This window comes from Phocoena sinus, chromosome 15, assembly GCF_008692025.1.
Source record: "Phocoena sinus isolate mPhoSin1 chromosome 15, mPhoSin1.pri, whole genome shotgun sequence".
Lineage (NCBI taxonomy): Eukaryota > Metazoa > Chordata > Mammalia > Artiodactyla > Phocoenidae > Phocoena > Phocoena sinus.
In genome coordinates, this window is record NC_045777.1 from 1,645,157 (window position 1) to 1,785,194 (window position 140,038).

The 140,038-nt window shown below is 54.3% G+C and overlaps 2 protein-coding genes and 1 long non-coding RNA gene across 7 annotated transcripts in view; 2 read left to right on the forward strand and 1 right to left on the reverse strand.

Moving 5' to 3' along the window:
* The first annotated feature begins 16,069 nt into the window (after positions 1-16,069).
* Positions 16,070-88,191, forward strand: TAF4 (TATA-box binding protein associated factor 4). The gene is given in 16 exon segments (XM_032606697.1): positions 16,070-16,793; positions 16,795-17,401; positions 57,361-57,527; positions 58,772-58,891; positions 60,905-61,024; positions 62,217-62,339; positions 64,252-64,341; positions 64,876-65,121; positions 66,659-66,776; positions 67,208-67,322; positions 69,529-69,698; positions 69,986-70,116; positions 70,955-71,080; positions 71,526-71,582; positions 72,006-72,125; positions 86,706-88,191. Coding segments are annotated over 16 exon segments (3,144 nt in total). The 5' UTR covers positions 16,070-16,127; the 3' UTR covers positions 86,874-88,191.
* A 14,912-nt stretch (positions 88,192-103,103) lies between these two features.
* The window catches only part of CDH4 (cadherin 4), a 558,545-nt gene continuing 521,610 nt past the window's right edge, over positions 103,104-140,038 (reverse strand). For 4 of the 5 annotated variants that reach the window (XM_032606699.1, XM_032606703.1, XM_032606702.1 and 1 more), the window contains 10 exons: positions 133,904-134,041; positions 120,495-120,680; positions 114,193-114,446; positions 113,494-113,636; positions 111,193-111,426; positions 110,175-110,249; positions 109,787-110,020; positions 109,425-109,564; positions 108,828-108,992; positions 103,104-106,999 (listed from right to left, as the gene is read on the reverse strand). In XM_032606699.1, the coding sequence (XP_032462590.1) occupies positions 106,793-106,999; positions 108,828-108,992; positions 109,425-109,564; positions 109,787-110,020; positions 110,175-110,249; positions 111,193-111,426; positions 113,494-113,636; positions 114,193-114,446; positions 120,495-120,680; positions 133,904-134,041 (1,776 nt within the window). In that variant the 3' untranslated portion in view covers positions 103,104-106,792. The remainder of the gene's footprint in view (positions 107,000-108,827; positions 108,993-109,424; positions 109,565-109,786; positions 110,021-110,174; positions 110,250-111,192; positions 111,427-113,493; positions 113,637-114,192; positions 114,447-120,494; positions 120,681-133,903; positions 134,042-140,038) is intronic. The other variant, XM_032606700.1, reaches the window with a different exon arrangement.
* On the forward strand, positions 120,689-126,124 carry LOC116740781. The gene is made up of 4 exons (XR_004345949.1): positions 120,689-121,883; positions 121,955-122,092; positions 123,605-123,688; positions 124,051-126,124. It is a non-coding gene; the product is annotated as an uncharacterized LOC116740781 (long non-coding RNA).

Below are 140,038 nucleotides of genomic sequence, written 5' to 3' on the forward strand. Positions count from 1 at the left end.
TCACGTGGGGCAGAAATGGCCAGGCCTTCGGACCACGGCCACCGGTGACTGGGGCCACCCTGAGAAGGGCACCACCTCAGTGAAATCTGAGGCGGACCCTAAGCCTCTAATGGCTGTGGGCAGTCCGCTAGCCCCGCTCCTGTGTTGGGCAGTGAGTCTCTTTTGGAAGGGAGATCTGTGTGACCACAGTCACCCCTTGTGCCCACAGGTTCCCTCACTTGCACATGGGGTCTCCTCCAGGGGTATCCCAGCCTCTCTTCCTGGGGGAGACTTAGAAGAGGGAGGGAGGAAGGTGGGTGAGGTCCCGCCGCTTGCAGCGGGTCTCGGGGCCCCTCTACTCTCCAGCCTACAGCCCTCCTCAGCTGTCACCTCTGCAGATCTTGGTGGCCTTCCTGGGAGTGTGAGCCATGTCCTCACTCAGGAGGGTCCGAGCCCCTGGTCACTGTACCCTCTCAGGCTGGGGTACTGCTCTGTCCATTCACAGTAAGAGTCACCACAGCGCCAGGAGTGCCCTCAGAATCCAGCCCCACCGGTCTTGGCAGTATGTGCTGGCCGAGCCTTGCAGCCCTTTTCCTGCTGTATCATCCCAGCTACACTGTAACTTAATTCTGACAGGTCTGGTGGCCCAGAGAGGGTGTGGGGACGGTCACCTGTTGCCTTATGGGGGAGAGATTTCTGTATCGTCTCCCCCGGGGCCGGCTGGCTCTAGCTGGGGAGGGGGTCCACGTCTGCAGGCTCAGGTGGCTAAAGGCCTTGAGGAATCAAATTCTGCATGCACACACCCAGGTCTCCACCCCTCGGGGTCCCCAGGGGTCCCAGGCAGGGTCCTGACATCGGTGTAGCGGTCCTGCCCCAGCTGAGCAATCTCCGTCTGTGAAGTTCAGCCACTCTGGCCGTCGTGTCTGAATGGGAGCTTGAGTGTTTCCTGCTTTACCGCCTGAGTTTCTTTTTCTTTTTTTTTTTTTTTTTTGGTACACAGGCCTCTTACTGTTGTGGCCTCTCCCGTTGCGGAGCACAGGCTCCAGACGCGCAGGCTCAGCGGCCATGGCTCACGGGCCCAGCCGCTCCGCGGCATGTGGGATCTTCCGGGACCGGGGCACGAACCTGTGTTCCCTGCATCGGCAGGCGGACTCCCAACCACTGCGCCACCAGGGAAGCCCCCGCCTGAATTTCTTTGAAGCTGCTAATGAGACTGCTGGCTCCCACACGTTTCTCAATTGTTTAACTGCCCTCAGCTTGTCATTATCGTCTCTAAGTCAGTGCAACTTAGTCAACGAGCCTCCGGTTCCATCTTCCCCCCACCCCCCACCCCCGCTCCGCTACCTTTCAAGCAACCAGTTCAGTTTGGATCATGACACTGGGCAGACTGCTGGCTGGTGCGGCCCCTGCCACAAGCCGGTCCACCAGCTCCGTCCCCCAAGTCATTCCCAGGGAAAGTGTTAGCAGTTGGGCCCCGGGCCAGGGATGGGCTTCCCTCACTGCCCCGGTGGTGAGTGGTCCGGTCTGCAGCTCCATCCTGCTGCCTGCTTTCTTGGACCGCTCTACTCCGAGTCCCAGCTTGTTCTCCAGGACGTAGACGCTGAGGCGGAGGTTTCTTGGGAAGAAACATCTTCAAGGGGGAAAAGGGTGGCAGCAGGACTGGGCAGGAGGGACCCCGGACCGCGATGTGCCAGCCCAGCGGGCAGCTCCGGAGCACCTGCCCATTGGAGGGGTCCCACGCTGAGCGGAAATAGGTGTCCTCATCCCACCTACCGCCTTGCTGGCGGTCGCTGGGATCACCCGAGAAGAACGTGACCTGGGCTTGAAGCTAATGGCTGGAGTCTCCCAGTTAGTTCACCCTGCTTCTTGCAGCTGGGCAGTGGTGCTTTCCTGGAGGGGCTCTGAGCAGCACATCTCCACATCTGCACAGAGACGGTTTCAGTATTTGTGGAATCCATCCCTTCCGCGGAGAGCCCTCAGCACTGTCACCTTGGGCTGTTTTGTGGAGAGTAACATACTCCCTCTGGGAGACTGGCATGGTCCTGGCCCAGATGCTGAGCATCTTTTCATGTTCTTATCGGTCATTTGTATCTCTCCTTTGGACAAGTGTCTATTCATATCCTTTGCCCATTTTAAAATTGGGTTATCTGTCTTTTTATTATTGAGTTGCGATAGTTCATATATTCTAGATACAGTCCCTTCTAAGTGTGATTTGAACTTTTTCTTCCTCTGTGTCAGTTTTTTTCATTTTCTCGATGTCTTCTGAGGCACAAAAGTTTTAAATTTTGAGGATGTCGAATTTATCTCTTTTGCTGTTGTTACTTATGCTTTTGGTGTCACATCAAAAGAGCCATCACCTAATCCAAGGTCTATATGTATATTTTCTTCTAAAAGTTTTACAGTTTCTGTCCTCACATTCAGGTCTTTGATCAATTTTGAGTTAATTTTTGTGTCTAGTGTGAGAGAGGGATCTAGCTTCTTTCCTTTCCATGTGGGTATCCAGTTTTCCCAGCACGATTTGTTGAAAAAACTGTCCTTTCATCATTGAATCATCACGGCACCCTTCTGTAAAATCATTTGACCGTATATGTGAGGGTTTATTTCCGGGCTCTCTATTCTACTCCAGCTGGTCTATGTAACTCTCCATATGCCAGTACCGTTCTGTCTCGATTACTGTAGTTTTGTAGTAAGTTTGAAATTGGGAAGTGTGAGTGCTCCAACTTTGTTCTTCTTTTCCAAGATTGTTTTGGTTCTTCTGAATCCCTTGAATTTCCATAGGAATTTAAGGATCCGTTTGTCAGTTACCGCAAAGAAGCCGCCTGGGAGTTTGATAAGGATTGTATTGAGTCTGATATATGAGTGGTATCAGGGAAACGCAAATAAAAATCAATTTGGGGAGTACCACCATCTTAATGATATTCAGTCTTCCAACCCTGAACGTGGGATATATTTCCATTTATTTAGGTCTTCTTTAATTTCTTTCAACAATGTATTGTAGTTTTCAGAATATATGTTTTGCACTTCTTTTGTTAATTTACTCAAATACTCATGGGATTGCTTACTTCATTTCACTTTTGTCTTGTTCATTGCTCCTGAATGAACTACAATCGATTTTTCGTATGTTGATCTTGTCCTGCCACCTTGCTGAACTTGTTTACTAGTTCTGATAGTTCTCTAGTTGTGTCTTTAGAAGTTTCTGTATACAAGGTCACATCATCCGCAGATAGAGAGAGTTTTCCTTCTTCCTTCCAATCTGCATGTCTGTTGTTGCATTTTCTCACCTAATGGCTAGCCCAGTCCACTGTTAGCTGTATGCCCAAAGAAATGTCTGTGTCCCCAAAAGTCAAGTAGGGAACGTTCAGAGCAGCGCTCTTCATAACAGCCCCAAACTGGAGCCCCCAGTGCCCCCCATCTGAAGAGTGGATACGTAGCTGGGTGTGTTCAACCACGGATCCTGCAGCAGTGAGCGTGGGCCCTCTGCAGGGTGGCAACAACACAAATGAGCCTCACCTACCGCTGAGGGAGAGAATGCCCGTGCACAAGAGAACCCAGTTCCTCCGTAAGTTAAACGTAGACTCACCACGTGACCCAGCAATTCCACTCCAAGGAATATACCCAAGAGAAATGTAAACATATGTCCACACAAAACCTTGTGTGCGAATCTTCACAGAAGCACTATTCCAAAAATGGAAACAACCCAACTGTCCATCAATGGATGGATGGATAAACAAAGGTGATCCACCCGTGTAATGGAATATTATTCAGTCACAAAAGGGAATGAAGCACTGACACAGGCTACCATGTGGGTGAACCTCAAAAACAAGATGCTGAGTAGGGACTTCCCTGGCGGTCCAGTGGTTAAGACTCCCTGCTTCCACTGCAGGGGGCATTGGTTAGATCCCTGGTTGGGGAACTAGGAGCCTGCCTGCTGCATGGCGCAGCCTAAAAATTAATAAAGCATTTTTTTTAAAAAAACGATGCTGAGTGAAGGAAGACAGACACAAAGGGAAGACACATATTGCATGATCCTATTTACGTGAAATGTCCAGAATAGGTAAATCCATAGGGACAGATGTGGATTAGTGGTTGCCAGGGGTTGAGGAAATAGGAGGGTAGGGACTGACTGCTTACGGTTTTCCTTTCAGGTGAGGAGAACGTTCCGGAACTAGGTAAGGCTGATAGTTGCCCAACATTGTGAGTGCCACGAGGTTGTACACTGTGACAAGGTTGAAATGGTGACTTTTATGTTACGAGAATTTTACCACAATAAAAAAAATTAACCCCCCCGCCCCCCCAATACACACACACACACAAGATAAAACACTGGGGAAACAAAAGACAGAAGTCCGTATAACTCCATTTACCTCCAGTCAGCAACCTGGCTACAGGAATGCATGATATTAGAAGTCAGGTGGTGGTCACTCTGGGGAGGGGTGGCTGGGTACATTCTGCTCCTTGATCTGGTGCTGGTGACGTGGGTGTGTTTAGTTTGCGAGAATTCACCGAGTTGTGCACTTTCCAGTGTGTGTATTTTCCCTCAAGAACAAGTTAAGAGATGAAAAATCAAGCAGTGCTTCTCTTTTTTTAATGATAAAAGAACAACACATCCATTTAAGAAAATAAATTGCAGAAAAAGCACAGAGGAGAAGGAAACTCCAAGGTCCCCATCACCTTTCCAGTCTTTTCCTGGAGAGCCTTGGGCCCCAGGGCAGCGGCCAGCACTGAAGCCTGAAGCTGGTGAAAACCAACACTCTGGTTTTGGCAGATGGTTTCTGGCGGATGGATCAAGTCGACTTAGTGCTGGTGAGCTGTGAGTCCACAGCCTGGGGCACGCCTTCCCTCCTGGTCTCTGGGTCATGTCTTTAATGTTTCAAGTTCATGCTTTGGTTTTTCTCATGCCACTCAGGTTTATCACAGAGGGCCAGCAGGGCATCAGGCTGCTAATGAGAAGATTCGGCCTTTTCCACTCTGGAGCTGGGCTATCCTTCTGCTCTATAAGCTTTAAAAAAAATAGCATGTGGGTTCTTGGGGCAGGACGTTCATTTTGCAAACAGTTTCTGAATGACACAACCCATTTTGATAAAATATGACTGTCAAAATGCATATTGGCATGAATTTGGGAAAGGTTTTTTTTTAAATTTATTTTGTTTATTTATTTATTTTTGGCTGCGTTGGGTCTTCAGTGCCGCGTGTGGACTTTCTCTAGCTGCGGCGAGCGGGGGCTACTCTTCGTTGCGGTGCGCGGGCTTCTCATTGAGGTGGCTTCTCTCGTGGAGCACGGGCTCTAGGCGCGCAGGCTCAGTGGTTGTGGCGCACGGGTCTAGCTGCTCCGCGGCGTGTGGGATCTTCCCAGACCAGGGCTCGAACCCGTGTCCCCTGCATGGCAGGCGGATTCTTAACCACTGCGCCGCCAGGGAAGCCCCGGGAAGGGTTTTAACGTGTGAGCCTCCCCCAAATGGGAAACTTACCGGCTTGTTCATGACTGCTGAGCTCATTCTGCACATGCTACTCCCTTTGCTTCCCGAGAAAAGAGCAAATGACTCATTTCGATTATTCCCCCATTTTAGGGAATCTGAGGGAAAAGTCTGGCAGCACAGACATCTTTTGTATGAGGGACAATCTTTTTTTTTTTTTTTTTTTTTTTGGGTACGCGGGCCTCTCGCCGTTGGGGCCCCTCCCGTGGCGGAGCACAGGCTCCGGACGCGCAGGCTCAGCGGCCATGGCTCACGGGCCCAGCCGCTCCGCGGCATGTGGGATCTTCCCGGACCGGGGCACGAACCCGCGTCCCCTGCATCGGCAGGCGGACTCTCAACCACTGAGCCACCAGGGAAGCCCTGAGAGACAATCTTTTGATTGTGTCAGTGGGCGAGACAATCATTTAAATGATCTTTTCAGAGTGCAGGTGACTGGGTCCCACCCAAACCTGTGGACAGACCTCCCAGAGAAAGGCTGGGTGCACCTGAATGCACACCTGTGCAGGTGCATGCACCACGTGAATCTGTGTGGGTGAGTGTTTGTGTTTTACCTTTTAAATGCTAAATGTCGGGCTTCCCTGGTGTCACAGTGGTTAAGAATCCACCTGCTAATGCAGGGGACATGGGTTTGAGCCCTGGTCTGGGAAGATCCTACATGCCGCAGAGCAACTAAGCCCGTGCACCACAGCTACTGAGCCCACACACCACAACTACTGAAGCCCACATGCCTACAGCCTGTGCTCTGCAACAAGAGAAGCCACCACAATGAGAAGCCCGTGCACCACGACGAAGAGGAGCCCCCGCTCGCCGCAACTAGAGAAAGCCCGTGCACAGCAGCGAAGACCCAACACAGCCAAAAATAAAAAAGTAAATTAAATAAATAAAATAAAAAATAAATGCTAAATGTCTCATGCATATAAAAGAGTGTATATATCACAATGCATCTTTTAACTAACAAGAAGAAAGTGAGCACCCATGTCCCCACCATCCAACCTAAGAATTCTTCAGTGGAGAGTTTCACCCAGTCCACACCCCCCCACCGCCACCTTGCTGGGCTCCTGACCCTGAGTCTGGGGTGTCTTTGGCTTCAGTTCTTAAGGGGTGGGGGTAGTGTTGCCTGGCCATGCGGGGCAGGGGTGGCCACCCAGGGTCCCACTGCTCTGGACACTTCCAAGCAGGGCCCGATTTCCAGCACCAGGCATCTCCTTGGGCTGCACATCAAGGGTGTCGGCAATTGGCACAAATCAGGTGTTCCCCCCGCTCAGGAAGACGGTTATTAAACACTTACCAACACCTAAGTGGATGATTGATCCCTGACTTCTAGGACCTTCTGTGTAGTTGAGGTGGTAAAACCTACGAGTATAAATAACTTGAGAATGTTGATGAGACCACTTCTGGTCATTTATCCAAAAGAACGGAAAGCAGGGGCTTGACGAGATGTTTGCACAACCAGATTTGTTAGCAGCGTTATCCACAGCAGCCAAGAGGTGGAGACAACCCAAGTGTCCATCGATGGCTGAATGGATAAGCAGAATGTGATCCACCCATACTCTGGAATATGTTCAGCCTTAAGGTGGAAGGAGATCCTGCAATATGTTACAGCATGGATGAACCCTGAGGACATTATGACCAACGACGTAAGCCAGACACAGAAGGACAAATACTGTGTGATTCCACTTATATGAAGTCTCTGAAGTCATCAAAATCATAGAAACAGAAAGTAGAATGGTGGTTCCCAGAAGCCGGGGGAGGGGGACAGGGAGTTGTTTAATGGGACGGAGTTCAGTCTGAAAAGATGAAAACGTTCTGGAGATCTGTGACACAGTGCAAATACCTAACAGTTAGGTAGGTTGGTCCTTTTCAGTTTGGTCTTTCTGGCGGGTCTGCAGTGGGTTTCCGTTTGCATTTCCCTGGGGACCGATGAGGCTGGGCCCTTTTTATATTCCAATCATCCTCTCTATCCATCAGAAGTGACGTGCCCATTTTTTCTATACTGCACCTAGCTTCTCCCACTGCCTTTCCATTCTTTTAATGGTGTCTTTTGATGAGAAGTTCTTAATGTAGCCCAATTTATCAACTTTTTCCCTTTATAGTGTTTAGCACTTTTTGTGCTTATTTTAAAAGAAATCTTGAAAAAAAAATAAAAGGAATTCCCTCGCCATAGAGTGTTTAGGACTCGGTGCTTTCACTGGTGTGGCCTGGGTTCAATCCCTGGTCAGGGAACTAAGATCCCATGAGCTGCACAGCTCGGTGAAAAAACAAACAAACAAACAAAAACTTTACCTGCTCCGAGATTATAAACATATTTCCTTCTACAAGTTTTATTATTTTACTTTTCACATTTAGCTCTTCAATTCAGCTGGAATTGTTTTTTCTGTATGGTGTGAGGTTTGGGTCAAGATTTATTTTTCACCCTTATGGGTGGCCATTGACCCAGAGCCAATGATTGAAAAGACCGTCCTTCCACCACCGCAAGGCATTGTCCATTGTGTCATAAATAGACTGACTGTATATATGTGTCTTTTTCAGGACTCTCTATTCATTTGGCCTATTTATCTATTTTTGCACCAATACCTCACTGCCTTAATTACTGTCATGGTTATGATATCTGGTAACGAAGGTCCTCCAGAGTTGTTGTTGTTCAAGACTGCCCTGGCTGTATTTGTCCATTTGCATTTCCATCTGAATTCTGGAATTAGCGTTTCTAAAATAAGCATTTATAAACTAAATCCCCTGCTTTACTTGTGGGCCACACATTTTGATATGTTGTACTTTCAGTAACGTTCAGTTCAAAGTATTTTCAAATTTCCCTTGTGATTTTTTTGACCCATGGGTTACTTAGGTATTACCAAATATTTGGGGTTTGCATTGTTTTGTTATTGATTTTATTCCAATATGAACAGAGAACATATTCTGCACGATTTCAATCCTTTTAAATTTGTTGAGATTTGTTTTACGGCCCAGCATTTATCTTTCTGAGGGCACTATGTGCAGTAGAAAAGAATGTGTTGGGTGTGGTGTTTGATAGATATCAGATCAAGATAGCTCACACTGTCATTCAGACCACTTGTGTCCATCCCGAGAGAGTTTTGTCCCTTTGTTTGATGGGTGTTAAAATCTCCAACAATGGCTGTTGGATTATCTATTTTTCTGTTTAATTCTGTCCGTTTTTGCTTCACGTATTTTGAAGCTATGAGGCACATACCAAGTTATGGTTTTTGTCTTCTTGATGAGTTAGCCATTTTTCATTAGGCAGCGTCCCTTTTTATCTCTGACACGCTCTGTGTTGAGGTCCATTTTATCTGATGTTAATACAGCCTCTCCAGCCTCCAGTTAAGCGGAGTGTTTGCGTGATACATTGTTTTGAAGTGTCTCTCGAAAACAGCATATGGCAGAGTCTCGCTTTTCTATCCTTTTAATTGAAGTGCTTAATGCTTAACATTTAATATTATGGTTAAGTTGGTGAGATTTAGGTCTGTCATCTATTTGTTTTATGTTTGTTCTTTCTAAAATGTCCTTTTTTTTTTTTTAAAGGAAAGCCAACGTTGGGGGAAGATGTGGAATCTTTTATTTATTTATTTTTAGTTTTGGCTGTGTTGGGTCTTCGTTTCTGTGCGAGGGCTTTCTCTAGTTGCGGCGAGCGGGGGCCACTCTTCATCGCGGTGCGCGGGCCTCTCACTATCGCAGCCTCTCTTGTTGCGGAACACAGGCTCCAGACGCGCAGGCTCAGTAGTTGTGGCTCACGGGCCTAGTTGCTCTGCGCCATGTGGGATCTTCCCAGACCAGGGCTCGAACCCGTGTCCCCTGCATTAGCAGGCAGATTCTCAACCACTGTGCCACCAGGGAAGCCCTAAAATGTCCTCTTTTGTTTTCTTTTGGATTATCTGAATATTTTTCAATTTTCTAGTTTATTGATCGTATTTTTAGGTATGGCTCTTCGTGTTAATTTTTTTAGTGGTTGCTTTAGGGATTATAATACGTATCCTTAACTTTTCACAGTCTTCTTTGAGTTAACATTGTACCAAGTCACATAAAATGTAGAACACTTTCTTTTTTCAAAAAATTAATTAATTAATTAATTTTTGACTGCTGGGTCTTTGTTGCTTCGTGCAGGCTTTCTCTAGCTGTGGTGAGCGGGGGCTACTCTTCATTGCAGTGTGCGGGCTTCTCACTGCGGTGGCTTCTCTTGTTGCGGAGCACGGGCTCTAGGCACACAGGCTTCAGTAGTTGTGGCTCGCGGGTTCTAGAGCACAGGCTCAGTAGTTGTGGTGCACGGGCTTAGGTGCTCCGCAGCGTGTAGGATCTTCCTGGACCAGGGATCGAACCCGTGTCCCCTGCATTGGCAGGTGGATTCTTAACCACTGTGCCGCCAGGGAAGTCCCAAAATGTAGAACACTTTCAATGTCATAGGTCCATAGTTTGCTATAGATTTGCTAGAGTATATTTAAATGCAGTAAAACCCCCCACCATTCACTGTTATAATTTTGCTTTAAATAGACATGTATTTTAGAGAAATGAAGAGGAAAAATATTCTTTTATATTTGTTCAGGTATTTACCATTTCTGATGCTCTTCATTCTTTCCCGATGACCAAGTTTCTATCTGGTATCATTTTCCTTCACTCTGAAGAATTTCCTTTAGCATTCCTTGTAGTTTAGGTCTGCTGGTGATGAATTCTCTTAATTTTCTTGTATAGCAAAATATCTTTATTTACCCTCATTCTGGAAAGATAGTTTGAAAGTTTGGCATTCTGCAAAAGGGTTCACGGGCTTTCTTTCAATACTGAAAGCTGTTGGTCCACTTTCTTTTGGCCGCCATAGCTTCCGATGAGAAGTTAGCAGTGTCACTTCATTGTTCCCTGCATGAGATGTGTTCTCCTGCGGCTACTCATGTTTCTCTTTACACCCAGCTTCCAACAGTTTGACTATGCTGTGCCTGTGCATAGTTTCCTTTGAGTTTATCTTAGTTGGGGGTTGTGGAATTCTTCAAGCATGTAAATTGATGCCTTTAACCAAATATAGAAAATTCTGTAAATTTTGTCTACAAATACTCTTTCCTGCCCTAGTTTTTCCTCCCTTTTTGTGATTTTAATTGCACAGATGTCAACATTTTGATTCTATACCAGCGATCCCTTATGATCTTTTTATTTATTCCCCACTCTTTCCTTTTCAGACGGAATACATTCTATTGATACACCTTCAAGTTCACTGATTTCTTTCCCTCTGTCATTCCACTCTTCTGTTTGGCCCATTCAGTTAACTTTATGTTTAAGAAATTTTAACTTTCAGTTCTAGAATTTCCTTTTTAAGATATATTTTACAGTTCTCTGCTGTGATTTATTTATTTGTTGACTTATTTATTTTGGCCATGCCATACGGCATGCGGAATCCTAGTTCCCCAACCAGGGATCAAGTCTGTGCCCCCTGCAGTGGAAGCATGGAGTCTTAACCACTGGACCACTAGGGAAGTCCCAACTCTGCTGTTTTTTTTTTAAAAAATCTTTTCACTCGTTAAAAGCATATTTTTCTTTACATGAGTGATTACAATAGTTTAAAATTTTCTTTTGCTAATTCCATCACCCGTGTCGTATCAGGGATCAATTGCCCATACTTTTTTTTTTTTTTTTTTTTGAGAATGGCTAAGATTCTCCTTTTCTTTGTTTAGTAACTTTAGATTGTGTCCTGGATATTGTGTTATTTTGTGTTGACCTTGGATTCTCTTATATTAACTCAAAGAGCATTGATTTGATTATTTCTATGTTTGTGTTAGCAAATCAAAGATGACTTGGTGGGGCTCAGACAGCAAATACTGTCCCTTGGACAGCAGCTCAGATCTCATCTCAGTTCTTTTATTCTTAGCCAAGATGCTTGGAGTCTACCCTATGCCTGTGTTCCAATGTCACCTGGAGATTTAGGCCCAGGTTACAAACAGAATTTGGGTCTCCCCTTCTCTCACTCCTTCCTTTCTGGGATGCCCCCAAATACTTTCCAGAGGGTGTCATTGCCCAAACTCTATCTCCTGGCTCTCAGGCCAGCAGGACTGCAGGTGTTTTGTTGGTGCTTATCTGCCCTGCATGGCATGGCCTGCCCTTAGGCTAGAAGCTGTGAAAGCAGGCACCTCACCCGGCCGTTCTCTTCTTCCAGGGCTTCTCCTCTCCAGCACCTGCCTGTGCTCACTCTGACTACTCCAGGTGAGCGTTATGTTGTCCAGAGTTCATAGCGCTGTCTGTGGCAGGTTAGATCAGTAGGAGTTCACATACTGGCAATGGAAGCCTAGCTTGTCCATTTCTGTGCAGAAATCCTGCCTGGGATCTTAAAATCCATTTGCATCGATCTGTAGAGTATGTTGGGGGAGAAATGACATTTTTACAATACTTAGTCTTCCAATTCTTGAACTTGGTATATCCCTCCATGTAATTACTTTTTCTGTAATTTCTCTCAATTGTGTTTTACAATTTTTTGTCTATAGGTCTTGAGCTCTTTGATGTTAGTTTTATATTAAGGTATTTGGTGATGCTGCTGCAAGCCAAGAATGCCTGGGGCCACCAGAAGCTGAAAGAGGCAGGAAGGACCCTCCTGGAACCTCCAGAGGGAGTGTGACCCTGCTGACACCTTGATTTTGGACTTCTGGTTTCTAGAACTAAGAGAATAAGTTTCTGTTGTTTTAAGCCCCCAAGTTTGTGATAATGTTACAACGGCCCTAAGAAACTAATGCACCTGCATTTACAATCAGTTATGTGTTCATCCTGGGACATGGATCCCTTCTTGACTGTGGCACAGCCCGCTGAGTCTGCAGCGCTGAGGGCTGCCGGCTGGGGCAGGGAAGTCTGGTGAACCAAGACTCTGGGAACAGGGTCCGGCCACCAGCTGCCATCTAGCTGCCTGTCTTTTTTTAAGATTGTTATGTTGTATTTCAGGCAGATAACAAAAGCATAGGAAATATAACAAACACTGCATATCTTTCACACAGCCAGAGCAACACTGAAATTGACTCGTGGTTGTTTATTCTTTTTTTTTACGTCTTTATTGGAGTATAATTGCTTTACAATGGTGTGTTAGTTTCTGCTTTATAACAAAGTGAATCAGTTATACATATACATTTGTCCCCATATCTCCTCCCTCTTGCGTCTCCCTCCCACCCTCCCTATCCCACCCCTCCAGGCCGCCACAAAGCACCGAGCTGATCTCCCTGTGCTATGCGGCTCCTTCCCACTAGCTATCTACCTTACGTTTGGTAGTGTATATATGTCCATGCCTCTCTCTCGCTTTGTCACAGCTCACCCTTCCCCCTCCCCATATCCTCAAGTCCATTCTCTAGTAGGCCTGTGTCTTTATTCCTGTCTTACCCCTAGGTTCTTCGTGACATTTTTTTTTCTTAAATTCCATATATATGTGTTAGCATACGGAATTTGTCTTTCTCTTTCTGACTTACTTCACTCTGTATGACAGACTCTAGGTCTATCCACCTCATTACAAATAGCTCAATTGTTTCTTTTTATGGCTGAGTAATATTCCATTGTATATATGTGCCACATCTTCTTTATCCATTCATCCGATGATGGGCACTTAGGTTGTTTCCATCTCCGGGCTATTGTAAATAGAGCTGCAATGAACATTTTGGTACATGACTCTTTTTGAATTATGGTTTTCTCAGGGTATATGCCCAGTAGTGGGATTGCTGGGTTGTATGGTAGTTCTATTTGTAGTTTTTTAAGGAACCTCCATACTGTTCTCCATAGTGGCTGAACCAATTCACATTCCCACCAGCAGTGCAAGAGTGTTCCCTTTTCTCCACACCCTCTCCAGCATTTATTGTTTCTAGATTTGTTGATGATGGCCATTCTGACTGGTGTGAGATGATATCTCATTGTGGTTTTGATTTGCATTTCTCTAATGATTAATGATGTTGAGCATTCTTTCATGTGTTTGTTGGCAGTCTGTATATCTTCTTTGGAAAAATGTCTATTTAGGTCTTCTATGTTTATTCTTATATTTAAGAGAGCGTGTCTGATGCTGTCTCCATTTTATTGAGAAGATAATATACTGCTTAATAAACCTTAAAGTCCCACACAGCTGCCGGCCTGGGAGGCTGCCTTTTTGCTCATGGCCTTGCACGTTTGCACCGCTGTAGGTGGCAAGGATGTACTGTTTTTGGGTTCTGCCGTTCTCACTTAACAATAAACATTTTCCCCTGTTTAAACCTGATGTTTATATTTACACTCGTTTTCAGGCCCTTTTTTCTCTTCATGCTAGTTGGGATTTTTGTTTCAAATTACAGAAGTCACAGGGAAGCTGCTTGTTGAAGCAAGTAAAACCACAGAGCGATATTCAAAGATAATGCCCCAAGTCCCCAGGGTGGCCAAGGTTAACAGTTTGATAGCGTCTCCCCGCCCTCCTATCTGGAGGAGGGGAGGAGCCACGTGGCTTCCGCCCCCACCCCGCTCTCCAGGCGGGCCGTGCTCTGGAGGGCACCAGACGCGGGAGAGTGCCTAAGCAGTCGGTAACTCCCACCTTCTCTGCGGGCGACCCCTCTGGAAGAATTGGGTGGAGCGGGGTGGGGCGTGGTGGGGCGGGGAAGGCGGCGCACGTACGCTTCACCTCGCACACTTCCTGCTGGACTGGAGGGCGCCCCGGAGGACTCTGGGGGTGATGTCAGCACCACTGCGGCGCGGAGGGTTGGAGGGGTCCTGGCGGGCCTTCAGAGGACGCAGGAAGTCCCTGCACTGTGGGGAAGCAGGAGGGGCCTGAGATGGCACCACCTCCTCCCTTCACTGAAGATCGGAGTAACTACAGGGGCGGACGGGAGGGGGACCCCCTCCCCCGGGCCTCAGAACCCGGGGGTCACGGTCTCGCGGCAGCCAGTGATCTGGCCAGTAGCACGGCTGCTAACTGTTCTACCCTGACTCCGATCTGAGTGTTTTGAGTGTAGACTACGGTGTACACCTCTGTTTCCCACTACGGAGGTCGCACCCGGGGCTGAAGTCAGCTTGCTTTTGTTTGGCCCACCTGAACATTTTCTAATGAGTTGTCAACATTAAAGATGATGAGATTTTACACGTAATGCCACATTTCTGCTCTGGCTCGAAAACCAGACTGTCCGCCCGCGCTGGGCTCAAAGAGCGGTGGGGATGGCGCGCAGGCACCCCGCGTGCAAGGTCCCCCACCCCAGGTTTGTTCCACCTTCTGGGCACTCAAGTTCGGGTGCAAAATTCCGGTTCTCTCTTCGCAGGGTTCCCCCCAACACTGGCCCATGAAGGCCCCTTTCCAGGCTCCAACCGCCGCGCCCATTGTCTAAACCCGCCCCGTGAGTGGGGCTCGCGGGGGCCGGCGGGTTCTTTTGTTAGGCGGTTAGAAAAGATCATTTACGTGTCAACAGCTTCCCGCATTGTGCTGCGGTCCGTGTGACTGCGGCGCGGGCTCTTCAGCTGGAGCGAGGCTGGAGGCACCTCTCTGGGTCCCCCGCCCACCCCCCCAAAAAAAGGGGAGAGAAGAGAACCCCTAGGCATGTCCCAGAATACCATCTTTCGGTGAAAAAACCCCGAAAACACGCAGGAGAGAACTTTACGTGAACTGTTTCTACAGAGAAGGTGCTCGTAAGGTTTAGATAACTTACTTCGTCAAAACGACAGAACGGGAAATAAGGACCCGAGGAAGACCTCCAGGATGGACGCTCCCTACGGGAGCTGCTGGTCCCAGCCGGCGCCGCCGTCTCACCCAGTAATTTACACACACTCGTGTCCGGGGGCCGCGCCGCCGGAGAAGATGAGTCACCCTGGCGCGGCCCCGGGCGCCGACCCCCGCCCCGCCCCGCCCCCGCCGCCCGAGCAGCGGCCCTCACGGCACGAGACGCCGGATCTCGGGCGGACCAAGGCGCCCGGCCGAGGGGCAGGCCAGCGCTCGCCCCGCCCGGTGCGCCGAGCTCCGGGTCTCGCGCCCGCCGGGCAGCAATGGCGCCGACGCCCAGGCCGCCTCCCTGCCTCGGCCCCCGGCCCCAGCCCGCACCCTCCCGGGCGCCGGGTCCCCGCAGGCGGCGGCGGCGGCGACTCCATGACGGGCGTTGGGGTCCCGGGAGCACGGCGTCCCCGGATCCCTCGCCCGCCCGCCCGGCTCTCCCCTCAGCCCCGGCCGCAGCCATTTTGGAGCGAGCGGAGACAAAGAGCCAGTCACTGCCGCCGCCCCCACCAGGTCCCGGCCACGGTCCCTGCCCGTCTCGTCCTCTTGCCCTCCGGCCTCTAGCCCGTCCGGCGGTCGCGACCCCCACGTCGCCGGCCCAAGAGCGCCGGGCCCGCCGCCCGCTTCCCACCCGCCCGCTGAGCCCCGGCCGCCCTCCTGCGCACCGGCCTCTGCCGCTCGCAGCCATTGGACGCGCCTTTTAGGCGAGCGCCGCGGCCAATCGTGGGGCGCCGGGCGGCCGGGCGGGGGGCACCGTGGCCAATGGCGAGGCGCCGGGCGGCGGGCGGGGGCGGGCGCGCCGCCGCGCCTGCGCAACGCGCCGCCGCCGCCCTCCCCCCCGCCCGGCCGCCCGCGCCCCCCGCCCGGCCGCCGCCCCCGCCCCGCCCGGCGCGCGCCGCCCCCCGCCCGCCCCCGCGGCCGCCCGCCCGCCCGCCCGCCCGCGCGGAGCCTCCTCCCCGCCCAGCGCCGGCCGAGCGGCGGCGGCGGCGGGCCGAGGAGGAAAGATGGCGGCGGGCTCGGATCTGCTGGACGAGGTCTTCTTCAACAGCGAGGTGGACGAGAAAGTGGTGAGCGACCTGGTGGGCTCGCTCGAGTCGCAGCTGGCGGCCAGCGCGGCCCACCACCACCACCTCGCGCCCCGCGCGCCCGAGGCGCGGGCCGCGGCCGCCGGCGCGCTCGGGAACCATGTCGGAGCCGGAGCCGTGCCGGCCGAGGGCGCGCCCGCAGCGGCGCCGGAGCCGCCCCCCGCAGGTAGAGCGCGGCGCGGCCTGAGCGCGGGCGGCCGCCGGCCGGGCCCGCGTCCTCACTGCGCTGCTTCGCTTGTCCCCGCAGGGCCCGCCGCGAAGCTGAGCGCGCTCGAGGCCGGCGCGAGCGCCGCGGCCGGCGCCGGGGCCGGGGCCGGCGCCGCGGCCGGGGCCTGTGCGCCGGGGGCAGCGGCCGCGCCCGAGCCCGCCGCCAAGCCCGCCGCCCGCAACGGCCCGCCCGGCGGCCCCGGCGCCGCGCAAACTTTGAATGGGAGCGCCTCGTTGGGGAACTCGCTCCGCGCCGCCGCCGCACCTGCTGTCAGCCTGCTCCACAACGGGCCCGCGCCCGCGCCGCCGCCGCCCAAGCCCGCCGCCGCCACTGTCATCCAGACGCCGCCCTTCCTCGGCGCCCCCCCCGCGCCCGCGCCCCGCGTCCCCCTCGCCCCCCGCGCCCGCCGCGCCCCCCGCGCCCCCCGCGCCCGCCGCCGCCGCCCCGCCGCCGGCGCCGCCCGCCGCCGCCAGCCTGGCCCGGCCGCCCGGCCCCCCGGCCGGACCCCCGGTGGCCGCGCAGAACGGGGGCAGCGCCGCGCCCGCCCCCGCGCCCGCCCCCGCGCCCGCCCCGGCCCCAGCGCCCGTTTCTGCCCCGGCGCCCGCCGCCAACAGTCAGCCAGGGCCCGCCGCCGCGCCCGCGCAGGTGGCCAAGGCCGACTCGCCCAAGACTGCGCTGCAGCCGGCGCCCCCGCCGCCGCAGACCCTGGCGGCCAGCTGCCCGGCCGGCGCGGGGGCCGGCATGATCCTCGGGCCAACTATGCAAGGGGCTCTGCCCGCCGCCGCCGGCCTCCCACCGCCGGCCCCCGGTACCCCCACCGGGCTGCCCAAGGGCTCGACCAGCGCGGTGACCCAGAGCCTGCCCAGGACGCCCTCGGCCACCACCGGCGGGATCCGGGCCACGCTGACGCCCACGGTCCTCGCCCCACGCCTGCCGCAGCCGCCGCAGAACCCGACCAACATCCAGAACTTCCAGCTGCCCCCAGGTGAGTGGCCGCGCCGCCGGGCGAGTGCGTTCGTGCCTCGCAGCTGGGCGTCCAGGAAGTTGTCGCGCTGGCAGGACGCGGAGGTCATGGGCCCTGCGTGGGCCTGCTGCGAGCGGTGGTGCGCCTCTGCCTCGGCGCGGGACGGTCCTGGGCATGCGAGTGTGTGTGTGTGATGTGGCAGTGGGGGCCTCCTATCTGGTGCAGTGCTTGGCTCCAGCTTAGTCCTTTGCGTTGCAGAGCTTCTCTGCCAGGACTGCCAGTCCGGCAAGTGGGTCCTTTGCTCCCTTCCTGGCCCTGCGTGCCCCTGCCCAGTCCCCGCACGGTGGAGAGCAGTAGCAGCTGGTGCTCCGGGGACAACTTACTGGGTCGTTCAGCCTGGGCCCGTGGCTTTCCCATGCTTGGCACTTCCCTCTCTGATTTCTGGGATCAGGCATGTGGTCTGTGTCCTCATTGAACTCTTCTGCTCGTTTATTATGCTGGGCTGTGATTGGTGTCCCCTGCCGGTGGGCTAGGGACCCCCCTTTCCTGGTGAGGTCGGCGGAGTGACGCCCCCTCCACGAGGCTGGGCAAGGTTGCACGGAAAGCTTTCGCTGCCCTGCTGACACCAGGATGGCAGAGTTCCCAGGTGAGCCTGGAGGAGTCGCGGGGCACACAGCCTTCCTGGTCGGAGCCCTTGCCTCACGCCCGCTCTGCAGCCGTGTTTCAGCACTCCTCGTAGGCACGGTGTCGTTCTGCACGGCGTCCTCACTTAGAGGATGCCGGTTACCTTGATTATTACCAGTGAAGTCAGCGGTGGGCACGTGCTCTCCCATCAGCGGGTCCCTCGGAGGTACAGACGGTGCAGGAGGACCGCGAGCCTCCTTGACCCCACGCTCCATCTTCCGTCATCTCGGCAGCTCTTTAGGTTCGCCAGCGAAAGGTCCCCCACGGCATTACGTGTCCCGCTGCTTTGTTTCGGGCTTCCTGGGCAGAGAGAAACTCCAGCACTGGAGGCTCCCTGTCTTCCCTTCCATGCCCTCCGCCTCGCCTGCGCGGACTCGGAGCGCTCCTCCCCTGCTGTGTAGTAACGTGTGCCGCCGTACAGGAGTGGTAGAAACAGCACGTCCTGTGCCTGTGTCCCCCATGCTTTCGGAAAAGAACGGTTGGTCACCTTGAGAGGATTTCAGCGTCTTGGAAGGAAGGATTTGCTGTCAAAGTGCTGTGAGGTTTGGAGCCGTGGTGAAGTCTGGCAAGGACCTGATGTCACACGGGTGGGAGGAGGGGAGGCTCCAGCCAAGAGCAGCGTTTTTGGGTGGTTGTGGGAGCCCCCCTGCTGTGAGGGGAGGAGTGGGGGTGTAAGTTACTTGAGATGTGCGGGCTGCCCCTTACAGCACAGTTTGTTTGTTTTTGAGTTTGTAGGAGGGTTTTATTAAAGGTTGTGTTTTGCTCATTATGTGTCTTTTGACCTTTTAGTGGAAGATATGTTTGATCTTCAGTAACGTTTAAAAAAGAGAATTCGTGGTTGTAGCACATTATGGAAAATGTCAAAATACTTTTTACCTACTTATTAAAATACCTCCTCATTGGTCCTCGGCACCTTCCTCGCTCCTAGCAAGGCCGGTTCCATGCGCTGCACTTTTGTTATTGAAAACTGGTGTGAGCTCGTCAGTAAATTTTGCGAGACCGGCGCGCTGTGCCTGGCTCCCAGGGCGGGGCGGAGGCCATCGTCGTGTCCCCCGTCCCCCCCCACCCCCCGGCCTGCCTGGATGGTGCCTGTAGGTGTGGCTGTTTGGGGTTGACTGGATCCCCTTGGTCTGGGCCTCTGCGTAGGTGAAGCCTTCGCTACCTTATTTCTTCTGGGGGGAGGAAGCTGTGGTTTGGAAAGGGCACCTCTGTCATCTTCGTTGCGATTGACCCTGGATTCCCTCTCATCTCCTGTGCTAGCGGTGTGTTAGAGATGTCTGCCTGTGACAAGTAGGTGACTCCTTGAAGAAAATTGTAAAAGCGCTGACTCTTTGCATGAGTTCTCACGAGTCTTTGCATTAGTCCCACGTGTGAGAGCAGAGAACAGCTCATGTTGACATTTGGGTGACAAATGCTGAGAGCTGTGCTTTAAAGGGGCCAAATGCTTTCTAGAAAATAAAAGATTCGCATTCATCTCTTCATGCTCCCCTCCCCCCACAGTTGATCTACTGATTTGGAGCGCTGATTAATTCCGCTGCTTCACCTTAGTAACAGAAGAAGCACAAAAAGTATAGTTAAAATTACTACCAGTGCCCCACAGCAGAGTGCCTTCTTTTAAATAGCACAAATTAGTTCTTTAAATCAAAGTGACAGATTACGAATATTCTAGTTACCTCGTATAATTGGTCAATCGGAAAATATTAAATTCTGTTTGATGCTTCCTTTTCACTGAAATTTTTCATCATAAAAATGTACAAAGTGGAGGTGGAACTAACTTGTAAAAATAACTGTTGCTTGGATGATAACTCATTCTTGTTAGTACTCAGGCATTAGGGGTGGGCAGGGTTTTCAAAGCTACGCTTAGGTGTCAAGTGAAGTAACAGACTGTTGGCAGTTGGAGCGTGGCTGAGAGAGGCCTGCCCCTCCCAGTGCCTTCCCTCCCTGTAGGTCAGAGTCCGAGGGGGGAAACAGAGGGACAGAGGTTTCACCGAGTCCCTGAGGGCCAGTCAGGCCTTGCATGTTTCATCCTCACAGCCACCGTGAGCACGTGTTGAACTTGGTTTCAGTAAACTCAGTCTCGATATTCCTTGTCAGGACAGTTGTGTAAAGAGACGTTGATGTTATTGTAATTAATTTACTCACTTAAGGGTACCAGAGTTTCAATTTTATCTGCTGTGGGGAATGATAAGAACACATAAGCCTTCAGAGAGATTGTTGCAGCAAAGGCAGTGGACCCAAGAACAGTGAAAAGCACTAGTTAGTTCTGTACAGCTTAGAATAGGCATAACGTCGAAGTAACGTTATTATTATAGTTGAAAGGAGAGAAAAGTGATGCGACACCGAAATTGGCGTGTGCGCAAATGGTTTTAAGAGATCTTTTGAGATCGATGTTACGCTAGAGATGCTTATTTCTAAAGGTTATCTTTTCTTGCATTTTCAGCAGTGTATGTCTGTCTGTTCTGCTTTCACAGAGAATTTGTTCTCCCGTGGGTCTAAGGTTTGGCTGAAGTGTTGGTTCTCATTCCGGGATAGAACACCTTTCCTCCATACCTGGGCTTCGGGAATGTTTGCATGGGGCTGGTGGCTTAAGATGAACACTCTTGAGGCTGCTGAGGTCTAGGGCAGGGGTTCCCGTCCTTGGTGAAAAGAATTATTGGATGGTGGGGAAAGGGGAAAAAGAGTACAGGGTAGCAGACTGTGCTGTGTGGACCGGGTTGAGTTCTGGGAAGGCTGATCCTGAGCCGGGTGGCAGCCCCAGAGTTTTGGGCTCTGGACGTCTGGTGGCCGGCTTCGGCAGAAGTGCTTTGGCACAAGGGATGTTCTTAGAAGTTTAGATTTTGTTACTTGAGGGCACTCTTGACCTGGGACAGAACATATGGTTCTTTGGAGTCTCAGTTTCCCCAGGTGGAAAGTGAGCTTGACCATTTTGTGAAGCACTGTGAAACTGCATCCGGAGGAGCGGTGCGCGCCACCGTCAAGTAGCGTTTATCCACACGCTGTCTCAGCTCCATTATGTTTCTCACTGGTTTCCAAGCAGTATGTTGCTGTAGATGTAGCAAAGTCTAAAACACAGTTTTATTCCCATCAGAACCATGCCCAGATTGGACAGGTTCTCAGTGACCGGGGAGCCTGGTGTGGTGGCCAGCTCTGGTTCTGTGAGAAAGTTGCTGAGGTTGTCATCACAGGTGGGCCATAGACCTGGGGGACATGTCCTGGAAGCCGTGGGGGACAAGGGGGTGCAGCTGTCTGCAGAGAGAGTGGACCTGGGCAGGGGGCTCACTTTAGGCCAGAGGCCTTCACTGAGTTTTTCTCTTGACATCCTTAGATAACAGTGACATTTGAAAAAAATAAAAAACAAAAAACTTTTGGGGAGCTGTACCCGGCCAGCACTGGGCATTTTTGCTTAGCGTAGCAGAGGTGGTGTCTCTGAGTTTGCTTCCACACCGCTGGCTTGGAGGCGAGGCCCGTGGCGGGCAAGCAGGCGGTCACTCTTCCTTTTTCTCTGTCCCACCTTGGAAGCTGGCTGTCCGCATCGTCTTTAGGGTGGATGTAGCCGTCTTGGTGATGTGGACTCATCAGGATGAGGCTGCACACGTAGGTGGGTGTCTTTCGGAGCTGGTGGTTCTCACGTTTTAGCAACAGCCAGGAAAGGGGTCCCTCAGGCCCTTCCGGGGTGTCTCTTCTCATTGCGCTCCAGGGCAGTGGGCCCTGCCCTTGTGGCGGAATCACCAGGGTTTGAAGAGACAACTTTCTGAGTACCACTGCATGAGGGGTGCGTCCTTATTTGCGAGGGCTCTGGAAGGAAGCAGTTGGGAAAGTGGTCTCCTGGCTAGGGGGCGGCTGTCTCGCCCCCCAGCCTGTGGGGTGGAGCCTGGGCTCTGGCCGCTGCCCGCCCCCCGCAGTGGTGTTTGATCGGAACTGGAGCGGCTCGGTTCAGACCCCGCCCTGGGGGGAAGCGGCTCAGTGGAAAGAGCAGCGGTGCACCTGTCTGTTTCCTTGAAGTCGTAATGAGATGCCGGTGGTTCCTGACATGCTTCCCGAGCCCGTTTCAGTGTAAATGTAAGCTTTCCTCATCTTAAATGATACCTTTTAAGAAAGCTTTTTCATAAATCACTAGTCGTATGTGAGTTGATCAAAACATAATTAAAACCGTTTTTGAAAATCTTGAAGCAGAGATTTTGAAGGACTCTGGAGAAACTTGCCTGAGATTTGGGGTAATGTGCATAGGTCTCGGAAGCACTTTTCCTTGTCTTCGTGTCGATGGCCAGCAGGAGACTCAGGTTTTCTTGATTGTCTTGATTGATTCAGCCGCCGTTCAGTGCTCTCACCTGTGAAATTTGTCTCAGGCTGGAGGTCGGCAGCCTTTTATTTAATCAGGCCTTTGATAGTAAATAAAACAGTCGAACCAAGTAAGAAAAGCAAAGGACAGGGGAGCTGTTTGCAGCAGGACCCTCTGCCCTGGGTGCTGTGCGCCTGGCGGGTGACTGAACTGTGTTGTTTCCTGCTGGGCCTGAGGGGACCCTGGCTCCTGGCCTGTGAGTTACAGATGCATGCACTTCAGAGCTTCTTTCTTAGAATAATTGCTCTTTAATGCTCCGTGAAGTAGAGCAAGTGCTATAAAGTCATGATTGAAAATTGGAAACTTTATATTTCTAGGGTAGGGCTGTGCACGCTTTGAATAAGAAAATTTGAAATTTAAAAAATAAACGTATTTATCTTTGGCTGCGTTGGGGTCTTCGTTGCTGCGCACGGGCTTTCTCTAGTTGCGGCGAGTGGGGGTTACTCTGTTGCGGTGCGTGGGCTTCTCATCGCGGTGGCTTCTCGTTGTGGAGCACGGGCTCTAGGCACGCGGGCTTCAGTAGTTGCAGCACGTGGGTTCAGTTGTTGTGGCTCACGGGCTCTAGAGCACAGGCTCAGTAGTTGTGGTGCACGGGCTTAGTTGCTCCGCGGCATGTGGGGTCTTCCCGGACCAGGGCTCGAACCCGTGTCCCCTGCACTGGCAGGTAGATTCTTAACCACTGCGCCACCAGGGAAGTCTTAAAAATTTTGAATTTTATATATCCTCGAATAGCTACACCAAGGAATTAAAACCTTTAGTAAACAAAGAGATACAAAAAATGTCCACAATTTAGATTCCTCCCCCGCCCCCATTTGAGAAGTGCATAGACGTCGCCCCTGTTTGTCCGGCTTCCTTGTCCGGCTGCCTGCCTGTCCGTGCTGCTTCATGGGCGTGGATGGAGGCCGTGGATGGAGGCCGGGGGAGCTCCCCACCCTCCTGGCGTGGGCATCGTGAGCGGGGCTTGAAGCAGGGCCTGTGACTGCAGAGCCCCTCTGCAGCCCTGTGAAGCTGAGTTGGACTTTTGTCCTTCCCTCCTGAAGTTAGAGCCTGGATGGGAATTTTCTGCCTCTTCCACATGGCCTGGGAGGAAGGGACATGCACGCTGATTTTGAGCCCAAACTCGGGAGACGTGTGACCAGGTGAAGAGGAGGACGCGGGATATCCGCGCTGACGCTGGGGAACTAGTATCCTCCAGGGCTTGTTTCCGAATGTTCTCTAGCTCCAGAGGTTGGGGAAATCCTAAAACGGTTCTTACGACCGTATCAAATTGGATGTCATATTTTAGAACTTAGGGGCAAGCGGTAAGAAGGTTCTAGCTCTCAAGTGACTTGTTTTGGGGGGGGGGTGGTCAGTGGTCTGAGTAGACACCAAGTGGACAGGGCGGGACTCTAGTAGCCAGGAGATCTAAGCCCTCCTCCCCAGTGCTGGGCGCGGCCTGCCAGGTGTGTGTCCGCTGGTCGGAGTGGCAGGTGTTGGCTGGACACTCCACAGAGGGCAGAGAGGCCTGTGGGGTCAGCGAGGAGCCTGTGAGCTTCGGGGAGGGAGAGGGCAGCGCACACCACTCACACGGCCGTGTCTCAGCATCACGGGGAGAAGGCGAGAAGGCAGCTTCTCCACTCCGAGACTTTGTGCTGAAGTATGTGGACAGCTGCTCAGGAAAGGAGTTTAAAGGAGTTTTTTACACCTCTCACAGGGGAGCTCACCTTCATAAGGTTTATGCAGATGGACGCTGGGTGGTAGTGAGCCCAGCACATGAGAGACAGGCCTGATGCGTGCCTGTTTGATCTGTAAAGATGCTGTGAAATAGTAGCATCTTAGGTACCACGACACTTACTTGAAGAATTAGAAAGGAAGTGTTCTTGATGGATTTTCAAATGTAACTGTGTTATTAAAGTCCTTAGTCACTTGAAAATGGCTTCTTTCCTCACCTGTTTTTTCTGATCATAAAATTAGATTTATTCCTTTAGGAAGTTTGGAAAGAGAGGGGCCCTGTGGCCCGCCTTCTCCTGCGTGAGTCTGGAGTGCAGCTCCCACCCCTCAGTGATCTTTGAAGTTCCCTTTGTCCGCCTGGTCCCCCACTGCCTCGGGCCAACACTTCGTCGCAGGCCCCTGTGACAGGCTGCTGTGCTGATGTGCACTGGTCTGTCACGAATGACCCTTAGGTGGCTGTCCTTGTGTCCACTCTGTGTGCGTCTGCTGGGCTGAGCACTTTCAGGTCTTTGATAAAGATTGTCTTCTGAAGAGCTCGACCATTTACGCTTTTGAAACCATGGTTTTTAGAAATGTGGCCAAAATACGACTCTTTAGAAATCGATAGTGTTCTAAAGACTTCTTTAGACAGTTGTATCTAGTTTTACGTCACATTTTTTTCAACCAAGTGATGTTAATTAAACCCCTTGATTGGTGGAGGTGTTGATGCAGGGGGCGGCCCGATCACACTCATGCTTTCCAGGTGTGGACTGAGCCAGTGAGCCAGGCTGCTGGGGTGCCGGGGTCCAAGCTGGGGGCCCCCAGTTCCACAGAGCCCCGGCTGTCAGGGTGCTTCGTCGTGCTGGGCAGCAGGCAGCGGACGAACAAGCGGAGCCTCGGCAGGGTTTCTCACGCTAAGTTGATGGAGGAGTGGACGAGGGACCAGCAGGTGCCGCCGGCCGGGAAGCCCTTCCGAGCAGGCGAGTGAGACCTGGGTGATGAGAAAGGAGCCACGTGCCGCCTGGGACCCGGGTTCAGGCAGAGGAGGGAGCCAGTGCAGGGGCCCGAGGGCAGGTCAGGGAGAGGCTCCTGGGCCGGAGTGGGCGAGCGGGGGTGGGGGGGCCACGGGGGATGGGTGGGGGCTGGCTGGCTAAAGAGCCGTGTAGCCAGGTGTGCTGGGGGTTTGAGTTTATTCCAGGTGCGCTGGGAAGGCTTTGGAGGGTTTTCGGCAGCGCAGCGGTAGAATCCGAACTGCGTTGTGAGAGCACTTTGTGTCTGTGGCCAGGGGTGAGGTGGCCAGGGCAGGACGGGCAGCGTCCAGGCGGGGGCAGGTAGCCGGGCCTGGGGTGCCGGCGTAGGGTGGAGCGCTGTGGACTTGCTGATAGGCTCAAGGCCAGGGAGTCCCAGAGGGACTGAGATTCGGGACCACAATGACACGGGAGAAGGTGGAACGTTCCCTGGGTGGGCAGTGAGGGTGGGGACAGATGTGTGTGTTTGGACACGTTAAGTTTGAGATGCCTATTCCCAGAGGAAACATCAGAGGTGGGTAGTTAAATATAAGGCAGGAGCTTGCGAGAGAGGTTGGAAGAGGTTGGAATTTGGGAGTCATGGCATTCGATGGGATTTTTGGTTGTGGACGGTCACCCCCAACGGAGCCTCAGCGTAGACCCAGCGAGTGAGGGCTGCCTCCTGGGAGAAGGTGGGGAGTAGGCAGCCCCCTGCTGGGGCGGAGTTGGGGCGGGCAGAGGGTCAGGAGGAAAGGGTGGCCCTGAATGCTGCCAGCTCTTTGGGGAAGAAAAACATGGGGCACTTGTTTTAAGAGTGTTTTGTGATGCCGGGTGTTTGTCATTGAGGGAGTGCCGTTCCCTGGCCTCTTTGCCGTTTTATTTATGAAAATGGCTTAGAATGAACATCGTTACTTTCGACACGGTGCGTGAGTTGATGAGCTCAGGTGATTTGCAGTCCTCGACTTCCTGCCATGTGCAGATGGAGGGATGCAGGGGTCTGTAGGTTTCTGGAGCTGGTCGGTCCTGTGAAGGTGACCTCCTCTGATGAAGATGCTGAGACTGGAGGTGAGTGGCTTTTCAGGGACCCGGCGGCCAGTTACCGAGGGGCTGGGCCCAGAGAGAGGCCGGCCAGCTGGGCCTCCAGGGTGCCTGCTCCTTCCTGTGCACCCCTCATGGCTGTGCCGACTTGAAACAGCTGATGCACAGGGACCAGGCTTTTCACGGGGAAAATCCATATGGCGAGAGGCTGTTCCCAGGGTGAGTGTGCCCGCCACCCGTTCTGGAGACACAGGTGCGGGAGGGCGTGGAGTGCCCGGGCCGCGGGCTTCTCGGGGTGGCAGCGACTGTGCTCTGTGGTCCCGGCTTGGAAAGGCCCCTCACTGCGCCCGCGGGCTCTTCTCTGCACGGGCCACAGGTGCTCCGGTCGAGGCCACCTTGCCGGCTGGAAAGGGTGAGCGGTCAGGAGGCACCCTGGCCTTGAGGCCCGGGACCTTTCTCCTGATGGCAGAGGCCGTGGGCTCCTGCAGCCTGTGTCCGGGGGCTGTCTTGGTGGGCAGTCAGCAGCCCTACTCGTGGCCCCGCAGGCCAGGGCAGTGGTTTGAGAGCTGGGCACTTGTCGGTCAGCAAGCACTAACTGAGCACCAGGTTCAGGTCCGACCTTGTGCTGACGCAGTGTGGTCCTGTCCTCAGGGAGTGCCTTTCTGATGGGCTCGTGTTGCTGAACCACTGTAAGTCAGTGCGTGAGGGCAGGAGTGGGCCGAGTGTTATGTCATTTCTGAGATGCAGTGTCATTAGTCAGTCCCTCCCCTGGTGTAATTTCTCAAAGTAGAGGTTCTGTCTGTTATATTCAGTTCTGGAGGCTCCAGAGTTTTCTCTGCTGCTTTGGACTGATTAGATAACAAGTCAGGTCTGGTGCCACTTAGTTATGTGTTTGGCAGTTTAAGAAACTCAGTTCAGAAGGCTCACTTTGGAAGTCCTCGGGTGATGTAGTAAAGATAGCCTACAGCTGGGCCACGGGGAGGCAGGCAGAGAGCCCTGAGCCAGAGCTTGTCAGTGATTGTGTGGGTCTGGGCCTCGGTGCCTGGCCTGGGCCCTCGTGGACTGACCCCTGCTTCCCTTCCACGCTGAGCAGTTGGGAAACGGCTGCCTGGTGCCGCCTAGCGTCCTGGAGCTGTGGGGGCTTTGCAAACGCGCCTCCGCGGGGGGCTCTGAGGCTGCGCTTGGGGGTGCTGTTGGCTTGGCGACCTCGGGGCTGCCAGCAGAGTCTCCTGGTGTGGGTGTGGGCTGCCGACCCGCTGGGGACCTGCTTCCCTAGAGACAAGTGTTGTGTCTCCGGTCTAGCCTTAGCAGGGTGGGACAGGTGAGCGCAGGGATGCGTGGGCACGGGCAGAGCAGGCGGAGAGTATCTGGGCTCCATTCTCCGGGTCAGCACGGCCGGATGGCAGGAGTACACCGTGTGCAGGAAGCAGGTGGGGTGGGGCCCGGTGTGAGCCCACTTTCGAGGCTGTGCAGGGACACCACTCGGATCTGTGTTACCACCTGTGTTGTGCTGTGTGTTCCTTCACGCGCGAGCTTTCTCTAGTGCGCTGAGAGGGGGCTACTCTTCATTGTCGTGTGCGGGCTTCTCATTGCAGTGGCTCCTCTTGTTGCGGAGCACGGGCTCTAGGTGCGTGGGCTTCAGTAGTTGTGGCACGTGGGCACAGTAGTTGTGGCACGCGGGCTCAGTAGTTGTGGCACGCGGGCTCTAGAGCACAGGCTCAGTAGTTGGAGCATGTGGGCGCAGTAGTTGTGGCTCACGGGCTCTAGAGCGCAGGCTCAGTAGTTGTGGCATGTAGACTCAGTAGTTGTGGCTCGTGGGCTCTAGAGCACAGGCTCAGTAGTTGTGGCGCACGGGCTTAGTTGCTCCGCGGCATGTGGGATCTTCCCGGACCAGGACTCAAACCTATGTCCCCTGCATTGGTAGGCGGGTTCTTAACCGCTGCACCACCAGGGAAGTCCATGCCTGCCTTCTTCCTCATCAGTCAGCGCCCGGGTCACAGCCGTACGTCACGGCCGCTCTTCGTTTTGCCGAGAACATCACTTTCGGACGCTTCTGCCCGTCATCAGGCGCCAGCCCCTGTGCTGCTCCTGGACCCTGGCGTCTGTGGCCCCCAAGGCCGAGCAGGCCCTTCCTCAGGACTGCATGTCTCGCATGTCTCTCACTGAGTCCCAGCAGCGGGGCAGGTGGCTCTGAGCCCGTACAGGTGGGGCTTCCTGTGGGTTACCAGTTGGTTTTGACTGTGGTCTCGTTAGCAAAGCAGGGACACCTGAGGGCAGGGAGCGTGGCTTGTGTGTTGCTCCTCTTTGACCTCAGCATCAGCGTGGCGCTTGCGTGGCGTATGTGCTCGCCGCTGAGTCAAGGAGGCCTGGGGGTGTTTGTGGTCTGTCCGCTCAGTAGACAGGCCGAGACTTCAGGAAGCTGTTGGTGGAGACCAGTGGAGGACAGGATAAGTGTGTTTGGATCTGAGATGTGTAGACGTGAATTAGTCATGGTCTCTGGTCATGTAACAGTTTAATAAGCACCTGTGACACCCTGGCAGCAGAGCTGGGTCCCTGCACACCTCCCACGTGACTGTCTGGCCCCCCACCTCTCCGGCCGCGGCAGCCGTTGTCCCCACTCGTGGCCACCACACCCTCGTTTCCACTTCGTACCTGCTCGTGGCGTCTTCCTGAAGGTTGCTGAACCGTGTGCCTGGTTTTGCCATAACTTTGCAGAGAGAGCCGTGCTGTGGGCCGTCTTCTGGGACCTCGGGTGTCGCGGTGCAGGAGTCGTCCTCCTGTAGGGCGGGCGGTCCTTTGTCACCTGGGGACCCCACAGCTTCTTCAGCCCCGCTCACCTTGCTGGGGTGTCCAGTGGGGGAGCAGGGGGCACAGTCCTGTCGCGGGAGGAATCGCAGCCCAGGAAGTGCTGCCCCTTCCCAGCGATGTGTGGGATATGCTGAGCTCCAGTGGGGGAGCAGGGGGCACAGTCCTGTTGTGGGAGGAACCGCCAGCCCAGGAAGTGCTGCCGCTTCCCAGCGATGTGTGGGGTATGCTGAGCACAGGCCAGCTGTTTGCTTACGGAAACTCACGCACTTGCTTCTAGACGCTTGAGTTACGGTTGTCCACTAGATGCCCAAGTGAGTGTCGGCGGGAATTGAGGTGTGAGTCAAATTCAGAAGTGGGTTCAGGGCTGGGAACCTGGAAGGGAGGGTCCCTGAAAGAGGGATGGTACTTTAAACCAGGGGGTCGGTGTGCTCGCCTGGTTTGGGGGACGGGCAGGATAGCCAGGGAGGAAAGAAGCGCCCACAGATGTGTTCTGAGACCTTCTGACGCCTGATGGCGGAACAGGTGGATGCAGCTGCAGAGGAGATGGGGGAAGAAGGGGGCCCTCGGGGCGGGGAGGCAGGTGTGGGGTCAGGAGTGTGTCAAGGAGGTGAGTGTCTATACCTGGCAGGGAGGTGGAGACGGAGCTGCCCTTGGGCTGGGCCCTGGAGGCTGGTGACCGGAACGGGCCAGCCTGGGGGAAGGTGAGAAGGGCCCTTGGGGTGTCAGGACAGTGCTTGGGGACTGTCGGTGGGGCACATGCCAGTGGAGTCTCAGGAGTCTCAGTCTCTTTGGTTGTTTCTGGGCTTGTTTCTGAAAGATGGGAGATTTTAGAGCATGGCTCTCCGGTGGAAAGGTGACGTGAGCCACACAGAAAGTTCAGTTTCCAGTAGCAGTTAAAAAGGACAAAAAACACGAGTGTACGACAAGATGAAAGTAATACTTTTAACATATTTTGGCCCACTGTATCACGTCGGGCTGTCACCCGTGTCCGAGTCACCCTGAGCTGTTGGCGCGCCTGCGGACTCAGCACAGCCCCTCCTGGCGCTCGAGGTGGCTCCTGGACGTGTACCTGGGGACGGAGAGTGCAGCGGGGGAAGGAGGGTGTGTGGTCAGGCCCTGGAGGAGGTCGCTGGGGGCCGGGCACTGAGCTGGAGGGCACTGAGCCCGGAGGGCGGTGTGGGGGCAGGCTGAGGACGGTGCGGAGCCAGCCCTTGGGGTGGGAAAGCGTGTAAGGAGCTGCAGTGCGGGCGGCAGTGTGGCCGGAGTGGGGAGGGCTGTGCAGGAGGCAGGTGGGAGGGGCTGGGCTGGATGGGGGGGCGGGCCCTGACTCCTTCCCTGGGGGCGGCGGGGAGGGGGGCCGTGTGCGCTGTGGCCTGCCTGTGGCAAAGCACTGGGTCACCGGGAGAAATCGGGCAGTGGGAGCGCCCAGAGTCTACCAGGGTGGCCGCGGGGCTGACGGGTCAGTGATTGCTCAGCGGCAGCTTCTTTGAGAGTGAAAGGAGGACACGGATAACGGAGTTCAGACAGGAGGGGGAAACCATTGCTCTGGGTGGGTCAGCCCCATGGCTGATGGGGGGTGCAGCCCGTGGTGGGAAGAGGCCACTCTGGCTGGCGCTTGGGGTCCCCCGTGCCCACCCCACCTCGCTGCCCGGGGGCTGACATCCTGCTGGAGCCGTTCTCCAGGAGCTTCCAGGGGGAGGCTGTGGCGAGCACGCCTGTCTCGGCCCAGGGGCCCTGACACACTGGGCTCCAGCCGCACTGAGGGCCTGGACCTTCAGCCCAGCGTTGCCATCTCCGTGCCGGTCGCAGGACCTCGGGTCTCCTGGGGTGGGTGCCCCCCGGCCCTGCCGTCGAGCCTGCGCCCCTGGACGCTCCAGTTCTCCAGGTTGAGGACAGTGTGGTGCCATTTCTGTGGGCACTTCGCCCCTTCTTGGTAACTTCGTGCCTGTGCTCTCTTTCTGAAATTCCTTTTACTTTGTCGGGAGCACTGTGTCGTGTCTGTGTGGTTTGCTCTTGTGCGTTCTCCCTGGTTGTGGGTGCCCCGTCTCTCCAGCTCTCTCGAGTTGCGTTGTGAGAAAGGAAGCCCTCTGATCCTCGGCACGCAGGACAGCGATTGGCCCGTAGCAGGTGTGCACGCCCCTGTCCTGTAGGAGCCTTCCCTGAAGTGTCTGGTGGTCCTGGCTCGTCTGAGCACGGCATGAACAGGGAGGGGGTCATGCTCGTGCCTCGGCACCCCTCGTCTCTGGGTGATCGGGTGGGACTAGGCGGGACTTCTTGATGCCAGAATGTTCTCAGTGTCTTAGGAAAGGGTAATCCGACTCTGAGTTTTTCCTGCTTAAAGCCTGGACACGTGGCTGCTGTGCTACCCAGACTCCCCCAGTTCCCGTTCGTGGTCCCTGCAGCAGGGACCTCCCTCCCCGAGCCCTTGGGGGCAGTGCTGGGCAGACCCCTTCCTGCCCCTCCTCCTGGAGTCTGCTTTTCCTCCTTCATTCCTTGGTTCTTCGTTTACTGACCAGGGATCGGACCCAAGTCCATGGCAGTGGAAGCCCGCATCCTAACCTCTGGACTGCCAGGGAATTCCTGGAATCTCCCGTCCTTCTATTCTCTCCTTCTCTTGGGGGCTTGGGACCACTTAGGTTCATTTATTCTCGGTTTAGTGGGTCTTGGTGGGGGAGGAGATGGTTCCACCGGTCAGACGGCCACCCAGAGGCTGCTTCTCAGGGGGGTTTTGGGGCACCTCCCTGGACTCTCCAAGTACTAGTAAAAGCAGATTAAAAAAATATATTTATTTACTTATTTATCTTTGGCTGCATTGGGTCTTAGTTGCGGCGTGCAGGATATTTTGTTGTGACACAAGCTCTTCATTGTGGTGGGCAGGCTTCTCTCCCGTTGTGGCGTGCGGGCTCAGTAGTTGCAGCTCGAGGGCTCTCTAGTTGAGGCACTAGGGCTCAGTTGCCCCTAAGCATGTGAGATCTTAGGTCCCCGACCAGTGATCGAACCTGTGTCCCCTGCATTGGAAGGCGGATTCTTAACCACTAGACCACCAGGGAAGTCCCCAAAGCAGATTTTTTTTTTTTTTTTTTTTTTGCAGTACGCGGGCCTCTCACTGCTGTGGCCTCTCCCGTTGTGGAGCACAGGCTCCGGACGCGCAGGCTCAGCAGCCATGGCTCACGGGCCCAGCTGCTCTGTGGCATGCGGGATCCTCCTGGACCAGGACACGAACCCGCGTCCCCTGCATTGGCGGGCGGACTCCCAACCACTGCACCACCAGGGAAGCCCCAAAGCAGATTTTTTTAAAGACAATTATTTTAGAGCATTTTTAGTTTCACAACAAGTTAAAAGTATAGAGATTTCCTATATGCCCCTGGCCCCCACACATACATAACCTCCCCCATTATCCACACCCTCCACCAGATGGTGCATTTGTTACAACTGATGAACCTGCATTGACACCTCATCATTGCTCAGGGTCCATAGTTTACATCAGGGCTCACTCTTGGTGACGTACATTCTGTGGGTTTGGACAAATGTATAATGACATGTATCCACTATTGTAGTATCACACGGAGTAGTTTTACTACCCTCAAACTTCTCTGTGCTTCACCTATTCATCCCTCCCTCCCCCAACCCCTGGCTCCCACTCGACTCGTCTTTTCACTGCCTCCATCATCTTTTCCAGAGAGTCGTAGAGTTGGAACCATACGGTATTGTAGTCTTTTCTGACTGTCCTCTTTCACTTAGTAATATGCACTTATGGTTCCACCATGTCTTTTCATGGCTTGATAGTTCATTTCCTTTTATCACTGAATAACATTCCACTCTCTGGGCATACTGCAGTTTATTTATCCATTCACCTGCTGAAGGACATCTTGGTTGCTTCCAAGTTTTGACAGTTGTGAATAAAGCTGCTTTAAACATCTGTGTGCAAGTTTCTGTGTGGACATGAGTTTTAAGCTCCTTTGGATAAATACCAAGGAGCAGAGTTGCTGCATCATATGGTAAGAGTATGTTTAGTTTCGTAAGAAACTGTCAAACTGTCTTCCAAAGTGGCTGCAGCGTTTCACATCCCCACCAGCCGTGAATGAGCGTTCCCGTGGCTCCACATGCTCACCAGCATTTGGTGTTGTCGGTGTTCTGGATTTTGGCCGTTCTGAGAGTGACGTAGTGGTATCTCATTGTTTGAATTTGCACTTCCCTGGTGACGTATGACGGGAAGCATCTTTTCATGTGCTTATTTGCCATCTGTATATCTTCTTTGCTGAGATACCTGTTTAGGTCTTTGGCCCAGTTCCAGTTGGGTTGTTTGTTTTCTTAGTGAGTTTTAAGAGTTCTTTGTATATTTTGATTAACAGTCCTTTATCAGATGTGTCTTTTGCAAATATTTTCTCCCAGTCTGTGGCTTGTCTTCTCATTCTCTTGAAGTTGTCTTTTGTAGTACAGATGTTTTTAGTTTTAATGAAGTTCAGCCTATCAATTTTCTCTTTTATGGATCGTGCCTTTTTTAAAAAAATTTATTTTAAAATTTATTTATTTATTTATGGCTGTGTTGGGTCTTCGTTTCTGTGTGAGGACTTTCTCCAGCAGTGGCAAGCGGGGCCACTCCTCATCGCGGTGCGCGGGCCTCTCACCATCGCTGCCCCTCTTGTTCTGTGCGGAGCACAGGCTCCAGACGCGCAGGCTCAGTAATTGTGGCTCACGGGCCCAGTCGCTCCACGGCATGTGGGATCTTCCCAGACCAGGGCCCGAACCCGTGTCCGCTGCATTGGCAGGTAGACTCTCAACCACTGCGCCACCAGGGAAGCCCTGGATCGTGCCTTTAATGTTGTATCTGAAAAGGCATCACCAGACCCAAGTTATCTAGGTTTTCTCCTCTGTTATCTTCTTGGAGTTTTATAGTTTGCAATTTACATTTAGGTCTATGATGCATTTTGAGTTAATTCCCGTGAAGGGTGTAAGGTCTGTGTCTAGATTCATCTTTTGCTTGTGGATGGGTGTCCAGTGGTTCCAGCACCATTTGTTGAAGAGACTGTCTTTGCTCCATTGTATTGCTTTTGGCCGTTTGTCCAAGATCAGTTGATGATATTTGTGTGGGTCTATTTCTGGGCTGTCTGTTCTGTTCCATTGATCTATGTGTCTGTTCTTTCCCCAGTACCACACTGTCTTCATTACTATAGCTTTGTTTTTTTTTTTTTGGTTGTACGCGGGCCTCTCACTGCTGTGGCCTCTCCCGTCGCGGAGCAACAGGCTCTGGACGCGCAGGCTCAGCAGCCACGGCTCACGGGCACAGCCGCTCCGCGGCATGTGGGATCCTCCCGGACTGGGGCACGAACCCGTGTCCCCTGCATCGGCAGGCGGACCCCCAACCACTGTGCCACCAGGGGAGCCCTACTATAGCTTTTCAGGAAGTCTTGAAGTTGGGTAGTCAGCCCTCCTACTTTGTTCCTTTCCTTCAATATTGTGCTGACCCTTCTGGGTCTTTCGCCTCCTCTCCGTGTGAACTTTAGAATCACTGTGTTGATACTCATGAAATAACGTGCTGGGATTTTGATTGTGAGTGTGTTGAATCTACAGATCAAGTTGGGAAGAACTGACATCTTGACAGTATTGAGTCTTCCTATCCATAAACATGGAATATCTCTTCATTGATTTAGTTCTCCTTTGATTTAATTCATCATTGTATGTATTATGTTAGATTTATATCTAAGTATTTCACTTTTTGGGTGCTAATGTAAGGGTATTGTGTTTTTAATTTGAAATTCCATTTATTCATTGTTGGTTTATAGGAAAGCAATTGAAATTTTTTTTTTTCTTGGTTGCGCCCCGCGACATGTGAGATCTTAGTTCCTCGACCAGGGGTAGAACCTGTGCCCCCTGCAGTGGAAGCGTGGAGTCTTAACCACTGGACTGCCAGGGAAGTCCCGCAGTTGAATTTTATATATTAACCTTGTATCCTGCAACCTTGCTATAGCCGTTTATTAGTTCCAGGAGTTGTTTGTTTGTTGCCAGTTCTTTTGGATTTTCTGCATAGGTGATTATATGATCTATGAACAAAGACAGTTTTATTTCTTCTTTTCCAATCTGAATACCTTTTATTTCTTTTCCTTTTCTTGCACTGGTCAGGAGGACTTCCGGTTGAAAGCAGTGGTGAGAGGGAACGTTCTTGCCTTGTACCAGGTCTTAGTGGGAAAGCTTTGAGCTTCTCATCATGAAGTATGATGTTAGCTGTTGGTTTTTTGTAGATTATCAAGCTGAAGAACTTCATTTCTGTTCCTTCATTGAGAGTTTTGATCATGAATGGGGGTATTTGGGGAAGAGTCATTGGGGAGCAGCCTCCCTGGGACGCTGGAGGAGCCCTCCTGGCAGGGAAAGCCTGAGGGAGACTCCTGCCCTGTCCAGGCCTCGAGATGGACTGTCACTCTTCTCAGTCCCCGAGGCAGTCCAGGGTTCTGAGAAGAGCATTTCTGGAACTGGACCCCCCCAAGGGCAAGCCCCCTCCTTGGCCTGGGGTTTAGGTGACAAGTGCCAGTGTTGCTGCCCAGGGGACCTGGCCCTGCCCGAGCCCCCGGGGGCTTTCGGGACTTTCAGGGTGATTTTTGGTGCTTGTGTTAGAAGGCAACCCTCCCCAACCAGGGGTGCCCCGCTCTGGGGAGGGGGTGGGCTGGTGGCCACACGCTGTGGGTGGGGAAGAGGGAAGTGTCTGCTGGGCGGACGTGGCGGTGGGGGCAGGGGCCGAGCCTTGGTGGAGGGTGTGAGGTAGGAGGAATAGTGGGTCTGGGGGCTCCCCGGGGAGCATTGGCCTGGGTGACACTTGTTCATCAGGCAGCCCCTGTGCCTGAATGTCCTGGTGAGGGATTCTGGGTGCTGTATTGAGATGGTAGATCTCTGGCTCCCCTGACCGTGTCATTATCCATATGATCGGAATTTGATAGCAGACATTTATGTTCACCATGCTCTTACCATGGAAACCAGGGGTCACTTTTCCTGTGGCAAAGCCTCACGTGTTCCAGAGCAGGTTCAAGCACTTTGGGGTTGGATGTGGTGTGAGTGCTGCCTTTACAGCAGAGAGGAGAAGGGCTTGGTATCTCAAGCCCTAAGATTTTACCACCCCACTTGTAGGTCAGGTTTTCTAAAATGAGGCTGTGCCTCTGAAGGTCTCCCTGAGTGTAGTTTCAGACCAAGAATCCACCGAAGACATTGTCCTGTTATGCTCGGTTAGGGTTTTCTCTTTCCTTGCACATGAACTTACAATTTCCTTTTCAGGTTTAGGGTTCCCGTTCTAGGGGCAGGAAAGTAAGGCGAACACAGTGGGTCTTCCCTGTGTAATCTCTAGACTCTCACCCCTGCTGGGGAGGAGTGTGAAAATCCAGTAGCTTTAGGAGAAGCCCACACTCTCAGTGCCTGCTCACTCTTGGGGCAGGCCTCCTCTCCAGAGCGGGTGGCATCCCAGGGCTGGGGCACAGGCTGCTGGGTGGCCTCCCGAGGAGACGGGGCGTCGGCCCGACCGCCGTGGGATGGCAGGCGCTGGATGCAGAGTCCCGGGAAGCGAAACTGCGTCCCACTCGCAGTGACACTGAAGTCACCGTCCTAAAAGCAAAGAGTAAACGTAGAAAGCAGGTGGCGATCTTTCTACCTGTAGCTTAGGAAAAGATTTCCTGGGACACAGGTGGCTGAACCATCGAAGAAAAGATCAGTAAACTGGATTTGAGAATTAAAGGAAAACTATTGTTAGCTGACAGACAGTGTTAAGAAAATGGAAGGCAGGCTGTGAAGTGAGATGAGCTTGTGTCCAGAATACAGCTCAGTAGTCAGAAGACAGGTCTGTTCAGAAGGGGCAGAAGTTTGGAATAGACACAAGAGAAGTTACAAAAATGGCCAGCAAGCACATGAAAAGTCATCAGAGGAATGCAAATTAAGCCCCCGTGGGATACGTCTACTGCTTCCACCTACACCGACGCAGGTAGAACGAGAAGGACCGACCGTACCTCCTGTGGGTGGATGTGGAGATCGTGGAGCCCCGTGGGGTGAGTGCCAACAGGGACAGCCAGGCAGGCGGAGACAGCTTGGCAGCTGCTTGAAAAATGCGGCATGTGCTCATGGTATCCAGCACCCCCTCCAAGAGAAGTGAGACGTGTATCCTCTTGGGGCTCGCTGGTAGCGTTGGCAGCAGCCCTGTTTGTAACAGCCCACGCTGGAAGTGACCTAAGTGTCCACCAGGTGGTGAGCGGAGCACGTGGTCTGTCCACATAGTGGGACACGACTTAGGATACAAAGGAATGGAGTATGCCACGTGCCACGATACGGAGGGATCTCAGAGTTGTCCACCAAGTGCGAGAAGCCAGGCACAGGACCGGCTATGATCCGGTTCCATTTATGTGAAATTCTAGCAAAAGCTGTGCTGTGAAACAGTGGTTGCCTGGTCAGGGGTGATGGCTGTGTGCTGCCCAGAGGCTTTCTAAGTTGATGGAAATGTTTCAGACCTCGATTATGACAGTGGGTGCACAGCTGTATGCATTTGTCCAAGCTCACCAGGTTGTACACTTTAAATGGGTATATTTTGTTCTTTGTACACTGTGTTTCAGTACAGCTATACGAGAAAAGTTCATGGTGCCTCCTTTTCTTCCTGCCTTGGTGTTGCATGATGTCCCGGGGGAAAGAAGGGTAGTTGGAGCTGAAGTTACAATCTGTGTTCTCGTGTATTTGTGTAGGATACCAGTGTCTGCCCTCTCCTAAAACCAGGGTGCAACAGAGCAAGAAGTCGGGACTGCTGGTCAGGGGCTTCTTTGAAACGGCTTAATTGCCCTCTGGGTCTGATACTGGTTACTCAGTCTCGCTTTCCTTATTTTTAAGAGAGCTAGAGCACCAGGAAGCCATTTGCTTGAGCTAAGGGGCCGCTTATTAGCTGTGCCTGTGAGGAGTTACTTTCCCCCTGGAGCCCCCGGGGGCAGTGCTGTGTCAGGCACCGACGGGACCACCCACACAGCTTCCATTTTGCTTCTGTTGAAGTGGAAGCATCCGTCTAGTCCTCATTGGAGGAAGCTGAGTGTCCGTCGGGGGTGGTCTTCCTCTGGGCCTGCCTGTCCCAGAAGTGGCCATTGTAAGGTATAGCTTACCTCCTCTGTACTTGCAGACCAACAAGATAACATCTGGTCTCCAAATACATACCCATCATAGAACATTCGATAAACACAGAAAAGTATGGGAAAGGGATGGTTAATAATCTGTATTTCTGTCACCAAGAGGTCATAATTGTCTCTGACACGTTGTTTCCTGATCTCCAGAATTTCCCAGGTCCTTAACTGTTCTCTGGTAAACACGATTTTAGTGGCTGTGCACCTAAGTTAACGTTCGTTCACTCTTCAGTGCTAGCCTAGTGCCAGCCGTGTGCCACGCCTGTCGTGCGTGACGGGGACCCTGCCGAAAGGGGAGGCTGTGCGGGGGTGGGCGTGAGCACGAGTGGTGTGAGCAGCGGAGGGTGGCCTGGCGGGTTCCTCACCTGCCTGTCTGGGGGGCTCTCGGCACCTGACACACCAGGTGTGTCTTCACGTGTGTGTCTCCTTGCAGCCTTGGCTGCGTCTGGGATTCGTCTCCGTGTGTCGTAAGGCGAGTGAACCTCGCAGCGTTTCTGGAGGTGCCTCTTTCTTCGCTGCCTCCCGTCTCTGCACTGGGGGCCGTGGGCCGGGTGGGGCGTCTGGCCTCCGCTCCGTGCTCGCTGTGTCCTGTGCTCTGGGTCCCAGGCCTGGAGGCGGACTTTTCCCAAGGAGCCTGGGAACGGTCTTTAAAGGAAAATGGCTCTGGAAACACCAAGGGCTGGGGCCAGGTCGTGTGTCCTGTCACTGTTGTGCGCTCTGTGAGGGAAGGGAGCTCCTGTCGGTGTTTCCAGCATAGCAGGTTCCCCCCCATAAATTCTTTGAAATTATATTTGTATCTCTTCTCTTGCACGGAGCATCTTGAATCCTGATCATATACACATATTTATCACTTGGCTTATTCTACCATATACTTAGAGATAGTTTCAAGATTGTAAGAGTAAGACTGGAGTGAAGTTTAAGGCTTCTTTGCGGTTCTTTGTGTGCTCAAGACTCCATTGAAATTCTTTTTTGTGTGTGTTATGCTACCAATTTGATACATGGTTTAGATTTTTAAAAATTTAATTAATTCATTTTTATGTATTTACTTTTGGCTGCACTGGGTCTTTGTTGCTGCGTGCAGGCTTTCTCTAGTTGCGACGAGCGGAGGCTACTCTTCGTTGCGGTGCGCGGGCTTCTTGTTGCGGTGGCTTCCCTTGTTGCGGAGCACGGCCTCTAGGCACGAGGGCTCAGTAGTTGTGGCTCGAGGGCTCTAGAGCGCAGGCTCAGTAGTTGTGGCGCACGGGCTTAGTTGCTCCACGGCATGTGGGATCTTCCCGGACCAGGGCTCGAACCCGTGTGCCCTGCATTGGCAGGTGGATTCTTAACCACTGAGCCACCAGGGAAGTCCCCATGGTTTAGTTTTTTTGGTTTGTTTTGTTTGACTTTGTTTTCAACTTTACCTCCTATTTTTTTGTTCGTTGTAATTTTGTATCTTGAATGTGTGAGACATTTTCATGGTAGGAAGGCTGAACTCTGTAGAAGCACTTTCATCTCTAGTTCTGCCTCTCTTCTTCCCCTAGAGGGATAATTTAAAAAATTTTAATTTTCATTAGTTTGTGGACCATCTTTTCAAGTATGTCTTTTTGTAAAAATAAGTGTGTGCACACAGATGTATTCTTTTTCCCCCTTTTTCTTACACCAAAGGTGGCGTATACATTGACTTGAACCTTGATTTTTTTCTGACAGTATAACCTGGAGATCATTTTCTGGTGGCATTTTATTTTAATCGAAAAACTAAGTTTTATATCTAGTACACTCTGAGAAGAAATTACTTTCAGTAGTGACACCTTCCTGCATAGTTCAAGCACTAAAACGTAAACGTAGTTTTGGAAGGGAATGGGTTCAGAAAGGACATTAGACCTTTCCCTGCATGGTCAGAAGCATCCATAAGCATAAGACACCTGTGCCGGGGAGGGTCGGGCTGCCGGTGGAGGCTGGTCCTGCTCGTGGAGGTGAAGCTGTGTGGTTCCCGTCCAGTCTGCTGTGTGCTTGGAACGGGGCCTCAGCTTCCCGGGGTGACGCAGAAGCCAGGTCCATGGTGTCTGAGGGCCGAGGGGCTCATCTTTAAATACTCGTCAGCACACATAAAATCTTTTGAGGGAGGGTATGCTTTCCATACAACAAAATGGACCCATTTTGAGCGCAACAGGTTGAGTTTTGAGAAGTGGGTGCCCTGTCTGTCCACCGTCATGACCGAGATGCAGGTCGCTCGTTCATCCCTAGCACACCCTGGGCCCAAGCAAATGTTCATTTTGCTTTTCTGTCACTGCCGTTTGGTTTTTGCCTTTCTAAAATTTCATTTGTACGGGATCGTACATCACGTGCTTTCTGGTGTCCGGCGCTCTCCCCTCTGTGCCTGCTTTGAATTCTTCCACGTGGCTGTGTGTATCCGTGAAGCTTGTTCCTGCCGAGCAGCGTTGCACGTTTGGACACACACTGTACGTTAATTCATTCACCAGTGGGTGGGCAGTGGGTCGCTTCCCGTTTTTGGCTGTGGTGACTGATGCTTCTTTGAACGTTACTGCCCGGGCTTCGTGTGGACGTATGTGTGGACATCCTTTCCTCTTGGGTGAACATCAGGGGTGGAATTGCTGCCTGTGTGGAAAGTGTATGTTCATTCCCGTCAGAAGCCACTGCTTTCCTGAGGGGTCGGCCTGCAGTGCACGAGAGTCCCTGTGGCTGCACGTCGAGCCAGCGCTGGGCGTGGGAAGGCTGTTTCATGTTAACCGTTCTTGTGGGTGTGCAGTGGTATCTCCTTGTGTTTATTTTTTAAAGTCTGTTTTATTGAGGCACAGTTTTCATACAGTAAAATTTACCCTTTTCAGGGTATAGTTTTGTGAGGTTTAGCAAGCCTAAATCATGTAGCCATCACCACAGTCAAGAAACAGAACCGGTCCGGAGCCTGGAAAGCATTTTCCCCTTGCCCCTTGCCGCTTGCCTTGGTAGTTAGCCCCTCCCCCACCCTCCCTCCCCCGTGTCTCTGTGATTGTGCCTCTTCTAGAATTTTATGCAAATGAAATTATACAAGAGTAGTCTTTTCTGTCTGGCTTCTTCCACTTAGAGTGCTTCTGAAATTTTCCAAGTTGTTGCATGCGTCAGTGCGTGCCTTTCTGTTGTAAGGTAGTATTCCACGCTGTGGATACGCACTGCGCTTTATTCGTCCGGTTACCTGTTGGTGGGTATTTGGGTTTCCAGCTTTTGACTATTAAGAATAGTGCTTCTAGGAAGCTGTATAACTGAAACTAACACAATGTTGTAAATCAACTATAGTTAAATTAAAAAAAAAAGAATATTGCTTCTATAAGCTTTGCCTGTAAGTCTTTGTATGGACATACGTTTTAATTCCTCCTGGGCAGCTACACAGGAGTGGGATTGTTGGGTGTGTTGGTGAGTATTTAACTTTTTAATCTGCCAAGATGTTTTCCAGAGTGGCTGTACTATTTTAGATTCCCACCAGCAGTGTGTGATGGTTGTTTCAAATCCCTGCCGTTAATATGGTCAGTATTTTAAATCTTCCGCCGATTTCGTGGGTGTGTAATGCTGTCTCGTGATGGTTTTAATTTGCATTTCCCTAATGACTAATGTTGTTGAGCATCTTTGCACGCGCTTATTTTTCATTTGCGGATCTTTCCTGAAGTGTCTGCTCAGATTGTTCCCCTGTGTTTTTTTGGTGGTGTTCGTTTTGTTGTTATTCGTTTGGTAAGAGTTTTAAAAACATAGATACAAGCCCTTTATCAGATAGAATTGTTTTACAGATGCTTTTTCTTCGTCTGTGTTTGCCTTTTCATTTATCTAACAATATATTGCAAAGAGCAAGTTTTCAATTTTAATGAAGTCCAGCTTATCAGTTTCTTTCAGTGTTCACATTATGCCTTATCAAAGGAATTTTTGCCTGACCCAGAGCACAAGGATTTTCTCCCGTGTCTTCTTACAGGGTTTTTATGGTTTTAGCTTTTACTCAATCCAAGTCAAGTTCATTTTGGGATAGTTGTAAGGTAGGGGTTGAGATTAACTTTTTCCGCATAGAATATCTAGTCGTACCAGCCCTACTTGATGAAAAGATCTTCCTCTCTCTGTTGAATTATCCTGCCACTTTTACTGAAAATCAATTGACCATGTATGTGTGGTCTTTATTTATGGATTGTATTCTGTCGCATTTATTTACCTATGCAATACAGCAGTGCGTGATTGTTGTAGCTCAGTCATAGTAAGTAAGTCTTGGACTCGGGTGGCGTGAGTCCTCTGACTGCTCTTCTTTCTCAGAAATGTTTGGGGGTACTTGGGTCTTTTGCGTTTCCATGTAAGTTTTAGAATCAGCTTGTCAGTTTCCACAAAAAAGTCTTCTGATATCTTGCCTGGGATTGTATCGAATCTGTAAACCAGATTTATGATAACTGACATCTTAACAACATTGGTGGGACTTCCCTGGCGGCCCAGTGGTTAAGGCTTCACCTTCCAATGCAGGGGGTGTGGGTTCAATCGCTGGTTGGGGAGCTAAGGTCCCACATGCCTCATGTCCAAAAAAACGTAAAACAGAAGCAATGTTGTCACAAATTAAATAAAGACTTTAAAAAATGGTGCACATCGAAAAAAAATCTTAAAAACAAAACCAAAAACATTGGCTTCTGATCTATGAACATGGTATACCTCTCTGTTTATTTAGGTCTTTCAGTATTTCTCTCAGAATTATTTTATAGTTTTCAGTGTTTATGTCTTTAATATGTTTTGTTAAACATATCTTTAAGTATTCATATTTTTATGCTATATAAATGGTACTTTAAAAAATTGCAATTTGGGCTTCCCTGGTGGCACAGTGGTTGAGAGTCCGCCTGCGATGCAGGGGACACGGGTTCGTGCCCCGGTCCGGGAAGATCCCACATGCCGCGGAGCGGCTGGGCCCGTGAGCCATGGCCGCTGAGCCTGCGCGTCCAGAGCCTGTGCTCCGCAACGGGAGAGGCCACAACAGTGAGAGGCCCGCGTACTGCCAAAAAAAAAAGCAATTTCCCATTATTTGTTGCTAGTATTTAGAAATAGTCACTTTTTAAGTATTGACCTTACATCCTGTGACTGTGTCTAACTCATGTATTAGTTCTTGTAGCAGTTTTGTGGATTCCTTAAGATTTTCTGCAAAGGCAACCAACCGTACTGTCTGCAGCAAAGAGAGGCTTCCTTCTTCCTTTCTGTTCTGCATACCTTTATTTTTCTTCTCACTATATTGCACCAGCTGAGACCTCTAGTATAATGTTGAATAGAAGCAATGGGAGGGGACATTTTTGCCTTGTTTCCGATTTGGGGTGAATTGTACTCAGACTTTTTTTCCATTAAATGTATGATACTAGCTGTAGGATTTTCATAGATGTCCTTTACTGGGTTGAGGAATTCCCTTCTATTCCTAGTTTGGTGAGAATTTTTGAATGGATGTTTAGTTTGTCCAGTGCCTTTCTTCATGTATTGAGATGCTCTTGTGGATTTTCTTTTTTAGTCTGTTAATAAGGTGTTAACGTGGATTTGATTTTGAGTGTTAAAATCATGGCGCATTCCTAGGATAAACCCCACTTGGCCATGAAGTAGTACCATTTCATGTACTGCTATAGTTGATTTGCTAAAATTTTTCTGTGAGTTTGTGAGGGCTCTTGGTGTTGTCTTCTTGCAGTTATCGCTGTCTGGCTTTGGTTCATGAGTGATGCTGGTCACAGCAGTTTACCTGCCTACACGCAGAGCTCCTGTCTGTTTACATCCCTGACAGCACTTGGTGTTGTCAGAGTTTTCAATTCTTCAAACCTAGTGCGTGTGAAATGCTGTCACACTATTGTTTTAGTTTTCATTTCCTTTTCCTTCAATATCGAGGAAGTTGACATCATTTTGTATGCTTACGGCTGTTGGTGGGTATCCTTCTGTGAAGTGTCTTGTTTATGTCCTTTTGCTCAGTTTTCTTTTGAATTTTCTTGTTAATTTGTACGAATTCTGTTTATATTCTGCTTACGATTCCTTTATAGGTCACGTATGTGGTCGGTGTGTTCTTTCAGTTTGTGGCTGGTCTTTTCACTTTCTTTATGGTATCTTCTGATGAATAGGAGTTCTTGATTTTAATGGAGTGGAATCTGTCTTTTTCTTTATGGTAAATACCTTTTTCAGTCATGTTTAAGAAACACTTTCTAAACCCAAGGTCATATGAATGGTCTCCTGTATTTTCTTCTAAAATTTTAGTGTTTGCTTCCACTTTTATGTCTTTAATCCTCCTGGAATCAGGCTTGCATATGGTGTGTTAGAGTTCCGTTTTCAGTTTTCTTCCATTTGGATAAACAGTCGTCCTGGCACTATTTACTTGAATGACCTTCCTTGTCTCACTAATCTGCATGTCCCTTCTGTAATATTTCAAGTCTTATGTAGGGGTCTGTTTCTGGGCTGTCGGTAGTTTTCTCTTGGTTTATTTGTCTTTTCATCGGTACCATCATGTCCATAAATAGCGTAGCTTCATGCTGACTCTTGGTGTCTACTGGGGCTGGTATCCCACTAGGTTCTTCCTGAGAATTGTCTATGCTAGTCTTGGTTTGTTTGTTTGTTTTTTCTTTTTTTTTGTAGTCTTGGTATTTTGATCTTGCTTATAAATTTTTGCATCAACTCTTTGAGGCCCAGGTTATTTTGATCAGAATTTTATCGATCTGTGGGTCAATTTGGGAAGGATTGCCATGCACAATATAGAGCTTAGTGTATTCATGAATATGGCTTATCACTCTGCTTAGATCTTCTATAACATCTTTCAATCAAGTCTTATATATTTTTTCCCATATAGGTCTTACACATATCTTGTTAGATTCATTCCAGGACACTCTTAAGTTTATTCCTGTTATTGTAAATAGTAGTTTTTTAAAGTTGCATTTTCAGATTCTTTGTTGATGAAATGTTGAATTGTAGTTGAATTTTGGACATGGATTTTAAATCTAGCGATGTTATCAAGCACTTTCATTTAAAAACGTATGTGCAGGGGCTTCCCTGGTGGCGCAGTGGTTGAGAGTCCGCCTGCCGATGCAGGGGACACGGATTCGTGCCCCGGTCCGGGAGGATCCCACGTGCCGCGGAGCGGCTGGGCCCGTGAGCCATGGCCACTGAGCCTGCGCGTCCGGAGCCTGTGCTCCGCAACGGGAGAGGTCACAACAGTGAGAGGCCCGCGTACCGCCAAAAAAAAAAAAAAAGTATGTGCAGATTTTTTGGGGGGTGTTATATGTAGAGAATCCTATTGTATGCAATTAGTGACAGTTTTATGTCATTCCAGTCCTCATGTTCCCACCTCTCGACCTGTCTGTCCTCTGGTTTACGGGGCTTGCTGGGATCTCTGGTATGGTATTGGGTGGAAGTGGTGCTGACTGGCACCCTTGAATTGTTCCTGGTATCAGAGGAAATGCTTCTAATGATTCACCACTGGAGATGGGCGTTTGTAGGTTTATTTCATCCAGTTGAGGAGGTTCCTTGCCGTTCGTCATTTTCTAAAGTTGTTTGCTTTTCTTGGCGGAGGATGTTAATTTTTTAGTCCAGTGGACTTTGAGTTTGTCAGATGCCTGTTGTGCTACTGTGGGATTCCTTCAGTTACTTAAAACCCAGCAGTGTTGCTGGTCAGCTCCTGCCCATCCTGGTCCTCTGGCTTCTCCTGCCACCCCGTGCTCCCTGGAGAGCACTGAAGCCAGCAGCTGAGGGCCATGACCCACTACCTGGGCCTGCGTCCCTCCTGTCTGGTGGCCGAGGGGTCTTGCATCTCAGCCCTCGGGTCCCCTTGGCTCTCTCCTCAGCGTGTCCCTCAGGTGGTCTTTGCCTGCCTTGCTGGGACGTGGGGGGCTCTCCCCTGCCCCTCCTCACAGCCAGCCCCCACTCTTCCTTCCCGGGTCGTTTTGGTGTTGCTTCCTTCGGGAAACCAGGCCCCTCAGATTAGAGCAACTCCTGGTTGCACAGAGTGCCGGGCACCTCCCCTTCGTGGCATTGGCTGTGGCACTGATTGATCTCATTGATTGGTTGTAGGGCTGATGGGAGGTGGTGGGCCGCTGGCTGGTGCCTGCCTTCCCCGCCGTGTAGGAAGCCCCAGCCCGGTGTGTGTTTCCGGTTCTTGTCGGGCTCCGCACAGCCCGGCATGTAGGAGGTCCTTAGTGCACGCTGGCGGGCTGGCCGGCTGGCTTAGGGGATCAGTGAATGTAGTTCAGTGTCCCTTGTTTTGCTCCTCCTCCTCCTCGGGTGTTCTCAACGAGTGAGGTGGCAGGTAGCTGAAGTTTGCCGTCAGTGCTGTGGCGTGCGTACTGTCTGCTACCTGACCGTAGTTCCCTGGAAACTGCACGGGGTTCACACACTGTTCAAAGTGTGTTGACGACAAGAGGCCCACACTTGGAATTTAGTTCGCTGCCGCAAACCAGGTCTCGCGCGGGCCCTCGGCCTGGACACCGGAGCCCGGCCCTGCAGCGGGCAGGCTCTGTCTGGGGCAGTGGGCCATGCTTCCCACCTTCGGCTCTCAGATCAGCCCTGCTCTGGCCTCTGGCTGAAGGCCGATTTACTAAACAGTTGAGCACCTGAAAGGGTAGAGGTGTTGTATCAATCTGGACAGACCTGTGGAGTTTGGGTAAGAGAAGCTGGTACTCACCTGTCCGTGGACTCAGAGCTCGCTGAGTCACATGCCATGGCGGGTAACTGCGATAGGGAGGGTTCTTCTCTCTTTGCTCCTGATCCTGAGAAAGGCCCGGGACGTTCCTCCAGAGCATCCTGTGTGCTCTCACCCTGTCCCGTTTCCGGAGCTTTGCGGGGGAGGGGGGGGCGGGCGCTTCAGGCCCCTGCCTGCTGGCTGCATCCCTGATCCGGAGCTGCTCTTGACACGCACAGCTTTGCGGGGGGGGGGTGGGGTGGGGGGGGTGGGGGTGGGGGGTGGGGGGGGAGGCGGGCGCTTCAGGCCCCCCGCCTGCTGGCTGCATCCCTGGGGTTGGGAGGAGCATCTGCTCGGCCTCCTTTTCTTTACACATGTTCTTACTCTAGAAAGAACTTCAGATGAATAATAAGAATAATAGAAGATAAGAGAAGGTCAGGGGAAAGGGAAGATTAAGGAAAGATAGAATGGCACGGGTTGAGGGAGGAGTGCGCACCTGGGGCTCTGTCAGCTGCCCTGCGGGGTGGTGGTGGAGGGCACCGATTGGCTTCTGCCAGTCAAAGCAAAGGGAGCAAAGTAGCGTTTGAATGGAGGTCAGAGTCCGCTGATGAGAGAACACCATAAAACGTTGCCTGGGTACAAGTTCTCCGTTAGCGTGGAATATTTAGAACTTCGGACGTAGGCACACGGTGAAATACGCTCAGGCTTCTGCCAGGAGTGCAGGGATGCTCGAGGCAGGCTCACCCAGGCCCGCGGCGGGGGGGACGCTGGGATGCTGGCTGTCCTCACGGGAGCGCCGTCCTGGCAGCTGATGCGCAGGCTCTTGGCCACCGGCTCTGGTGCTGGGAGGGTGGGGTTTGGATGCCCCAAAACCTCATCCTTGGCCACTTTGGCTGTGGGTCCAGGGCCCCCAGAGGAGGAACTCGGGGAAGCCTCTGAAGCCCATGGATTTCAGGGATTTTGGAAATGTGAGGAACTGGGCACCCACTGTCGGCTGCCTAAAGTGAGGACGTAAGAGACGGCAGAGGTGGGATCCGGGCGGGAGGCGTCCTCCACAGAGGCGTTCCACCGAAAGGCGCCCAGAGAGACCTGCAGGTCACAGCCATTCCCTGTTTGCCGCACGTGGACAAGCAGGGGTGAGGGCATTCGGCCAGGTGCGCTAAGTTAAGCAGATGCACGGACACCGGAAAGTAAAGGGCCGCGGACACCACGGCAGGGGTGAGGCCCGTGTCCGTGGTGAGGTTGGAGGAGAGAGAGCTTCCCTCCGTCGCGCTGTGCTGTCAGGGGCGCCAGACGCGTCCTTTTGGGGGAACATTGTTTTCCCTCTACCACCCAGAAGAGGCGTGGGATGACAAGGCGCTTGGAGCCCCGGAGCCCTGCACTCGTGAGGCCCCGCCAGCCCCAGACACACAAGGCAGCATGGAGTGTCCGAGACGGGTGGGGCGGCATGTGGGCCACGGAGCAGCGCTGGCAGCTGAGCCACGCAGGGGGCACCCTTGGTGGTGGGCCTTGGGGAAGAGGGAGGTGGAGGTGGCCCCAAGGGCCCCAAGGGTTGAGGGGACCTCGGGGCCTGTGGCGCCCCGAAAGCCCGTCACCCCAGCGCTTCCTGGTGCTCTTTTTCTTCTTGTGGTTTCATTTAAGTGACAAAGTGACCCTAGAGCTAATTTAAAAGAACTGTGGACACGTGTCTTCTCTTGAGAGGTCAGCGCCCTCAGGTCTATCTGCTTTTTTTTTTTTTTTGGCCGCACTGCGTGGCGTGCGGGGTCTTAGTTCCCCAACCAGGGATCAGATCTGTGCCCCCCTGCAGTGGAAGCGTGGAGTCTTAACCACTGGACCATCCGGGAAGTTCCCCCTTAGGTGTATCTTGACCGTCGTTTTTCATATCTCAAGTGCATAACTGAGCACGCACATGTGACATTTACACGAGCCAGTCACGTGTTGTTCTGCCGTTGTCTTACATCACATCGTACGTCAAGGGCACGTGTCCCCACCAGTGCATGGGTGGACTGCCTGTGGACACCATATGGGTACAGCAGAGTCGCGGCCACTTGGCTCCTGAAGGCGAGTGTCCCCGAACAGCAAGCCCGGGTCAGGGGACACGCGTCACGATGTTGACGCTGCCAGAAAGATCCTCGCAGGGGCGTGTGTGCCCTGTGCCCACCCCGTGCCGGGGCGGAGGGCAGAGATGACCCTGAGCCGTGTCTGCGGCGGGGTGAAGGTCATCACCTGAAACCTGCCCCTCCTCGCTCATTAGGGAGGTTGAGCGTCTGCTGTTTGGCCCTTTGTGTTGCTTTTGGGAATTGCGAGATAAGAGTTTTCATGGTCAATTTTTAAAGTAGATAAGACAGTTGTGGTTACTGGCAACTTAGTCAAGTTTTAGGGCAAAATTTTATGTTCAGAAATTATGCTCTAAGCCAGGTCCCTTAGAGAATTCCAGCCTGTACGGACATGTTTGACGTGGGAAAGACCCCCTCCGTCCCCGACCCCCCACATGCCACCCTGCCTTCATTCTCATTCTCCAGCCTGCCCTGTGGGACAGTTCTGTGGGGTGTGTGCCCGTGTGTACACAGTAGCGAGGTTCTTAAACGCAGCGTCCGAGGAGCTCCAGAGGACGCCTTGCCTCACTTAAAACCGTTGCTCAGTTTCATCAAGACCGTGAAAGTCACCGTGTGAAGTGAAGAGAAGTTAAAAGTAACGTGCGGGGGCCTGAGTCTCCGGAGCGTGACCCCTGCACGCTCCAAAGGTGTTTGTGTGAGGGATGCTTCGTGTCCCCCCTCCCCTGGGGCCCCAGCCTGCGGCCCGGCCCGCTCACTGGCCCTCCTGGCGCCGCTGCGTGCGCCGTCCCTGACGGTCTGGCCAGCTCCACACGCAGTTCACCTTGACGTGGCCGTGCCCCACAGAGCGCTGTTCTCCCCCCTGTCCAGCTCCCAGGTCAGTCCCTGGCTGCTGTAGGTCATCTGGTTTCTGCCCCTCGTCTTACTGGGCCGTCCGTGCCTGGAGGCCGGGGCGTGTGCACGGGGGCTGTGTTTGCCGGGTGCCCCAGGCAGATAGCAGGGTTCCTGCTACCGCGGGCTGGGACCTGAGCTCCTGTGGAAGTAGGGTTATAGGGATGCACCCGTTTACCTTGCCCTCCCCCTCCCCCTTCCCTCTTCCCTCCCTCAACCAAGCTCACGTCACCTCTGGTTGCATCTCTACATAGCGAAGCATTTCCCGCCTCCAGTTTTCATTTTGAGAAACTTAAAACTTACAGAAAAGACTAATGCAGTGAATACCTGCGTACTCTCCCTCCAGAGTCACCTGTTCCTGACGGTTTTATCAAAGCGATTTAAGCTGTCGCTGACACAGGGGTGAGTGGCTGCGCCTCTGGTGGGTATTGTTGGAGCCATTAGGTAAAGCATGTAACGCGCAGCCACCGTGGGGAAGGATGTCTGTGGGTGGATGTCGGCAGCTTTAGGTTATGGTCTGTAAGAGGGGTCCACTTCAGCGGGCGCTGCCTTAACAAACAAAACCCGCACACAAGTTGTGTGTTACGTGTAAACACATACACACATCAGTCATTTCTTAATCTTATCAAAGTACGTTAGTCATTTAAAGTTAACGTGTACTTAAAGAGAATTTAAGGAAGTAACATTTGAGGGGTGTATTGCGGCTTGGAGCAGCTCTGGTGGGACAAGGGCCGGAACACCCCGTGGGGCTGGCATTGTGAACCCCTGTGGTTCTGTGCCCTGTCAGTCGCACTGAGCTTCCACTTCGCAGGTGCGGGAGGCCAGGGTGCTGGGTCCAGCCCTTCAGGGAGACCCAACTGCAGGAGCAGGGTGCACGGAACCCTAGACCGTGGGGAGGGGTCTGTGATGAGTGGGGGTTAGGAGGCAGCTGGGAGAACGGAAGGTTCCAGACAGAGGCCCTGTGTGCGAGCACGTGTGTGGTGGGGTCTGTGGCTGAATCTGTGTCAGTTCTGTACCATCTCGATTCCTGTAGCCTTCTAATCCATCTTTGAAACAGGAAGTGTTAGGCCTCCGACCGTGTACTTTTTCATAGATTTTTGGTTGCTCTAGGACCTTTGCGTTTCTATATGAATTTAGAATCGGCTTGTCTGTTTCCACGCACGAGGCTGCTGGGGTTTGGTGGCTCGCGTTGTGTCTGCAGGTTAGTGTGGGGAGCGCTGACATCTTGATGGTTCTGAGTTTCCCGACCCATGAACAAGGTACGGTAAGTCTCTTCACCTGTGTAGGTCTTACTCAGTTTCCCTTGGCAGTGTCTTGTAGTCTTCAACGTACGAATTAAAAGCGCGCGATTTTACAACAACACGTGAGGTGTGCAGGGAGCTGCAGACGCTGAACCTTGAATTGGGTCAGAAGCTCGTCTTCAGCTGAATGTTCAGGAACGCAGGGATGCCAGTGCTCTCAGCACTTCCGGCTGCTCCAGCGGCTTTGGCTTCCAGCCTTCAGTTGCCCCCTGCAGTGATGACAACACATCTGGCTTAGTGGGAAACAGGTTTTGGGAGCAATGCGCCCTTGTGCGCCTACTGTTGCAGCACAGATGCCCCTTGAAGCAGTAAGACCAGCCTTCGAGGGGGACAGAGCGCCAGGGTTGGGTCGACTTCTTCACGCACCCGAGCTCATGTCATACTTGCAGGTGGGTCCTGCACCACTTCAGGGCCAAGAGCGAGAATTCTCGGGAGTGACGGTGAGAATCGTGTGGCGTCCTGGGTGAGGCAGGTGGAGTGTCCCTGAAGTGTGGTGAGGTGAGGCACTGCCCAGCTGCTCTCGAAGGACCGAAACCCTGGGGCCGGGTCCCACTCGTGAGCTGGTCACGAACCGGGCTCCCTCGTGGGCGGCACCAGGGCAGCACACAGGTTGGTGCGGTTGCCGTGCTCTGCCCTCCATGCCTAAGGCTTGTGAAGTTGAGGCCAGGATGCGGGAGCGCCGTGGGCACTCGTCTTAACCCCTCCCGACCCCCTTGCCCCCACGCTGGCCTTCCTGGAGTCACAGCTCTGCACTTTCTTTTTTTTTTTTTTTTTTTTTTTTGCGGTACGCGGGCCTCTCACTGTTGTGGCCTCTCCCGTTGCGGAGCACAGGCTCCGGATGCGCAGGCTCAGCGGCCATGGCTCACGGGCCCAGCCGCTCCGCGGCACGTGGGATCTTCCCGGACCGGGGCACGAACCCATGTCCCCTGCATCGGCAGGCGGACTTTCAACCACTGCGCCACCAGGGAAGCCCCTGCACTTTATTTTAGGTGGTGTAAAAGGCAAACAGCCACAGGAGCGAAAGGAACAGTTAGGCCGTAATTTAAGTCAGCTTCCCCGGCGTCCGTGTTGGCGTCTTGCTGACTCTGCTTCCATTGGAGTAGTTGGGGGACCCCGTCCCATGGGGACCTATTGGAGGGGCAGGCACCCTGGGCAGGGCTGAGGGAGGTGGTATGGCAGGAGGGTCACCGTCACGCTGGCCAGTGGCTGTTCTCCTGGGCTGTTGGGTCTCAGGGATGCTCCATGAGGCCCAGGCTCCTCTCTCCGCTGCTGCGGCCTGGGGTCTGGGCAGGACGGTCCTGGGAGCCCTCCCCCCAGCTCCCCTGTACGGTTAGGAAACGTGTCAGGGCTCTCAGGAGTGAGCTCTCCAGCTGTGGGACACCATGCCACGCGCGGGTTCCTGTGCTCCCGTCCAATTCTGGCTTCTTCAGGGTTCACGCAGCAGGTTGGGGGCAGTTCCGTTTTGCACATCTTGGTTGTGGAGGATCTGCCTTTCGTAGTGCTCTCTCTGCAGACTCTGCGCCGTCCGGCAGGTGACGGTGCTGGGGACCCTTGTCGGGGTGGGGGGGGGCAGGGAGGGGTCTGGTCCGTCTGACCCGGCCGCTGTTCCCTGCTTGTGCCAGCGCAGCTGGGAGCCCCCCCACCCTCGCCCCCCCGAGCCCAGGTTGAAGGACGAGCTTGTGTGACGGGGGTGAGGTCGAGGCCGGAGCCCCCGAAGGTCGTGCTGAAGAACATTTCCCCAGAAGCGATGTCTTGCAGGTGGACGTTCCCAGGCGGGGCAGAAAATGCCTGTTTAATTTGTAGTGTAGCTCTGGCTGACCTACATCTTGGTTAAAAATACAGTGAAAAATGCTGGCATGAAAGGGGTCAGAAAAACCGTAACATTGGGTAAGAACACTCGAGTTGATGTTGAACTCTGGTGACTGAGGGAGGCTGGGATTCATTCAGTCCTTAAGGGTTGTTGGTTGTGCTTGGGCTGCGGTGGGGGACGCGGCCCCACCCCCGCGGAGCTCACTCTGCTCTGTGGCCGCGTCGGCGCCCGGCCTCCCAAACAGGCGGTGTCGTCCTGTCTTACGTATGAGCACGCGGAGGCTTGGCCACAGCCGAGCAGCATGGCCTTAACGCGGCTGATGGGGGTTTGTGCTGCGCGTTGTAATCGAAGAACCTGAGCTCCCACAGTAACAAAAAATAGAAAATGCCTGTCTCCGTCAATAAAGAAATCATAAATATGTTCTGGATGAAATACCATGTAACCACTGAAAATTACGGTTCTGAAAAGAAATTACCAAGCCAGATATCAACAGAATTACCCCAGTTTTCTTTACGGTTATCAAAACACATATGTTATACATGTGCACGTAGGACAGAGGGTGGAAGGAAATACACAGTCTAGTAGCCAAAGGAGATGGGGTTTCTGGAGATTTCTGTCTTCCTTGTACATCTCCATGTTTCTCAGGTTTTCTCCCATGAACACTTACCTCTATACTAAGAAAGACGTTAAAATTATTTAAAAAGGAAACCCTGGATGGCTTTCTGGCTGCTTGAACTCACCGTGTCGTGCTTGTTGCTGGTGCACGTTGGCCTGTTTTGGTTCCAGAGCGTCCTGAGTGGAGGGGTGAGGGGTGCAGGGAGGGGGACCTGGGCAGGGTCTGTGGCCCCTGGCCTCCCCTGAGGGCCTTCTGAAATGGAAGCTGTGTTCAGTGTGACAAGTTTGACCTCCTCCCTGACGTAAGGCTGGGATGAACGTGGCCCATGCATACAGCCCTCCTCTAGGTCGCTGTTCAAGCCAGACTGCCTGGGTGTGTGTGCTGGGGCCTCGGGGCCGTGCTGTGCGGGCCCGCGTCCAGGCTCCTGGGAAGTCACTTCCCTGCCGGCCTCGGTGGCCCGGTCTGTAAGGCCATTCCCTGAGTCGCTCCCAGAGCTGGCCTTGCGCCCGCGGAGGGGTGACGACAGGTGGCCTCCCGGCGTGGGTTGGGGCCGGGTGGGGGCCCGGGTGGTGTGCGTCCCAGGCCACCCCTGCTGCCTGCTGCGAACGCCGGGGATTGCTCTTCCATGACCTTTTATCTAAAAGTCATTTAAGTTACATTTTGAGACAGAGTTGTGTTTCTTTGCCTCTGAATGGATACTGCATAGTTATCTGTTTGAGTTTACGAGATCCAGAGCGGTGATAGCGCCGTTACTGCGGGGTGTTTGAGGCCAGCGCGGCTGTTTGGATTCCCCCGGCGGCACGTGCATGTCTGACTCCGCTTTTGTCAGAACCAGTGACTGTGCACGCGGTACCCAGGGAAGCTGACAGGTGTCCTGGGCGCAGCGCCTGCCACGCCTGCCCGCGGAGCCGCTGGCCAGACCAGCCCCGTGGCCCTCATGCCCAGAGGCTGTTGCTTTCCCGTGTCTGTAACCACTGGAGACTTTTCAGTGCTGCAGAGAGGTCTCGTCACTTCCGGGGTCCCACGGTCACTTCTTGGGGGACTTCTGCTTCCATCCCCAGCTTGCTCTCAGAGGCTCATCACACATCCCTAGTGTCCATTTTCCTAGACTTTGGTGTCCAAAAGACCACCGTCACTTCATAGCCATATTAATCCCGTTGCTTTTCATGAATATTATTTAAACATTCCTTTATATTTCTGCAGACATCATTTTTCAAGCAAACAAGCATTCGATAATCAAAGTGTAGGCGTCAGCTGCCCCATTAGCGAGTTTGAAATTGGGGTGTCCAACTGTGGGAGCTGCAGGGGCCTGCTCGGCTGCCCTGGCCCCTAGGATCCCTGCGAGGGAGGAGCAGGGGTCTCTGGACGGGCGTCTGAGTGGACCGGTGAGTGAACGGCTGGGTGTTCACCGAGAGCCCTCTTCTGGGGGCCCCAGCACAGGCATGGGCCAGGGTGGGCAGCTGTGCAACACCCGCCACAGTGGCCCAGCCCTGACTTCTTTGGCCCCTTGAGCCTCCCCCCGGCCCACCAAACCTGTCCGGAGCGTGGTGCAAACTTCTTAGGGCGTGGACATACGTCAGTTCTGGCTGTCGGCCTGCCAGGCCTCTCAGTGCTTTAACGAGTTTCCAGGTTTCAAAAGAGTGAGTTATTTGCAACAGCTGTTGGTTTTTTATTTTTTTAGCATGGCTTATTTTATTTTTTTAGTTTTAGTTTTTTAATTTTTATTTTATATTGGAGTATAGTTGATTTACAGTGTTGTGTTAGTTTCAGGTGTACAGCAGGGTGATTCAGTCATACATAGACATACATTCATTCTTTTTCAGATTGTTTTCCCATATAGGTTACCATAGAACATGGAGTAGAGTTCCCTGTGCTATACGGTAGTCCTTATTGATTATCTATTTTATATATAGAAGTGTGTATATGTTAATCCTAACCTCCTAAATTATCCCCCCCATCCTTTCCCTTTTGGTAACAATAAGCTTGTTTTGTAAGTCTGTGAGTCTGTTTCTGTTTTGTAAATAAGTTCATTTGTATCATTTTTTTAGATTCCACATATAAGTGATATCATGTGATATTTGTTTTTCTCTGACTGACTTCACTTAGTATGATCATCTCCAGGTCCATCCATGTTGCTGCAAATGGCGTTATTTCATTCTTTTTTTTATGGCTGAGTAATATTCCATTGTATATATGTGCCCCATCTTATTTATCCATTCCTCTGTCCATGGACACTTAGGTGGTTTCCATGTCCTGGATATCGTGAATAGTGCTGCTATGAATGTAGGGATGTGTGTATCTTTTCGAAGTATGGTTTTCTCAGGGTACACACCAGTAGTGGGGCTGCTGGATCGTATGGTAGCTCTATTTTTAGTTTTTTAAGGAACCTCCATACTGTTCTCCGTAGTGGCTGTATCAGTTTACATTCCCACCAGCAGTGCAGGAGGGTTCCCTTTTCTCCACACCCTCTCCAGCATTTATTGTTTGTCGACTTTCTGATGATGGCCATTCTAACCGGTGTGAGGTGACACCTCATTGTAGTTTTGATTTGCATTTCTTTAATAATTAGTGATATTGAGCATCTTTTCATGTACCTCTTGACCATCTGTGTATGTCTTCTTTGGAGAAATGTCTGTTTAGGTCTTCTGCCTGTTTTTTGACTGGGTGGTTCGTTTTTTTGGTATTGAGCGGCATGAGCTGTTTGTATATTTCGGAGATTAATCCCGTGTCGGTCGCATTGCTTGCAGGTATTCTCCCCGCGCTGTGGGCGCCGTTTTGTTTTGTTTACGGTTTCCTTTCCTGCAGCATGGCGTATTTTAAAAGGGGTGTTTTGGAAGGAAGCTCTCGTGATGGGCATACACGTGGTTCTCTTGGATCAAGAGTAGCAGATGTGACCCCAGGGAAAGGCCTCTTATTTCCTGATGTCACGATGGGTGTCGAAGGAGCCGGGACCCAGCAGCTTCAGAGACTTCTCAGACTTGTGAGTTGGATCGAACTCCTGTTTGGTTCAGCAGGGGAAAGCCTGATGTCCCTTGTGAAGCTGGCAGGAGGTTCTTGGACCTGATTTTCAGCTGCCTCATGGGAGGACGCAGGGGCTGCCCAGGCAGCAGGCTCCTTGGTCGACACCCCCTTGCCTGGCTGCGTCACTCTTCAGTGGGGTGCCTCGTGCAGGGCCCTGTGCTGAGGCCTTGCTTTGGGAAGAGTACGGTGTTTATGGCGTTTTTAGGTCTCCCCTTGCAGCTCCATCACTAATCCGTCATGGGAAATCAAGTGTGAAAGTTGTGTTGCTGTTTCTAGTGGAATCTAGGATATAATTGGTTGCCGGTTTTTGAAGCTGGAATTAACGCCAAACCTGCCCGCTAGGGTTGGGCTTCCAGTGACGTAGCTGAAGCACCGTGAAGTGCGAGCAGTCCTCCGTGTCTTTGTGTCTCTGTGGTGGGCGCCTCAGGTCTTCGTGGGCACAGAACTGCCCCCCCCCCACCCCACCCAAGAGTGGTCCTGTTCTGGAAGGAGTGTCGGGGCCTCACAGGACTGCAGGCGGGGAGCCCTGGGCATGTGGGCTGCTGCCTCCCAGGGCCCAGCCCAGCCCACGGGGACGGGGGTGGGGACACCTGCTCCAGGGCAGGGCTCGGGTCTGAGGCTCCAGCCACGAACGACCTCCTGCCAGACACCTGCTGCCTTGTGAACTTGGCCACACCGGGCAGCCCGTGTTGGGAGCACACGAGGCCCTCGGCTTCCGGGCCTCCTGACCTGCAGGCCAGCGTAGGGGCAGACGGCGGCGTGAGCAGCTCGGCTGCCTGGCCCACTGTTGCTGTTTGAATCCAGGAAAAAACTCCTTTTACGTTTTCGTCGTGCTGCGGACCCTCTTTCTCGCAGGTGTGTATAGAGTTCTGCGACTGTGTTTGACAGCTTCTCCTTTTGCCTCCTCTGAGCTGCCGGGCTCCCCCATGGAGTCCGGCCCTGGGGCGTGTTTCCCGATGCCGGCTCTCCTCCCCCAGGTATGGTCCTCGTGCGGAGCGAGAACGGGCAGCTGTTAATGATTCCTCAGCAGGCCCTGGCCCAGATGCAGGCCCAGGCCCACGCCCAGGCCCAGCCTCAGACCGCCATGGCGCCCCGCCCGGCCACGCCCACAAGTGCCCCTCCCGTGCAGATCTCCACCGTGCAGGTGAGTGCGAGCCAGCGCTGGGCCTGGCGGGAGGTGGGGTGGGGGGCGGGGTGGGGCGGGCAGGGGGTGTGGCATGGCCCACATGCCGCGGGAGGAGCTTGGGGTCTGCCGCCTGTACCCCGTCTGGGCCCTCCCCTTCTCTCCTGTGACGCCACCTTCCCGGGCCTCAGTTTCCTCCCTTGTGCAACGTGGAGATCCCGCCGGTGCTGCTCTCGTAGGGCTGTCACGGGGACCAGTTAGGACAGTGGAACAGAGGGAACGCTGAGCAAGTGTCAGCCGTCACTACCAGGGAGGCGTGGAAGAACTTTACAGGATTATGTTAAACAGTACTCCCCTCTCCCCCCGCAGACATTGAAGCCTTTAGGGGTTACTGCCTGCCCTGACCCCTGAGGCTGTGGCCCCCTGGGGTTGTGGAGGGAGGATGGGTTGGATGCTTGAAGCCCAGTGCCTGGGACTTGCCCCTCCCCCCAGGGTTCTGCCTCTCAGTCTCCATTTGGGTCCATGCCTGCACATCACCTCCCTACTCCCTACTCTGTCTCTGATGCCTTTCTGTCTCGTGCTGCCGTTCTGCTGTTCTGAGCCAGTTGGCTGGTTAGAGACTAACATGGAGACGAGGAAGATCTGGAAAACTCTATTCTCCGTTGATTTCAGCCGCGTTCCTCTGGAGTTGAGACCCCTGTGCTGTAGACAGGGCGTGTGCGTGCGTGGGGACTCACAAAGGGCCCTCCCCTGACTGAAAATCCAGAGCAGTGTTCAGGGTCTGCCGAGGTTTGTGCAGTAAGACGCAGATGTGGGATATTTCACTTTATGTACCCTAACTATGTAGGACAGTTCGTTGTAAGTGTCCCGTTTACTTCCTTTTCTGCAGCACAGTGACCAGTCTTTAGGCCCAGGGAACACATGCCTCTTACTGTAGTGCCTTTGTTACTTCTTTGGCGCTTGTGGCCAAGAATACAAGAAATCCACACAAGTATTGATTTCCCAGGTTATATGCGTTCCTTAAAGACCAGGTCGGAGACTTTGTTAAGGAGTGTATTACAGTTTATACGATGGAGGTTCCGATCATACACTTTTACTTGTTAAGGAAAGTTTAGACTTAGGGTGCCTTCCCTGAGGCTGGTGATTGACCTGGGGGCCCTTGAGCGCGCTGGCTCTGTACTAAAGGATGGAGTGTTGGGTGCGCCAGGTGCTGGGAACTACTTTCACTTGTCTCTCCTTCTAGGCGACTCCTCCTTGTTTTTCAGGCACCTGGGACCCCCATTATTGCACGGCAGGTGACCCCAACGACCATAATCAAGCAAGTGTCTCAGGCCCAGACGACGGTACAGCCCAGCACTGCGCTGCAGCGCTCTCCCGGGGTTCAGGTGAGGCCGGGGGCTCCGTGGTGCCCATGACGCAGGGGTCAGGCCTCGCGAGTTTGGGTGCTGGATGCTAAGTTTTGGAGTTTGGGGAACGCAGCGTAGATCAGTTGCTTTTCTTTAAAGTCGCATAGAGTTTAACACCAGCAACATTCTTAAAAGCTTCCCACTGTGCCGGAAGTACAATTGAAAACGTCGCCTTAGTAACTGCATCTGTGAAGCAGAGAAGATCTACAGCGCGCGGGGTGGGGGTGGGGGTAGAGAGAGAGAGAGAGACTGAGTGTGCGTGTGTTGCTCGCGAACTGTTGCTGCACTGAGGAGAACGTGTCCTCACTGTGTATGTGCGTTCATGCGTGCAATTCTCACAACACCCCTCCCTGATGGGCGCGGACACGTGCGGTGTGAGAGGCTCCGGACCCCTGTCCCGGTGTGGCCTCGGCCGGCCTCCCTGCAGCCGCACCTCGTCCAGTGCTCTCTCCACTCAGCCTGGTCTTGTCCTCCTTTGCCTTTTGGCGTCTGCAGCCGTGACATTGCTTTTCAGAACAGCTGGAGGAGCAGTTGGGTCCCAAGTAACTGAACTCAGTGGCCTCCCGCAACAGGAGCTGCCCAGGCAGCGGCGCTTCCTGAGACGGGGTCTTCTGGCCCGAGTTCAGTCTGATTGGCGCATCTGAACTTCAGTTATAGTGAAAGGAACCTTTTCTGAGAAGGTAGTGAGGCTCATGGTCAGCTTTTGCATGAGATTTAGTAGAAAATAAGTTTATCAACATAGGTTCCCACAATCTCAGAATCATCCAGGTGAAACGTGTATTCATCTGACCAGTAGAAGCAAGTGTGAGGAATAAAGTTTGATGTAAAGGAAAACTCCCAAGAATTGGAAGTGCCCTGGCTGTTTCTGGGTGTCCCGAAGCAGCTCTGCTCTTCCCCTTTTGCTGCCCAAAGATGGCTGTTGGTCAGTTCTTTTACGTTTCTCCTCTGAAGTTTTTTATTTGCCATTTTGTAGTTAAAAAAGTAATACATGCTTAACGTTACAAGTGAAATACACAGATAATAAAGGAAGAGCCCATCATCTCTTTCAACTCCTCCCGTGAAACCAGTGTCCACAGCCTGGGGGTGCAGACAGCTGCCCGCCCACCCCCTGCCTTAGCGGCCGTGCTGTCCGAGTCCCTTGCCCGGCCTGGGGCCTGGTTGCTTAGAGGAGCCTCAGGCCAGTCATGCTTGGGGTTACACTGCCCCCTATCTTCCGAAGTCATAAGAGAGTAACGTTTAAAAAGTTGGAGGAGGCTCCATTTTTAAATTGGAAAAGTGCTAATTAAAAAAAAAAGCAGTAAATGTTTGCATCCTGATTGGTCACGTAGACTAGAAGTCTCGGGAATTTGACCGAGGACAGTTGTTGTTTGATGTCTAGCTGTTTGTTGGCTTAAATATATTCGTTTAGCAAAGTGGCCCCTCCCTCCCAACACCAACTACATCGAGTCCCCGCCTGCTCTGAAAACCCCCTTTCCAGGATGTTTCTGGATGTGACTCGCTTTGGGGCAGCAAAGAAAGGTTGGTCCGGCAGCAGTGGGGGAGCCCGGGACCCCGACGAGTCCTGGTGCCGCCCCCCGCATGGGGGGCGGCCTGCCTGTGTGCATGTGACGTCCTGGCTTCCTTGTCACCAGCCTGCCTGCACAAGCCAGGTGACGGGCTTTTCAGTTGGTTTCTCTGTTTGTTCTTTTCAGTTCTGAGACGGGATCTGGTTTGGTTATTAAAAGATCATTTGTTTTGGTCACCATGTGACTTCTAGGATCGACTTCTGACAACCAGGTTCTTCCCGGCCATTGGCTTCGTTTCTGTCAGTTTTTGCTGCAAAATACTGCTTCCTCGGTGCTCAGGAAGGTGGCCCTCGGGGACACGGTCTGCCGCGGGGCTGGTGTGGTCCCTTGAGGCCGCACGTCCCGTGGGGTCCCGCCTGCTACAGGGAGTCTCACGAAGGCCGTCTCCCCGCAGCCTCTATCTACCTTGTGTTTTGGCTTCTCGTAGCCTCAGCTTGTTCTGGGTGGCGCTGCCCAGACACCCTCACTTGGGACGGCGACAGCTGTTCAGACGGGGACACCTCAGCGAACGGTCCCGGGGGCCACCACCACCTCCACAGCCGCCACGGTGAGTGCCGCCTCTCGGCTGCGATTTGGGGCCGTGTGTGTGGTTCGTGCTGCCTCAGAGCGCCAGCCGGCCCGGGGGAGCCACTGCCGCGGACGTGGGGATGCGTTGGGGTCTCCACGGCTCCATATGAGTGGGTCTGAGGGCAGTGGTCTCTGCAGGGCCGCAGGAAGGGTCCACCACCCTACACGAGGCTTTTGGGCTGTGGGGGACGTCTGTGGGATGGAACCCAGACCAGGTGTGTTCAGAGGGGTGACACGGGGGCCGGGCTGCACGGCGGTTGCAGCCCGTAGAGCAGCAGCGTTGCCCCCTTAACATTTATCTCCAGCAGTTGTCCTGCACACGTGTGAATCTTTAAACCAATGGGATCGTGCTTTATTTATGACTTATGTTTTTCACGTTTCTTTGCTGAGTGTTTTTCAGCATCTTTAGTATCTGTGCCATAATTCAGTTTCTTTTCTTGTGCACTTAGGTAGGGATCAGTTTTTCTTTATGATAAGCAATATCAAGGTGAATGTCTTACAGGTCATCTTTTTTACATTTATTGGTTATTAGTTACATTTCTAAAAGTAGAATTGCTGGGCTGAGTGAGCTGTAAACTTGGGTTTGGACCTTCGGAGCACATGTCCTGGTTTATACTCCCATCATCAGGCTGTGAGAGTTACTGCATTTTCCTCAAAGAAGTTTAAGAAAAGAAATACACACTTCTTGTTTTTTTTTTTTTAAATAAATTTATTTATTTATTTTTGGCTGCGTTGGGGCTTCATTGCTGCGCACGGGCTTTCTCTAGTTGCGTCGAGCGGGGGTTACTCTTCGTTGCGGTGCGTGGGCTTCTTACTGTGGTGTCTTCTCTTGTTGCGGAGCACGGGCTCCAGGCACGCGGGCTTCAGTAGCTGCAGCACGCGGGCTCGGTAGTTGTGGCTCGCAGACTCTAGAGCACAGGCTCAGTAGGGGCTTCAGTAGGCTTCAGTAGGCGCACGGGGCTTCGTTGCTCTGTGGCATGTGGGGTCTTCCCGGACCTGGGCTTGGCTCGAACCCGTGTCCCCTGCGTTGGCAGGTGGATTCTTAACCGCTGGGCCACCGGGAAGCCCAGAAATACACATTTCTTATATGATACCCATGTCTTAGTTAAAAGCTGTGATGAAAATCTGCCTTTTAAGAGTTTTTTGCTTACATCTTTTTAACTTCTATCCAGGAAACTATGGAGAACGTGAAGAAATGTAAAAATTTTTTATCTACGCTAATAAAACTGGCTTCATCTGGTAAACAGTCTACAGAGACAGCCGCTAACGTGAAAGAACTGGTACAGAATCTGCTGGTAAGAGCTCTGTACGCCGGCCCCTCTGCCTTAGAGCGCTGTACTTGGCCATGGGGGTGGGGTGCGGCTGGAGTCTGGGCCCCTCTGCCCACCACCCTGCCATCCGCTCGCCAGCCCGGCTTCTCGGAGCCTCACAGCGTGCTGGCCGCAGAGGAGCGATGTAAATTCACCAGATGGAGGGTGTTTAAAGGCCCTTGCTCGCTCCTCCACCTGCTCTACCTTTTTCACGGAGGATTTTTTTTTTTTAATATTTATCTGTTTGGTTGCACGGGGTCTTAGCTGCTCACAGGCTCCCTAGTTGCCGCAGGTGGGCTCCCCAGTTGTGGCATGCGAACTCTTAGTTGTGGCATGCATGTGGGATCTAGTTCCCCGACCAGGGATCTAACCCGGGCCCCCTGCGTTGGGAGCACGGAGTCTTATCCACCGTGCCACCAGGGAAGTCCCTTTCACGGAGGATTTTAAGTGATACAGAAGCGGAAAGCAGAGTGACAGCCCTTCTGGGCCACCTGCGGGCTTCATCGGTCATGAGTTCTTATGTGACTTTGCATCTGCTGTGCCCCCGTTGCCACCCACAGCCCCTCCCCAGTCTCATAAATACTTTAGCACGGATGCCTGGACATAACCTGCGAACACAGGATCCCTTGCAGCCCCCAGGTGCCCAGAGGCTGAGTCCAGTGTTGCCTGCAGGGCTCGGTCAGCGTCAGTCAGGCCCACCTGTGGCAGCTGCCTCTGTTGTTGTTGGTAACCTGGGGGTCCCCTCCTTCCTGCTGTTTTCCTTTCCTCTTGGTTTCTCTATGCAAGGAAACCTGGTGGCTCAGCAGACGGGCTGTTGGACTTTTCTGTCCTGCTGGTGGGTTCGCCGGCTCAGACCCTCTGCTCGCAGCCTCCCTTCCGTGCTGAGGCTTGGGCTGGAGGGGTGCAACCCTCAGGGGCTGGCTCTGTGCCGTCTCTGCAGACCATGTGGGTTTGGGGCCAGAAAGGAATGAAGTCCCGCTCTCACAAGCAAAAATGATTGCTTCAGATGCTCCTTAAATCTTTTCAGGAAACCCAAAGATTGAAAAATCATCTCACCTCCTGCGACGAACAAGAACTCCCAGCTTTTTGTTTGTTTTAATTATAACAATTTTACCTTCTAATGAAAATTTCTAATTAAATAAACGCTGTTCCCTTTCTTCCCACGGTCCTTTGTCTGTGGTCCCTCCCCGGCGCTGGAAGCGTGGGCTCATCTCGTCGACCCTCCGCATCCATCCCCCCACCCCCGGATGAGCCCAGTGCCGTACCCCTTGTGCTGCGCCCTTGTCAGGGCACCGGGACCCCCGTTCCGCCCTTGTTACAGGACCTCTTTGCAGCCCTGGCCGCTCCCACCTTGAACTGGGCCCAGTCAGCCACGGGCTTGGCCCCCCAGTCCCCACACCTGGCTCGCTTTGGTTTCCAGAGCGGCGTCTGGGCCCTCTCGTCTGGGTGCTCGCTTCTCCTCGCCGGTGCCCCAGCTGCTCTGGGGTCTCGGCGTAGGTGTGGTCTCTCTGGGTAAGGGTGTCCCTGGTCTGCGGTACCTTCCAACTTGGTCACGAGGGTACTTTTAGGCTAGTCTGTCGCCTGGCAAAATGCCTGATGTGCGGTGGGTTAGGTGCCACGTAGATGTCCCGTGGGAGCTGGCGTAGGGAAGTCGTGGGGTGGGCCAGTGAGCCCCGATGGGGCGGGGCACAGGGAGGGCCGGGGGCCTCACGCACGCCCGGGAACTGGTGTCAGCTGAGCACGTGGCCCCCGGGCCCCCCCGCACCTTCGTGCAGTGCAGGACCTGGCGTGAGGAGCAGCCAGTCGTAAAGCGCGAGACCAGAGAAATGCTGCATAAAGATACGCGTGTGCGCGTTTGTATTCGTGGAGGAATTTCAATGTGAATTTTATTTTTAAGGACGGAAAAATCGAAGCAGAAGATTTCACTAGTAGGTTATACCGAGAACTTAATTCTTCACCTCAACCTTACCTTGTGCCTTTCCTGAAGGTAATTTGAAGCTGCCTGCGAGCACCCAGCGTCGGGTGGAGGGGCGGGCTCGTCCCGGGGAGGGGTGGGCTTGCACGGGTGTCACAGGTGCGTTTGCAGGTTTCAAGCCCCCTGAGACAGAAGGTTAAGTTTTCTCTTTCGAGGCTTCTCTGTAAGTTACGAGACCCCCGCCACTGAGGCCACAATGTTGTGTCACAGCCGGGGACTGCAAGGGGCCCTCTCCCCGCAGACGGGGGCCCCGCGCCGCTGGGACGAGGGTGTCTCTCAGATGCCTCAGCTGCCGTAACGCGCTTAACTGCATTTCAGAAATGGCGCTTCTGCTTTGTTTTTTAAACAAATTGCAGCCAGTTGTCACTGAGGGTAACCCTGCTCAGTGGCAGTCGGGGGACAGTGGTTTGGGACGCCGGCACCCGGCGTCGCGGGGCGTCTCCTTAAGGCCCCAGACCGACGCTGTTTGGCCGAGGACGTGTTCTCAGGGTCGTGTGTTTTCTGAGTGGAGGAGGGAGCCGACCCTGTGTCTGTCTTTCCGCCCAGAGGAGCTTGCCCGCCTTGAGACAGCTGACCCCCGACTCCGCGGCCTTCATCCAGCAGAGTCAGCAGCAGCCGCCACCGGCCTCGCAGGCCACCACCGCGCTCACGGCTGTGGTGCTCAGCGGCTCGGTGCAGCGCACAGCCGGGAAGACGGCGGCCACCGTGACCAGTGCCCTCCAGCCCCCTGTCATCAGCCTCGCGCAGCCCACGCCGGTGGGCGTCGGCAAGCAGGGGCAGCCCACGCCGCTGGTATGGAGGCCAGAGCCTCGCCCTGCTCCCCCGCACGTGCCCGGCCGCCCGCGGCTCAGAGAGACTGCCAGGGAGGACCTGGGGTGGGATCTGAAATAGTGAGGTGTCAGCCAGGGGCCGAGGCCCTGCAGCTTCGAAATTTATTTCTCAGTAAAACGAAATAAGCCTACTGACTTTTGCCCTTTGGCACGTCCGTTGTCTGTACTGTTTCGGGCGTCCCTGGTTTAAATGGACACAGTGTGTTTGTAGTGGATCTTTTAGCTGGACGTTATCTTTGATTAGGAGCAATGGCCCAAATACACCAAGCTGACGCTAAGTGCTTGGCGCTGGACACGTCAGGTTTCGTGGTCTGGGACCGAGCTCTGCAGCCGTCGTTTGGGGCTCGGAGGTCCTCGGGAGGCGCGGCTGCTGACGGTGGATTTGTCTGTGGTTGGGATCCAGGCTTCTGGTCGTGTAGCCATAGAAAAGGGTGTCTCTGCTGGGAAGAGCTTAGGATTGAATGTGCTCCTGCAGGCACGTGGGGTTCGCCCAGGGTAGAAAGGCAGTTGCTAGTTTTTCAAAAAAATTTCAAAGGGATTTTGTTCCTATACAGACGGTTAAAAAAAATTAAAACAACGCAGGTCCTCACGTCACTTTCGTAGGTTGTGGAGTGTGTCTTACGATAATGCGCGAGTGATAACCAGGCGGGCAATCAGAGTCATGAAGGGTGGTGGTCTCTCACCTGCTCAAGTTAAAGTCTGCATTTGTTCTTGCCTTGATTGGTGGTGAGGAAGACAGGCTCCCATGGGAGGTGGAGCCGTGTGTGTGTGTGTGTGTGTGTGTGTGTGTGTGTGTGCGCGCGTGTGTGCACGCTTGCTTCGGGCCAAAGTGCAGGTGTGAGATCAGGGCTCGCTCGCATGCCCCTCACTGGAGGGGTGGAGCTCTGCCGCGCCCTTGCAGAGTCGGGCACCACCGGTCCATCACCTGCTTCCCTTGAAGGCCGTAGAGACGTGAAACCTGGAGGCTCTTCCCTGAGTTTGTGGCAAATCTTGGCCTGAACCTCCTGCAGGCAGTCGTGTGTCTGCTCGTTCTGGACAGTGTGAATTTTCATAGGTTTTGTTGCAGAAATAGCTCGGCCCCGGGCACCACGCATCCCTCCCCGTGTGCGCTGTAACGTTAAGAGCGTGCCCACCAGGCGACCTTCGTAAAGTTCAGCAGCTGGATTCTGATCCAGCCCTAGAGGCTCTGGAAGGGATCTGAGGGGGCGCCCCGGCACCTGTGCTCACATCTGGGGAGGAGAAGTCTGTTCCACGCTGGTTTGCAAGCTCACCAAACACTGTCCTCCAGGCGCTGGCCTCAGGGCCCCACGTGTGGCTTCCGAGCAGTTAATCTGCCCCCAGGAGCTTGCAGCCTGATGCAGTGTCCCCGGCTGACCCTCCTGGTCCTCCCGGAAGGCTGCCCGCCCCCCGCCCCGGGCAGGGAACAGGTGTGGGAGCCCCCTCCGCGGTGGGGGCGGGGGTGGGACGTGAGCTCACGTGCCCCGTGGGCTCTGCTCCAGGTGATCCGGCCGCCGCAGGTGACGCTGACACAGACGCCCATGGTGGCGCTCCGGCAGCCCCACAGCCGCATCGTGCTCACCACGCCCCAGCAGGTCCAGCTGAGCCAGCTGCAGCCAGGTGAGGGCCGGCGGCCGGGCCGCTCTCCCCAGGGCCCTGTCTCCCTGCTTTTTAATTGCGGTGGAACTCACGTGACACAGACTTGGCCATTTTAGTCACGTGAACAGGTGCACAAGTCAGTGGCGTTAGTACGTTCCCAGGGCAGTACGATGTTTACAATTACACATTCAGGACTGGGCTCTTAACCAGCAGTCGTTCCTACATTCCAGAAAGTTTGATGAGATACAGGAAGGCAAATGCGTGAGAGATGCCGCTTGTGCTCTTACTCTAATCTAGAGTTAGTAACCCAACGTTTCTGACGTTTTAGGAAGCCTCCTTGTGGTGGGCTGGGAGTAGTGGCCCTCCCTGCAGCCCACCTAGCACCGGGGACAGCAGTGTCTCCATCTCCGAGTCCGTGTGCGGGGGGCATACCCTCGTCTCTTGTTTTGCAGTCCCTGTGGTGAAACCTGCCGTGTTACCTGGAGCCAAAGCTCTTTCTGCCGTCTCGGCACAGGCAGCCGCTGCACAGAAGAACAAGCTCAAGGAGCCCGGGGGGGGCTCGTTTAGGTAAGGGGCGGGCCGTGGCTCAGGAGGCGCCGGAGGGAAGCGCCTCGCCCGGTGGCCGTTGGTGCTTTGAGGCTGCGTTCATTCCCTACACACACACACACACGCACGCACGCACGCATGCACGTGCGCGCGCTCGCCGTGTGCGTGCTTTCCCACAGAGCGGCTCAGGGACGTTTGCCGCAGACACAGGGTGGGATGGCAGAGCACCTGACTTTCCGCGCGAACCAGTGGGAGGTTTGTGTCTGTGATACGATGGCTCAGCCTTCTGAGCGCATCACAGTCGTAACAGAGGACGCTTCTGTGTCCTCCTTTCAACCTCAGAACCTTCAGAGATGCTGTGCTTTGGTCTCTTGACGAGCAGCTGGTCTGAGCATCGCCATAGGAAGGGCTGCAGTGGCTCCTTTGGTTCGGATCCAGCAGTAGCAAAGTGCATGTGTCGGGGGACCTGGGTGGTCCTTCCCTTCCCTTCCCAGACGCTTCATCCCTCAAGCTGTTAGGGAGCAGGGCAGGTGTTGGCAGTGCTGGAGCCGTGGTGGCCTGAGCCTGGGTCGGCCTCCAGGCAGGGCAAGGAGATGGGTGGCTGGCACAGTCTGGCACGGAGGGCGGGGGCCCGCAGGGGTGGGGAGGACATCCACGAGGGAGAGGGCGGGTGGCGGAGATGGGAAGACGCGTCCACCTGCAGGTGTGAGGGAGTTAGAAATACAGAGAGGAGCAAACGAGGCGAGCCCGGTGGGGTCGGGTCGGGTCGGACGTCCGGCTGTGAATACTCTGGAAAAGCTATGGCTGGAGCCGCCCGCTCTGCCACTGGAGGGGCCTGGGATTGGTGACACCGTGATGGCAGCAGCACACCCAGCGCCCAGGTCTCGTTTAAAACTGCTTCCCCCACGGTAGCCAGGGTGCCTTAGGGGGCTGCTGATTCCAGGCCGGAGTCAGGAGGGTGCAGGACGAGTTAGTGCACTTTGTTTGGTCAGAGAGCAGTGCTCAAGCGTCAGAGTTCCCAGAAGCCCCCAAGTAGCCCCCTCCCGCCAGCCGTGTCTGTAGTGACATTGTACCTGCTGGATAAGACAGGAACCCGAGCCCCTAGAAACGAGTCAGTGGGTGGTTTAGGGAAATGGGATTTGCACAGTCTCAGACCACCTCCCCCGAGGTCCTCGTAACTACACAGGGAGGGAGGGGCGCCCCGACGCAGGGAAGCGGGCAGGGCGCCCCTGCGCTGGAGCTCCGTGTGCAGGGTGAGCAAGGCCCCTGACTCGTGTGAAATTCCTGCCAAAGGTGCATTGCCCGCGGCTCGTCACAAAGGGACGTCCGTCAGAGGGAAAATGAGGACACGCTGCAGAACAGCTGGCCTGTGACCTTCCAGGTGTCAGGGGCACGAGAGTCAGGGAGGGGCTGCAGAGATGTGGCAGCAAAATGCAGCTCGTGGTTCTGAGCTGGACCCTTTGCTGTGGGAGCCGCTATAGGGACCGTTAGCCAAAGCTGGGGGTCTGGGCGTGGCTGGTGGCCCGGTTTCAAAGGCCATCCCCCCGGTTCCGTAGGGAGTGCCTCTGTCCACAGGGAGCCACACTGCCGTGTCCCGGGGGTTGGGGGTTGGGTGTCAGGTCGGCCGCTCACCCTCAAGTGATTCACGGACTTCCCTTTGTACTGTTCTTCCAGCTTTTCTGAGAGTTTGTGATTGTATTAAAAATAATGCTGTGAGATCATTTAAAAAGGGTTTCACAGAACAAACTCCTTGAAGCAGTGAGTAGGTGCTGTGCTCTCCGTGAACTTGGCATTGACATCTGTGTGCAGAGACTCCCACTCTGCCGTACCTTGGGGTGGGTCTTCCTTTAAAAGAACAGATTCGGGCTTCCCTGGTGGCGCAGTGGTTGAGAGTCCGCCTGCCGATGCAGGGGACGCGGGTTCGTGCCCCGGTCCGGGAAGATCCCACATGCCGCAGAGTGGCTGGGCCCGTGAGCCATGGCCGCTGGGCCTGTGCGTCCGGAGCCTGTGCTCCGCAACGGGAGAGGCCACAACAGTGAGAGGCCCGCATACCGCAAAAAAAAAAAAAAAAACAAAAAAACAGATTCGCTCGCAGACGACCGCCTTTGTGCTCAGGTGACAGCAGCGCGGGAGAGCCGCCCCTCTGCCCGCCGAGTTGGGGCCACCCGCGTGTGCCTCCTTGGCGGCCCTTCGTTCGGTTAGACCCACCTCCTCTTCTTTCCTGAAGGGACGACGATGACATCAATGACGTAGCGTCGATGGCCGGCGTGAACCTGTCGGAAGAAAGTGCGAGAATATTGGCTACGAACTCTGAGTTAGTGGGCACCCTGACGCGGTCCTGCAAAGACGAGACCTTCCTCCTCCCGGCGCCTCTGCAAAGAAGAATATTGGAAATAGGTATGGCCCTGGGCGTCCGGCCTCCACCAGTGGGCCTGGTGTGGACCACGGCTGCGGTGCTCAGCGCGGAGCTGTCCTGGGCTTGGGGGGACACCCCTTGTCCCTTGTCACCTGTTTTGCCAGGGTTGTGCTTTCCGTGGGGTTGGCGGTGACGTTCTCAGGTAGTTGGAGCAGGTGTAGACCACCCGTGACCCTCAGGTTGCACAAAGCGGTAACTGGGGGTTAAGGGAAAACAGTGAAGGAAAGAAAAGAACTTCAGTGATTGTAAAATACCGGCTGTTCCCCAGGTAAGAAACACGGCATAACAGAGCTACACCCAGACGTGGTGAGTTACGTGTCACACGCCACGCAACAGAGGCTGCAGAACCTTGTAGAAAAGATATCAGAAACGGCTCAGCAAAAGAACTTCTCTTATAAGGTAACCCGCCGTTTCCTGGAGGGGATGCCCTGCCGGCCCTCCTGGGTCTGGTGCTGCCTGGAGGGCACGGGGGAGGCGGCAGAGTGTTGCGCTCGTTTTGAGTTTTTCCCAGAACGAGATTTTGGGAAGATGCCACTTCTTTCAGTCCCGTGGTGCTCCGGGCGCTATCCCCTGGGCTGCGGAAGGAGGATGCGGAGGATCTGACCTCCGGATTAGGGAGCCAGCCTTCTAGGTCCGGGCTGGCGGCATCTTCAGCTCTGGAGATGGTGGAGCCCCCCGCCCGTTTCCACGCGGGGGGCTCCCAGCAGCTGCGGCCCGAGCTGTCCCTGCAGACCTGAGGGGCTCTGGCTCACCCGCGCTCCCGTGACTCAGAGTGGTGCCCTGTCGTGTGTTGTGGAGGGCCAGCTCACCAGAGCCCGGCCTCTCACAGCAGGTTCAAGGCAGAATCCGCCTTCCTCTTCAGTCATGCAAACCCTCTTTCAGGGGCACCGTGGAGCGGCCAGGCACTGCCTGAGCAGCGTTTGAAGTACAAGCCTGTAGCCACTTTGCTTTAAAAATACTTTTTACGCTATTAGAAAAAAAATTTAAATGTAACTTAAAAGAGTCAAATGATACCAAAGTGTATAAAATGGAAAGTTGCCTGTGAGCCCCCGGATGACTTACCTGAGGCGGCGTGTGCGCGTCCAGAGCACTTCAGAAGCAGAGCCTCTTGGAGACGAGAGGGGCTTGGGTCTGCGCGCCCGCCTGGGGAGTGGGCCGAGGGGGGCGGGAAGCGGTGCGCGGACTGTCCGGCCGGGTTCCCAAGTTCGTGACAAACAGTCGTTTCACCTTTTTCTAGGATGATGACAGATACGAGCAGGCAAGTGATGTCCGGGCTCAGCTGAAATTTTTTGAACAGCTTGATCAAATTGAGAAACAGAGAAAGGACGAGCAGGAGAGAGAGATCTTGATGCGGGCGGCAAAGGTCAGTGCTCCTGCTGCACGCAGTTCTCCCCGTCCGCCCTGGGCGCTCGCGGACACCCTTGGGGTTTCGAGGAGCCGGAGCAGGGTTTGGCGCTGGCCTCGATGACACGTGTGCGGGGTTAGGAGCACAGCCGGGGCGGGAAGCCTCCAGACCTCAGCAGGTCGCCCAGCACGTGGGGCGGGTCCCTTAACTGAGCCCGGAGCCCTGCGGGCTGCCCTGGCCCGCTGTCCTCACGTCGCATTGGACCATGGCGTGGTTCTTACATCCAAATGGTATTGATTTTCATGATGATAAATTTTCATCTGTTGGCTGTAAACTTTAAAAAATTTAGTGCGTTCTGTCACATGACTTAGATGTCATCATGTCATGCGTAAGATAACATGTTTGTCGGGTGATGAACGTTTAGGTCACAACTTGTCTTTCTTTTTTACCGGTTTGAAAATAGTCTCGGTCCAGACAAGAAGATCCAGAGCAGTTAAGGTTGAAACAGAAGGCAAAGGAGGTAAGCGTTTCTGGTCCAAGAGTCTACACTGCACACTTGAAAATACGTTTGTGTTCAATCTCAGCACTTAACGAGAGAGAGAGAGAGGCTGAGAAAGCGATGGTATCTCTGCACAATAGGCCTTGCCGTAGCGATTTATGGTGTTTGCAAAAGTGTTTTCCTGTGCTTTGAAACTTCACGATAATTTCTCATTTGGTGCAGTCCAGTCTCTGTACTCTCACACTTTGCTCATATCTGAGCTTTTCAAGGTGAGCATCTATTGCTTTACTGTTTTTCTGATTGCACAACATGCTTACTGTTTAAAAAAAACAGTCAAATGAAATTTTCATTTAGGAAAGTTTAGAAAACCCTTTGGTGTCTATGTTTTGTAGTAATAAAAAAAGTGCGTGAAATGACAGTCCCTGTTTCCTTTTCAAAACAAAGATGCAGCAACAAGAACTGGCACAGATGAGGCAGCGAGATGCCAACCTCACAGCACTAGCTGCCATCGGGCCCAGGAAAAAGAGGAAAGTGGACTCTCCGGCACCGGGATCGGGAGTAGAGGTACCGCACGGATGCAGGGACGGGGGCTGGAAGGGCCTCGGGGCATCTGCGTCCCGCTCGCCTCTTCAGGGAGTCAGGCACGCCGAGAACGGGCTGTCGTTCGCGCACATGTTGTCTCACCGCCCTTGGAGTACTTGTTTTCTTGGTACATTCGATACTTTATATTCAAATCAACCTATTTGTGGATATCATGTGAGCAAGAAGTTCTTTGCATGAGGAAGTTTGATCACTGTAGCTTAACACGATGAGATTTAGACTGACTTCGAAGAGAATATGGGGAGATTCCGTCCGAAGACTGGCCTTTGTGGGGCTGACTGTCCTCCCTGAGTACTGGGGTTAACGTGAAGGAAGGTTGTTGTTGCCTGTTTCTGTTTGTCCAAAGTTTGTTAGTTTCTTGTTTTGTTTGCTGTCGTGTCTTTATATGTAATTACAAACCCAACTTTAAAGTATTGTTATTTTTTCTTTAAACTGCCGGTTGTTTTATTAGTAAATCACAGGAAGAAAGAAAACATCGTCTTTTATATTTACCTGCTTATTTACCATTTCTGGTGTTTTTTGTTCCTTCCCCAAGTTCCAGGCTTCCATCTGCGGTATTTCCCTTTGGCTTGAAGGACAGCATTTAGCGTTTCTTGTAGTGCAATCTGCTGGTGATGGATTCTTTCAGCTTTTGTTTACCTGAAAATGGTTGTATTTCACCCTCAAAAGTTTGAATGAAGTTTTCCCTGAATGTTGACAGTTTTTTGTTTTTTCTTTCAGCTCTGTTTTTTTAGCTTAACTTAATGTGTAATTTTCTCTCAACGTTCTTGAATAAGCCGAGCAGATCCAGACATACATCACTTAATTTTATAGAGTGACCGACTAATAGGGATGAGTGATTGTAAGAGTTTTAGCCATCCTTCACGTTTTTCCTCTACTCCTTGAATCCTGTCTTAACTGCTGGTCTCTTTCTCTTTTCCAGGGAAACTCCTATTCTCATTTAGACATGTTATCTTGTTCCGGATCACAAAAAAGATGGGAGATTTCCCAGTGTGTTTTGCAAAATTGCAGAGCTCTTATTCTTAGACCTGAAAACAGCCGTAAACGTGTGACGGTCGTTGTCCTTAAAGACGTTGTTCCATTGTGTTCAAGGCCCCACTGTGATTTCAGTCCTTGTTTCCTGTCTGTCACGTGAGTCACTTCTCCAGCTGTTTTGAGGCGATCGTCTTACTTCTTAGAAGTTCGTCCGTGTGGTGTTTAGACTTGGTTCTCTTGCTAGTCACTCTGCTTGGGCTTCTCTGAGCTTGGATCTGTAGGTCAGTAGTTTTCCTCAAATTTGCAACACTTTGGCCTTTATTTCTTCAAAACTTTCTCTGTTTCAGTCTTTTTCTATTGGGATTCCCAGTTATACCTCTGTTAAGATCTTTTTGGTATTGCCCTGTGGGTCTCTGAGTCTGTGTTTGTTCCTCTTTAATCACTTCTTTCTCTGTTCGGACTGGATCATTTCTACTGATCTGTCTTCAGATTCCCTGTCTTCTCCAGTCAGCTCTGCAGTCTGTCCAGTGAAGTTTTCACTTGTTGATATATCTGCAGTTCTGGGATTTCCACTTAAGTCTTTTTTATGGCTGCTGAGTCTTTGCTGAGATTTCCCTGTCTGCTCACTTACTGAGGCCACATTTTCCCAGCATTCTTTGAACCTATTTGTAAAAGCTGCTCTAATGGTTTTGTCAAGTCCGACATAGGGGGCGTCTCGATTCAGTCTCTGTCGACTGCTTTTTCCTTTGACCGTGGTCACGGTCTCCTGTCTCTCTGCATGTCTAGTCATTGTCGTTTGGATGCTGGATTTTGTGGATGACATGTCATCATGCTCTGAAGAGTGCTGACTCTTGTTTTAGTTCACCTCCTGGCTGCTCATCTTGAACTTGTGTGTCTTGTGTCTCACTTTGGTGTTCAGTAGGGTCTGTGGAAATCCCATGATGTTTCTGAGCTCCCTCACCCAGTGGGGCTCACCCTGCAGACTTGCCTTCCCTGTGCAGGTTTTAGGCTTGGTTGGGGTGGGTCTTACATAGGGTATGATCCTTACTCCCAGGGAAGGGCCTTTGGCGACTCGGCCGGATGCTGGGAGGGAGAGCGTCGGGTGGGCTACACTCCAGCGAGGACTGCCACTCGTGCATGTGTTTTGCTTACATCACGCTGTCCTCTCTCCCTGGACCCTTCATCTTAGTTTCGTAAGTAACTTTATGTTTAATGCTAATTACAAGTCTGTGTGGATGTCTGTTCAGTCATTTGGTTTTCTGAATCTCGTTGTCTGTTGGATTCTTCTGGAATGTTTCGTGGGGGCTGCGTTCCCCGTATTTGTGCATGTCGATGATGGTTTTGATGGCTAGAAAAGCCGTGGCTCACGTTTTCTTTCCTTGAGAATCTATCTTGAGTAAATAGTTACAACTAGGTAATTTTTTTCCTGGTATGGAAGGTTGCTGTCAGTCTGACAATAGTCTAATTTTATTTCTCTTGTGTTTCTCATGTGTTCTTTCTGCCCAAAGATGCCCACAGAATTCTTTTCCCTTAGAGCCCAGCATTTTACTTGGAATTGGCTGTCTTGGGTTGGGCTCTCAGGGAGAGGAGAGGTTGTGTTCCTTCAACATGCAGTTAAACCTTTTTGTATTCAGGAACATTTTCTTTAATGCTTTCTTTGTTTTTGTTTTCCTCTTCGGAGATTCCTGTTACTTGGACGGACGCTGTATCTTTTGTATCTGCCATCAGTATTTGTCCTTTTCTCTTTAATCCTTTCAGTCTCTCTTTTAAAAAGTTTTACCCTGTTTATGCTTCTCGCTCTCCTAATTCCTTCTTAAGGTATCATTTGTTGCGTTTGTTTGCTCTTGTGTTCTCTTTCGTGGAGAGTCTTCATTTCTCAGGTGAAATTTTCTTTTGTTTCTGATTTTTCCTTGCCTTTGTCACCTCATTTCTGAGTTTCGCTGATTCTGATTTATGTTATTCTTTCATGCTTCTTATCATTTTCTCAGTGTCTTTTAGCTTGTTTGGAAATAGAACATAGCAGTTTTGATCTTGTTTTGATTACGTCTTTTTGCGGTTTCTGATCATCTGTAGGGATGTTATTCTGCTCCTTATTCTCTTTTTTTCCTAGGGCAGCTTCTCTGGGACTTGACCTCTCTGTGGTTCACTTTTATGTGAATTTTGCTGTCTTGAGCCTTTAGGAGGAGGTGGTTTGCAGGTTTGCCAGCTTCACTGAGCTCCTCTTCCGTTGTTTCCGCGTGGTGACGAACTTGCTGTCTGAGACGTCAGGCTCTGCTGCTCCCTGACTCTCCCCTGGACCTTCTTGCCTCCATGGTCCTTGACTGTCCTGCTCAGCTTTAATTTCGCTCCTCGCAGGTTCTCTTCTGCGTGAGGCCCTGTGCTGCGGGGCCCTGGCGGGTCGGAGGCAGAGTTCCTAGTGGCGAGGCTGCTGCTGAGGGGAGAGAACTCCTGGCTGTCGCTGCTGCTTGCCAGTGAACCTGCCACTCCTCCCGGTGAACACCCGCTGGCCCCTGGGGGCCTTCGGGTCTCGCAGCTGCCCCACTGCTTTTCCTGCACGGTTTTCAGATAGGCTTGTGGCTGCTCGCGGTTCATCTTCACTGGTTTGGCTGTAAATGTTGTCTGCTGGCGTTTGGTTTTGCTTTCTAGTTGCTCTGTGTTCTATCTGGCCTTCGGGAAGATTCAAAACGACTTTGACGCCTCTGGCATCTTCCCAGAATGTAATGATTACTGTTTTTCAAAATGTTTTTCTTTTGATTTAGAGTAGTTTCAAACCTATAGAAAAGTTGTAAGAACAGTATAAAAAACTCCATTCAGACATTCAGATTCTCAATTCTGAACATTTTACCACCTTTATTTTGATACCCCCTTTTTTTTTTTTTTTTGCGGTACGCGGGCCTCTCACTGTTGTGGCCTCTCCCGTCGCGGAGCACAGGCTCCGGACGCGCAGGCTCAGCGGCCATGGCTCACGGGCCCAGCCGCTCTGCGGCACGTGGGATCTTCCCGGACCGGGGCATGAACCCGCGTCCCCTGCGTCGGCAGGTGGACTCTCAACCACTGCGCCACCAGGGAAGCCCTCGTCACTCCCTCTTTACACACACAAGTACGCGTGTGAGATGTTCCATCACCCCTAAATGCTGACAACGCTGGACGTTCTCTTGTGTTACTACTGCACCCATCCCCCCGCATCGGGAAATCAGCCCTGATGCCCCAGGGTCCCCAGACCTGCTCCCACTTCACCGCCTGTCCTGGTTTCTCTTTGATCCAGGCGTGTGCGGTGTCCGGCTGGCTTGTGGCGTGAACCTCTTCCCAGTCTCCCCGTTCCTGACGGTGCTGAAGAGGGCGGGTCTCTTGTTCTGTAGGATGACCCTTGGCATCACTAGGTGATCTTAGCCTTGATCACCTGGTTAAGTTGCCTGGCTGAGAAAGCAGCTTTCTCCACTGTGTAGTCAGTTAGTCCCTTAGCGCTTATCAGTGTTGTGTAAGGAGGCACTCCAGGGTCACGCAGGTACTCTGTTCCCATCACCCCTCACCCGGCCTTAGCACCCTTGCAGACTGCCCTTGTGTCAGGACCGCCAGGCTGGGGGCCAGGTCACGATGCTCTGTTTCCATCATGCCTTCCACATTTACTGGTTGCCTTCTGCCATGAAGAAGAGCTTCCCTCCCTCCCTCCCTCCCTCCCTCCCTCCGTCCCTCCCTCCCTCCCTCCCTCCGTCCCTCCCTCCCTCCCTCCGTCCCTCCCTCCCTCCCTCTCTCCCTCCCTCCCTCCGTCCTCATTCGTTCATGCATTTGTTCATCACTGTGTATGGACGCATGGATTCCTGCTGTATTCAGAGGGTTGTAATCAATACTCTCGTTATTTCTAGATTTGGTCAGTGGAAGCTTCCTCAAGCGGTTTCCTATATCCTTTTGAAACGTTGCCCTCATCCTGTAAGCGTGAGAGGTGTCCAGGTGCCTCTTGTGCTTCCCCTGCCCTCACCCGCAGTGGCGCCCAGGAGCCTGCTTCCTTGCGGTGGAGGGTGGTATTTAGAGACCAGTATCTGAGCACTGTGTGTGCTGGTTGCTACGGGGGTCCCTGCTCTGGGTCCCCAGCAGTCAGAGCCCGGAACGTATGTGTACAGGCGAGTGTGCGTGTGCGTGCGCGCGTGCCCCTTTCTGTATCTAGAACAACCCTGTGTGTTCTAGTTGATGCTGAGATTCTAGTCTAGGACCTCAGGGCTGCTTCTAGTCTTCGTTTCCTTACTTTCGAATCCCTTCACAGACAGAACGCGAGTTCCCGTTATTCTCAATATATTTGTTTTTTTATTTTTTTTGGCTCAATGTAACCAGTCCCCGAACCACTCTGGCCGCTGGGGTCCCTGTGCTGGGAGGGGAGGGCTCGTGGGAAAGGCATGTGGATTAACTTCTGCCTTAGGCGTTTTCTAAAGACGAGAAAAAGAGCGCGTATTTCCAGACTGACGGGGAGGGCGTGAGTGTGGGGAGGAGTGTGGGGTGAGGGGGCACCTTGAGGAGACGGTGGGAGGGATGCACGCCACCGGAGGTCCTGTGGCGTGGCTTCGTACGTTGCTGGTTGTGCCTAATTCAGGTCTTCAGGGATACTTGTGGGTTATGTGTGGCAGTTAATACGGAATCTGGAATTTAAAAAGTCCTTCATATGCCTTTCTTCATCAGAGCTAAGGCTTAATTTCTCTTTTTCTTTTTTTAGTTTCGGATTATTTCTTTAGGGTGTGTCTTTAAAAACAAATTTATTGTGAACTCATTTTAGACTTGCAGCAAAGTTACACGAAGAGTAAAGAGAGTTTCTGTATATCCCTCAGCTTACCCTAATGTGCATCACTGGTGTGATACTGACTAGAGACCTGATTTGATTTGGTTTTTCAGAATTTAATTTTAGTTAAGAAACTTTATATTTTAGAGCAGTTTTAGGTTCATGGCCAAATTGAGTGGAAAGTGCAGAGTTCCCATACGGCCCCCCCCACCCCCCACCCCCCGCTCCCCTCGCACCTGCACAGCCTCCCGCATCATCCACGCCCCCCCACCGGATGCTGCGCTTGTTACAGTCGATGAACCTGCACGGGCACTTCATCGCCACCAGAGTCCACAGTTTACATCCGGGTTCCCTCTTGGTGTTGCACATTCTGTGGGTTTGGACAGATGTATGATGGCCTGTATCCACCTTTACAGTATAATAAAGAGTAGTTTCACGGCCCTAAACATCCTCTGTGCTTCATCTGTCATCCCTCTTTCCCCCCAGCCCCTGGCAACCCTTGATCTTTCTGCTGTCTCCATAGTTTTGTCTTTTCCAGAGTGTCATAGAGTTGGAATCACACAGTCTGTGGCCTTTTCAGATTGGCTTCTTCCACTTAGTTAAATGCATTTCAGGTTCCTCCGTGTCCTCTTGTGGCCTGGTACCTCATTTCTCTCTTTTCGAGGCTGAATAGTGTTCCGCTGTCTGGATGCACCACAGTTTATCCGTCACCTGCTGAAGGACATCTTGCTTACTTCCAAGTTTTGGCCACTGTGAATACAGCTGCTATAAATACCCGTGTGCAGGCTTTTGTGTGGACATGAGTTTTCAGCTCCTTTGGGTAAATACCAAGGAGCACAATTGCTGGTTCGTATGGTGAGAGTATGTTTAGTTTTGTAAAAAACTGCCAGACTGTCTTGCAAAGTAGCTGCTCCATGTTGCATTCCCGTCGGTTATGAATGAGCGTTCCTGTTGCTCCACATCCTCACCAGCATTTGGTGTTGTCGGTGCTCTAGATTTTGGCCGTCCTAGTAGGTATGTCGTGGTGTCTCATTGCTTTAATTTGCATTTCCCTGATGCATGACGTGGAGCACCTCTTCACGTGCTTCTTCTTTGGCGAGGGGTCTTTTAAGATCGTTGATCCATTTTATTTTAGTTTTTAAATTTTTATTTATTTATTTTTTGCGGTACGTGGGCCTCTCACTGCTGTGGCCTCTCCCGTTGCGGAGCACAGGCTCCGGACGCGCAGGCTCAGCGGTCATGCCTCACGGGCCCAGCTGCTCCGCGGCACGTGGGATCTTCCCGGACCGGGGCACGAACCCACGTTCCCTGCATCGGCAGGCGGACTCTCAACCGCTGCACCGCCAGGGAAGCCCCGTTGATCCATTTTAAAAATTGTGTTGTTTGTTTTCTTGCTGTTGAGTTTTTGGAGTTCTTTGTATAGTTTGGATGAGTTTTTTTTTTTAAACCAGATATGTCTTTTAAAAGCAAATGTTTTCTCTCTATTTGATTGTTACCATTCTCCACTGAAGATGTAGGATCCCATCCAGTAGCCCTCCTGGAATTTGGTCACCATGTCTCTGTAACCTCCTCTGGTCTATGACGGGTCCTCTGTCTTTGCCTGTCTTTCCTGATCTTGACACTTTGAAGAGTGTGTGGTCGGTTATTTGGTAGAAGGTCTCTTAATTTGAGCTCATCTTACATTTCCTCTTGATGAAACCCAGGTTACGTAATTTGGCTAGAATGTCGAACCAGTGATACTGTGTCCTCAGTGCATCGTATCAGGAGGTACGTGATATCTGTGTGTCCCGCTGCGAGTGATTGCTTTGAACACTTGGTTCTAGGGGGGTCGCAGGCATCTCCGCTGGAAAATCTGTGTCCCTTTGTCACGAAAGTGTCTTGTGGGAAATGCTGAGGGACCGTGCCCTCCTGCTTCTCCTCGTTGGCACCACTGCTTCCCGTGTTCGGTGACCGCGGGCTGACAGGCTCTCCTCCTCTGTCCCCCATTTGCTGGTTGGAATTCTGCCAGCCCTGCTTGGTCCTCGCGAGCCCTTCAGTTGGGCTCCTCTGTCCTGTTGACATAACCTGTCACCTTCTGAAGGGTTCTTACTCTCTCACGTCACAAATGTTCCAGGCTTACCTTATATTTTTCCTGCCCTAACAGTGGAATCGACCGTTTCTCCACAGAGCCGCGGTTCTTTTTGTTGGGACGCGTGTGCAGGGACCAGGTCTGGGCACCGGTGTGCTCGGGCCCCTGGGTGTCTTGCTCCAGCCCCCTCGGGGGTACAGCTGGGGATACATGCACCGCCCCACCTGTGTTTTCTGTGTCTGTACCGAAGGCGGTGGGTCCAACCTGCCGTGACAGGCCCTCCGAGCCGTCCCGCGTCCCACGTGGGAGGCCTGACTCTCACCGTCATGGTGGGTTTGCTGTTTGTCCCACCCTACTTTGCAGATAAAAAGGAGATCCACAACTGCTAAGCCCTGTGAGAAGGAAGTGGCTGACTGTCCAGAGTAGCATGTGTCTGCCCAGTTCTTTCTGTGTGTAGCCCTGCGGCGCCCCCGAGTTCCGCGTCCTCAGCGCCGCAGAGTTACTAGATGAGCCCTTTCCTGCTGCCCCGCAGCAGGCTGTGTCCCTCCGAGTGGCACAGCTGGGCTCTTCTGCTGTCTGTCCTCCAGTGTGGGGCGCCCCCCCCCCCCCCGCTTTCGTTTGGTTGTTTATTTTGGGGGTTCTCAGAGCCAGAGCTGTACAAATGCCTGCACCCAGCAGTGCCGCCTCCTCCCCCTCAGACACAAGCGTGTGTTTTGCGATTTCCGCCTCTCTCTTGAGGAAGCGTAATGTCGGCGCCCTTCTGCAGTGGGCCGTTTTCACTTCGCATGTTCTGGAGTGCACTCCATGCCGTTTCGTGGCGATGCTCCCCATTCTTCACAGCAAGCGGGGTGCTTCTCCGCACCCACGTGTCTTGGGCGACCCCCTCCCTTGTGCACGGACGGTGTTGTATTCTTGGGGGTGTGTGTTGTGGGGTGAAGGTAAGTGGGTCGGTAGTTTCGTTAGGAATCGCCAAGCTCCCCTCTGGAGGGTCGTGCCAGTTCTCACCCGCCGGTGGTGAGGGAAAGGGCCTGTCTCCCCACAGCCTCCTGGCGTGTGTCGCCACAGTTTGTAATTTTGCTGATCTGTTGGGCCACAGGGGCGCTCAGTTTCGGTGAATGTGCTGTGGGTGCGTGAGAACAAGGCGTATTCTTAGGCAGGTGTAGGGCTTGCTGGGTTTATGTGGGGTGCACCTGACCGATTACGCCCACTGTGTCTTTGCTTATTTTTGTCCACGTGATGTGTTTTGTGCTGGATGGATGTGGTGTCCCGGAGCTTTCCGTTGTTAGTGTTTTTTTGTCTTTTTTTTTTTTTAAATAAATTCATTTATTTATTTATCTTTGGCTGCGTTGGGTCTTCGTTGCTGCATGCGGGCTTTCTCTAGTTGTGGTGAGCGGGGGCTACTCTTCGTTGCGGTGCGTGGGCTTCTCACTGCAGTGGTTTCTCTCGTTGCGGAGCACGGGCTCTGGGCATGTGGGCTTCAGAAGTTGAGGTGCGTGGGCTCAGCAGTTGTGGCTCGCAGGCTCTAGAGCGCGGGCTCGGTAGTTGTGGCGCACGGGCTTAGTTGCTCCGCGGCATGTGGAATCTTCCTGGACCAGGGATCGAACCCGTGTCCCCTGCATTGGCAGGCGGATTCTTAACCACTGAGCCACCAGGGAAGTCCTTGTGTTTCTGTCTTTATCTCCTTGCATCTCCTGCAGTTTTTGCTTTGTATGGAGGTTGCTGTGTTATTTGGTACATAAACATCCGTAAGTGTTACATGTTCACCGTGAGTCGTGATGTTTACCATTGAAAAGCGTCAGCCTTTGCCCAGTGGGCTTGATGTCTCCTTTGTCCTCAGTCAGGGCCGTTACCCCTGCTCTCCTGTTTGCATCAGCCTGGAACACCTCCATTCTGCTTGATTTGTAGCCCGGATTTAGGTATGTCTCTTGTGTAGAGCACACGGCAGGGTCTTGTTTTCTGAGTCCAGTCGAAAAGCGTTTTCCTGTCACGGGTGAGTTAAGCCCGTCATCTGTATTGATATAGCTGACAAAGTGGGTTCTGACTCGGTCACAGTATTTTATGATGATGTGTACTTTTTATAGTTGCTCTGTTTTTTGGTGAGATGTGTAGTCTTTGCTCCTTAATTAAGATTTTTGTTTGTGTTTAGGATGGTTTGTAACTGTGCTCTAGTGGTTACTTTTGTATGTAAGTGTTTCTGGGCGTCTTCAGTCCCCAGTTTTCACGTGTGTTTCCTGTTCGGCCTGCGTCAGCCTTCTCCTCGGCTCCCCGGTGGCCACACTGCGTCCGGAGCCTGTGGTGTCCCCTTCCCTTTCGTGCTTTGTTGCGTCATTTCTGCCTTGTCACAGCGCTTGCCGTCTCCCAGCCTCTTCCCCGCCTCTGCTGTGGCACCAGCTGCATGTTTATATATTATAAATGCTTATTTCTGCGTTTTTCTGAGGTTTCCCCGCTCTTCCCTTGTTGGGACGACCCCTGCCTGTGGCTGAGCCTTCGCAAAGCTCAGGTGCAGAGTCCCCTGATGTTTTGCAGGTTGAAACTGTTTTTCTGTGGCCTTGATGTGTGGAGGACAGTTAGGCTGGATATAAAAATGTTGGCTCACACTTGCTTTCAGTGCTGTTGCATTGCTTTCTGTGTTGGTTTGGGAAAGCCTGATGCCAGGTTAATTCTCTCGTCTTGATGGTTTATTTTCTCTTTTTACCTGGAGGCGTTTTCTTTATCTTGGAAAGCTGACAGTTTCCTGAGGCTTTGTGGAAGTTGATTTTTATGGGTTACCTTTCCCAGGTGCCCACATGCCCTTTCAGTGTGTCGGTTAGTTTTGTTTTCTGTTTCTTGAAAGTTTCCTTGGATTATAGTTTGAGTGTTAACCTCTACTGCACGTTTGTCTTCCTTCTCCGGGGCTCGGACGACTGAGTACATGTCCTCCTTTGGTTGCTTCCTTTTCCCCTGTTTTTTTTCCTGGCCCTTTAATTTCTTTTCTTTGTCTCATTTTTATTCTCTTGTTTTTCTGCCTTTCTTCTTTGCCTCTTACTACATTTTTATTCAAGTCTTTTCTCCCCTGAGCACCTTACGGTTTATATTAATTTCTGAGATACTTTTGTCTTTTTTTCTCATTTCTTTCTTGTGTCAAATCAACTCTCATTTCTTTCTGGTTTTCAGTCCATTTTCCTGCTAAGTTTTGAGGTTTTGATTCAAGGTGATTTTCATATCCTCAGATGTTAAGTATATTTTGTTTTGTCGAAAGCGTTGTCTTACAGTTTTCTTGTTTTTCCAGACTGACTTTGTCTCTGATACATGTGGAGTTTCATCTTCTGATTTTTTGCAGTGGTTCTTTGTGGACCTGCGTATCTTCCTCGTGTGCATTTTCATGGTTGGGGTGTTTACAAGATTCGCCCTCGGACGGTGCCCTCTGCAGACAGTTCTGCAGAGCCTGGTGGCTTCGCAGGTGTCTGTCCGAGGGTGAGGAGGGCTGAGTGTCCTCTGGAGGCGAGGCCCTGTGCCTGCCGGCCCCTGCATTCCCCCTGCTTACTTCTTTGCCTGCCGCCGCTGCCCAGTTTCAAAGGACTCACCTCAGAAGCTGTGCGCTCTTAGGCCCCCCAGGCCCGCTCTGGCGGGAGCCCCACTCCCTGCTCTGCCTCTTGGCGCTTTTGCCTCGTGGAGGCACTGTGGGCCCCGCCCAGGAGCATCGTTCTGCATGGGGTCCGGGCCCATCCTCGTGTTGTGCGGGTGCCGTGCCCCGCGTAGGTCTGTGTTTCCCTCCCTGTTCTGGACGGTTCTTGGGGAGACGATGGGAAGGTACCGGGGTGAGCTTGTCTTCAGCCTCCTGCGAGTGGCCCTTGTTCTGAGCTGAGTGCCCGAGGGGCTCCGTCGCTGCCGCTTTTCACAGCGCCCTCCAGCTGCCTGTGCTGGGCGTGGGCTCCGTTTCGTGGACAAGTGTGGGGACTGCGCTGGCAGAAGCGGAGCAGAGCAAGCTGGCCGGGGGCCTGGGCTCTTGGCGCCGTGACCTCGTCACTCGCCGTCCGGGACGCAGGGACATCACGCGGGTTAGAGGTGCCCTCTCGTGGGCACAGACCTCTCACTGTTGTCGAGGGGGCTCTGGGGGGAGCGGCAACGAGGCCCCCGTGGTGCGAGTCCCCCCGAGACAGTCCCCGAGGGGCTGGTGCTCTCCGCCGACGGGGCGAGTGGCCACGGCAGGTCTGAAGCTGCACCGGCTGCCACCACTGGTTGTGCACGGCCCTGGGGGCCCCAGCGAAGTGACCCCGCGAGCCAGGTGGGGTTGGGACGGAGGTGATTGTTTCCATTTGGTTTTCACCTTGAGTGTTTGTTGCCTGTTAGGTTGGTTGTGGTGTTTTTGACAGTGGAAAGATTGCCTTCAAAGGAGATACCAGCCTCCTTTCATGAATCCTCTCAGCAGTCCTGTGACAGGACATGATGAATGGTCACACAGCACTTTCAGGGAGGAAGCTGGCCTCCGGGAGAATGTAAACCGTGTGTCCACGGTCGCTTTGTTTCAACCCCAGTGCCTGCAAATACAAAACAAAACACACCGAATCAGCCTCTTTGCTGGAGTGTGAATGTTGTTGAAGGTGGACGCCGGCACCTGCCCCGCAGTTTTCTGTCATCTGAGGTCACTGCTGGTCGCTCAGCTGCCGTGCCCGAGGGCCGCTTCCCCAGGCTTCCCACATGGGGCTCTGGGCCGGACCGGTCCTTGCGCCCGCAGGCTGGGCGCTGGGTTCCTGTGACCGCCTTCTCTGGCCAGGACACCCCAAGGGCAGTACGATCAAAGGACGGCACTCACCCCATGAAATCAGAAGTCATTTGAGTTGTCAAGTAGGATGCCTTTGAGCACATAGGCTTCTTATTCAAGTCCATAGAACAGTGACGCATGGCAGCGTCGTGACCTTTGGAGCCTGAGACGTGCGGAGTGGGGCCGGTGTGGTCCCGGCCCCGGAGCCCTGGCTGTGGGCTGTGCTAACGCTTGCCTGTCCGGTTTGTTTGGAAGCACTGCTGACTTCTGAAAAAGATCTCATTAAAATATTACTTGCAGGGATTGCTTGAGTTTCAGCTTTAAATGCTGTGCCTGAAGGGAGCCCTCACCCCTGTCCCAGCTGGGTTTGGCCGTTGAACTGTTTTGAAAGTAAGAACATCACACGTGGCCCAGAGTTGTAGCGAGTGTCACAGAAGACACCTGGCCCGTGGTTGAGGGAGCACTTTGCTCTCCACGAGCCCCAAGGTCTGGCGCCGCCCTGTCTGTCCCGGGCGGGGAGGAGCTCCCACCCGCCTGACGGCCCCGCCGGCCCCGCCCCAGCCGTCTGGCCAGGCACTGGCCTCGGCTTGGCCTGCAGGCTCTCCCGTGGTGCAGAGGCTTCACACCCACAGGGCCCCCGGCGCAGGCCAGCTCTCCGGCTGCGGAGATGGAACCCCGTTTTCCTCCTGGCTCCTCTAAACTGTGTGCTTTCATCACCCCCTTTTCAGGGGCGGTTTGTCTTGTTCACAAAATGCTCCTTTAGGGCCGTTATGGAGACTCAGGGGAAGCTGCCAAGAAAACCTAAATAGTTGTTCAAACACGGAAACGTGTCGCCAGAGGACCGGCCTGGAGGAGGGACCCCGGTGGTTTAAGGGTGTCTGAAGGGGGCGTAAAGAACACGTGGTTAACGGTGGAAGGTGGAAGAAGGGCGTGCGTGGCCCTGAGCTGCCCTGAGTGCCAGGAGGGACCAGACTCACCTGCCCACCTGCTGGCTGCTCGCTGCGCTGCCGCTTCCTCCAGTATCATAGGGTTCATCGCTCCCACCTTAAGCTTCGAGAAAACGCTGTAAACATACCACTGTAAGGTTTGCGCTTCAGATACGCAAGAGCGACTTTAACCATCAGAATACAGACACTCAGTGTTCATTCCGAGTGGAAAACCGAGGACTGTCCGATTGGGAGTTGCGTGGTTCATGCCTGCGAGTGTCGGTTGGAGGTGGTGACATGCTGAAACCACGGGACGCTGCTGCTGAGGGGCGGCGACGCGGCAGGAGAGCGCCCGGAAACCCACCTGTGCCAAGCAGGCAGGCATCAGAGCCCCAGCTGTCGCCCGGATCCCCCGCGGGCCGACCAGGCTGGGCGCCGAGTGGTACAGGCCGGCTGAACCGCCGCTGTCAGCCCGGGGAAGCAGGGAGCCCCCTCCAGGCCATGGACGACGTGGTGACTGTGGAGCCCTCGGCGCAGCCAGCCGACCACCGCCAGCCCGCCCAGCCCAGGAGTCTAGACCTTGCGGCCTTGGGAAGTGTGCCTTTGCCGGCGAAGCGGGGATGTCACGGCCGCCGCGGGCACAGCATCAGCACACCTGAGTCCCTGGACGCCTGGAGGTCGGGGACGCCAGCCACAAGCCCTGGAGCTGTTCTGCCGTCCCCTTGGGGCAGGAGCCGCCACCTTTTCCTTCCTCGTGCCCCAGGGGCCAGAGTCTGAGCTCTGGGGGGAATCTCGGGGTTAGTGTTCTCGAGCGCGTGCCTGAGAGCACCAGTCCTGGAGGGTCGGCGTGCCCCCTGCTCTCACCCCTCCCCGTTAGGGACTCGTAAAGCACTTCAGCTCCAGCAGTAGGCCTGGCTTCCTCCAGAGCCAGGGTTTCTTGGGACACCTGTAGGGAAACGTGAGTTGGTCCTGGGGCGGCGCCTGGCCCTGCCCCTTCCTTCCAGCGCCGAGGGCCCTGCCCACCTCTGCGCACCACTAACTCGGCTGTCTTCTCCTTTCTCGTCACCAGGGCTCGGGCCCAGGCTCAGCGGTCCCAGGCAGTTCCGGCGTCGGAACCCCCAGACAGTTCACGCGACAAAGGATCACGCGGGTCAACCTCAGGGACCTCATATTTTGTTTAGAAAATGAACGTGAGACAAGCCATTCACTGTTGCTCTACAAAGCATTCCTTAAGTAGCACGGACGCGGCCTCTTAGCCGGAGACGCCTGGGGACTTTTTCTATATTTGCAGATGACGCCTTTTTGTAACAAGCAAATGGGATATTGTTTAAAAGCAGCCACCTCTTTACAATGGAACAGTTTTATATTCCTGTTTCTAAGTCAACTCTTCAGTATGAAGGAAAACACGTTTCTGTAACAGAGAACAAGAGGCCTGCGGGTACTCTTAAAGGACAATTAAATCTTAACTCATCTTTGATCGAGTGGCCTTCTTGCCAAACAAGCCATATATAAAAACTGATGGAATCGTTTAGCAAATAAGTAGCTGCCCTCTGTCACCTCATAGCGGTTTCTACATCGTTTGTGCATTTGGTTTAGTTCAACCCAACTTACTGCGGATGTGTGTGTCTACAGCCGATGACCTCATTTCATTTATTTTATTTTTGTATTAGTCAGTTGGCAAAGCAAACTGATTTTTTTAGACTATTTATCTCCCTCCCGTCCCCGGCCCTCCATTCAGGACCCTCAGGGAGCAGGCAGCTTACCGCCTGCCTGCGCCTGGGGCTCCTCCCTTTCTGCTTCGTGGGGCCCGGCGACGCGGCTCCTTCTGAATGTGTGGGGTCAGCATCTGTACAAATGCATTTTATTTGCTATCGTTTGTAAAGCTGTAAAGTTAAAAGAAATGAAAACCTTTTCAGCATAAATCTATTTTACTTGCACTGTTTTTTAGCTAAAAGTGAAAAAACTTAGATGAAATAAAACCAGAGTTGAGAAGAATCATCAGAAGACTGTTTCTCAGTGTGAATCAAGTGTTGGAAACTGGTTGGTGTATTTTGTCAGTAATTGTACATAACCTTTGGCACACAACGTGAGGACGGCTATGTAGCTATAATTATTTTGCTAAGAGGCTGTATGCAAGCTGTGGACTCGCTTTACAGACGTCCAGAGCAAAAGCCCCTTCTTTGTACCTATTTTTTTATTACAAATATACTAATTGGTTCTTTATATTTTCAGAGGTTATTGTATTAAATTGTCTATTGATAGTACTTTTATGACTGTAAATACTTCGGCTTTCTCCGTGTGAATTCTCACGTTAGACTTTGTTCGCGCGTGTGAACTGAATGCTGATCAGTATTTTTTACCAACGCCTGAAAACTGTTACACCTTTTATTTTGTCTTTTAGGAAATCCCTGTCTTTCCATTTTTTCATGTAAATTTTGCACAGTTACTTGTTCATATGTAAATATTTTACTTTCAGAAATGAAGTTTTTAATTGCTATTGTTTTATATAGGATTGAAAGAAAATTAACTCCTTTATTAAAAACAAATTTATCTGTATTTGTTTTGCCTATTTTTCCCAGTTTTCCAGTTGTAGATTCTGCTACCAGAGATTCAGCTCTGGTTCCACTGAGGTGTATTTATGAGCTCCTTGTTAGAATCAGTGTCTAAAACCCAGCGAACCTGGTAGAAATAGCCTCACTTCCAAGGACAGGACCTGCGTGCTCCAGAGTAGGACCCGGTGGGGTCACGTCCGAGGGCCCGGGAAGCCGAGCTGAGGCCTTGCCCTCAGCCTGTGGGGCTCCCCACGTCGGACACAGATGGACTTGCGCAGCGTGGACTCCGGGCTCCCGTCCGTGCAGAGGCACGGGGGCACCCCTGGGAGAGGGAAGGTAAGGCGAGGAGTCGGGGAGATCCGGAGTGGGGGGGGCAGCCCCAGCCCTGATGTGGACCCACCCCCTGGATGGGGAGGGCGGGGTCTCCAGAGGCTCCGCCCCGTCTGGCGGTGAGCCTGACAGGTTGGCCTTGATGAACCATGGCTCCCGAGGGGCCCCCCTTTCAGAGGCTTAGCTGCCTAAGTCCCCACCAGCGCTCGGCCTCTCAAGAGCCACAGACCCTGTCCCTGGCGTGATGGTTTTCGGCATCTAGCTTTCACGTTAATTTTGACGAGTTTGCTGGATCTCCCGTGATCCGTGGGCTTATTTACGAGTTACGGTCTCATTCTGGTACCTGTTGCGTCAGTTGCCTGGGGCTGCTGTGACAGAGCGCCGTGGACCGGGTGGCTGAGGCCACAGGTTTTGGTCGTCTCCGTTCTGGAGGCTGAAGTCGAGACCCAGGTGTGTGGGCCATGTTGGTTCTGAGTGCGGTGGTGGAGGATGTGCCCTGGGCCCCCGGCTTCTGGTGGTCGCGGGCATCTTGAATGTTCCTTGGGGCGTGGAAGCGTCGCCCCTTCACCTTTGCGTGGTGTTTTCGCCGTGTGTGCATCTGTCTTTGTGTCTGAGTTTCTCCTTTTCACAGGATACCAGTCGTTTGGATGAAGGCCCGACCTAGTGACCTCATTTGAACTTGATGACCTCTGTGAAGACCCTGTGTCCAAATAAGGTCATGTTCTGAGGTGCTGGAGTGTTAGGACCGCCACACAACCCTGGCATAAGCTTTTTTTTTTTTAAGGGAGGGGGGGATTGCAGTTCAACCCGTAACGCCTGTGATTTTGGATGATGAAAGAAACTAAATCTGAATTTTCAGAGCCTGAGCAGGGAGTACCAGGGGCACGACTTCCAGTCTTCCCCCTGCATGAAAACGCCCAAGGCGGTTGATTAATTAGGTCATGCTTGGACTTTCCGTCACGACTAATGCTTTGCTTTCACTAAGTTCTTGGCCTGAAATAAACTAGGTCAGTCAGTAAAGGGCAGCAGCGCCTGGGTTTCTGCAGGTGCAGTAGCTTTAGTTCCGCTTCTCTGCACGTCCTCCTGGGCCCAGTCGTTCTGCCAGGGGCCTCGCCGAGGCACAGACTGACGCTCGCCGGGGATGATCCCATGGCAGAAGCGTGGCCAGCAGCCTCGAGGCGCCTTTATCCGTATTTCTCCCTTCTGGGGGCACCGGGTGCTGTTCAGAGCGTTTCAGCACAACACCTTACCAGTTGTCCGAAGTCCGATTCGCGTACCTCTGTGGGCTTGGGGTAGAGTGCTGTGGGGATGGGCCAGGGCCGCGACAAGGACGTCTGCTTTCACCATGTCCATTCCCCCAGGGAACTGCAGTCCCAGTCGGGCAGAAAGGCGAGAGAGAGAAATGAGGACTGAAGGGTGAGGGCAGGACCCTGAGGCAATGCAGTCGAGTGCACAGAAATCCCAAAAGAATCCATGCGCACGGCGCTGAAACGGTTCCGGCGCTTGTGCGTTTGTAAGATTCGGGGTGCGAGGTCAGGATCCAGAATCAACCGTAATCCCTTAGCCAGCAGCAAAAAGCTAGAAAAGTAGCATTAACACCACCACCAGGAACGTTGGGATACGTGGGAATACATACAGTGAAAGATGTCCAAGATCGTTACACTGAAATGAGAGGAAAGGAGACCTAAAGGGCGAAACGTCGCTGTACCCACGGAGGGGACCCAGTATTGTGAAGATAGCGGTTCTCTCCCAACTGATTCAATGCCTGATTCAAATGCTGTCCCAGTTAGAATCCCAGCAATTTCATAGAAAACTGACAATGTGATTCTAGAAACTTACATGAATCTGCAGAGGACTTAGAATAGCCAAGACAATCTAGAACAAAATTGAAGTATTTCCGCCCCAGATTTCATGACTTCCTGTAGAGCTGCAATAATTGGGACAGCATGGTATTGGCGTAAAGACAGACAGGATCCATGAACAAAATAGAGAGTCCAGGAAGGGATCCATATGTTATGGTCACTAGGTTTTCGCTGGTGTGACCAGATGCCCTATGGGTGGGTGGGGGGAACGTGAGCCCTCACACCACAGGTATCACTTTGAGATGGATCACAGGCCTGAAAACGGGGGCTAAAACTGCAACGCTTCTGGGAGAAAACGTCGGAGATCGTCATGACGTGGGAGCGGGCAGGGATTTCTAAGGGCATAGAAGGCACAAACCACAGAGAAAACATTGGAAAATTGGACTTTAAAGTTACAAACTTTCTCTCATCGAAAGATGCTCTTGTGACAGTGAGAGGGCAAGCCAGAGACTTCCAGAAAATATTTGCGAAGTACACGCCCGGCAAAGGACCTGTGTCCAGAACATACAAAGGATTCCACGGCTCAGCAGTCAGAAGACAACTTGGTAAAGAACGTGCGAGACCCTTGAACAGGTACTTCATGGCAGGTCTGCCCGTGAGCCAAGAGGCAAATGAAAAGGTGCTCGTCGTTACGGGTCATCGGAGAAACACAAAACCACGGTGAGATTCCACCACTCACCCACGTTGGCTCAGATGGTAAAGGTTGACCGTGTTGTGTGTGGGTGGAGCTTCCCACAGGCTGTCAGTGTGTAACGTGGCGGAACCACTCGGGAAACCGTGTCACGCCTGGTAACGTAAACGTGCGTGAGCCCGCAGTCGCACCCCTCTGCGTCTACTCAGGGAAATGGGTGCCTTGTCCTCCGGAGACACCTTGCGAGGCTGCTCACTGAGGCTGTGCTCGTTGATGGGGTAAAATGGGGACGGCCCGCGTGTCCGTCGGAAGGTGAGTGCAGGCAAACCAGAGGGTATTTATTCGGTGAAATACTCCCCGGGAGTAAGCGGAGCGCACCGATGATGCGGTCAGTAACGTACCCACGAGTTTCCTGAGAATTACGCTGGGAGAAGCCCGCCGCGGAAGCCCCCCGCTCACCCGACCCTGTTCGTTCGCCTGTAGCTCGAGAACGGGCAGAACTCCCAGCTGTGACGGGCGTCCGAGCGCGTTCCCCAGGCTGGAGGGGCCCCGGGCCCGCTGGGCTGATGGAAGTGCCGTCGGGATCCGGGCAGTGGTCACGTGGGTGTGAACACGTGTGAAAGGTTAGGCTGACAGGTTAAGATCTGTGTGTTTTAGCGTGTGTGAAGTGTACCTCAGGAGAGCGTGGGGGAAAGACTCCAGAGCTGAGTGTCGGACCCCCTGGGTGGGGCCTCGGCTCCACCTGGGCAGGTGACGTGGTGCCACGCGGGAAGGCACGCGAGTGTCTCGGGATAGGTGTGCTAAGTAGGAGACAGCTTGTGATCTTCTGGGAATGCTGTTAATCAAGGCAAGTCTTGTGATTATCCACAGTTCACTTGTTTTCCCTTCTGTCCACAACCGTGGTCTCCAGTGTAAATTGTATCGAAAAGAGGACTTTCCTGGTGGGGCAGTGGTTAAGAATCCAACCTGCCAGTGCAAGGGACGCGGGTTCGAGCCCTGGTCCGGGAAGATCCCACATGCCACGGAGCAACTAAGCCTGTGCGCCACAACTGCTGAGCCTGCGCTCTGGAGCCCACGAGCCACAACTACTGAGCCTGCGTGCCACAACTACCAAAGCCCGTGCACCTAGAGCCCATGCTCTGCAACAAGAGAAGCCACCGCAATGAGAAGCCCACGCACCACAACAAAGAGTAGCCCACGCTCACCACTACTAGAGGGAGCCTGTGTGCAGCAACGAAGACCCAATGTAGCCTAAAGAGAGAGAGAGAGAGAGAGAGAGAAGAAAGGGAAAGAAAGAAAACATATCTGAGAACACAGAGGTCTTAAAATGACTTATTACAGCTGAGCAAATAAAGCACTAAAACAAAATTAAAAAACAAGAAAACTTCATCTAAAAGAAACAACAGTCCACCCAGTGTCCCTCAGCCCTGACCGTCCCGGTATCCGAGGCCACAAGGCAGCTGTTCTGGTCTCGTGTTCTGTCGATCTGAGCAGCCTTGGGGACCCCTTTGAGTCCTGCTTAGCCTTCATGCCTTGCATACAGCAAGTGCTCAACCAGTGCATGCTCTCACGGTGGAGGTATGCTCTTAGCCCCAGGCCATAAGCGGCCTTTCCGAGCTCCCCTTCCACAGCGACAGACTGGCAGCCTCTCTGTCCTCCAGATCGTTCTGGCCTCACCTGGGTCACCTGGCCCAGCCCAAGGGGACGTGTCCTGTTTCCTTCGGAGACTCGCAAGGGAAACAAGTCACATTCCTCCTTACAAATTTAGCTGCCTCTCGAGGCGGTTGCATCAGGCTTTAAGTCCTAACTGCCAGACTCTCTCTGTTTCTGAGGGGAACAGGCCTGCACAGATCTATCGCTTTTCTAAAATGTATTTGTTCAGCAAGAGGGCCAGGCGCCGCCACAGAGTGGGTCGGACTTGGGCTGGAAGAGGTGGCCAGGAGCCCACCGGGTGGCAGGGCGTAGCGGGGGCCGCGGCCTGGACAGAGGGGTGTGTGTGTGTTGGGGGGGGACAGGGCTTCTCCTGCTGGTGCAGCTGGGGAGAAAGGCAAGCACACTTTGTCTGCTTGTTTGGAAATTAGAAGCACAGTGAGATGCTAGCAGCACACCATCGGGAAAAGACTGGCTATGCCAAGTGCCGGGAGGATGAGGGCCCGGGAGCTGCGGGGCTGCAGGATGCACGGCCCTGGGCAATTTCTTCAGAAGTGAGATGTGTGTTATGACCACGTCCACTCCCACACCCTGCCAGCGCACTCCTGGGCTCTCACCCAAGAGAAATGGAAGAGCCGTCTGTGCAAAGATTGTACACGAGTTTTCATAGCGGCTTTATCTCAAATGGCTAAAAACTGGAGGAACCCGAACTGTCCCTCTACAGGTGAAGGGATATGTTGGCCTGTTCCTACAGGGAGGGGCCGCTCGGTGCCACAGTGAGTCTCGGGGTGATGGGGGTGATGATGAGGGAACGCAGCCTGGCCAGAGGGCCCCGTGGGGTTTCCTTTGTGTGGAGCGTTGGGGTGGCCTGGGGGGTGGGGGAGTCCTGCGAAGGGTGCGAGGAACCTTTGGGGTCCTGGGATGTTGGTCACCGTGATTGTGGTGGTGCATGCAAGTGTCGGAATGTTTCAGATGGCTGGGAAGAGGGCAGTTTACCGCGCACCGCAGTATTGGCTGGGAAGAGGGCAGTTTACCGCGCACCGCAGTATCTCGGCAAAGGCGCAGAAAGAAGGGAATATGGATGAAAAATGAAGCTGTGTTTCTACGGGGACCGGCTTGGATGGATGTGGCCAGGAGGAAGGTGTAGGTGGCAGTGGCTGGGAGGGAGGTGGACACGTCCTGGCGCTGGACAGCTGAGGGGTGGGGGACCCGCAGTTCCCACAGCGTCTGCAGGTGTCGTCCAGGGCAGGGGGTGTGTGGCAAAGTTTGGCTGCAGAGTCCTTGGGGTGCCACGTGAAGGGTTCGGGGCCAGGACAAGGTTAATCACCAGGCTGGGGACAAGGGGTGCCAGAGAGGGGTGAGCAGCTGCCCAAGGAAGCCAGGGGGGCCTGCAGCTGGGATTGTGCTGAGTGGGGAGCGAGTGGGGAGAGGGGATGGGCATGGGGAGGTATGGGGATCAGACCGCATGTAACCTTGGGAGAGGATGTGTTGGGAGGGAGGTGGAAGGAGGCCTGCTGAAAGACGGGGGATGCTGGAGCATAGTTATACTCCTGGGGGATGGCGGTGGTGGCAGGGTGGGGCATGCTAAGTAAGAGAGAGGGTGCATGGAGTGGGGGGACTGGGCGCGGGAGGGGCGGGGAGGGATGCAGGCACTCCACAGAAAGGAGCTGTACATGTTCGGGGCTGGTAGGAGGTCAGCTTTTCTGCCTAGGGCCACCTAGACTGCTGCTTCTCGAGAGCTTGGCTGAAAGTGAGGCCAATACAGAACACGAAAGAGTGGTGTTCTTGGAGCACTTGGATCCAGCCGTGCCTGAAGGCCAGCACTGAGCCATTTTTGGACGTGTTGGGGCAGGGTGGTGACAAGAATTTCACTTGTCAATTCAACCAGGCCTGCACATCCAGCCCAGCCCTGAGAACTGGCTCCCAGGAGTTTGAGGAAGGACCGAAGACCCCCCCAACATTGCAGACTACACCCTGGAAAGAACCTGTCTGAGTACTCCCACCCTCACGGTCCCTCCCCTCCCCTCCCCTCCCAGGGCAGACTCAGCGAGGAAGCCTGGTGTAGTAGACCCCAAGCCTGGCTGGGCCAAGGACCCACACCAGAGCGGAGGGGAGGGGCCCGTCCCCTGGGAGGGGCCTCTGCAAACTCAGGGTGAGGGCATGTCAGGGATTTCTGGAAGAAGGGAGACATTCGGAGAAGTAGGTTGAGGGGGTGGTGACATCTTCGGACCGAGGCTTCTCATTGGGCACCAGAAGAAGGGGTGGGGTCTCCAGGCCTTGCCCCACAGCATCCGCACTTGCTGGGTTCCTGGCAGGGCCGGCCCGGGGGCCCCCTGACCCCCAGCGCGAAGTCGGGGCTCACACACCCGGCCTCTGGATGCAGACAGCATTTCACCCTCTGGGCCTCAGTGTCCTCAGCTCTGAAGTGGGGTTAACCTAAGAGCCCTAACTGCAGCCCCCTGGGCAGAGGGACCAGAGATGCTAATTCACCAGCGGGCGTGGGGTCTCTGGGGCGCTCTCCGGGACCCGTCCCAATGCAGCGGCGGGTCTGTTCCAGAGGCCAGGACCAGCGGGGCGAGGAAGCAGGCCGGAGGGAGAATGGGAATGGGCTCGCCCGGTGCGTCCTGGGGGCCACGCGGGGACCACTTCCCGCGCATCCCAGGCCGGGCCGCCAGGTGGCGGTGTGGGGCCGCGGGACCAGGACGCCCCACCGGCTCGCGGGAGCGGGGGCGCACGGGGTGGAGGGCAGGTTGGGGTGGGGACGGGGCAGCGAGGGGGGAGGCGCACGTGACCCCACGGCGGGGGGCGGGGCGCTTGAGCCGGCGGGGGCAGCGGTTGCACGCGGGTGGGGGCACAGCGGAGGGTCGCCGGGGCGCGCGCCTTCTCAGGTCCTTGGCCGTGAGACGCCTCGCGCCGCAGTTCACCTCCCGGGAGGAGGGGCGAAAACCTGGCTGGCGCCCCAGGTTTAGCGGGACCAGAGGCTCTGTTACTAAGCTGATTGCCCCCGAGGGGCAGCTGTGCACCTGGCCCCCCAGGCCTGGCGGGAGTGGGCGACGAGTCCGTGCGTCCAGAAGGCTCCAGAAAAGCTACCGAAATGTTATTAAAAAGCAATGGGCGCGCCTCCGTGTGGATGAAAAGGCTGATCAGTAGTCAGTCTAAGAAAGGGACACTTTTATTGGTGCCGGCCTGAGGGTTATAACCCAGGAGACAGACAGCCTCTCGGGGCTCTGAGGACTGTTGGGAAGGTGGGGGGGGGTCAGCACCCAGGAGACAGGCAGCCTCTCGGGGCTCTGAGGACTGTTGGGAAGGTGGGGGGGGGGTCAGCACCCAGGAGACAGGCAGCCTCTCGGGGCTCTGAGGACTGTTGGGAAGGTGGGGGGGTGTCAGCACCCAGGAGACAGGCAGCCTCTCGGGGCTCTGAGGACTGTTGGGAAGGTGAGGGGGCGGTCAGCACCCAGGAGACAGGCAGCCTCTCGGGACTCTGAGGACTGCTGGGAAGGTGGCGGGGGGGGGGGTCAGCACATGCACATGTGATTTTGACCATGGTGTACATGCACCCAAGCACACGGTTTGGTAGAAGGTCACTGCTGTTCTCCAGGAACAGATCTCTTAGCTAATGGTTTTAGTGCTTTTCTAAGTAGGGGAAGAGGCAAGGAACGGGGCTCATAAAATTTTCTCCTGAAAGTATTTCCTGAGGGCCAGTTCCGCCTTGATCTCCGCTCTGAGTTCCTTTCCGGATGTGCTGTTAGGTCAGCGACTCCAGTGGCTGACTTGATTCTTGTAGAGCTGGATGGTGGGCAGCGGTCTTTGTGTACAACCCCCTCCCTTTCGGTCTTAATTTCTACCCAGGTTTGGGAGGCATTTCGTGACCAATTTGTCCCGTGGCGCTAGGAATGCTCATTCCCTGGTCAGGTGAGGATGCCATGAATGGGCCACTCAATGGGCTGTTCCTGGACCAGACCCTGTTAACAATAGCCCAAGCGTCTGGCCGCCTGTCTCACAGTCTGTCATGGTCCAGGAAACAGTTCCTTCTTGTCGCTTTGTCCCACATCCAGAGCTACACTATTACAATCATCGATCTTATACAACTGTGTATTTGGTCAGTGGTTTCAAGTCCCCTAGTCATTAATTTTATCAGAGGTTCAGTCACACGTTTGGTAATGCAAAAACCAATAATCGGGTAGAATGGGCAGTGACGTTAACAAGGCCATAAGTGAGTATTTAAGCTTCCATTAGGTGCAGCCCAGTATCTCCCCAGGTCGTCTGATGAGTCTGTTCTGCGCCAGTCATTATCTTTAAGGGAAATGATATCGTGGCCTTGTCCGTAAAGTCCACCAAAGACGTCTGCACGTACAGGACGAGTGGTGGCTCATTGAGGCCCCCTTACGGGACTAAGAAAGGAATGTTATCTTTTAGGGAATTACGTGGCTGGTACCAGAAGAAGAAAAATTGATCTTTATGGCTGCGCAGGTATTTCTGCTGTTGGGGAGGTCTGGTTAATGCATAATGCACCCCGGAGGGGAGGGAGGAGGCCAAAGGGCAGAGAAAAAAATGTATGAGTTTTTCTCGCTTGCCTTAAAATATGAATTTTTATTTCATCACCCATACCGCTAGACAGAAGATATAAAAGAAAGGCCCTGGGACCCTACAAAGGCTCTTCCCATGGGCCGCCTGGGTTCCACTGTGGAGAGTCCTAGGCTGGCCTGACAGAGCAGTCAAAAAGCAGACACACGTGCAGAGATGAGCACCCTCAGGCCCCGAAGTGGCCTGGCCCGTCCCTGTCCACCACTTGCAGCTGACCAGCCGCCTGGGGTCACCCCATCCTGCTAACGGAGGATGAGGTGGGGGAGCAGGGGTTGGCGCCCGCCGTCCTGCAGAGGGCACGTGCCCGTGAGGGCGCAAAGACCCGTCAGATTCTCCCAGGAGTGGTCACTGGCCCTTCACGTCCAGCATCCTCGCACGGGTTCCTCCACGTCTGTAGCCCTGACTGCCAGCCCAGAGGGAAATCCTGCAGCTTCCCAAGAGAGGCCCTGAACCCAGGTTTTCTTTCTTTCTTTCTTTTTTTAAGGTGTTTTGTTTTTTGGATGTGGACTTTCTTTTTTTTTAAAGTCTTTATTGAATTTGTTACAATATTGCTTCTGTTTTATGTTTTGGTTTTTTGGCCGTGAGGCCTGTGGGGTCTTAGCTCCACGACCAGGGATCGAATCCGCACCCCCCGCACTGGAAGGCGAAGTCTTAACCACTGGACGGCCAGGGAGGTTCCCCAGGTTTTCTTTCTGGTGGTGGTGGAGGGTTGGGGAGGGAGGTGGGTGACTGGTCCCACCTGGCCCTCCCAGCAGGCCCAGCTGACCGGTACCCGACTGCTGCCTACTCCTCAGCTACTCCTGACCACCGGCCTCTGAGTTTCCATGGCAACCGTTCCAGAAGTTTAAAAGGAAGGAAAAGGCCAGGGTGCAAGCACAGACCCACTCCTGGCTCCAGGTGCAGAGTGCTCTCCCCCTCCACCCCCTGCCTGGCCACTCGGGACGGCATGCTTCTGGAAGTTTCTTTGCCCCCCTCCCTAAATCACCCCGAGTCTTTCCTCAGTGTTCAGCAGTGGGCAGAGGTCTCAGCCAATGGGACCGGAGCGAAGTGCCCACCAGCTGCCCGGGTGTATGGTGAATGGGGATGGTGTGCGTTCTGTGAACAAACACCCCCCCCCCCCACCCTGTGCATACACACTGCACGCTTGCTGACCACAGCGCATGTCCCTGCGGGGCTGGCCATGTACTGTGGATCCCCTGGGTGCCCGCACACCCCGGGGCCACGCTAATGTGCTCCTGGGCACTTGGACTGTAGCGCATCTCAGTTCATCTTCCCAACCACCCACCGGGCAGGTGGTGTTGGCCCGGAGACCTTTAGGGGACTTGCCCAAGGTCAGGAGCTCCAGGAGGAGTGGAGCTGGACTCAGAGCCGGGTCTTGACTCCGGCCAGGCTCTGGCTACACACTCGCTGCTGGCCCAGGAAGGCCAGGGGCCTGGTTAGCATGTCTTTTTTTTATATAAATTTATTTATTCTACTTTTGGCTGTGTTGGGTCTTCGCTGCTGTGAGTGGGCTCTCCCCAGTTGCAGCGAGCGGGCCTCTCATCGCGGTGGCTCCTCTTGTTGCGGAATGCGGGCTCTAGGTGCGCGGGCTTCAGTAGTTGTGGCTTACGGGCTCTAGAGCGCAGGCTCAGTAGTTGTGGCGCACGGGCTTAGTTGCTCTGCAACATGTGGGATCTTCCCGGACCAGGGCTCGAACCCATGTTCCCTGCACTGGCAGGCAGATTCTCAACCACTGCGCCACCAAGGAAGCCCTGGTTAGCATGTCTTGACAGCTGGGACGTGAGCTCCTGGCCAGGCCACCCTGGACGCTGGGAACACAGTGGGGACATCCAGGGAGGCCACTGCCTGTTATGATGTATAGACAGGCCAGAAGAAGAACTTGGGGTAAGACACGTGGACGTAAATAATGAAGTTGTTCAAGGAATCAGACAAGGAGGAAGGACAGAGAGGACCGCAGCGGGGGCTTTCCCTACGGAGAAGTCTGAGGGTTCAGGGCCACGAGGGTCTCCCGGGCTTTGCAGGGGGGGTTGCTGCTCACGTGGAGCCCCGGCTGCCCGGGCGCCCTTCCCACTGCCCGGCCCAGCAGGGCAGGGCCTGGAGAAGTAATGTCCCTGTGGCAGGGGCTCAGTGGGGCCAGACCTCACCCCTCTCTGTCCCCCTTCTTGCCTTTGAGGTAAATTTCCAAGCAGGTGATTTTTCCTAAACAGGCAGAAGTCCCTGTGGGCACGTCCTGAGGCCACACCGGAGCGGGGCCCGGCGGCTGGAGTTCAGCACCACGGTCAGCACCCTCCACCTAAGTGTGAGTCAGGACCTGAGTCTGAGTGAGCGTGAGTGTAGGGGTGGGTTGGGGACGGGATTGGTGGGCAGTTGGGGGATGTGATGGGGCACGTGGGTTGGGAGGGCGGAGAGTGGTCTGTCAGGCTCAGAGTCTGGCCACACCCCACTCCTTTGGCTCTTCAGTGTGTGTCCTGGGCTTTGTGCTTTCAGTGTCAACCTTGAGGGTCCTTGTTTTCTGAGGCCTAATGCTGTCCAGATGAGGCAGTGCTCACGAGGCCCTCAGCCCGCAGAGTGCCCCGAATCTGATACAACCCCTGAGGGCCTGGGTCAGGACGAGGTTACTGCCACCTAGGCCCCCGCGGGGGAGGCTGCTGGCTGGGGCAGCAGGTGTCGGGGAGCGTGGGGTGGTCTTCAGGTCCTCTCGTTCCGGGGCGGGCCCCCCTGGGAGCCTCCGGGCCTCAGTCCTGCTGCCGAAGGGGGCTGACTGGACCACTTACTCTGCTCCCACCCATGCACCCAGGGACCGGCCGAGCCCCGTCCCTCTCTGAGGAGGCTGCTTAAAGCTGCAGTTTGGAGGGTCGGGGAGACCCCGCTTGTGCTCCTGCACTGCCCCGCCCGCCTTGGTCTGAGGTGCTTTGCGGCTGTGCAGGAGAGGCCTGGCCCTGGGTACTGTGGGGACAGGTCCCGGTGAGCTGGCAGCGCCCCCGCCCTGGGGAGGCCCGCGGGGAGGGGCCTGCTGTGGCAGGAGGCGGGCTTTGGTCTGCGCGTGTGGGTGCGGGGCTCGTGCTTGTGCCCCTTGGGCTCGGGGAGCAGTGGGCTCACCTAACATGGTGCTGCCGGCACGTTCCTGGCAAGCAGTGACAGGGTCAAACTGGCCCCAAAGTTGGCCGCCGCCGTCCTCTGCGGAGTGGGAGTCCCCGCGTCCCATGCGTCTCGCTGTGAGATGCTGTGTTGGGGCGTCTGGCACGGCAGAGTCGTGATGACCGAGCCCTCCCTCGCTTCCCCTGCCCAGCCTTGGCACGTCCCTGAGTAGATGGGAGGAACGTGTGTGTGCCTGTGTGTGTGGGGGGGGGGCAGGGAGGGGAGATTTTCTCGGGGCACTTAGGGGCGGGGAGAAGGTGGGAGAGGACGCGGAGACATGCCCAGGAGAGCCGAGAGTGTGCCTGGCTCTTGTGAGGCAGTGCCCAGCCTGAGATTATCGGTTAAAATTGGGCTCAGGGTGGAAGTTTATTTTTTTTTCCTTAGGTAAAAATGTTACTGAACTCGGGTCCAGCCGCTCGCTGTTTGGAGATCCATGCTGGAGAGGCAGGTGTTGGTAGAAATGGAAAACGGTGCTTTTAAATCCGAAAACCAGCAACGTGGGGAGAAGTCGTACTCAGTGTCCCCCTAAACCTACTCCCAAGATTCTGCTCAGCCGTGAAAGTTTTTTTAAGGAAAAAGAGTGCGGTAATGTTGGCTAATCGTGGAGACACTGGGGTCCGAGTCGCCGCCATTCCCCGCTGTGTGCAGGATGGCCGACTCCTCGCGACGTGTTTTTGAGATGCTGTCCCCTTCACGCAGTTTGTTTGTGAGATTACTGCAGGGGGAGCTGGGGAAGAGATCTGGGCGTCTGTTAGTTACTTATGCTTTGTTTCTGCGTCTTCGGTCTATGGAGAGGAGCAACACGCTGAGCGAGGTATTGTGTGATCAGAAGGTGTGGAAGGTGCGCTTGCGCCAGACGGGTAGAGCGTGGGGTTAGCGACAAGACAAGGGGACCGCTTGCAAAGAGCTGCTTACAGATCCCCACTTGGAACAGCATTCCATTTCTATGGGATTAGGGGTGAAGGCCTGGCTTCTGTAACTTCTTCCTGCAGACATAGGGGCCGTATTCTCAGAGTGGAGGATGTCGACGTGGGTCTGTCGACAGCACCTCTTTGCTGACAGCTTTAGTTGCCTGCTTACGTGTACGGGCAGAACGAGCTACACGAAGATATAGGTTAATATGAGCAATAATGTTAATCCCGTTCTCTTGAGGCCAGTTCTTGGAACCGTGAGACAAGACTCAGTTGTCTCGAGTGCCACAGACTCAGTTCCGCTCCAGATGGAGCAGCTTATGTCACGGCTGCACCCTGGTCATCACGCAGCCAGCCTTTTCCTTCTGGTGGCAGTTACAGTGTCAGTAAAATGGCTCAGGAATGTGCGTCAGCCCCTGAGTCTGTGACTCTCGGTCCTAATCATTAGCTTCTTGAGCTGCTCCTTTGTGACTCCGGGAGGCCTGGGAGACTTCAGCTTTTCTAGAAACAGGAGGCAGGGGAGGGCTTCCCTGGTGGCTCAGTGGTTAAGAATCCGCCTGCCAACGCAGGGGACACGGGTTCGAGCCCGGGTCCGGGAAGATCCCACATGCCGCGGAGCAACTAAGTCTGTGCGCCACAACTACTGAGCCTGCGCTCTAGAGCCCGCGAGCCACAGCTACTGAAGCCCGTGCGCCACAACTGCTGAGCCTGCGCTCTAGAGCCCGTGAGCCACAGCTACTGAAGCCCGTGCGCCACAACTGCTGAGCCTGCGCTCTAGAGCCCGCGAGCCACAGCTCCTGAAGCCCGTGCGCCACAACTGCTGAGCCTGCGCTCTAGCCAGCCCTCTGCCGTGGAGCTGGGAGGGGGTGACCTTAAGCAGACTGCCCCCCCAACCCCCCAGGTCCTGGCCCCGGGGGTCTGATTACAAGGAGCTGTGCCCCCCGATGACTGCCTGTCCCAGGCCCGCAGCAGTTGCCTAATTGTGAATGTCATTAGCTGCTGGCACCCTCAAAATTAGCAAGTGCTGATCACGCCTGTAATTGTCAACTCGTGTGAGTGACTTTTTGTTACGCATCTTGTCCTGGTTGCAGATTCGAGCCCCAGGAGAGGCCTGGAAGTGGGTGGGGGCTGGGGGGCGGGGCTGGGAGCCTGGCCTGCAGGGTGGGCCCCTGGGGCTCTGGTCTGACTACGCCACTTATTAGTGGGGTGAGCAGGGTGCCCCTCAGCCTTTCTGAGCTGTTTCCCTGAGGTGGTCAGAGCCCCAGCGAGTCTGGCACTGAACCCGGGGGCTCCCCTCTGCACCTTTGTGGCCAGCGGTCGAGGGCAGGCTGGAGCACGTGACCAGAGCTGCTGAGGACTGGACCCGCTGGCCCGTGGGTTTCTGCCTGGCGTCAGGGGTGGGCCTGCAGTCCCCGGAGGTGGGGAGGAGGCTGGGCCCTGAGAGAATCCGAGGGGCAGGAGAACCCTGAACTTGACCCAGCCTTCTCATGGTGGCAGGAAGGTGTATTGCCAAGGTAGGAGGGGGAGCACACCTCGCTGAGCGGTTTGTTAGCTTGGTTTAGACCTTCTAAGAACGTCGGCATATTTAGACACATGGCCCGTGGGCCTTCATCTGTGCGCGTCCCCGGGGCCTCACAGGTGTGAGGAGTGGGCCTGGTCCTGTTGCTGTCTGTGCCCTCAGAGCCTAGGGCGGAGCCTGAGACACAGCAGGTGCTCAGACGCCCTCTCGACACCTCAGCCCCCGTGTTCATCCATCTGCTGCCCCTGAGCGGATGGGACACTCGGAGAAAAACAAGCCAGGGTCAGGCGACCACTTAACAGGGGGACTTTATTTACTGCCCTGGAGCAGCGTGCCAGGACCCCGAGCCCGCTCCCACACGTGGCACCTCCGCGAAGCTGCTCTCAGTTTGGAGCCAAGACCGCCTGGCACTAGAAAACACGTTGAAAACATCAACGCTCTTCCCTTTTTTTCTTTCTTTTTTTTTTTTTGGTACAAAATGATACAAACAACAATACAAAATAGTTGTGCTGTTGACGATTACAAAAAAAGTTGGAACGTTTGTCTAACTGTGCAATGCTCAGAGATGCAGTGTGAATACATCATACTCCAGTATCTTTCCCCAGAACAACCACAGTCATGCGGGCTGCTACACATTTTGTCCGTTTTCAAAAAGAAACATGCAAAAAAAAAAAATTAGAATGGGAAAAGGAGAGAAAGGAAAAGCAAAATGCGTTCCAATTATACACAGAGGTTCCCCCCACCCCGGGATGCCCCGCTTTGCGGGGGACCTGTCTTATCTACGCCAGGTTGCGCGGAACTGTCTCTCAGCATGCTCCATAGCGGGGGAGATTGTGTTTGCTTTCTTGGTGTTACACCTTTCAGCCTTGACAGAAATTGAGACTCCCCTCCCTGACGCTCCCCTTGGAGGGAACAGAGCTGTCATCTCAAAGGCCCGTGTGGGTGGTGCTCACAGTAGGGAAGGCCTGACGACTGCCGTTACCCTGACACGTTGGCGGCGGGAGGTCAGGCGCCCAGGATGTTCTGAAGGACACAGAAAAGGGAAGGCCTGCTGGGCCAGGGGTGGCGGGTGCTGAGGGCTGACGGGCACGGTGGCCCCAGGCTGGAGGTGCCCACCGCCCGAGGCCAGGGCATTCTTGCTGGCGTCTCCTGTTCACAAGAACAGAAATTCCCTACAGGCGCTGAACCTGCCCGAGCGCTTCGCCAGCACCGAGTCCAGGCCTCCGCTGGCCGCGTCCCGATCTGGACCCGTCGTATCTACAAGCTACGAAAGAGGGACGTTTGACGCTGATTGTGTGTTTAGCTAATGCTAACCTGTTGGTTGGGACGGAGCTCTGGGAGGCATCTGGGAGGGGGTGGGAGCCTCCAGGGGCAGCTGTCCGGCTGCCTGGAAGCAGGGATGGGTGTGAGAAGCACCCCCTTGGTTGACGTGTCCCCCGCTGGCTGCCGCAGCCTCGGCCTGTGCGATGCAGGCGAGATGCAGGGGCCCTGGCAGTGATGAGGCGAGGGGCCGGGGGAAGAGAGCTGGAGGGGGGCAGTGAGACGGACTCTGCATCCGGCTCTCCTGGGCGGGGGGAGGCAGGGCGCCTGGTGCCCCGAGGGGTCCGAGTCACAGGCTGCGCCTGGCACACCCATCCTTGGGGTGAGCCCAGGGCCCAGGGGACCAAAGGGGGCCTCGGGATTCCAGTGAGGAGAGTTCACAGCTGTCTGCCCCCCCCCCCCCCACATTCACCCATAGAACTTCAACTGGAGGATGAGCTTTCCAGAAACAAACAAAAACAAGGTTCCAGCTCACGTCTCACCAACCCTGACACCACCAGCAATCCTGAATGGCCACACCTTCAGACACTGGGACAATCCTCATGGGCCGCCTGACCCCCAGCGATTTGCATAGCATGGCTTCACGGGGGGCGTCCCCTCCCTCCTCCGGCATGCCACGCCGCCCGCCACGTCTGGGAGACCGCAGTCTGCGTAGGGGCATCGGCATGTGACACCGGTGACCACTGCCTCCGTCCACGCGTCCCTCCCCAGGAGTCATGGACGGGGTCAGGATGGACGGAGCCCAGCACGGGCCTCCCTCAGGCCACAGGCCGGAGCCCGTCTCCCCAGCTCAGCTCAGCTCAGCTCAGCTCAGCTCAGCTCCGGGAGGGTGGATGGAATTAGTGATGCGTTTGGTTTGGGGAAGAAGCCTGACGTCCGGGGGGACACACCCACGCGGACTGCGCACACACGTGTACACTCAAGCTCATCTGTGAGGCCGAGGCTGTTTAGAAAAGAGGATGACCGTGGCACCAGGGCAGGCTGTGGGCTGGGGAGTGGATCGGAGAGAGACCCCCCGGCGGAGGGCACGGGGAGCGTGTGAAACCCCGCCCCTGCCCTCCCGAGGCCTCCCCTGGCCCCAGGAGCAGGTGTGAGGTGGGGCTCCGACACCAAGTCCTGCCTGGGGCCAGCGGCAGCCCAGGCCCCTCCCTGGGGAGCCCGAGAGCAGGCAAGGATTCCCCAGGAGGTGGCTGTCCTGCCGGCCTGAGGCGCCTTCACACCCAGAATGGAGGTCCCTGGGAGATGCTGGGCGAAGGGCTGCCCCAGCGCCTCTTCTCACGCAGCCGCGGACAGGCACAGCAGGGGGCTCCTTGCTGCGCTGTGGAGCTGACTCTGGAGTCTGGCTTGGGGTCAGACTGCCCCGCAGGAGGCACAGCCAGTTCTGAGAGCTCAAGCAGCTACCTGGCCCTGCAGCTGCTGGCTGCTGCCACGGGTCCAAAGGAAAGGAGACTGTTTCTGGCGGATGCGGTAACACGCACGTGTGGGACAGAGGGCACAGCGACGACGGTGCTGTCCCGGCGTTCGGAGCCGACCTTAGCCGTCCGCATCAGCTCACGAGCATCAGAAACTCTGGTCCAGAGAAGCAGGGCAGGGAGGAGCCCGCCAGTCCCCCCTGGTCGTCTCCAGCCTCCTGGGACCCCGGTGAGAATCGGCTCTCCCTGCAGTCCGCACGCCCCGCCGGTGGCCAGACGCGTCCAGAGCCTTCGGGGGTTTGGACTGGTGAGTGTCCGCCGGGCCTCTGACGGGGTCCCTCGGGAGTCTGATCTAGAGGGGTGGAGGGCTCGTGCTAGGGTTTGGTGGCATTGCCGGCCGGTTCTGCTTGTGGTTTCCTGGGACACCGTACTCTCCTGGACCAAAGGCAGTGGGGACCTGGGTGGCATTCAGGGTCACAGTTGGCCCTGGGGGAGGCCTCGTGATTGGGGGGCCCTGGGGGTGGCCAAGGGCAGAGATGGGGGAGCCTCAGGGACAGCCCCTGGGAACCCCAGCTGCCCAGCTGTTTCCGGCATCTGGGAGTCGGGGGCGGCACGCTTCTGCGGAAGCCCAGCTGTACAGCGGGCCTTTGGTCCACCGGCTTGGCCTGCCCCGGCGGACTTGGTGCTGCAGGAGCTGAAGGTGGGGCCTCCGGCCTCGGGGACCCCCAGGGGGCCCGGGAGACCCCAACTGTGCAAAGTGTGAGCACTCAAGGCTTATGGCGTTTGGACCCCAAATTGTTTTTCTTTGTCAATTGTCAGGTGCGTCAGCCACATTTTTTCTTGATAGGAGATCGGAAAAAAGGACACATTCCCCGCAATTCCTTAATTCGTGACTTCAGAGCTGGGACTGGCCGGGGCTGGGGGCGCTCAGGACTGGCTGGGGGGACGCTCCTGAGTGGGAGGGCATCTGACATGTACCGAAAGGCACTTTCACTTTGTTTTAAACAGTGCTTCTGTCCTAGGAGATTCAGCTTCGGGCAGTGCCTCTGCTCTCCTTAGTGCCGAGTCGCCTACCGCGCCGGGGGCGGCCGCGGGCTGACAAGTGTCCGTGCCAGACAGCTCAGGGCGAGGGGCGGGCGGGGACCCCTCACACACCGCCGAGTGGCGCGGCCGCGGGAGTCGGGAAGGCCCGCCGTCTGCTCCCGTACGTCCGAGCGCTGCTCTCGCCTCGTCTGGGGCGGGGCCGCTTAGTCCTCCTGGCCGCCTCCGTACATGTCCGCCAGCTTCCTGAACCTGGGCCCCCAGTCGTTCAGGTATTCGTAGTCCTGGTCCCCGGAGCTGGATGAGTCCAGGGAGCTGACGGAGCCCGCGGTGGACCCGCTGCCCTCGTAGTCGAAGACCAGCAGCGAGTCATAGGGCGGCGCCGTGGGGTCGTTGTCGGCTGCGCGGAGTCCCTGGGGGCCGTGGAGACACGGGTTAGGGTGCAGGGCCGGGGGCAGAGGGGCGCCCAGGAGCGGAGCTGGGGAGGCAGGTTGGGGAGGCGCAGTGATGGGGCCTTGTATGCAGCAGGTGCTCAATAAGTGCTCCTGCATGTCAGTGAAAGGCGCCTCAGAGGCCCAGAGTAGGGGCGCAGTGTTTGCAGAATGAGCTGTGCAAGAGGCCTGGGGGCAGCGCACACAGCCAGGCGGAGGGCCGGCTGGGGCCTGTGCGAGAGGCCGGCCTCCACGAGTCCCTGGTTGTTGCCACAGGGAGGGGAACCCGGGGTGGGTGTCAAGACACCTGAAGTTGTTACCGTAACTGTACGCGGGAGCAAAGGGGATGTAGCAGGTGTGGCTGGAGCCCCTGCCCGTGCCCCGGCCCCTTTCCCCCAGTGCCTGATGCTGGGGCCACTGGCCAAGGGTGCCCCTGGCAGCTCCCACCCGGGGACCGTGGGAGGGGTGGACACACCTCCCCGCTCCCTCCCCCCGGGGGGCGGGACAGCTTGGAGGGCTCCCCGCCGGCTCCAGGGGTCTCCCGCAGGACGGCCCGGGGGCCTGTGCTGGTCACTGCCTAAGCCTGCCCTCGTTAGGGAGGGGAGTACCTTTTCCATTATTCAGTACGGAATGGTTGGTCATTTCCATTTTTGCTTTCCTCTAAGTTGTTTAAAAGTGGGCCTTTGATTGTCGATCAGGGAGGACGTAGTTTTTGGAGTTTTAAACATTTTATTACACTGTAGATGGTAAATGTTGTCTAAGCTGAATTGGCTTTTGGGCAGTCATAAAAATCTCATTTACGGCCTGAGACACGGTCTGTTTCGGGGAATGTTCTGAGAAATCTCTTTTGTGTCTCTGCTAGACCACTCCCTGGGTTCTATTCTGTTTAAATAAACCCTTTTAAAGTCCGGTTCTGACACAGGTGGAGAAAGAAGTGTTGTCAGCCCCTCTCAAAGTACAGTCGTGTTAGAGATGGGTGGTAAATCCGCAGGGACCCACGCTGGCTACACGGGGCATGGAAGGCATCCCGTCTGTGGGAGCCACGGTGGGCACGGAGGTACTGGCTCTCCGGGCCGCAGCAGCTGGCGGTGGGGGAGAGCGTCTGGGGTGCAGCCACGCGCCCTGGCTCATGCTGTCCCTCGGCTTTACCGCACAGGGAGGATGGGAGCAGAGGTGGGAGGCGCGCTCTTGACGCCCTTGGACGTGTCAGTTGGGCACCTTGGGCTCAGCTTCAAGAGGTGGGTCAGCTTTTCTTGCCAAGGGGATGATCAGAGGGACGCTGTCGGCTGGGACTCTGATGCTACATGGTCTCCAGAGCCCATGCGTTAGGATGGGTGACACGGCCATGTGGTCAGGTGGCAGCTCTGGAATGACGCTCACCTCCCAGGCCATCCCCGGTGCCCTGTGTGTGTGTGTGTGGAGTGGGGAGGGGGCAGCCTGCGCGTCTGGTCATCGGGGTTGAGTGGACGCTGCGGAGGCCTCTCCATATCGCTGCAGACAGGAGTCTGGGGTCAGAGCCACCTTGCTGGTCCCCTTCCTGTTCTTGCCTGGACTGTGGCCTCAAGTTCCAACAGTCTTGCTAAGCCCTGCGTGTTTGTCCTCACCGGGGGCGGGGGCAGGTTAGTCCTTCTGCAGCGGGGATACTAAACCGAGGAGCTCAGCCCAGGGCTCCCCGCCGGCGGCAGCAGCACGGCCGGCGTGATCCCAGGTCTGGATCTCCCTGCTCAGCCCAGCACCGGGCTCCAGAGAAGCGGGCTTCTTCTTGTCTGTGTTAGCAGGTCTGCGCCCCCGGCACTGCTGGGCTACCCACCTCGCTGATGAAGTCCCCGATGTCTCCTGGGTGGGGCACCACCGGCCTGGCCGGGTACTGGGGCTCGGCGCCCACCGGCCGCTCGTCCACCCGCCGCACCCCGGGGGCCTTGCTCAGCACATGCTCCACGGCCTCCGGCTGCTGCAGCTGGCTGAGGTCGTAGTCCTGGGGGGGCGGGCAGGGGAGTCAGGAAAGGCAGTCCGGGCAGGGGGCGTACCAGGCAGAGACACCAGATAAGTCGTGGGGCGCGTCCTCATCGTGTTCTGTGACTGGGCTCTGAGCATATCCATTGACCTATTCCGGGCCCCCCGTCCTGGCCCCTCACCTGGTCTGTCCTTCCTGAAATGCTCACCCCACCTGTTCATCCGAATCCTGCCTGTCCTCAAGGCACATGTGGGGTCTGTGCCCCCTGCTGCCTCCCCCGGGGTCAACCCCTTCCCCATCCGCTCAGCTGCCACCACATCCCTCGTGCGTTCCTGGGAACGCCCACTCCACGGGGGGTGGTCACTAAGCTTTTATGGGCTAAGGCTCGCCCTGAGTCCCCAGTGACCAGCTGGGCAGCGCCCCAGGCCCACCCTCCCCGGGCGCGGGCCTCACCTGGTCCTCCTCGCCGCCCCCTTCCTCGTCGTACTTGAGGATGTTGTCGCGTACGTCGTCCTCGGGGTCGATGAGCAGCTGCTTCGTGTGCCGCTCCTTCTCCCGCCGCCTCCTCCACACGACGAACAGCAGGACCATGGCTGTGGGGCGGGGGCACCCGTGAGCAGGTGTGCGTGTGTCCGCACGAGGGAGCATACGCGGGAGGGCGCGCACGTGTGGCTGCGAGCGCCTGTGTCCGCTAGCGGGCACCCGGTTGGGCTGGGCTTCTGGAAGTCTCCTGGCAGGTAGAGCGGGGCCAGGAGACGGGGCCGTGGGCAGACCCGGGCCCCTCCACCCGCCACCCCAGGACCAGCCACACTCACTGAGCAGGACCACGATGCAGCCGAGGATGGCCACGATGGCGCCCGTGCCCAGCCCGGCTGCTGCCACCGCGCCCACGGTGGTGCAGTCGCCGTTCTCGTCGCACGGGCACACCTTGACTTTGATGATGGACGTATTGGACAGGGGCGGGTTCCCCGAGTCCGTGACGACGATGGGGACGTCGTACACTCCGGCCTCCAGGTACAGGATGCGTAGGCTGAGCTGGGCGTAGTCACCTGGTGCGAGTGACGGGACGGGCTCCACTCACTGAGCAGCCCGCCCTCCTTTCTGAGCGAGACTAACGGAGGCAAAGACTGATAGTGGGAACATCTAACACGCCTGCTTGGCTAAGACACACCTAGACGTGCGCACACACACCCTGCATCATACCGTCAGGTTGAGACGTTGGCAATTCAAGAATAGAGCAGTTGGCCTTCCCTGGTGGCGCAGTGGTTAAGAATCCGCCTGCGGATGCAGGGGACACGGGTTCGAGCCCTGGTGCGGGAAGATCCCACATGCTGCGGGGCAACTAAGTCCACGCGCCACAACTACCGAGCCTGCGCTCCAGAGCCTGCGTGCTGCAACTACTGAGCCCATGTGCCACAACTACAGAAGCCCAGGTGCCTAGAGCCCGTGCTCCGCAATGAGAAGCCACCACGACGAGAAGCCCACGCGCTGCCATGAAGAGCAGCCCCCGCTCGCCGCAACTAGAGAAAAGCCCGCGCGCAGCAACGAAGACCCAACGCAGCCCAGAAAAAAAAAAAAAGAAATAGAGCAGTTACAACACGAAGAATGATGAAATCATTTCCTTAACATATAAAGAGTTCGACCAAATCAATTAGGAAAAAACCCCATTTTCAAAGAAAAATAGGCAAGGATGTTGAACAGATGGTTCACAGAAGCAACAAATGGCCAATAAATACATGAAAAAATGCCCACTGGTAGTCAAAAGATACAAGTGGAAACAGTGATTTTCGCTAAAAGAATTGGAAAAACGCTTTTTAAAACAATGTTCAGTGTTGGTAAGGGCTTGGGGAACAAGCAAATGCTATCAGAACTTCAAAACTTGGATGCCCTTTCTACCAAGGCCACAGCTAGGAAAGTGCCCTCAGGAAATATGTTGGTTAGGGTCCGTCCCATCATTTGGTGATGGCATAGGAAGTGGTCTGCAGTTACAGCCACTGGGATGGTCAAGGCTGAGCTTGTTAAAATGATGAGATTGGGGCCTGCCCTGGGGGCCTCCTTGGCGGCCGAGCCCCGGAGCAGGCAGGGGCCCCCACCCCACAGGAAGGGGCTGCGCGACCCTCCTGTGAAGGGGTGACGGGCCCCTGGGGGCCTGCACCCTAGACTCAGTCCGATTTTCCCACTGGCAGGGGTGCCAGTGGGCTGGTGCCCGAGGCAGGCTTACCATTGAGGCGGGTGATGGTCCAGTTCTTCCGCACGCTCGCTGGAACGAAGGGCAGCTCGAAGACGTAGGGGCCGATGTTGGGGTCGACGTCCGCGTCAGCCGCCGTGATGTTGATGGTGTTCAGGCTGGGCTTCTCACAGATCTGCGCCTCCTTGGGCAGCAGCTCGGGGGCGTTGTCATTGATGTCGATGAGATAGATCTGGAGGGTCCCGGTGCCGCTGGCTGGAGGGATCCCTGTGGGCCGGACACGGGTGATCACACGGGTCACTCCTGGGCTCCATGACCACAGACGTACAGTGTGCATGGGACCACGCCCCAGCCCCACCCAGGACGGACCCCAGCCCCATCCAGGACGGACCCCAGCCCCACCCAGGACGGACCCCCAGCCCCACCCAGGACGGACCCCCAGCCCCACCCAGGACGGACCCCAGCCCCACCCAGGACGGACCCCAGCCCCACCCAGGGCGGACCCCAGCCCCACCCAGGGCGGACCCCAGCTGGCCGCAGCCCCACCCAGGACGGACCCCAGCTGGCCGCAGCCCCGCCCAGGACGGACCCCAGCTGGCCGCAGCCCCACGTGCACAGACACTCTGCCACGTGACACATGCAGCCACTCAGTTGCACTCACACAGGAACTGCACACGCCTGCCCACGTGTGGCTGTCCCGTCCCCAACCCCCCCCCCCCCCCCCGCCCCGCCAACACCCAGCCCCTGCCTCGGCCCAGGTGCACAGTGGGGGTGGACCAGCGCTGAGTGGCCAGAGGTGGGCTGTCTGTCCTCCGTGTTCTGACCGTGGCCCTGCCCTTTGATGGCAACTCTGACCCGTCATTGACGACTGCGTTTCTTGGCTGAGGCAGGCAGAGCATGTAAGACATCCATCCCATAGTGCGTCTGTGATCTCCCAGGAAATGCATCAAAGCACGTTCAAGGCGACGCAGCTTGGTGCCTGATGTGATAGGTGGCCGATGACACAGCTCACAGTCACGAGAAGCACAGACGGGTTCTATTAATGCGAGCGGGACTTGTGCTCCGTTTCTGGTGTCTTCCTCGTGCTTTCCACTGCTCTGGCCACCGATGCATTAAAATCACGTTCTAATCTAATCTCAGTGCTCTAGCTGCTGCTCAGAGCAGCTTTCCCCGACCAGGGCCTGGCACTCATCGTGGCTGGCTGAGGGGCTGGGCCTCTGTGGATCCCGCGGGGTGAGGGAGGTGGGCAGGGGGCTGCGGGATGGTCACCAGGTCCCAGCTTCCAGCTGCTGTTGACCAAACGTTTGTGTAGCGGCTACTCTAGCTCCTGAAGCTTGCTTTATGCAGCTGATCCCAGAACCCACGTGGCATGGGCCTGACACGGGGCCTTTGTGAGTGCCCTTTCCTGACTCCGGGACGCCCCTCCCCGCCCCATCTTCCCCTGGCTTGTCCTTCTAATCCTGCAGGTCCTGGACCCACAGCAGGTCACTCATAGCCAGCAGTGCAGCAGGAGACCCCGGCCACTCTCCCATCCTCCATTTGGTTCTTTTCCGGCACCTACCGTTCCCTGAAATTGTCTGGCTGGTTTGTTTCACACTCGTCTCCCTGGGGCAGAGACTGCTGAGTTGTCCCTAATATCCATTTCCTCTTCGTTCCTTAATAAAAGAACTGAAGCCCCAAACTTCACCTGGGCTCATCACTGCCCAACCAGAAGACGACATTCCTCAGCATCCCTTGCAGTGAGACGTGGCTTCGTGACTGAGTTCTGGCTTTCATGAGCTGTGAGTGGAAGTCCTTAGAAGGGCTGGGATGTGCCCTTGGCCTCCCCCTCCTCCTGTTTGCCAGAATGTGGTCACGATGGCTGGAGCACCAGCAGCTGCTCTGGGCCGTATGCTGCAGCTTTTGCCAAGGACATGGGAGTGGCCAGAGTGAGCTTGGTTTCTCATACCTGACCCTGGGCTGCCTGCTTCCAGTCTTCTTTTATGTGGCAGAAAGTAAACCTCCATCTTGTTAAGATTGCTGTAATTACTATGCAGACAAACCTGGTTCAAGCTGACACACTGGCCTCTAGAATGTCACCCATGCAAAGGAGAAGGCTCTTGTCTGTTTTGCTCACTGATGGATAGAGCCTGGCACATGGCAGGAGCCCAGGGAGCTGTAACAGTGGTAGTAACAGTGCCCAGCTCCCCTGGCGCCCACACGAGCAAATGACCTGGGCGCCTGCATCAGTGAAGAAGCACCAAGCCCAGGGCTTCGAATGGGTGAGGGCGAGGGCGAGGGCGAGGGCGAGGGCGAGGGCGGGCCCCCCCCGTGTCTCCCTGCCCCTGGGCGCACCGTTGTCAGCTGCCAGGAAGGTGGCCTCATAGGCGTTGTTTTTGACGTAGAGAGACTCGCGGTCGAGGACGGCCGCCGTGCTGATCTGACCGTTGGTGGCATTAATGTGCAGCCAGTTCGCTGGGTCCGACAGCTTTGAGTATCTGCGGGGGAGGGAGGGGAGGGGTGAGGCAAGGGGCTGCGGGAGCCCCTCCTGGCCGCCCTCCTGCCGAGCTCGCGCGGGGTGGGGGTGGGCGTCCTTCCCTGAAGCCCTGCACGGGGTCCTCCCACGCGGGACGGTGACCACGGCAGCTGGAAGTCTCCAAGGAGAACGGGCTATTTAACCTCACAAGGACCCTGGGAGGCAGATTCTCCCATCGCCCCCTTTACAGGCGGGGAGACGAGGGGCAGAGGGCGCCGGTGACTCACAGACTCATAAGCGCAGGAGTGTCAAGCGGGGTCAGGACCCAGCCCGACTCTAGATGCGGCTGAATGTCCTTCAGGCTTTTCCCACCGTCTCGTGTCAGGGCAGCCTGGCGGCCGGTGATGCCAGCTGTCCCCAGACTGGGCTTCCCTGCCTGGGGACACCACAAGTCGGGGATGCCCCTAAGCACCCACCCGGGACTTCTGGGTTGCAGGTTTCACTGGGCATTCAGGACTCTTCTCTATGGAAGACGGGGCTCCCCTTTCCCAGGGCCCGAGGGTGCTCTGCGGGCCCACCTCACGGCCTGCTGCATGAACCGGTCAGGGTCCACTGCTGAAAACGTGGTGAGCACGGTGCCGGTGGGCACGCCCTCCTCCAGGCGGATCAGCTTGTGGTTCGAGGGGAAGTAGGGGGCCTCGTTGATGTCCATGACTGAGATGGTCACCCCCGCCGTGGACTGGAAGGACATCTGGATCCCGCTGGCCAGGGGCGCCTGGTTGGACACCATCACGGTCAGCATGAACGCTCTGTTCAGCTCATAGTCGACCGCCTGGAATGAGAGGCGCCGGGACGGGGAGCTGGCTTAGGTGCCCGCGAGGCTGTCAGGGAGGGCGGTGCCCGTGGGGCTGCTTGGTCTGCACCCGCCCTGCTCTGGGCCCAGGAGGTCAGTCCCGAGGGGTGCCGTCCCCCAGCTTCCCACGTCATGGAGTGGCAGTAGCTGGGCTCCTCGGGGGCTACGGCTCCCGCCCGGCACACCTCCTAGCCAGCGGCTCTGGCACTCATCAAGCATTGGGAGTGCGGGGGCCCCACCCTGCTCCCTGCAGCCTGGCAGGTCGAGGCCCTGGCTCTTGTCCGTCCAGGGTGCCTCACCAGGTGTGGTGGGTGGAAGGGTGGCCTCCAAGGATACGTCCCTCTGGAACCTGTGACTGTGACCTTTGGCAAATAGGGTTTTTGTAGATGTAATGAAGTTAAAGGTCTTGAGAGGGAGTCACCCTGGATTGAGGTGGCCCCCGATTCAAGCTTGGGTGCCCTATGAGTTAGGGGAGGGAGACTGGAGACACAGAAAGGGGCCAGGTGAAGACAGGCACAGGCTGGGGTGATGCAGCTCTGAGCCAGGGATGGCCAACAACCCCCAGAAGCTGGACGGGGCAGGAGGGATCCTCCCAGAACCTCCAGAGGGAGCACGGCCCGCCCAATGCCTTGATTTTGGATGTCTGGCCTCCAGAGCTGTGAGAGAGCATCCTTCAGTTGTTCTAACCCACCTGGTCTGTGGTAAGTTGCTACAGCAGCCCCAGGACACCAACACACCAGGTCTCACGGAGCCCCCTCACCTCTGTGCATGGCCCTTGCATGAGCATTCTCTCCAGTTGACACGCATTTTGGGGGTGTCGGGACCCCGGCTGACAAGTGCTAGTATGGTTCTACTGTCTATAGTTATAGGGTCTACGGGGTACGATCAGTCTCTGGGGGTATTCTTCACATTTTGAGGGGGGATGGAAGCTGTACGGAAGCATTTGGGGCCCCGAGATGTGTAATTATTCCTGGCAAAGCTTGCAACAGTCTCACTAGAAAACAAGCAACACAGCACACTGCAACTGCATTTGAACAGTTCTTAGACACACGCGAAGATCACGTGCCCAAGAATATTCACTGAAGCATCACCTGTGTCATTCATAGAGGAGATACACTGCTGTCAACTCAGGCGCCCAGAGCACTGGCTGTGTGGATGGGCTGCGTCCACACAGTGGGGACATTTGCAGCTGTAACAAAGAACCGGGAAGACACACGTGGGAACGGAGAGATCTCCGGGATCGACTGGTGAGCACAAAAGGCAACATCCTTTGCAGGCTGCCTCTTGTGTGAAAGGGGGAGAGGAACACGAATTTGCGTATGTATCTGCTCAAATTTGCAAAAAGAAATGCTGCAAGGATAAACCAAAAACTCATAAAACAGTCACCCGTGAGCAGAGGGAAGGAATAAGGGTGGAGGGAACGTCTGGAGGTGTGAGTTTGCTGTGTATGTTTTGCCACGTAGCTTTGATTTTAGAGCCATGTAAAATCTTACAATCTCACATTTTAGGTATTACAAGTAAACTTGTATATATAAAGCAATCTCTGAAAATTAGAAACAAACTGAGTTAAATTAAACTAACTATGTATCGATGGTAATATAACTCCCAAGAAAATAATGATTTCTCGTGACTGGGACAGCATTTAGACGGTAAGTCCTTCATGGGATTTATTCTAAGGACAAGAGTTATTGCAAAGAAATCTTAAATTCATTTGGTCTGCTTGCTGTTGGCAGGGGTTTTGGATTTGTTATTTTTTAAGCTTTTTATGTATAATTGGCTCTCTATATCCATGGGTTCCACATCCGTGGATTTAACCAACCACAGATTGAATACATTTGAAAAAAATTCCAGAAATTTAAAACCTGAATTTGCCTCACACAGGCAACAGTTTACACAGCACTGACATGGTATTAGGTATAAATTACACGGGAGAGTGTGTGTAGGTTATATGCAAATATTCAGTTGGCCAAAAAGTTCTCATGGAAAAACCCGAACGAACTTTTTTGGCCAACCTGATACTATGCCATTTTGTATAAGGGACTTGAGCATCTGTGGATTTTGGTACCTACCTGTGGGGGTGTGTGTCCCGGAACCAATCCCCCATGGATACCGAGGGGTGATTGTATATTGTAGGTTAAAGTAAATCAGCAATTATCTTACTGTTGTTAGGAACCAAGATTTTCAGTGTAAGAGAAACGAGATCAAGTATAAAATCGACAAAGGTAAGTAAAACCCTCCAGTGTTCAATTTGGGTGAAATGATCATGTGACTTGGTGAAGTAACTTTGAGGTGGTCAGGAAGCACACGCACTGAAGTGTCACTTCTTCGCGCTGCCCTGACAACATCCAGTCGCGACGGCAGCAGCCGCGGTGAGCACCTCTCGCGTCTGGACGTTGGTTTCTAAGTACCACTCCTCGCTAGAGGAATGGCCCGTCCAGATGTGAGGCAAGAAATCAGCAAGACGAACCTGGGCTGTGCACTCAGGTCCCAACACAAGGATGTAGCAGAAGCACCCAGAACCAGCTGCCGGAGGAGCCCCCTAGCCAGAGGTCAAGCCCCGTACTAGCTGCGGCTGAGCACAACACACCGAGTGTGTAAAAACCCGCACAGCCTCAGCCGTGACGAGAAAGTGAAAAACGCAAGTTCACTGACTGCTTTTGGATTTTTACCCAGGTCCTCATCTCTGGAATCTGTGGATAGTCACCCTCCCTGGCAAAAGGGGACTTTGCAGGCACGATGAAGGTAAGGGTCTTGACCTGGGAGGTGGTCCTGGATAACCCAGGTGGGCCCTACGTGCCGTCACAGGGTCGTTCCGGGCTCCTGACCTCCAGAAAAGTGCGAGGGTAAACGCGTGTCGTGTTACACAGTTGTTACGGCAGCCGTAACACCTGGATGCAGGTGGTGACACTGCCTGTTGCTGGCTCACCAGTTCTGCTCTGAGAATCGGAAGGATAGGTGGAGAATGAAGCCACGTTCTCGCCTTTTCTGCCGAGCTGCATTAATTTCATGTTCCTATTTAGTGGCTTAAAACAACACAGATTTGTTATCTTATAGTTCTGGGGGCCAGAAGCCAAAAGTCTGTGCTGCCGGGCTAAGGTCGGGGTGTGGGCAGGGCTGGCTGCTTCTGAAGGCTCCTGGATGCCTTTTCTGGCTCCGTCCGAGAGGCGCCTGTGCTCTTGGCCCCTCCCTCCGTCTTCAGAGCGGCAACGCGGCACCTTCCGGTCTGTCTCTTTCAGACCTCTGCTGCATCCTCAGGTCTCCTCTGACTCTGGTCCTCTTGCGTCACTCTTCTAAGGGCCCCGCGATTACTTGGGGGCCCCCCAGGACTATCCAGGGCAACCTCCCATCTCAAGATCCTTAACTTCTTCACATCTGCAAAGTGCCCTTTGCCACATATGCACAGATCTGGGAGACTGGGACCTGGGTGGGCATCTTTGCGTGGGCGTTGTTCTGACAGCTGCAGGCCTGCATTTCAGCATCGTCACAGGGCTCTTTTATATAGAAGCGTTCTAGCCGAGGACTGTACAAGGAATGATAGGATTGTAAAGCACCATTTTATACTGCCTAATGAAGAAATGAACTTGGCAATGACCATCGACATGATGAAACCAACAGATGGGGGCTGGTGGAGAGCCGTGTTTTTGCAGACTGCTTGCCGGTCATAACGGGGAGGAGCCAACTCCACGGTGATGGGAGCGGCCTGTCAGCACCGGAGCCCACTGGTCAGGCTCAGATGGCTGTGCACGGGACAACCAGACTTCTCACCGCGGAAGGCCCTTCAGGTCTGCAGCCCTGGTTACAGGAAGAGCAGAGAGCGAGAGACCAGATACACCGAGAGGAAGCGATAGGACAGATTCAGCACCGCGGACCCTGCGTTTGTGACAGGTCAGAGGTGGGGGAATATTCTAGATTATGAGAGATTCAAGAGATGGCACAACCGAATGCAACGTGGGGACCCTGGTTGGATCCAGATTTGAAAAACCATATCATAAAGAGACACTTGGAAAATTAAGGGCAATTAAATGCAGACTCAGGGCTTCCCTGGTGGCGCAGTGGTTGAGAGTCTGCCTGCCGATGCAGGGGATGCGGGTTCGTGCCCCGGTCCGGGAAGATCCCACATGCCGCGGAGCGGCTGGGCCCGTGAGCCATGGCCGCTAAGCCTGCACGTCCGGAGCCTGTGCTCCGCAACGGGAGAGGCCACAACAGTGAGAGGCCCGCGTACCGCAAAAAAAAAAAAAAAGTAGACTCGTATTGGAGATCACGGAGGCGTGGCTGTCTGTCTCAGGTGCTGCGACGGTTGTAGCTATGTGAGCAGAGGTCCTGGAGTTAGAAGCACACTGCAGCAAAACATGGACGGAGCGACTTGGCAGCACGCTAGTAACTGAACCTGAAGTGGCAGGTGAGGGCACACCCGTCTCTCTTGCTTCTAGGTGTGCTTGGAAACGTTTGTGGTAAGTGGTGTGACATTTCTGCTCAGAGGGGAACTGATCGCCTCGTGGGACCAGTTGTCCTGCGAGCCCTGGGGGTGCTGGTGATGGGGCCGTGCTGCCCTGCCTGCTGCTCGCCTGGCCGGGAGGCGCCTCTGCTCCTCTGGCCCAGCCCTGCCCCATCGCTGGGCTCCCACTGCAGCTCAGCCTTGATTTTTGTGAATACTTACCGTCATACACCTGGTGCATCAAACCCATGCCTTCTCAGCTCCTGCTACTAAGTAAGGTATTGAGCACGAGAAGAGTTTACCATAAAGTAAGTAACAGTGCTGAGTGGGCGTGGAAAGGGGACGGAGACGAGGCTCCCGAAGGTGCAGTGCCTGCCCGATGGGAAGGCCTGGAGGTGGCAGCAGAGATCGGGGTTCCGGGCCGACACTTGCGTCGTCCTCCCCACTGTCCCCCCGGCTCACCTTGCGGGAGCCCCCGTCCTCTGCAGCCGTGGTCTCCTCATCTGCTGAAGGAATGGGTGTTACCTGCAGAGCCCCTGGAGCCCCAGGTGAGAAGCCACGGCCCTCCCTGGTGCTTGCCTCTTCATGGCTGAGGTCCCCCCCGCCCACCCCGCCGCCGAGAACTAAGCAGTTGCCAGGCCTCCAGCCCCTCCCCCAGGGCTCCCGAGTGTTGGCGGGGGATGGGGGCGACTCCACTTAAATATACTGCTTCATAAAATCACAGTGGTTGTGCCTCTGAAGAAGTCACTAAAGGAAGTGGTCCTTCTCCCATAATTTATCCATTCGTGTCCCTGGAGGACAGGGAATAATGCTACGTGTCATGCATTAAAAATTGTGTCGCCAGTCTGAGTGAGGACACCTTCCAGGAAGATTATGGCCAACGGAAGTCTGTCGGAGGGCAAAACAAGACATATTGGTAACAGAGAAATCAGTGAGTAATTTGCTCCAACAGTTTCAGAGGCCAGACAGCCTCACTGGGCCTCCACTCAGCTGCCTCCCCCACGTATGGCCACGACCCTTCGCTCAAAGCCCAGGAGCCAGGTCTGCACCCTGAGGGGAGCAGCCCAGCGTGGGGTGCAGGCTCGTGGGGCAGGGCCGGGGGCGCACCAGTGCACGTGGGGGAGGCTTGGGGTGAAGTGTTTTCGCTGAGCCTTGCTGGGAGCCGCAGAGGCTACCGCGACCCTCGAACTGGCCTGCTCCCGCTGTTCCTGCCACCCTGGCCCTCCTCCGGGCACCTGGGGCACCGCTCACTCACTGCCTCGGGCAAAGCCTTGTCGCCGCCCGGCCGGGAAGCAGAAGAGGCTGATTCTTGGCCTCTGAGCTTCAGAAGCTGAGGGCCAGGTGCGAGGGAGGAGATGGGAGAGTTATCTTTTGGGGGGTGGGTGGCAGGTCAGGCCTGCAGAGTCCCTGGGGTCACGTGATCGGTCCTGCTGAGGCTGCCTCTGCCCCTGGCAGGTCGGGCGCAGTCCTTTGCCCTTGGACACTGGGGTGGCATGCACTGAACCCGAATATCACTCTTGTTACGTCTGCCTCAGGACACGTGGCGGGGGCGGAGCTCGGGGAGCCCAGCAGGAGGCGAGGTGAGCACCCACCTTCACCACGGTGACCATGCCCTCGTTGGTGACGGGGTCCGTGCGGACGCTGAAGTGGCCCGAGGGGTCCCCGCTGATGATGCGGTAGACAGCGTTCCAGTTCGGGGAGTGGGGCTGATCTCGGTCCATCACAGTGAGGTTTGCGACCACCATCTCCACCCGGTTTTCGGGGACTTCCCCTGCGTACTGCGAAGTGTAAGAAAAGACAACGTTACGAACCCGTGTGGAAGCCTGGAGAGGCTGGAGAGGTTCTCTGCTGACCCTGGGGGGCCTCTGCTTCCAGCTGCTCCCAGACACGGTGACTCCCACAGGTTGGCCCATCCCATGTCCGTGCCGACGAGGTGGCGTCTAGAGAGGGCTCTGCTTCCTCCAGCTGAGGCCCAGCAAAGCCCGAGGCTCATCTGCACGTACCCACCTCCAAACTAATCCCTGCCTGCGCACGCACGCACGCACGCACGCACGCACGCACGCCAGGCTCCTCCTAAATCCCCTTCAAGCCCTTCCCATAGGCAGCAGGGGACCAATGCAAATACCTGCGGCTTGCAAGAGACTATAACAACGTGCTTACAAAATGGGAAACGAACAGGAGTGGGGACGCAGCTGCAGAGGGCTTCCCGAGCTGAACCATCTCTGGGCTCCTGCCGTCCCGGTGGTCCCCGACACGGGCTTGGGGCCTGGGGTCAGCAGCTGCAGATGACCAAACACAGAGCCTCAACCCTTTCTTTCCTGCCGCAGCAGTGAGGGCTGCAAACCACGCCCATCGGTGAGTGGGGTTCACGTGGCCGCAGTCGTTACGGGCAGGCAGAGACGGTGTGCGTGGCGGGGCGTGTCGGCGCTGGTGTCGAGGTGGTGATGGAAATCTGAGCACCTCTCAGCTGGCGAGTCAGTGCCGTGCAGCTGTGGCCCAGCTCAGAAGAGCCCCGAGCTCGGTTTACCGCTGTGCGGTCACAGTCTTGAAATTCTTCATACTTTGTGAATGAGGGCCCTGCGTTCTTATTTGGCGCTGGGCCACGCAAATCGTGTGGCCGTTCTGTCACAGTGCAGTGTGCTTTTGAGCCACAAAACCTGGAGACAAAGTTTGCACAAATATCTGGGGATTTCCCGTCGTGTTCACAGCAGCGCAGCCCTAACGATGGTTACCGAGTGCGCACTCTGTGCCAGGTACCGCCCTTGCGTTATTCTGCTGGTTCCTCAGGAGAACCCCATTCTTATCCCCATTTTGCAGATGAAGCAGCAGAAGCAAGAGAGGTTGAGAGACCTTGGCACAGCCCAGAGAAAGCACCGCTCAGGGAGACCGCCGACTGACTGCGGGAGCCTGGACCCAGCCATGCTGGAGACAATGCGGCTTCTGCGAGATGAGGAGATTCTCTTCTTGTTTCAGTTGCCAGGGTCAGTGTAGTGGACATCAGTAGGCTGTTTGGCTCTCCAGCACCTTCTGAATTCCCCTCTTTATTTTCCAGAACCGGGCTTTCTCGCCCTCCTCTACTGCCACGACCTGGTCAGGTGATCTAGAACCTGCCAGTGGGACACACCTTCATGAGTTTGATTCAGAAGAGAGGCAGAGAGACCTTGTGCTTTGGCGCCTGCAGTGGCAGAAGGTGGGTGGTGCCACCGTGTCCAGCGACGGAGATGGGAGCTGAGGCCTCTGCGCCCCGTGGCAGTGGAAGGTGGGGGTACCCCCGGCGGAGCCCCCCAACCGGATGCACCCGGCTCTCGGAGTTTGTGGCCACTCATGTGCTTTGGCAGCTACTGTCTTAATCAGGGTGGGTTCTGGTGCCGTCACCTGACAGCCCACCCCCCCCCCCCCGCCACAGTCCAGTTTCAGTGCACCCCATGGGGGCCCTGTTGGGCGCCTCCACCCACTCTGCTCTGGTCCCCCGAGAATACGGGCCTGTGGTTTCACGGCATGGGGAGAGCTGCGTGTCCCGGAGACCAGTTCCTTCCAGACTTCCGGGTGAAGTTTATTTGAAAGGTCTATTTTAATTCATGCAAGTTTAATAAAGGTTCACGAAGAAGTGCCTTAAGCTGGGAAGTGTGGCTTAGCATTTTCTTATGAACCTTCCCCTAGCCATGATGAGTTTTAAATTTAATTTTTTGGGTTTTCAGACACAGGGAAAGCCTCTCCCATGCCCCGTGGGATGTAAAGGCGGATACTTGGGAAAGGAAGAATTTGAAGAGTGTCGGAATTTCTTGCATAGCTGTAACCCAGAATTCACATGCACCCCCATCTCGAGACGCAGGGTGGATTTCCTATTCGTGCCTGGGCCTTCCAGCACAACCCCAGCTCCTCCGCACAAATCTGTGGGGCTCCCAGGGGAGGGTCACATTAGCAGAGTGGAGGACTTGGGTGGGAACAGTGAAGCCCAGCCAGGATTTAGGGAAGACCCCTCAGCCAGGCCGAGAGGATGGAGGATGGCAGAGCTTGTCCCCACAGACCCGGGGACCACCAGGGCACCTGCTCCACTGGGGATGCCAGACTCCCTGAGATGACGCTTTTGTTTCTGGCCCCAGTATTCGAACCATCGCTGGTCCTAGCGCGGCTCAGGCCTGAGGACCTGACCCTCCCCCAGCTGCCTTCTCTCTGGGCCCTGGACCCTGGTATGACCGAGGGTGTTATGCGAGGGGGGTGTCCCCCACCCAGTCCTCTCCTGAGCCAGGAACTCAGGGATCGCCCTGGAAGCCCCGGGGCTGCGTTGGCTTCTGTTGGAAAACGTGCATTCTCCTCTGACATTCCTATGGTTTTACTTTTTGTTTTGTTTTCTTTTTAGTTTCTTTATCATTTGCAGTGAGAATTTCCAAGCCTCCCCTCCTTCTCTCCCTCACAGCCCACAGCACTTCCGAGCTCCTGCTCTCTTCTTTTCATCTTTCCGCAGCGCCTGGCCCCGGGGGCTCCGGCCCAGGGACGTGCGCCGCGGCACTGGTGCAGGGGAGCCGGAGGTGGTAGTGGTACAACGTTCCGGCAATTTTAACTTTTGAAATTTAGTTTCCTCTCCAGTAAAACGGTGACGATTTCTGTCGGCTTCTGAGTTTGGAATCAGAATCTGACGGGTGGGGCCAGTGGCTCGTAACGGGGGACCTGGCGGCTGACATCCATCCTCCTCCACCCACAGGGAGAAGCCTGGGGCCCGGGGCCCGGGGCCCGGGTGGTGACTCTGGAGCCTTGTCCCCTCCTTGCGGTGCTGCTGTGAGAACAGGTGAGTGACGCCCGGGACGTGGCCCTTGGGACGCCAGCTCAGTGAGAGGACCCTGAAGCACCTCCCCGGCTTTTTGGTTCACAGACGGGCTTGGTCACCCCCTTTCCAGAAAGAAGGGCTACTGGGTGCTTGTCGCCCTCTCTTCTGTCTTCAGAGGACCCTGGGAGGGGACCCACCATGATCTCACGCCCCCTTTATTTTTTTTTTTAACATTTAGCTTAATTTTATTCATGCTTTTGCCTTGGAATGGGGACTAGGTCATCCAATCAAATATACAGTAAAGACAAATACGTCCTATCACGTACAGTCTTGAACTGTAGCGCGATGTACCTTAAGGACTCCCATCCTCCCTTTCTTAACAGATGAGGAAACGACTTGGAATGAATGTTTTGGTGCCTCCACCGTGAACCCCTCACCCGCTGAAGGCAGAGCCGGGACCCTGTCTGCTCCGCCGCCCAGTCGGTGCCCCTGTGATGGGGGTCAGGTACCACCCGCGGCGTTTTTAGGGCAGAGAACAAACTTCCCTGTAGATGAGCGGATGCTCCCAGCTTCACCTTGAGCCATGTAACACTTACGCGTCAAGAGGGGAAAACGTTCTGACGCTCAGAGAGGTCCGACTATCAGCCTAAGGGCACAAAGCTAGGAGGGACCCGGGGGTTCGGGGGGGGGGGGGCAGAAGGGGGCTTCCCGACTCCAGGAGACCCTCCCGTGGGCCTGTGTGTGGCTGGGTCTCAGGGCTTTGCTCCAGGACCTGAGGATGAGGCAGAGGGAGGCCCTTGGGTCGGGTCTGCGGCTGTGTCCTGGGGGCCTCCGCCCTACCCCAGGGGACCCGCCTCACCTTGCAGGGGTGCTGAGGGACAGCCTCGCAGTGGCAGCAAGCAGAGCGCAGGCTCGGAGCAGGCGAAGGGAAAACGACGTCTAATTCACATTTCAGAACAGGAATTGTATCATGCAAATCCCCACCCCCACCTCTTCAGCTTCTGCTGATGGCTCTTGATTAAGCTCGATAAAATTAGCCTGGTTGTGCAGGGGGTGCAGCCAGCCCCGGGCCTTCGCCCGCCTGCCCCCACTGAGCCCAGCAGACGGTGTCCTGGGGCCCTGCCTTCCACCCGTCCCGAGGGGCCGTGTCATAACGTGTGACCCCGGGACATTAGCCAATCCACACACATCCACGCCGCCGGCCCACAGCCCCGACAGTAAGCAGGCTGGGCCTCTATGTGCTCTCCTGGCCTCCAGGGCCCGGGCCTGGCTGAGGCCGACTGGGGTGGAGGAGGGGCGGGGGCGGCTCTGGGAAGAGGCAGCTGTTCCGAAAGCCCGGAGGAGCATCGTCCTGAGGAAGAGTCCCGGGAGCCAGGCTGTGCCCACCTTTCCTTCATCCAGGCGTGCAGGCAGGAACTTTCCCCGGGGAGGTGCCCCAAGGCACCTCCTTGGGTCACATGCAAACTCCCTCCTGGGTCTCCGTGTAACTCCCGGGCTGCCCCCTTTTCAGGCATGTGTGCGGATCCGGGGGTATCTTGTTGATCATCTCCCCTCCCCTCGTGTGGACACCCCAGCGCAAACAGGTCAGGAAGGTGCTCCGCCCCATCGCTTCCTCACAGGCCATCTAGGACCCGGCCTTTCTAGGGGATCAGCGGGCGTTTGCAGGGCGGCTGGCGTGCAGAAGCACAGACGAGGTTCAGGCTAGAAGCAGAGGAGCCACACAGGGCTCAGGTCAGGGCTGACCAGGGCTCGTCAAAGCCAGATCAGGGCTCGGAACAGTGGGCGGAAGTGTTCCCCCGCGGATGTGCCCTGCGGGAGCTCGGGTGTGAGGGCAGCCTCGGGGCCCCTCTCTGGAGCTGCGGAAACCCGGGAAGGCAGCGCTGCTCCATCTCAGAAGGGGACGGGAGACACACTTGGGGTCTCGAAGGACAGAGGTGTGGTGCGAAGGTGGGCCCGCGGAAGCAGGAGATGTGGGTTGGACTCTGTCTCACTGTGTGACCTCGGGTAGCCCGAATTACCCCTCCGGGCCTCAGGTGTCTCTGGTGGAAAAAGGGATAGCAGCTGTTTTCCTGACGGAGAAAACCCTCCTCTGAGGAAATACACTCAGAAGCCTTTAGATGTGAGGGCATCACGCATACTACTGATTCCCAAGCAGCTCAGAAAGAATTGTGTGGGCGCACCTACAGGGAGAAGCGGGCACACGTGGCATGGCGCCGACAGGGTCGGTGTGCGCGGCTCTCCCTTTTGTTTGCTTTAACTGGAGCACAGCTGATGTACAATGTGTGTTAGTTTCAGGTGTAGAGCAAAGTGACTCAGTTATACACATATATATGTAAATTCTTTCTCGGGGTCTTTCCCCATACAGGTTATTAGGAAGTACTGAGCAGAGCTCCCTGTGTTACACAGTAGGTGCTTGTTCTCTATCTATTTTATATACAGTCGTGTGTATATGTTAATCCCAACCTCCTAAATTATCCCCCGGCCCCTTGGTAACCATAAGTTTGTTTTCTATGTCTACGAGTCTGTTTCTGTTTTGTAAATAAGTTCATCTGTATCATTCTTTTAGTTTCCACGTGTAAGTGATAGATGATGGTATTTGCCTTTCTCTGTCTGACTTCACCTAGCATGATCATCTCCAGGTCCATCCACGTTGCTGCAAGTGGCATTATTTCATTCTTTTTTATAGCTGAGTAATATTCCATTGTATATATCTACCCCATCTTCTTTATGTACTCATCTGTTGATGGACATTTAGGTTGCTTCCATGTCTTGGCTATTGTAAGTGGTGCTGCAGTGAACACTAGGGTGCGTGTATCTTTTCAAATTATGGCTTTCTCCAGATAAATGCCCAGGAATGGGACTGCTGGGTCATATGGTAGTTCTATATTCAGTTTTTTAAGGAAGCGCCATACTGTTCTCCATCGTGGCTGCACCAGTTTACCTTCCCACCAACAGTGCAAGAGGGTTCCCTTTTCTCCACACCCTCTCCAGCATTTGTTGTTTGTAGATTTTCTGGTGATTTCCATTCTAACTGGTGTGAGGTGATACTTCATTGCAGTTTTGATTTGCATTTCTCTAATTAGTGATGTTGAACATCTTTTCACGTGCCTTTTTGCCATCTGTAGGTCTCCTTTGGAGAAATTTCTACTTAGGTCTTCTGCCCATTTTTTGACTGGGTTTTCTTGATATTGAGCTGCATGGGCTGTTTGTATATTTTGGAGATGAATCCCTTGTCAGTCGCTTCATTTGAAAATATTTTCTCCCATTCCATAAGTTGTCTTTTCGTTTTCTTTATGGTTTCCCTTGCTATGCAAAAGCTCTTAAGTTTAATTAGGTCCCACGTGTTTATTTTTGTTTTTGTTTTCATTACTCTGGAAGATGGATCCAAAGATGTATTGCTGTGATATGTCAAAGGGTGTCCTCCCTATGTTTTCCTCTAGGAGTTTTATAGTATCCAGTCTTATGTTGAAGTCTTTAATCCATTTTGAATTTATTTTTTGTATCGTGTTAGAGAATGTTCTAATTTCATTCTTTTACATGTAGCTGTACAGCTTCCCCAGCACTACTTATTGAAGAGACTGTCTTTTCTCCATTGTATATTCTTGCCTCCTTCGTCGTAGATTAATTGACCATAGGTGTGTGGGTTTATCTGTGGGCTTTCTATCCTGTTCCATTGATCTACATTTCTGTTTTTGTGCAAGTACCATGCTGTTTTGATTACTGTAGCTTTGTAGTATAGTGTGAAGTCAGGGAGCCTGATTCCTCCAGCTCTGTCTTTCTTTCTCAAGATTGCTTTGGCTATTTGGGGTCTTCTGTGTTTTCATACAAATTTTAAAACTTTTTGTTCTAGTTCTGTGAAAAATACCGTAGGTAATTTGATAGGGATTTCACTGAGTCTGTAGATTACCTTGGGTAGTATAGTCATTTTGACAATATTGATTCTCCCAGTCCAAGAACTTGGTATATGCTTCCATCTGTTTATGTCATCTTCAGTTTCTTTCATCAGCATCTTACAGTTTTTGGAGTACAGGTTTTTCTTTTTTTCTCCTTAGATAGGGTCATTCCTGGGTATTTTATTCTTTTTGATGCCATGGTAAATGGGATTGTTTCCTTAATTTCCCTTTCTGATCTTCTGTTGTTAGTGTATAGAAATACAACAGATTTCTGTGTATTAATTTTGTATCCTGCAACTTTACCAGATTCACTGATGAGCTCTAGTAGTTTTCTGGTAGCATCTTTAGGATTCTCAATGAGTGTACAGTGTAATGTCATCTGAAAATGGTGACAGTTTTGCTTCTTCTTTTCCAGTTTGGATCCCTTTTATTTCTTTTTCTTTTCCAATTGCTGTGGCTAGGACTTCCAAAACTATGCTGAATAAAAGTGGCAAGAGTGGACAATCTTGTCTTGTTCTTTTAAAATTTATTTATTTTTATTCTATTTTTGGCTGCATTGGGTCTTTGTTGCTGTGCGTGGGCTTTCTCTAGTTGAGGCGAGCAGGGGCTACTCTTGCTGTGGTGCACGGGCTTCTCGTTGCGGTGATTCCTCTTGCTGCAGAGCACAGGCTCTAGGCGCATGGGCTTCAGTAGTTGTGGCACACAGGCTTAGCTGCTCCGCAGCATATGGGATCCTCCCAGACCAGGGCTTGAACCCGTGTCCCCCGCATTGGTGGATTCTTAACCACTGCGCCACCAGGGAAGTCCCCTTGTCTTGTTCTTGATCTTAGAGGAAACACTTTCAGCTTTTCCCCATTGAGTATGATGTTGGCTGTGGGTTTGTCATATATGGTCTTTATTATGTTGAGGTAGGTTCCCTCTATGCCTACTTTCTGGACAGTTTTTTTGTTTGGTCATAAATGGGTATTGAATTTTATCAGAAGTTTTTTCTGCATCTACTGAGACGATCGTATGGTTTTTATTCTTCAATTTGGTAATGTGGTGTATCACACTGATTGATTTGCAGATATTGAAAAATCCTTGCATCCCTGGGATGGATCCCACTTGATCGTGGTGTATGATCCTTTTAATGTATTGTTGGATTCGGTTTGCTAGTGTTTTGTTGAGGATATTTGCGTCTGTGTTCATCAGTGATATTGGCCTGTAATTTTCTTTTTTTTTGAAGTATTTTTGTCTGGTTTTGGTATCAGAGTGATGGTAGCCTCATAGAATGAGTTTGGAAACGTTCCTTCTGCAATTTTTGGAATAGTTTCAGAAGGATAGGTGTTAACTCTTTTCTAAATGTTTGATAGAATTCACCTGTAAAACCATCTGGTCCTGGACTTTTGTTTGTTGGGAGTTTTTAAATCACAGATTCAATTTCAGTACTTGTAATTAAATGGTCTTTTCATATTTTCTGTTTCTTCCTGGTTCAGTATTGGGAGATTGTACCTTTCTAAGAATTTGTCCATTTCTTCTAGGTTGTCCAATTTATTGCCATATAGCTGCCTGTAGTAGTCTCTTGTTCTTTGTATTTCTGTGGTGTCAGTTGTAATGTCTCCTTGTTCATTTCTAGTTTCATTGATTTGAGTCCTCTCCCTTTTTCTCTTGATGGGTCTTGCTAAAGTTTTATTAATTTTGTTTATCTTTTCAAAGAACCAGCTTTTATTTATTTATTTATTTGTTGCGGTACGCGGGCCTCTCACTGTTGTGGCCTCTCCCATTGCGGAGCACAGGCTCCGGACGCGCTGGCTCAGCAGCCATGGCTCACGGGCCCAGCCGCTCGGCGGCATGTGGGATCTTCCCGGAGCGGAGCACGAACCCGCGTCCCCTGCATCGGCAGGCAGACTCTCAACCACTGCGCCACCAGGGAAGCCCTAAATAGTTGTTTTTTTTTTTTTTTCTGCGGTACACGGGCCTCTCACTGTTGTGGCCTCAGCTTTTATTTTAATTGATCTTTTTTGATGGTTTTCTTAGTCTCTATTTCATTTATTTCTGCTCTGATCTTTACGATTTCTTTCCTTCTACTAACTTTGGGTTTTGTTTGTTCATTTTTAGTTGCTTTAATGTAAGGTTAGGTTGTTTGAGGTTTTTCTTTTTCCTGAGGTAAGCTTGTATCGCTATAAACTTCCCTCTTAGCACTGCTTTTGCTGCGTTCCGTAGCTTTTGGATCACGGTGCTTTCGTTGTCATTGTCTCCAGGTATTTTCTGATTTCCTCTTTGATTTCTTCAGTGATCCACTGGTTGTTCACTGGCATACTGCATAGCCTCCATGTGTTAGTGTTTGTTTTTTTGCAGTTTTTTTTCTTGTAGTTGATTTCTAACCTTATAGTGTTGTGGTTGGAAAAGATGCTTGATATGATTTCAATTTTCCTAAATTTACTGAGGCTCACTTTGTGGCCCAGCAGGTGATCTATCCTGGAGAATGTTCCGTGTGCACTTGAAAAGAATGTGTATTCTGCTGCTTTTGGATAGAATGCTCTGTAGATATCAGTTAAGTGCATCTGGTCTAATGTGTCATTTAAGGCTTGTGTTTCCTCACTGATTTTGTCTGGATCGTCTGTCCATTGATGTAAGTGGGGCGCCGAAGTCCCCCACTATTATTTATTTACTGTCAATTTCTCCTTTTATATCTGTTAACATTTGCCTTATATATTGAGGTGCTCCTGTGTTGGGTGCATATATATTTACAACTGTTGTATCTTCTTCTTGGATCGATCCCTTGATCATTACGTAGTGTCCTCCTTTGTCTCTTGTAGTAGTCTTTATTTTCAAGTCTATTTTATCTGATATGAGTTTTGCTACTCCAGCTTTCTTTTGATTTCCATTTGCATGGAATACCTTTTTCCACCCCCTTTCAGTCTGTATGTGTCTCTAGGTCTGAAGTGGGTCTCTTGTAGACAACATATATATGGGTCTTGTTTTTTTATCCATTCAGCCAGTCCACGTCTTTTGGTTGGAGCATTTAACCCGTTTACATTTAAGGTAACTATTATTATTATTTTTTGTGGTACGCGGGCCTCTCACTGTTGTGGCCTCTCTCGTCGCGGAGCACAGGCTCTGGACGCGCAGGCTCAGTGGCCATGGCTCACGGGCCCAGCCGCTCCGCGGCATGTGGGATCCTCCTGGACCGGGGCACGAACCTGTGTCCCCTGCATCGGCAGGCAGACCCTCAACCACTGCACCACCAGGGAAGCCCCCATTTAAGGTAATTATTGATACGTATGTTCTTACTGGCATTTTGTTAATTGTTTTGGGTTCGTTTTTGTAGGTCTTTTTTCTTCCTTTCCTCTTTTGTTCTTCTCTCTTCTTATGATTTGACGACTATCTTTAGTGTTGTGTTTGGATTCCTTTTTCTTTTTTGTGTGTACGTCTATTATAGATTTTTGGTTTGTGGTTACCATGAGGTTCTGATACAGCAGTGTATATAAATATACGATTGTTTTAAATTGTGATCTCTTAATTTCAAACACACTTCCAGTGTCCTGCACTTGTGCTCTCCTCCTCTCACGATTGCTGGTGTTGATACCATGCTTGTGTGGATGATCTCCTACCTTTACTGTACGTTTGCCTTTACTGGTGAGCTTTCCCATTTCATCATTTTCTTGTTTCTAGTTGTGGCCTTTTCTTTTCCACTTAGAGAAGTTCCTTCAGTGTCTGTTGTAAAGCTGGTTTGGTGGTGCTAAATTCTTTTAGCTTTTGCTTGTCTATAAAGCTTTTGATTTCTCCATCAAATCTGAATGAGAGCCTTGCTACGTAGAGTATTCTTGGTTGTATGTCTTTTCCTTTCATCACTTTAGATATATCCTGCCACTCCCTTCTGGCCTGCATAGTCTCTGCTGAAAAAAATCAGCTGATAATCTTTTGTTTTTAAAAACAAATTTATTTATTTTTGGCTGTGTTGGGTCTTCGTTGCTGCGAGCGGGCTTTCTCTAGTTGTGGCGAGCGGGGGCTACTCTTTGTTGTGGTGCACAGGCTTCTCATTGTGGTGGCTTCTCTTGTTGCAGAGCACGGGGTCTAGGCGCGCAGGCTCAGTAGTTGTGGCACACTCCGCGGCACAGGGCTCGAACCCGTGTCCCCTGCACTGGCAGGCGATTCTTAACCACTGCACCACCAGGGAAGCCCCAGTCTTTCCTTTTCATTGATGAGTGACTGTTCAGCAGTTAGTTGTGATTTTGGTGCTTTTGTGTTAGGTGAGCGCAAGGCCTTCTACTCCACCATCTTGTCTTCTCTCTGTGAGGCTATTCTTTTCCCTGTTTCTATTCTTGCAACTTTTCTGTGAGCCTGAAATTATTTCTAAACACATGTTGAAAAAATTTCAAGGGCGTTCGGAATCTGTGGATATGGAAAGGTCTTCAAGACATATCATAAGCGGAAAAACCAAAACAACGCAAGGGTCAGAGTGAAAACACAAGGGGCTCTTCCTCAAAGTAAGTCATTTCATACCTTTTAAGGTACTGTACCGTGTGTGTGAATTACCTAACCAAATACTCAAGTTAATTTTTAAAAAAGAGATAGATAATGATTAAGTGAAGCCGGGTGAGGCAATGAAAACTTGTTCCTAGTTCCAAAGGGTCCAAGCTGAGAACAGAAAAAACCCAGATGGGCGGGGCCCTATCTGACTGAACTGATACAGCAACAAGGAAGGACCCCAGAGGCCTTATGCCACCAGGTGGGAGGCTCCAGGGAATCGTGTGTTCCGTGTGACTCCGTTTACATGACATCCTAGAACAGGTAAAGCTCACCTTGGACGATGGGCCTGGGTTGCTGCCGGCGGGGGGGAAGGTTTCACTCAAGATTTGTGCCTCATACTGTAGGCACGTCAGACCTCAGTGCAACGAACAATGAGCTGCTCTCCTCATGTCCAGACTCCCTGGGACGCTGCTCCTGAGCCCTTCCTGCCACTGCCCACTGGCCGTGGAGAGCAAACAGAATGGAAGCCATCCCACCCTAACCAGGGGGCAGAGACCTGAGCGGCTCCCTCTGTGGGGCGATCTGCCATCTGCCCACCAGATGGCGCTGTGCCCTTATGGCTGAGGCTGCCCTCCTCTGGCTTGGTCCAGCCACAACACAGAGCCTAGGACTCTGAGATGCCTTACTGCAGGGATGTGGGATTTGGGGACTCCAGAATTTGGAGCCTGGGGGGGGGGGGGGGATGGGGAAGCAGGATGAGGGCACGCAGGGACGCTGGCCTACCCACTGGGAGAATGAGGGGTCTCCTCTCTGTCCCCCCCACCCCCTCCACTGGGGCATGAGAGCACAGCTTCCTGGGCTCAGCCCCAGCTGCCCCACTAGTGGGCTGAGTGGCTCTGGACAAGTGACTTAGCCTCTCTGAGCCTCAGTATCCTCCTCCATAACTGGGTCCCGAGCCTCATGGGGCTGCTGGGGCCCAGAGGTTGACCAGGAAGCCCAGGCTGCTGCCTGGTGGAGCGGGGGTGAGGGGTGCTCCACAGCTTGGCTTGCACTCCGGTTCTTTTGTTACTGTTATTGCTGTTACCCTCTCATCCACTCGGTGCCGCGGGAGTGAGGCTTAGAGAAGGCAACCCTGACACCCTGGGGGGAGGGGGCAGCCTCCACCTCCCAGCGGAGTCCTCACTGACCCTCCCCTCTGCCCATCCGGCCCCCTGCATCTGCCGCATTTCTGGACGGGCACCTGCAGGGTGGGTATATGTTCCCATTCTGTCAGCAACCCCACTCCGGGGGGCGTGGCCCCAAAGACAGCAGCTCCTTTGGAATTCAGAGGAACTGGGAGCCGTGACTCATGGCTCTGTGATCCCTCGGCTCTGCCGCTAGGGCGTTCCTGTGGTCATTTAGGTTCTGGGCAGCCTGGCACGTGGCCTGGTCACAGCCCGCTGGTCACAGCCCGCAGAACGTACAATGTGTCCCCCACGCCCTGCTGCCCCCCTGCTGATGGTGGGCCGTGGAGGGCCAGCTACGGTCCCGCCGCAGGGACCTGCCCTGTCCCCAGGCATCCCCCCCGACAGTCCTGCCTCACATGCAGCCATGCACACACCCCACACTGGCTGACCCTGGAGCCCAAACGCCGCTGGTCAAGTCCTCCGGATTCGGGAGGAGTGTCCAACTCACTCTGTCCTGGGAGCCTCTCCAGGTGTCAGCCAGTGGTCAGTAGCGGGGCCTGCAGACACCCGGAGCTCCTCTCCCGCTCAGCCCCCCGCCGCTCGGGGCCTTTGTTAACAGCCTGTCTGTCTGTCTATTCGTCTGTCAAGCTCCTTCCATCAGGTGGCAGCAGAGAGAGGAGCAACCCGAATGCCCGGGAACTGTCTCTGAGGGGACGTGCACTCACCGTGCTGGCAGTGAACTCTGGCGGGTTGTCGTTCACGTCTGTCACCGTGATGATGGCTGTGGCCGTGTTGGACAGGCCATAGTTCAGGTTTCCTTCCATGTCTGTTGCTTGAACAATGACTGTGTACTGCTGAACTTTCTAGAAGGGCATGAGGAGGAGGAAGACAGCATCAGTTTGGGTTTTAGTTTACAGGCTGTTTATACTTTCATTCAAGATATACATTCCCCGGATGGACTAAGCTGGGTCCCCGTCCTGCCCGGGGGCGCTGGCCGCAGGGCGCTCGGCAGGTGACCTGGCAGAAGAAAGTTCTCACTTGCGGTGGGTGGTGAGGTCTCTGCCTTCACCTCAGTGCCTGGCTTCCACGGGTGTAGATCGAGGTAGAAATAAGGAAAAGGGGGCCCGGAGCACACAGCACGCTGTGCTGGGTCTGCCAGACCAGGGGTTTGGAAAGAGGGGCGACCCCCAGACGTGTGTCTGCAGGGACCTCATTTCTTTAGCATCCTCAGTGTCTAGTTCAGCCTCAGTCCAGAAATCCAAACAGGAGAAGGGAGTCAAGCCCTCCCCTCTCGGCAGGCACAAAGACGCCAGCGCACTCTGTGTCTGAACAGTCTGGAAGGAGTGGTTAGCGCCAGATCCAGGTGTGAACTTTGAAAGGCACAATGATGCTTGACGGGGACGGCGAATTTCACTGGGCACTGAAGGGGCCGCCCAGCCCTTCTCCACCTGGACCCACTGGTGCAGCAACCCCAGGTCAGCAGAGGGGACCTTGCCACACCCCTGTTCTGAGCAGAGGCCGCAGGTGTTTCCAACCGTGACAGGTGAGGACGAGCCTGGTGGGCAGCTCTCTGCTGGGACCACAGCCCACCTCTCACTGGCACCGTTAGGGAGGGAGGGTTCTGGGGTCCAGGGCAGAAAGGGACCTTCTGAAATGCCTCCAAGGAATGAATGATCCCAAGTCCCGCTCCCCTAAGAGGTTCAGGGAAGAGCCCACCTCTCAGCCCCACGATTCAGGGGAATGTCCTCAGGATCCCTAGGGGGCTCTGGAAGGAATTATAAACAGCAGACGGTCACAGACTGCCACTCTCTTTCCCTCCCTCCCAGCCTCCCTCCATCCACTCCTCCATCCATCCGTGAGTCCCTCCATTTCTCTCTCTCCTTCCCAGACCCACAGCCCATGTGGGGAAAGCAGGACAGCCGCACGTAAATCAATGAAATTAGAACACTCCCTCTCACACCATACACATAAATAAACTCAAAATGGCTTGAAGACTTAGACATGACACCATAAAACTCCTAGAAGAGAACATAGGCAAACCATTCTCTGACATAAATCGTAGCAATGTTTTCTTAGGTCAGTCCCCCCAGGTAATAGAAATAAAAGCAAAAATAAATGTTAGCTTTTGCACAGCAAAGGAAATGATAAACAAAATGAATAGACAACCTACAGACTGCCAGCAAATATTTGCAAAGGGGGCTTCCCTGGTGGCGCAGTGGTTGAGAGTCCGCCTGCCGATGCAGGGGACACGGGTTCGTGCCCCGGTCCGGGAAGATCCCACATGCAGTGGAGCGGCTGGGCCCGCGAGCCATGGCCGCTGAGCCTGCGCGTCCGGAGCCCGTGCTCCGCAGCGGGAGAGGCCGCGGCAGTGAGAGGCCCGCGTACCACAAAAAACAAACAAAAAAAAATTACAAATGATGCGACCGACTGACAAGGGCTTAATCTCCAAAATACACAAACAACTCAATAACAAAAACCCAAACAACGCAGTCAAAAAATGCACAGAAGACCTAAATAGACATTTCTCCGAAGAAGACATATAAATGGCCAAGAGGCATGTGAAAAGATGCTCAACATCGCTAATTATTAGAGAAATGCAAATCAAAATTACAAACAGATACCACCTCACAGCAGTCAGAATGGCCATCATCAAAAAGTCTACAAACAATAAATGCTGGGGAGGGTGTGGAGAAAAGGGAACCCTCCTGCACTGCTGGTGAGAATGTAAATTGGTACAGCCAATGGAGAACAGTACGGAGGTTCCTTAAAAAAACTACAAATAGAGTTACTGTATGATCCTGCAATCCCACTCCTGGGCATATACCCGGATAAAACCATAACCCCAAAAGATACATGCGCCCCAGTGTTCACAGCAGCGCTGTACACAACAGCCAGGACATGGAAGCAACTTAAATGTCCACGGACAGATGAACGGATAAAGAAGATGTGGCACATATACATGGAATACTACTCAGCCATGAAAAAGAACGAAATAATGCCATTTACAGCAACACGGACGGGCCTAGAGGTGATCATACTAAGTGAAGTCAGTCAGAGAAAGACAAGTCTCGTATGATCTCACTATGTGGAATCTTAAAAAAAAAGGTACAAGTGAACTTGTTTACAGAACAGAAACAGACTCACAGACACAGAAAACAAACTTACCAAAGGGGAAAGGGAGGGGAGGGATAAATCAGGAGTTTGGGATTAACAGATCCACACTACTGTATATGAAATAGATAACAAGTTCCCGCTGTGCGGCACGGGGAATTGTATTCGATATCCTGTAATAAACCATAATGGGAAAGGATATGAAAAAGAATATGTGGCTTTATACATGTATAACTGGATTGCTTTGCTGCACACCTCAAACTAACACAACGTTGTAACTCAACCGTACTTCAATAAAAAATACAAGACGTTTGGTGGCCCTGGGTTCTGACATCAGGCATCACAGACCAGGCACCTCCCGGACAGGCCTCATGGTGATGCCACAAACTTCTCAGGGAATGAGGGCCGGGGAAACCAGGGAGGCTTCCAGGAGGTGGTGGGCTGTTCTGCCCAGAGGTGACAGGATGAGTGAGGGCTGAGTGGAGGGTGTGGACCAGAGCTGGGAGGTGGCTCGGGGGGCTCACACTGTCTCCCACCCACACGGATGTCTGGCCTCCACCTCTGTCAGCGCCGCAGTCCACGTGCCCAGGGCCGGCGTGCAGCTGGGGGGTGGCGGTGCTAACTCCCCTCCCCCCCGCCCCAGCTCTTATTCCAAGAGGCCTCCCCCAGGAGTGAGCCTCTCAGAGGAGCAGGAAACAGCTCCTTGGCACACAGCTGGGGCGTCCCTTCAAGGGATGAAGTATCTGGAGGAGGAGAGTTAGGAGAGCACATAGGGGCCTCTGAACAGGCTCCTAGGTAGGGGGCGAGAGGGGAGGGGCCCCAGTGCCGTGCTGGGCTCAGGTCCCCACCTGGGAGATGGGGCAGGGCCACGTGCCTGAGATAGCGAGCGGGAAAGCAGTTCCAAGACCGGGACAGTCACTGCTCTTCCCCCCTCACCTGCTCTGACACCGGCCAGACCCTGGGGACCCACCTCGTGCTGGGCTCCTGTTCCCGCTGCCAAGAACCGGCTGTGACGGCGCCTCCAGGGGACCCCCTCCCGCACCGCAGAATGGACCTGCCCTCCTCACAGCCCCACAGTCCTTGGGATCAACCCCTCTGACAGTCACTCAACAAACATGGGCCTGACTCTCCTCGGAGATGGAGAGCACCCCGAGGTCGGCCTCACACTCAGGCTGGGCCCCTGGAAGCCCAGCCTGGAGCCGGTACACAGAACGCACTCAGTCCGTGCTCGTTACATGAACCGAGCACACGTCTAAACAGCTGATGATGTTTTTTGTGAACGTGGTTAGAACCTGCGCCCAAGGAGACATGAAAAAATCAAAGAGACAGCTTACACTTGCTTGGGTGCTACGTCACACCTTGAAAGTTCTCCCACAAAAGATTAAGTCTTGCCTCCTTCCCTGCTTCCTCTCTCCGTCCTCCATCTACCTACCCGACTACTCATCCATCCATCCTCCATCCATCTATCCTTCATTTACAGGGACCCCTCCCTCCCTCTGTTAGGTGGGATCACGACCACCTGGTGAGGTGGCGCGAGGTCCTCTCAGCTGTTCATGAGATACACGAACTCAGGGAGCGGGGACAGGCTTCCCCTGGAGGTGCCATCAGAGCCAGTTCTTGAAAGCAGAGTGTGGGGCTCACCAGACAGGGAAGCGGGGACAGGCACGATGTGGGTCCCCAGGGTCAGGGTGGTGTTGGGGCAGGTGAGGGGGAGAAGCACGGTGACTGTCCCAGGCTAGGAAGTGCTTTCCCTTCCTGCTCACTCCTTCGGTGATGTGGCCCTGCCCCATCTCACAGGTGGGGACACTGAGTCTCAGGATGTCCCCAGTGGCACACAGCAAACCAGAGGCTGCTGGAGTGGCCACTGGGATTCCTGATGCGGGTTGGCGCCTCTGTGATGGAAAATGCAGACGGCTCCGTATTGCCAAGGCAGCGACGTCAGCCAAGATGCCAGCGGGCCTCTTTCTGAATGTGGCACACAAGGTACCCGAGGGCACGGCAGCACCATCCTTAACCCGCTTCCCCCGACAGTTGCAGGGTCAGGATCCACCTCCACGTGTGTGGACAGGTGCATATGCTCAGACATCCATCAGGCCCTTGACATCAGGACCTCGCTCAGGGCAGGGGTCCCTCCTTCGCGACTGCTGTGCCTCCGGACCCCAGCAGGGAATAAGTGCCCCTCCCTCTTGCCCATCAAAGGCGGCTGGTCATCTCTGGTCACTGCTGCCTCAGCAGGGACATGGCAGCGACAGGCTGGGGACAGTACCAGTGCCAGGGTGGGTAGACCAACAAACTGAACCCAAACCTCAGGTCCCCACGTGCCCTCGGCGAGGGTCCCGCCCAGAGCATCCCGGATCCAGCTAGGCCTGAAGGCGCCCTTTGTGTTCAATGACAGGAGCCAGTTATCCCTCTTTTTTGTTTGATCCGGTTGGAGCTGGTTTCTGTCCTCTGCCACAGAAGGGGGTCTGACTGCCCCACCTGTTACTGTCTTTCTTTTTGTGAGGGACATCATCACGGGAAGCACAGTGGGACGACCGGGCACCTAATGCAGGAGAGAACAGGACTCTGCTGCCGTTTTCCCAGCACCCCTGGCCCCGACCCTCTGGGGCACCGATGGGGCCTGAGGGCAGACTCGGGGCCCGACTGTCGTGGCCTCAGTCGGGGTGTCGTGGTGAGGGCTCTGCCATCGAGCCTCGCCAGAGTCACCCCCACAGCGTAGACAGACACCATGCCCTCCGTCCGGTTCTGTCTTAGATTATTCCTTACAGCTAAGGCTTTCTTGTACTTCAATAAACACATTTAGAAGCGTTTATGCCGCTGCTATAAATGGCAAACGAGCATCACCTTCCACGAATAGAAATTAGTCCTAAACACGACTGTGTATTTTTAAAGGTTCATCTGTGAATGTCCAGGCCCAGTGCACGAAGCACACGGGGGGACCCAGGCCGATGGAGCCACGCGACGCCCCCCGCAGTGGCTGGAGAGACACGCGGGCTGAGAGGGGCCCGCCCCACCCCCGGCTGGTAGGCTAACACAGAGTGGGTCCCGGGGCTCCTGCTCCCTGGGCAGAAGCAGAGGCCTACAGACCACTGGTCCCGGGGCAGGTGGGGCCCGCTGGCCGCACGCTTTCTCCTCCACCGCCACCCATGGGGCCTCCCTGCTGCCCCCCAAAGCCACGGTGCCCTCCGGGCCGGTGCAGGGCTGTTCCGCCTGCCCTAGCACTCTGCTCGCCCCCATCAGCAAGGCCTTCCCTGCCTCCCGGAATAAAATACAATCTCTGCCCCACGGCCGCTCCCCCTGCCGGCTGCCCGCTCTCCCGAGACTCTGCTTCACTTCTCAGCGTCAGCGCGGCCGCCCTCCGCCGGCTCCTACCCCACGAGCAGGGCTCCAGAGCCCAGGACTTCACACTCAGTGCCGTCTCCCCGGCGTCTACAACACGCCTGCACGTTGTCCGTGGGTGGCGGGGACGATGCCACCCTCCCTGGGCGCTGGCGGTGACTGTCTGTGGGCACAGCTCAGCGAGGCCGGGGCCACAGCTTGGATCGGTCTGCCCCAGGGCAGCCGGGCACAGGACAGGGGTGGGCATCAGGGATGCCCCTCGGGCTGACCCATACCACAGGTCTGGCAGCAGAGATGTTTCCAGAGCTCAGCAGGCGGAATGGGCGAGTGAGCCCCTAGGGGTCAGCGTTGAAGGGAGACCGCCTCAGGGCTGGCTGCCCTTGCAGGGCTGAGGCACCCAGAGTCCCACC